This window comes from Lactuca virosa, chromosome 1, assembly GCF_052849685.1.
Source record: "Lactuca virosa cultivar CGN04683 chromosome 1, Lactuca_virosa_CGN04683_v6, whole genome shotgun sequence".
In the NCBI taxonomy this organism is placed as follows: Eukaryota; Viridiplantae; Streptophyta; class Magnoliopsida; order Asterales; family Asteraceae; genus Lactuca; species Lactuca virosa.
In genome coordinates this window covers 214,123,666-214,267,844 of record NC_136426.1, presented here as the reverse complement: position 1 = coordinate 214,267,844, position 144,179 = coordinate 214,123,666, and the positions used below count along the sequence as shown (strand labels likewise).

Sequence of the window (144,179 nt, the reverse complement as noted above, 5' to 3'; positions counted from 1 at the left end):
TCTTATCATCCTTTACACGCCAACAACTTGAACTACTTGGCTACAATACCGAGCATACCCTTAGCCATTCCAAGGCAACCGCAACCAACCCTCGCAGGGTTCTAAAACCTGGAATTAAACGAATTCCTTACACTTAACTCCCAATTGGCTACTCAACTGCTAAGAACCTGGGATTCCCACCCGATAACAGAATCACAAATCCCACACTGCTACCTATAATTCTCTTCTTTACAAGAGATTAGGTACTCCTTCAAGAGAATTTCGTTCTGATAACCAATTCCTAGCGATATAATGAACAACGAGATGCAACTGGGTGATGAACCCTCTTGGGTCAACATAACAATGTTTCATGTGGTTCCTAGATCACATACACCTAATGACCTCCTCATAAGCTCAAACACTCAAACCTGGCCCAATCAGCCTCGGGCTGGAATACCAGGCATGTCCACGACGGGTCCAGTCATCCTCAGAATGGAATACCCTCGTATCATGCACATGTTTGGCCCAATCAACCTTCGGGTTGGCATACCAAACACATCAGGTCCAATCAATCATAGGGTCCGGTCATCCTCGGGATGGAATATCCTAGATCAGAATACCACTATATACAAACTTAGGTCTAAACTCACAACTTGAGGTTCAGGGACCTACCCTTGTATTTCACACTAAATCTTCTGATTCCTCGCAGCCGATTACGGCTCGCCCGAACCTTAACAATGTGTCCATTCTGAAAGCGCTCCAACAGAAGAATGAACTACTAGGATCACTAGGCACGCAGCCTATGACTGGAATACCCCTACAAGGCCCTCAGCATAGGTCTGGATTGCCTCTGAACCCACAACATGAGTCTGGTATGCCCCACCTGGCCCTCAGCTCACGACTGGAATGCTCCTGATAAACTATCAACCTTGTCCAAAAGAAAAAAATACCTAACCAACGTCCTTCACACACCAACCAATGGCACGATGCTGAAATCCCACCATGCATGATTCACTTATATAATAAGTTTCTATCCAAGCAAACTCCTACAACTCACGATCGGACATGACCCTAGAATAGCATGATAGCCGAACTCTGAATCTAATTGCAAACTACATCCCAACCTGATCAAGCACGTAGGCCGAACCAACCCTATTGCCACCTTGTATACCCACCGTTACACATGAAGAATCACTACCATGTACATAATTGGGAATCCCTAACTCCACATTCACTCGCCACAAAGCCCATATTGGATCGAGACTGATCCGATTCTACTAATACCAAAGCTAGTCCAAGAAAACTTCCACAATTATTCCCAAGGTTACCGAAAATCCGAGTCCGATAAGAATCAAAAGTCTATTCCACTACTGAGGGGAAACATACCCCGAAGACTTAGGAAATGTAAGCACACTACACAAGTAAATTGTTGACGCGTTCCTAGCTCCTCAACTGTCGCCTCCTGAATTTCCTTCGGAGAATTTCCCGCTTTCTGGGAGGTTCACCGATTAATGCATGTCCAACCCTTCTTGAAACCGCAATCTGAACAGCAACAGACAAACGTTCAATGGCTAACGCTCAACCTGAATATTCCCAATTCTGCTATCAAGCACCGTGATTACACGATTCACACGTTGGGGAGTTTTACCGAACTCCCAACTCATACAAACCTCAAACCAATCATCCACTTGGGTTGTCTTCCTTTCTGACAACGATGCAAACTTGTCCCACCTTTAAAGCCGCTCCTGCTTCTAAATCTCATGATAATTCTCCCACACTTAGAACACTAACCAAACCCAATGGTGTGGAACCCATCATAACTTAGCCGGTAGCCCCCGATGCTTGAATGATCCCACACCCAAATTTTGAAGTCCAAAGATAGATGCTCTTCAAATATTTTAGCAACGAGCTATTTCCCTTGGCGCTCTCATACACCAATCGATAACGATTACTAACAACCACTGAATATTGACAATGTCGAATAACTATCCTATGGGACTCTGTCTGCAACCTCCCACATAATACCCTTCTTCCCAAGTGCTCCCAACAAATCTCTCGCTCTCGAGCTCTAGTAATCATTGTTGGATATAGTGTCTAAGTCCATAACTATATTTGGTATGTACTTGAACCGACCCGGCATGGTCCATTTGGGTTGCACTTCTCCCGAACAATTTATGGATAATCGTTTGAGAATAGTATAAGTTATGATTTATTAATATATTATAAGTCCTAATATATTAATATAAAATCATATTATTTAATTAGTATTGATCTATAATTAATTTAGAATTAATTTAGAGATCAAAAGTATGACTAATTAAATATGGGATCTTGTATTTATATAGTGTGGGCTAATGCTTATTTGGAATGGGCTAGGCTTGCATGAAAGTCCATGGATACTCCATGGAGCTTTAGCCCATGGATCTCATGGAAATGAAAAGACATGGGTATTAGGGTTTAGATGGATGTAACCCTAATCCACCACACTATATAAAGGAGGCTTTGGTTCTTGAAATTGCACTAGTTGATGTGTGTAAACTAAGAGGGCCGATTTCAAAAAGTTTGTGACTATTCTCTCAAGTTTCCAAGTTTGTGGTGATTTGTGAGTTCCATTTGAGGCATCCACATTATTGGTGCTAGGCTCTCAAACTCCAAGCAATGAACTACTACTACAAGGTAAGTAATTCTACTAGTTTTATTTGATTCAAGTACCCCATGCCATTCTAGTTAGGATAAGAACCTTGGAAAAATAATTATTTGCATGTATCTTAGTCAAACATAGATCCAAGGTTTCTAGGGTTGCATGTACACCATAGGATTGTTAGAATGGTGAAAACCCATCAGTGGTATCAGAGACTGGTTTGTTTATTTGATACTTGATGCAAAAAAAAATCGAAGTTTTGTTCAAAAGCTCGTATCAAAATTTCAAGTTTTGTATATGTACTTACGATTCTTGAAATTTTTGATATGAACATTCATAAACATATGAGTTTAGAAGATCAAAGAAATTATGTGCTAATAATTGATTAGATTAATTCTTTATCTTTATTTGTTTTAATGGAGTCCATAACTAGTTCTTAAGTTATGGATAACCAAAAGTCACATTTATAAATAACCATTAAAAGAACACATAGGTTACAAAAAATGAAGAGTCTTCATTTTTAATAACCATTAACTCATAAGTTATGAGAAATGAAAAGTTTTGAAAGTTTACAAAACTTGCCATCAAGTTTTGGAACATGTAAAGTCATTAAAAACTTTAGTTCCAACCCCTAGAATTTTAAAAGTTAAAATTCAACCCTTATACTTTATAATATTATAAGTTTAATAATATTTATATATGTATAAGATCAAGTCGTCTTACCGCTAGTACGCCTCATTCACGAAGCCGGTCTATAAGGGGGGTATAAGGTTGTTGCCTATAAAATGGCAACTTAATGGGTGTCCACTCTCACCCACCGCTTCCTTGATCGGTGGAGGGTCGTTAGCCGAACGGGTAGGACAAGGACATATAAATTCTCATTAAAAGTATAATGATAATACTAAAGTAACTAAAATTTATTGAATTCCCAATCTTAGTTATTTTAGGAAAATATGAATAAGGTGCTAATCCATGAAATTACACTTTACACTTTGTTTAAGTCGTTAGTGGAGCGTGTGTGGTTAACCGGCACACTAACTTGAACTTAACAAGGTAGGTAAAGGGTGACTTAATGTTTATCATAGTATCTATGGAGCGTGTGTGGTTAACCGACACATCGATTGAGGGGTAATACATTAAGGGTACCAAGTAATTTGCATGGTTACTTCACACCTTGTTTTGTGATCCTCGGCATCCTAGTCACAAAACTTGAAGGGCACACTCGAGATTGAAACATGCTATTGAAGAAAGTTCAATGAATCTCAAAGAATCTAGGAGTTTCTAAAGCAATTAAAACCTAATTAAATATTTCATTTTTCATGGTGGAAATTGGTGAATCGTCATTCACCTACCTTCAAATATCTTATAGCTTAGATTACGGCATCCCTCTTCTAAGTTATAAAATATTGTGTTGGGTCCTAGCCTTAATATTACATTTGGGTGTTTTGTTAAGGACTATCTCTATATCTAATCTAATCTATTCCCTCTTCTTTTCAGATGTCTTCCAATAACAATGCTTCTGGCTCAAACCCTACTAGCTCCTTCTCTCTCATGAATCTTTGTGGGAGAGTCATCTTTGATGGGTCCAACTTTATAGATTGGATCAGAAACATCAGGATGGTCACTCGGTATGAGAACAAAGAATATGTTCTCGACAAGGAGCTGAAGGTACCCGAGCCAACTGCTACTCCTAAAGAGCTTGCTGAATATGAGGTACATGAAAGAGATGCTACAAAAGTGGCATGCATCATGATGGTCACCATGACAGCGGAGCTCCAAAAGTCCTATGAGGACTATTATCCTTTTGAGATGCACCAGGACTTGATGGACCGCTACCATCAAAGTGCTCGTCAAGAGTGATATGAAATAATCTCCTCCATGATAACAACCCGAATGAAGGATGGTGAACCCATCACGGGCCACATGCAGAAAATGCAAAGGTATGTGGACCGTTTACTGAAGCTGAATGTGAACTTCCCTGAGGAGTTAGCAATAGACATCATTTTGCACTCCTTGCCATCGTGTTATGATCAATTCTGCATGACATATCACATGAACAAGGAAGAAGTCACCCTCATCAAACTTCAAGGACTCTCGAAGACCGCCAAAAGTGGTCTAAAGGGTAAGTCGGTTGTTACTACTCCTAATCCTACTCCAACTGCGGCCAATGTCTTGGCAATCGGGCATGGCAAAGGGAAGAAGAGAAAGAACCCTTCTAAGGGTACCAAGGGTAAGACCCTTGAAGGCTCCTCTTCAAGCAAAACCAAGAAAGGTTTTATCACTCCTTCTGCTAACCCTAATGAGGTTGAATGCTTCTATTGCCATGAAAAGTCGCACTGGAAGCGAAACTGCCCAAAGTACCAGCAAGACTTGAAGGATGGGAAAGTAAAACCCAACCATGCAGGTATATACACTATATTGTCTAATAACTCACCTCATTCTCAGTCTTGGGTCCTTGATACATGTTGTGGTATTCACATATGTTGTGATTTGCAGGGACTAAAAAGAAGTGAGAATGTGGAGCAGGGAAAGATAAACTTGATCATGGGAAACAGGAAAGCTTCACCTGTCACCAAGATAGGAGTTTATTCCTTAGTGCTAAATAGTGGGTTTAGATTAGATTTGAATAAATGTTATTATTTGCCAGAAATGGCAAGAAATGTTATTTCCTTTCATGCATTGTATAAACAAGGTTTTACCTTTTATTTTGATAATAATAATGGTAGTATTGATGCTTTCTTTAATAATGTTCTTTATTTTAAAGCATTACCTTGTGATGGCGTGTATGAAACTGTATCAGTTGTAGATAATCTAGGAAATAATGTATTGTGTATTAACTCTTCCACTAGCTTAGATAAAGCATCCTTATGGCATTGTCGTCTTGGACATGTAAGCAAGAAACGCATAGGCCAACTCCAAAAGCATGGAGTCTTGGAGTCATTTGACCTAAAGTCAGATGATAGTTGTGAATCTTGTTTGCTTGGTAAAATGACAAAGTCACCTTTTACTGGCACTTGTGCTAGGGGTGAAGGTTTGTTGGACCTCATACACATGGATGTGTGTGGACCCTTCAGAACTGCCACAAGAGATGCTAATCGGTTCTATGTGACTTTTACTGATGGTTTTAGTAGATATGGATATGTCTACCTAATCAAGCATAAGTCAGAAACCTTTGAGAAATTCAAAGAGTTTAAGCAAGAAGTGGAGAATCAGTTGGGCAGGAACATTAAGATGCTTCAATCCGATCGTGGTGGTGAGTATCTTAGTACTGAGTTCCTTGACTATCTTAAGGAATGTGGGATTGTCTCACAATTGACACCTCCTAGGACACCACAGTTGAATGGTGTAGCTGAGAGGCACAATCGGACCTTGTTGGACATGGTTCGTTCCATGATGAGTCGAGCTTCACTACCAATCTCATTTTAGGGGTATGCCTTAGAGACTGCCGCCCATATCCTTAATCTAGTCCCTACAAAGAAGGTTGCCAAAAACACCTCACGAGGTGTGGACTGGAAAAGTTCCCAATCTAGACCACATCAAGATTTGGGGTTGCGAGGCTTTTGTGAGACGCGAGACTCACGATAAGCTCGAACCCCGAAGCGAAAGGTGTATTTTCATCGGCTACCCACAGAAATCCTTTGGTTACATCTTCTACAGACCCAGTGATAATGTGGTCTTTGTAGCAAGAAGATGATTCTTTCGAGAGAGAGAATTCATGAGCCAAGGAGACTGTGGGAGGCAAATTGACCTTGAGGAAATTCAAGAGTCAAGTGGTGAAGGAACCTCAAACCCTAGCCCTCAACCTGAGGAGGAAACTCCTGTTGAGCCGACTGAAGAATCTATACCTCTGACGCATTCCACCAGAGTTAGGAATGCACCTGAGCATTATTATGGTTTTCATATTACTGCATAAGGTGAGACACTTATCAGTGATAACACACTGGTAAATCTGGATGAGCCTAACAGCTACACGGAAGCCATGGCAGGCCCTGAGGCTGCTAAATGGAAAGAGGCTATGGATAGCGAGATACAGTCCATGTATGACAATCAAGTTTGGAACTTGGTTGACAATGTACCTGATCGTAAGATAGTTGGGTGCAAATGGATCTTCAAGAAGAAGACCGACATGGATGGTAATGTACACACTTATAAGGCACGACTGGTTGCAAAGGGTTATTCTCAAACTCCGGGAGTTGATTATGATGAGACCTTTTCACCAGTGGCCAAGATTAAGTCTATTAGGGTTCTGTTAGCCATTGCTGCATTTCATGATTATGAAATATGGCAAATGGATGTCAAAACCACTTTCCTTAATGGAAAGTTGGCTGAAGATGTTTACATGGTTCAGCCAGAGGGTTTTGTCAGTACAAAGTACCCCAGTAGAGTGTGTAAGCTCGAGAAATCCATTTATGGATTAAAACAGACACCTCGCATATGGAATCTTTGCTTTGATGAGAAAGTCAAAGAATTTGGCTTTTCAAGGAGTGAAGATGAATCTTGTGTCTATATCAAGGCTAGTGGGAGTATAGTCAGCTTTTTGGTACTGTATGTGGATGACATACTACTCATAGGAAATGACATCCCAACCCTGCAGGAAGTAAAGTCCTGGCTTGGGAAGTGTTTCGCTATGAAGGACCTTGGAGAAGCTGCCTATATCCTAGGGATAAGGATTTTGAGAAATAGGAGTAAAAGACTAATTGGACTTAGTCAAAGCACCTATGTGGACAAAGTGTTGAAAAGGTTCAACATGCATAACTCCAAGAAAGGAGAGTTACCCATCCAGAGTAACGCCAGATTGAGTAAGACACAAAGCCCTAGTACTGAGGCTGAGATAGAAGAAATGAGTCGAATACCTTATGCTTCAGCTGTAGGATCGATCATGTATGCTATGACGTGTACTCGACCTGATGTAGCCTTTGCTTTGAGCATGGTTAGCAGGTATCAGGGGAACCCTGGCAAGGCACACTGGACTGCGGTAAATAATATCCTCAAGTACCTACGGAGGACTAAGGACTGGATCCTTACCCTCGATGGCAGTGAGGACTTGAGAGTTGTAGGGTACAGTGATGCTAGCTTTCAGACTGACAGGGATAATTTCCGCTCTCAGTCGGGCTCGGTCTTTACTCTAAACGGAGGGGCAATTACTTGGAAAAGTTCAAAGCAGGAGACAGTGGCTGATTCCACTTGTGAATCAGAGTATATAGCAGCAAGCGAGGCAACAAAGGAGGCTATATGGCTAAAGAACTTCATCGGAGACCTTGGAGTTGTACAAGCTATAAAGGAGCCAATGGAGATTTTCTGTGACAGCAATAGTGTGGTTGCCTTAGCCAAGGAACCAAGAGATCATGGGAGATCCAGACACATTGACAGAAAATATCACTTCATCAGACATCGAATAGAAGAAGGAATCATCGTGGCAAAGAGGGTATCATCGGATGAGAACCCAACAGATCCCCTCACGAAGGGACTGACTCGGGCTAAGCATCTCCAGCATGCTCGGAGCATAGGGCTGAAGGATGATATTAGTTTTAGTAGTTAGATAATCTTGAAATTTGTAAAATGTAATTGACATTTGATGATAAATATAAGCTGTTATTTATGAGTAAAGTGTTGCTATCTCTTGTCAATCGTTTACTATTATTTCTTTTTGCATGTTTTGACTTCTAGAATAATTATGTTATGGTTTATATCATATTATTCAAACTCTCCACAGTCGGTCATATGTTGGAAGTAGATATGAATCAAGACTGTCATGGGTTGGCTTGTAGAGGTCTAAGATGTTAGACAAAGCGGGGCTACAGCACTCATGAGTGCTCATAAGTTCTGAGTATTGGATTCAACCCACGCTCACTTATATCACTTCATGGAATTTATCTCGAGTGATCGTGAGACGGTAATATCATATAAGTCTTTAAACCTAGAGATATGATTTGTTGCCTATGAGTTGGTTATGCATTGATTGCACGAAAACGCATTGGTAACTCGATGTTATAAACCGTGCTTTTGTGTGTAATTCAACAAGTAGTAGAGCAAACATATGAGTCGAATTTTATCTGTTCCTTCTAGGATTAGAAGCGATATCTGGGCCCCTCGATGATTTTGTTTTGACCTATGTACCGGGCCCGGTCAGAACTAAATTGATGTGTTTAGTTAAGTTCTATGTCAAACAAATCGGAAATCGGGAAACAAATGCTGGACAATAAGCAAGACCATGTTCCATGTATTTGTCCGGCTGATATCTAGAACAGAGGATTATATGATCACTTATCTAAAATGGCGCTTCATAGTTCAACAGAGTTTAAAGAGCTACGATTGCTGATCGGTTCCTGAAGTCATACTTGCAACTATAGTTATTAGACTTATCCAAGTGGGAGACTGTTGGATATAGTGTCTAAGTCCATAACTATATTTGGTATGTACTTGACCCGACCCGGCATGGTCCATTTAGGTTGCACTTCACCCGAACAATTTATGGATAATCGTTTGAGAATAGTATAAGTTATGATTTATTAATATATTATAAGTCCTAATATATTAATATAAAATCATATTATTTAATTAGTATTGATTTATAATTAATTTAGAATTAATTTAGAGATCAAAAGTATGACTAATTAAATATGGGCTCTTGTATTTATATAGTGTGGGCTAATGCTTATTTGGAATGGGCTAGGCTTGCATGAAAGTCCATGGATACTCCATGGAGCTTTAACCCATGGATCTCATGGAAATGAAAAGACATGGGTATTAGGGTTTACATGGATGTAACCCTAATCCACCACACTATATAAAGGAGGCTTTGGTTCTTGAAATTGCACTAGTTGATGTGTGTAAACTAAGAGGGCCGATTTCAAGAAGTTTGTGACTATTCTCTCAAGTTTCCAAGTTTGTGGTGATTTGTGACTTCCATTTGAGGCATCCACATTAATGGTGCTAGGCTCTCAAACTCCAAGCAATGAACTACTACTACAAGGTAAGTAATTCTACTAGTTTTATTTGATTCAAGTACCCCATGCCATGCTAGTTAGGATAAGAACCTTGGAAAAATAATTATTTGCATGTATCTTAGTCAAACATAGATCCAAGGTTTCTAGGGTTGCATGTACACCATAGGAGTGTTAGAATGCTAAAAACCCATCAATCATATCATCCAGGGTCTCGCACCCTGACTCACTTACCAACTCAATCGTCCATAGCTGAACTGATGTATCTGAAGCAACCTCTGCCCTAACCGGGCTACAAACTACTCCCAAAATTTAGTCTCTAATCCTGTGAGTTCAATATTTCGCACAATCAATCCTTACCGCCCGATACAATAGATCCAAGGCAAATCCGATCCCAGCCCCTACGGGTCGGAACAATAATCGCGTACGCCTTATGAGATACTCATGCCACATCGACCCACCTGCGCTTACCAGTGCTAAAATACTGTCGCCAACCCCTACGACTAACTGACCCGAACTGGAATACAACCTGATCCTAGGTCACAAGCCTACTCAATCCTTCGAGCTCGTAAACTGAAAGGGCACAATCCTTGCCCTGGAAGACAACATTCCAATCCTATCAATTAACCATTCTAATTCCAGCTGCATAACTCTAGCTGAACATAATCATTACTCCTTTCCGGAGTCCCCGCGACTCACATTCCGGCCTCGAGCAAACCACCCCCCCCTCGAAGCCTCAAATCTAGAAACTAATGTGCTAGACTCTCCCGCTTAACCTGCGGAATGTAACAAGTACAGAACATCTCCCTGATCCCAAGTAACTATAGCCCTCTGCTCATCAGAATATGTCCCAGTAACAAGTCCCGGTACTGGAAAGCTCGACCAATTCCTACCCCCGCCGTCGTTACAGCTGTTAAAGCTGTTGCGGTAGCCGTCTCAGCAATGGTTGTATAGCGCTCGTCGAAATATGTAACATCGTGATTTTTCACCCAAATTTTTTTTATTTTTAAAACATTTATTTTACAGAATACGTTGCGGAAGACTTATTATGTTTATTTCAAAAGCATGACCAATGTTACTTTCATGACAAAACAGATTCCTCAAAAGTTAAAGTTCACAAAACAGAATGATGAAAACCCAACATGTCCAAATGGTATCCTACCTAAAGATACTAAAAAAACTACCCAATGGTTCCCATCCTCACCAAGGCATCATGTCAAGCTACTTGTTCCAATGCACAAAGAAAACCAACAAACCAAGAACAAGTGTTAGCATAAGCTAAGTGAGTCAATATAGTACAATGTTAAGAGAACACTCATATCATAGATGGATTCACACAAAACATCCACACACAGTCAATGACTCACTAGCAAGACATACAACATCACACCACATAACAAACACATGTTTAGCTCAATTTATTTTAGTTCTTCAGTTAGAGCTTGTTTTATTAGTTACTCTCCTCAACGCCATTGTAACTAATTTAATCTCACCGCTTAAATATTAATATATAATATTTTGTTTCTCCGCTTTACATTAATAATCACTCACCGCTCATCGTTGTAATTATTAAAGTATTACCTCCTAGTTAGGGTCTATTTATTCACCGCAAAAACTTCCCCAAAGCTAGACCCCGTTCGCTACTAACGTGACCGGCACGACCCAATGCACTAAGTGAGGTGCGACTCTCACCCGTAATCATTGCCCCTGGCACGCTGCGTTCGCTACTCCGACTGTGCACATACATATACATGCATTGTCGTTCAGGATTGGTACGAACGGTGCCAATTCCAACAGATACACCTCCCAAATCCCACGTGATGTTTGTGCTGGTCCCACCGCTTGACCAACATCACTCCAGTCCCGGTATACCAAGGTGTACCAAGACCATGTCCCGAGTGGTTGTCTAGAAAACCCAGTCGGCGTCAAAGTTGGCTTAAGCTCTTTTTCCTATAGGTATCTTTCAACCCACTAGGCCATCATAATATCCAGATTGGGTATATACCTATGTCTAGGTTTCTACCCTTCGCCTCGCTACTGTGTTCCCCTTTTTAATTTAACAATGATTAATTAAATAAGGAGTTACACTTTTACCCTTTCAAGTAATCATGAAATTATTATGAATATTCTTTTATTAACATATTACCTCCTTAAGGGTTATTTTCATGCAAACATGTAATTTCATGAAGTTATCACATTTTACATCACACACTACTTTCATACACAACTCATCTATAAAGTTGATACAATACTAGCATGCTTGTCCTAAAACATTTTAAACAAATATTTTCAAACAAGAATTAACATGCTCACATAATGTTCATACACTTCACTCAATCTAGCATGACCTTAGATCACATCTCACACCAAACAAAGAAGAGTCTAGCATGCAACACCCTAGATATCATTACACATAAAACATTTCAACAAGAATGGCATTACAATCAATCATCAAAAGGGCACATGCATCCTAGATAACTAGGTTCATCCCAATCTATCTAAGATATGAGATACTCCTAACAATGTACTTTTAAAACCACAAGTTGACTCACCTTTGCCAAAAATATGACTAACTCACACTTCAAATATTGTATTGGTTGCAGTATCACCCTTGCCCCTATTACATTACAAATAACAAGGTTATTCGAGTTCTACAATGCCAAAGATGACAGGTTTATAAGCCAAACACATAAATCAACTAGCAAGTAAAATTCCCAGTTTTGAACCCAAAACAGCCACCTGTTTAGAGCTAGTTTAGCAACCTTATAACCTGTATAACTTTCGTTTTTATTTCATATTACAGAATTCAAGACTTTTAGCTTTTCAGAATGTACTTTTGAAGGTCCAAACTATGTTTCTACAATTTTATATGATTTTTACAAATCTGCCTATCAATGCAGCTAAATTCTAGCCAGCTGGTGAAAAAGGCGATTTTCACCTAAGTTAGAAGCAACAACAGGTTCTGGAAAAATTCATGGATAAACGAGACTCAAAATGGAAACTTTGAGAATTTACAGATCATTAATTCGATTCCTGGTTATTTTCCTATAATTTTTCCAACACAGGGACAGATTGGTAATTTTTGCTGAATTTTCCATCTTGGGGTTTTAAAGACTTTTTGACCACTTAACCCATTAAGCCATCACCCAAATCGACCAAATAGCTTAAAAACAAATCCAAAACAGTAGCAATGTGTCATGGATGTAAAAAGATAGTTTCACCCTCCAACCTTGGTCTAAAATACATTGTCTTTAAAGGAAAGGCAACATATGATGTTAAAAAGAGAAAACCAACTTGGGTTTGAACTTCTCCCACTAAATGACATATTTAAATATACTTGAAAGCTATTTTCATGATCTTATGAAGAGTCCAAAACATAAACATTCACCAAAAATTCCTTCATGAATAGGAGATAACAAAAACCTGAATTTTGACAATCAACAAAAGAGTAATTCAAGGACATATCCAAATCATTCTTGAGTGTGTTCATAACATGATTTGGGCATCAACGAATCATCAAAACACACTCAATGAGAATGGAATTAGCCAACAGAACATTGAAGAATTTCAAGGAAGAAGAAAGAATGAACAATAACATCAAAGAGAGAAAAATTGACAATGCAATTCACCAACTATCATCAATTGGTTAATGAATTTCACAAGAAGGGAATTAGAGGCTTACCAAGGATGATTCCTAGACCCAAAATTGATCCAAAATCGCAGCTCTCTACCCCCTCTCTTGTAGGTTCGTCGCTGCCTCCTCCTCCCAATACACACGATCGTTTTTTTCTTCCTTGTTGCTTGCGTCACACACTCACCCTATCAAGAGAGGGTTCGATTTCTTTTTTTTTTGTTCTTGGATTGAGATCGATCGAAGTACACCATGAAGTAGTAGCTGCCGATCATTTTTTCTTTTTTTTAATACCCATAAAGACTCGTAAAGAAACGGACGAAGGAAACAAACGACATGGGGTTACGAGGCTTTAATTGATTCCATCGTTTGTATTTGGCTTTTAAAGAACAAGTTACAACTTTAGCCCTCTATGTATGCTCCTTTGTTCATAATCAACCTTCTATTTTTGTTTGAATTATTTCTAACCCTTACTTATAAATAGAATTATATAGTTTGCCACATTATCAACTTAAACCCTCCAACTATGATTAATTTAATTATATTATATACCTCTTAATAATTGCTTGATTCTTTTAAATATTAACTAATTCTCTTAGATCTTAATTAACATCATTTTTACTCAGTTTATTTTAACTTATTATCATAAAAACTAAAAATCATTTACAATAATCATTATTCGAGTAACGGAAGCTAACGTCGTTTACGGTAGGATTTTCGGGTCGTTACAAAATACTCAACCATGACGGTCTTAATAGACCCTAACATCTCTGGTAACTGTCCCCAAACAAACTCGATCACCTCCTCCCGGATGATCTCAGTGACACGGTCCTTTGACAATGCTGGCCTATCCTGGCTGCCAGCTCCCGATCCTAACCTGGATCCGGTCTCAAGCCGTCTCGTAACCACCATTCTAGTAAGACACCAGAAAGATCTCTGATAATCCATATAATGACAGGGGACCAACTCCCAACCCAACCCTAAGGATTGTGACTTACCTGAAACGGGTTTGGGTCCTGTGCTTTCAGTAGTATGGGCCCCTACTACCTTCCACACCTACCCATATTTGTCTCAAGTATCACCACAACGCCCTAACTGAATACACAACATGGCGAGCGCTCAATCCTTACTCCAAGAGGAATGCTAAATATCTCATAACTGGCCTCCCGGCCTCACACAACCAACCCATCCATGAAACTTCCACCAACCCTGCAGCACTAGTGTACAATAGCCATACATAACGTTGGACCCTATAGACTTTCGAATATCCAATCCTACCCTAAGCTCCCAATCAAACAAGAACAGAACATAAGGCCAAATCAAACATTCTTAGGCTATAAGATCTTAGTTATGTATAACCGTGATGCATACACTAAAAAAACAACAATAATGATGTAAATCTCATATAAAGGAAACCCTAGGCTAGCAGGCATCATGTAATCAGGCAATTCTATCATCCAATTCCTCAAGATCCCTAGTCTAGTACTAACATGCTGTTCAAACATATCTCATAATCAAATAACTTGTATGGTATTTTGGGGTCTACTTACTGGCTTCGGCTGATTGTACACCCTGCATCCTCCTTTACTTATTTTCAAAACCTTTTTGAAAAAAATCATTTTGAAAATCCTTTCCTTGATTTGATACTGAAGTTACACGCGTGTCCGTCCAATTCACTCAAACCAAGGCTCTGATACCAACTTGTAACACCCAAAAATTCAAGCCAATTTAAAACTATTTAAACACACCAAAAACCATTAGTTATTACAAACTTGTTTTTCAAAATGTATAATATCAGAGTATCCCAAACACATAGTCATAAAAAGTGAGGAGCTGTACGATCACGCCTTTGCCTTGCCACAACCCCCTGATGTACCTGAAACAATAAACTGAAACTGTAAGCCCGAAAGATTAGTGAGTTACCCCCAGAATACCGATACACATACAGTCCACAAAATCATATCATAACAAACTGAACAGAACAGCACATAACGGGTCCACAGCCCTACAGACTGTAATACCCTCGAGCCTACAGTACGAGTCTCCCTTAGCCCGTAACTGGAATGCTCCCGAGCCCACAGTACGAGTCTCCCTTAGCCCGTAACTGGAATGCTCCTAGGGTTTGTTGGCTACCGCACGAAGCAGTACAACCTCAACCCATCCCATATAACAAACACATAACATAACCACTGAGCATGCAATAATCATATAACATCACAGGTAGTCCTACAGGTCTACCTAACTGGCATAACCACTATCATGCAACACTAACTCATACTCAACATCTAACACTGCTAGGATAACATATACAATGGGCCGGCCTTGGTGCCTTAGACCCCTTAGTATTGTGAGGATAACTCACCTGGCACTGCTGAAGTCCCGCAGGTAAAGCTCCTGCTGCTGGTTGACAGATTCCCGAACTGTCAACATCAAACAATACCCAATTAATAATTGGGTTCCAAGCCGAAGGTCCAACTCGCACTACAAATGCCCAAAAGTCAAATCATGGGCCAAAGCCTAACATATGGCCCAATTTTCCAAATTGGGCCCAGACCTCTACATGGTCTTTCCTTAAGGCCCATCCAATTATTCCAATCCAATTTCCATGGCCCATTATCACATAATCATAAAGACCCAATTATGGCCCATCTATAGCCCGATTTTCCAAATTGGGCCCAAGTCCTCACATGGGCCTTATCCTAAAGCCCATCTAATAACTTTGGTCCACTAAATTGTTCTTGGATGGCCCATCAATAGTCCAATCGCCAAAGTCCAATAGGAAGGCCCAATTCAAGGCCCGAGTGAAATTCGGGTTTCACATAAAATCACAATTAGGGTTAAGTGTTTCTCACTTAACCCATTAAGGACTTAATCCATTAAGTCCCTCACTTTACTAAATAAGTCATATGGTGTGATTGGGCCTAATACACAATTCCATTCCAATGGCCCAAATGTGGGTCCCGATAAGTCCAAGCCCAAAATCCAAAAATTAGGGTTTTCACATGAACGACGATTAGGGTTAAGTGTTCCTACTTAACCCATTAAGGACTTAATCCACTAAGGACTTGATCTATTAAGTCCAATATTGCTTTAGGTTAATTTGCCAATGATTATTAATTATTATTTTAAGTTTAACAATTAATTCTCGTGCGCGTCCCAAACAATTCCCACAATTATGGTTTTATGCTCTTAGGGTTTTCCAACCCAATACTAGCCCATTAGTCAATTGGTTGAGCATCTAGGTCACTTTGGGCCTTATTGAGCCTATTAGGGTTTTATTAGGTCCATTGGGATCTCTTTGGGCCCACTAGGGTTTCTTTTGGCCCATTAGGGTTTAGTAGCCCCTTGTCCAAACATCAAAACGAGGTCCAAACGCAATCAGAGCACACCGCCACCCGACACGGCGGCCGGTGGCGGCAACCTACACTCTATGGTGGTGGTTTGGGTTCTTCTTTTCATTATTCACTTTTGTTACAAATTACATTATTATCCACTTAACACACGCATACACTAATAACACATACTAATTACACACACACACAGCCGCACCGTGGCGGCCGATGGTTGTAGAGGGTGGCAGTCACCACATCACGGTGGTGGTGGTGGCCCCTTTTTGATTTCCCAGCCAATAACTACAAACCCTATAGCAGAACCAAACACCCACCCCCTTTCTTTCTAGCAAACGGATCCAACCACCCCCCGACGGCGGTTGACGACGACAGCAACAACCTAGCGGCAGCAGCGGCGTAAAACCCATCTCCGGTCTTCGACTGTTTCTTCCCTCGGCTGCCCGCGACGTCACAGGCAGCGGCTGTGGCGTTTGGGTGGCGAAGTAGCATCAGAAACGTAACAGAAGAAAAGAAGCGGCGAAAGCGTAGTTGCGGAACAAGGGTGGTGTCGGCGTTTCCGACTGAAACAATGTCATGGACTGGTCCCCGGCCTCGGCCACAGCAGGAATGGCGACAACTTATCCCCGGTGGTCTTTCTTGCTCGACATCGATGGCGGCAGTGGCTGGAGAGTCACAAACGACGGCCATCACAACGCCACTCCTCTGATCTCCACTGGCACAGCTTCGTTCCCCTCCCAGTCGGTCTTCAGCATCGCTCGATAGCTGCTAGGTGGTCGGAGAGCGTCTGGGTGGCTGGTGGCGGCGGCCGGTGACTAAAAGGGACAAGGTGGCGACTGTTGGGAGAGATGATGGCCGATGAATATGTTTAGGGTTACGGTTTAAACTAAGGGGAGGATATATACCTGGATTTGAATAATTTTCCCATATTTACATCATCAGCCCCTCCCACTTAATTCCTTACAAATGAAACCCATAACTTACCATTTAAACCCTCCCTCCTAAAACCCTTTACAATTTAAGTCCGGAGTTTACACTTTAGCCCCTGACTCCATAAAATCTTTTCATTATAGGCTCGCACTTACACTTTAACCCTCGGAAATCAAAAGTACCTCATTTGGCACCCCGAAACCAACACCCCACTAATTATTATTTGATTTTGGACTATAATAATATACAATAATAATAAAGATTACTTCTTGGGTTTTGGTTTTATTATTTAATTACTCTATTTAAAACGGGATGTTACACACTAGGTCAAGTGCATGATTTGTGTATATGATTCATGAAAAGGTGTTCGAGTCAAATAGCGACCCGAATATGGATATTCGCTACAGTTAAGTAGTTGTAAAATTCACATATCAATGTGAAATCTTAGTATACTATCCATTGATTCTAATTGTTTCCAAGTTTCTAGTAGGTTATAACTTAGTTTCTAGTTACTAAGTCTAGTATGTGTCGTGCCTAGACGTACAACTAAGTTTATCAAATCTATAACTGACTCGAATTTGACGGTTGTCACACCTTTGATGACAATTTCATTCGGAATTCTGGTCCACTCATGTTACTACTCACATTATGGAGTCTGGTGCCCCTCCTCCGGAATGTCCGAACATTTAAGTAATTCATGAAGTTGAATTTGAAACCCATTTTGGACCCTCAGAAACAACACTTGATTCAGAATCTCGATCAAGTCAACCTTCTCCATCCCCTTTTATTTCTCAAACTGTTTCCGGTCCCTCACTCACCTTTCCTCCATTTGATTCCGAACATTTTAAACCTTCTCAAGTTGAAGGGAGAATGGTCAACCTTCCCTTGAATCAAATGTAGATGGATTCCATGATGCAAATGCTAAATTTGACTCCAATCCGATCAACAACGACTCCAATCTAATCAATAATGATGATGATGTAATTTGTTTGACTTCCCACCTGATGACGATGTCAACCTATCTGGTTCATAAGTTTAGGGGGAGCCTCATCCACAAGTTCAAACCATTCAGGGGGAGCAACACAACCCCAATTGTTGATATCAGATCTTCTGCTGCTCAAGAACTACCGAGACTTCACATCTGGACTCAAGATCGTCCTCCAAATCATGTTATTGGAAACCTTAATGTTGGTGTTCAAACTCGCTCTGCCACAAGTGTTCAAAATGAATGTCATTTTTCGGCATTTATCTCCAGGGTTGAACCCAAATCCATCAAGGGAGTATTAGAACATGCCAATTGGATTACAACCATGCAGGAAGAATTGGCAGAATTTGATAGAAATGAAGTATGGACTCTCGTCCCTCCTCCTCCGGATCACCCAATTATTGGTACAAGATGGGTATTCCGAAACAAACTAGACGACGCTGTAGTTATCATTCGGAACAAAGCAAGATTGGTTGCTAAAGGATTCACACAGATCGAAGGCCTTGATTACAACGAGACCTTTGCCCCTGTTGCACGTCTTGAAGCTATCAGAATCTTTCTTGCTTATGCAGCTCATAAAGGCTTCAAGGTTTACCAAATGGATGATAAGAGTGCTTTTCTAAATGGTGAACTTGATACTGAAGTATACCTTCAACAACCTCCTGGTTTTGTTAATCTCTCATTTGCAAATCATTTCTATAAGCTCCGGAAAGCTGTTTACGGCCTCAAGCAAGCTTCTCGCGCCTAGTACGAGACGCTCACTGGTTTTCTTAAGAGTTCCGGTTTTCAAAGAGGTATTCTTTGTGACAACTCGGAACTTTTATCTCGCACACTTAGTCAATTCAATCAAAGTTAAACATGTTTTGTTGACTTCTGGCACTGTTTGAGGGTACGTTTAAGTGATTATAAGCTTGAGTGTGACCAAGGTTGAGTCTAGGAATGAGTCAGCAAGTCGTATACTGTCAAAACGAGGCCATACACACCTTTAGAGGGAGTGTACGGCTATACACATGGGTGTGCGGCCGCACACACACCTCCTGGCAGCACACTCCCTTCTTGACAGCACACCCACCCTATATAAAGGATAGACCCCTTTCCTTTCATTCCTTTAACACCTTGGCAGCACACAACACCTTTTCTCTCAAGACTCTTCAACCGCAAACCCTCCCAAGGCTTCAAAAACATGAGTAATCCATCCCTTAGCTTGTTGTACTTGAAGAACCACTTCATCTAAGCCTTGATTCATCAAGTTTCATCATGTTCTTCATCCCTTGAAGGAGTGCGGCCGCACACGTTCATAAGGTTGGCCGCACACTCCTAAAACAACCTCCAAGTGAGAGTTTGACTTCCATATTCGAGATAGACATGCCCATAGCCTTGCTACACCTTGGAAATGGCATTTTTGGACATTTTGGTGTGGGGTTTATGACCGCACACACCTGTGTACGGCCGCACACACATCTGTCCGGGAGCACACTCCAAGTGTGCGGGATAACCCTCTAGGCAGTCTCTACTTAATCAGATTTCGTAAATGAACATATATAAACTATGGCAGATGTAGTTTATGTTATTTATTTTCTCGAGAGTATAAAGTACTATTATTCAAGGATAGTTATTGCTTTATACTGTTTCTCGCTAGTAAACTAGATTATACAGAATTGTGAGGCTCTACTTCAATACTGTGCACTTAGGTGTATAGTGATAAATCCTTTTAGTATAACCAGAGTCTCCTGGAGGGAGAGCGTGAGATTTGTGAATAGATCTATTTGGGAATGACAATCCCACACATGAACTGCTAGCTACAGTTAGGCGGGCACGCCTGGGGTGAACAAATGTCATTTAGCTTAACGCCTGAAGAACGTTATAAAGGTCTCTCGGTCATATCAAGTATGGTTATACGACTCGCAAATAAGTATAAACTAACTTTGTTTACGGACTCTACCCTTCATTAGTTTTATTTTGAGTAATAAAACTACTTTTATATATATACTGATAGTATTCAGGGATTTCTAAACTGGCATCTCTACCTCTAGGACAGATAACATGTTTTCTAAAACTTATGGTTTATCATCTACTAATAGATACTCTTTCTAAACTACCTTTCATAAGAAAATATAGGATTTTCTTGAGGAACACTCTTCAAAGGAATTAAAGAACAATTTTTCTCTAAAACTAAAATGCTTATGAACTCACCAGCTTTATGCTGATATTTTTCAAACTGCTTGTATTCTCAGGGCAACGATAGACAGGTACCTTCGCTCACTTTTGGAAAAGCCGGAGCAATAAGAGCCATGTTTTCTATATTATATACACTTTTGATGTATTTAAAACAAGTTTCAAACTGATGTAAACACTTTTCATATTTGTATTCAATGTTTGGTTGTGTTTGCTATGCTTGCTATACAAATGTTGTGATACTACGCATGACGTCCTCCACCCCGGAACAATTTCACCATTACGGTTTCAGGGTGTGACATTCTTGATCCTACCCTATTCCGAAGATCAAATGCAAAACATCTCATGCTTGTCCAGATATATGTTGATGATATCATTATTTGGTTTACGGATTCATATATGGTAAACAACTTTGCTAAATTAATGATCAATCGATTCCAAATGAGCATGAATCGTGAATTAACCGTCTTCCTTGGTCTCCAAGTCAAACAGACCAATCGAGGAATATTTATTCATCAAGAAAAATACATTTCGAAACTTCTCAAAAAGTACTCAATGGACACATGTGCCTCAGCCAAGGTACCCATGGGCTTCGGACACAAAATCTTCTCGGGCCCATCTGGTGTTGCAGTTGATGAAAAGAAGTACAGAGGAATGATTGGATCCTTACTCTATCTTACAGCAAGTCATCTGGACATTATGTTAGCAACCTGTCTTTGTGCCAGACCTCAAAGGTACAAAGAGTCTTTGAATTTGGTACCCAACAAACGAGAGTTTTCTTTTTCAAGCTTACTCAGATTCAAACTATGGTGGTCTTCAATTGGATCGAAAAAGCACATCTAGTGGCTGTCAATTATTAGGAGAACAATTGTTAGTTGTTTCCGAAGCAAAATCGTTTTACATTTCAGAACTATTGCCTCTCGGAATAAACAATATCATTTTATGTGTCTTTTTATCTAACCATCAGTTTCAGTGTTAAGTTGTATAGCTCCTAAATCGTTTAAAGTTCAAAGACCAATATAGTCACATTGGTCACAATCTTGTCTCGGAACTTACTTCATAAGATCATCCCGGAATTCAAATCCGGAACGGTAGGAAATTCTTTCTATCCTTCATTCCAGAAATTTCAAAATTTTTACTCCAGAATATTTCTCAAATTTGCTCTGGAATTCTTTTCCAAACTTTCATTCCGGACATCCTTTTAAAATTTTACTCCGGAAACTCTTAAAACTTTCTCTTCGGAATTTGTTCTTGATTTGGCTCCGGAATTTTCTTAAACTTTTACCTCCGGAATTTTCAAAATTTAGCTCCAGACCATTTTAAGCGCACATGCTTCATTCCGGAACGAATCACAAACTTTCATCCCAGACTTCTCTTTTTACACGATCCTTATCGTGTCTTCCTTGAAATCTGCGCCTCAATTGCACATTCCCATAAAGCAAACATCCCATCGTCGTTTATGGTTTCCATTTTATGCTATCACCCATCCCACCCTTTCATTATCTCAGGTCAATTCACTCCCTAAAACGGATAAACATTAAATGCAACCCATTTCCATTTCGGACCCTCGTCATTACCGTTTCTGACCCGACTCGTTTCCATCACCTATATAAACCTCTTTAAACCCCCATTTATCCCTTTATGCGCACAAACTCTCCAAACTCTCACATCCTATTATGTGTTCTTGTGTTCTTCAAGCTCTCATCTCCCACTCAACAATGGTGTCTTCATCTCCCACCAAAACTGCTCCCAAAGTCACCAAATCCATCGACAAGAAGAAATCATCCAAGGAACCATCATCTTCAATGTCACCAGGACCCTTTCTCAGGGATACCACTCAGATTTTCTCCCTTAACACCATGGATTTCGACGAGCCAATTCGTGTGATGATTGAGTTCATCGCTCATCATCCTATTTCAGTTCCCCTCACTAAAATCCTAGAACCACCACTTCCATTATCCCTTCTTTACACTGCATTTGAGAGGGTCTAAATCAACGATGACGTTTTAGAAACCAAAATCACAGGTGATTGAATCGTGCCCATCCACAAGTCGACGTTTCTCAGGGCAATTGGAGTCAAGGAAAACCCCAAGGGTTTTGAGGTTCACAAACCAACCAATGAAGAATTTCAACAATTTTTGAATCACATCGGATACGATAAAAAATACAAGGCAAAAGAGTTCAAGAAATCTGTTGTTTCCGGTCTCTAGACCGTGTTGATGAACTTTATCATCCGAGGGCTATCCGAAAAGCTCAGTGGTACGGACACCTTGAGCAAGGATTAGTTGTATGTGGTGTACAACATCTTTTCAGGAAGAGACAACGTAGTGGACCTTTCTGAAGTATTATGTCAAGACTTCTGAAAATTCGCCATCAAAGAGAAGGACAAAGAGATTTCAAGCCCTAGGTTTTGGGCCTTGACAATCCAAGAGCTCTACAAAGAGAGGTACAAACCAATTCCAGGTGCAACAATTCCGAAAGAGGTATACGTTTCCTTTAAAACTGTTAAGCATTATCACATTCCAGACCACTCTTCTTTTGGACCTGTTCGACGCTTGCCGGAACATATGTTGGCCTTCATTCCTTCCGGATCCATTCATCTAAAGAACCACTTAGAGACTTCAATTGTGTACAACCCAACACAATCTACCCAAGTCCCCATTGAGCCCACTCCGGAAGTGGCCAAACCGACTCCGTCCGGTGGAAAGAACACTAAGAAATCCGCCAAGAGGAAATCATCCCCCATTGAGCCAAAAGCCAAACAGAGAACCAAAGTCAGCTCTTCCTCTCAACAGGAAGGAGCTCATGACATTCCGGATGACTCTGTCCATCCGAACACCCCACCTACCCACTCTTCCGAAGTACCCTTCGGAGTTTCAATATCACATACACACTCATGGGGAGTCTGCACATAATCCACCCTCACCTTCCTAAAAAGGTGATGCTGGTGTTGAACAAAGTCCCTTGCCCCCTGGAACAAGCCCACGTGTCACATTTGATATCCCTCCTTCTTCTACACAAGCATGGTCCGAAACCCCTGTTCCGGACCCCAAGAATTCCGAGGCTGGAGTAGTCCCTCCAACCTCAAGTGCCTCATCTGGTCTGATAGCCGATAAGGGTACAGGACGACCAGGTGCTAATAACCTCTTTGGGAAGATTTTGTTGACATGTCTCATTCTCGGCATCTAGAGCTCACTCGATCTCAAGTTGAATCTACTCTGATCGCAATCAAGAAGAGAGCCATTCAGAGCAATCAACCATTTGTTGCCCCAACTGATGATGAAGCCGATCTGGAGTTTTCTTCTGGAGAAACTCCAAGAACCCCTCACAATAATTTCATACAGATAAATCCGGATGAAGAGCTTTCGGAGGATGTAATCTTCAATGAAGATGGAGCAACTGTTGCTGATACTCCTATCCTGCCTTCCTTTCGATTTCAATCCAAGGCCTCCTCATCCAAATCAGCTTTTGATTTTGGATCATCCTCCTCCACACCTGAAACCGAAACAACACCTAAACTTCAAGATGATTTTTCTACTACAAAACCTGGTCTTTCTGAACCTCCAGTCCATCCGGGCTCCAACAAAAACAAATCCCACAATTCCACATCGGACATCGGATCCTCTGCTGGTAAACACATTGATCCATTTGCCCTTCTTGAAATCCATACCAATGTCTTTGAGACAATGAAGAAATCTGACACACTTGAAGGATCTATTGCCGGACTCAACAGCAAAATCGATGAAAAAGTTTCCGGACTAGATTCCAAACTCGATGCAATCCTCAAATCCTTATCCGAAAACAACAATTCCGGACCCACAGATGCTAAACTTGAAGCACAATTAGACCAGCTCATATCTCTTCGCCTCAAACACACAATCGAAGAAGTTGAACAAAAATATGATGCTTCTGTCGATCATTATCTTAACACCATCACCCAAATGCTCAAAGTTCACGACCACTTTGTTGCAGCCACCAATGAGCTAATAAAGCATACTCATGTTCGTCATGAGAAACAAATTCAGAGGCTAGAGAAGGTGATCGGGAAGAAGGATGAGATGAACTTAATCATGCAGCAGGTCCTCCTCAAACTTCGCAGAGCTTGTTGGAACATTGTTGATGTTCTGAATCATAAATTCGATGAAATGCTTTCCGTTCTTTGAAGGTTGTTTGATCATCTCAAGGCTCAAGCTCCCACTGCTGAAGCGTATGACACTCTTACACTCCAACTCAACATCGGCTTCCAAAAGGTGTTTGAGAAATTTTCAGATATGAAATAATCTCTTTTACTTGCACCGGTTCCCAGGACCACCGATGCAAGAGGGGGAGAAGGCCCAAGTAGAATTTGGAAACCTGTCTCGGAATTTACACTCCGAGATGAAAATGAAAGCTCAGATGACTTGCAGGTTCTTTCCAGTTCTCCCTAGAAAGATGATGAAAGTGATGAAGAAGCGGAGTTTGTCACCAATGTTGTAGTAGGACTTCAGGCTTCAAAGAAGCTCCCTACTAAAGTGACGACTGAGGAAGAACTAAGAATCTGGTCTACAGTCTCATGGCCATCCACACTGCCCGAGGTTCTTCAAAGGAGTATCAAAATAGCTAAGGCTAAAACCCAATTAATGGTTGACACCTTACGGGCCACTTCATCCATGCTTCCACCGATTCCTGCTCCAAGAATTGCTCCTATTGATCAAGTTTCTCCCCTCTAGATTCCAGAATACATTCCGGAAGAACCTCTTCAAACATCTCCTCCGAAATTCATCATCGATGAAAACATGCAACAAATTCTTTCCACTCTTAATAAAGACAAGGGTAAGAAGCCCATCATGGAAAGCTATCAGGCTCACTATTCCGGACCTCCACCACAGCCAAAATCTGGATGGTCCCAGGAAGAAATAAATCAAGCTTTAGAGGAAAGCATCCAGATTCAGACGCTCAATGATAATCCCAATCCGATGCTTGGACTTTCTCCTTTATGCCGTGAAGGAATAATTCAGGATTTGGACATGGTGCCCTTCATGTACTATGACATTCCTACCAATGATTCGGAAAAACTCGATTTGCCTCTCTCTCTCTCTCCTTACAGCAAATTCTACATCAAATGGACTCCTCTCCACCCTAAAGATGATCCGGAATTGATTGTCCGGATCGAACGTGAAAGGCTGAAAACTTTCTATTCCAAGAATGCTCTTCCTCAAAAAGAAGTATGGCCAAGGAAGAGAATGACAAAGATCTCAGGGCTTAGAAGGAAGATTTTGACCAAGTTTGAACTCAACTGCATTCTGTTCCGGTTCTACATCATCCGGAACAAACCAACTCAATACACCATTACTGATGTTGATTTCCCTACAATTAACCCCAATGATATTCTGACCATTGCGACACACCTCCGTAGTCATTAAGATGACAATCTTAGCATGGGAGCTTATCATGCTGCCTTAAGATTTCTTAAGGACTATGTTGCCGAATTCTGTCGATGTGACTACGAGCTAGCACATTTATTTAGAACTCAAAATTATCTTGCCAAGATTGATTATGTTCTACCGGAAGCTGAGTTGCTTGCAGAAGGACCCATCGATGAGCCGGTATTGGGTTTTGTCTACAAGCCAATAAAGACAAACAAGAAGGACTTCTTCCGAGTCCTTGACAAACACCCGGTCCCTACCAAAGCTCTTCGGAAGTTCATCGATCGGGCATCTAAATCTGACGCTCCTGAACACGTTAAAGCAAAGTTTGTGAGTCAATTGCAGTGGTATATCGTAGTTAGAGAATGGTTGTTCAGGGAATACACGTTCATCAAGGAAGAAGCGAACTGAGCTGACCTGATCGGTAATTTCACTTAGGGGAAGATTGTTGGAACCTGAAAGTGAACATCTAGCAATCATCCAACATGTTCCAAAGTCAGCTTGAGTTCCGAAGATGAAGTCGTTTTGGGATCAGTTTGTGGTTCGAAGTAAAGATTAGGTCCGGATGAGAAGATCTTGAGTTGGTGTTCCAAACGAAATGAAGGCATTCCGGAATGGATGTTATGTCTGGAATGTTAATATGTCTGAATCAGTGTTTTATCCATTTGTATTAATTGTTTTTTTCACTTAGCTTGATGTTACATATCATAGGACTAAATATCTTTTGTCAAACTTAGATAATCAGAGTGTCAGAAGTAACTATATTATCCGGTCGTATCACCTATGTATGTATTTGGTTTATACGATGCAATTTGTTCTCCTATTTATAGGAGCATTCAATGCTAAATCAAGTGACGGATTATTCAAACACAAATAGCACTATTTCAACTTTCTTCACCTTCTATTCTCTTCAAGTCATTTACTCAAACATTCTCTTTGTTCTTAATTTATTGTCTTTACACTCATCATTATCCTCATTCTTCATTTATGTCTTGAATATTTTGTTGAATGCATTAACTCATACTTGAATGGTCTATCCAGACTTGACTGGAACATTCCTTAGCAAGCAGACATTGATCTTAAGCATTAACTCAAGGTTTGAGTTTTCAAACCTTGTCCCTGTGCATAAGATCTTTACAACTCACAAATGTAAATATATATGTTATGTTTTTAGTAAATATAAGATATATACAATGGGAAAAAGGACACATTTGCAAAAGGAAGTTTTGATCCCCGTGTTGTTGGGTATAGATCTTCTTTAAAAAAAAATTCATTTTAAAATTTCTGAAATTAGAGTACTTATCAATTAGCATCATCATTCGGTGAACTTGAACTTCCCTTGTAGTTAATTTTGTTATTTGCATCCGTTTTGGATTATCCCTTACACCACCATTTTTCTTTTTTCTTTTTTATATTTTGACAATAAACCCCTTAGCTATTCGTTTTTTATTTAGATATAACACAAAAAAAAAATATGAGGATTGACAAAATTAATGGGGAAGTAATCAAGTAAAGATTTGTTGTAATCTTCAAATTTTACTCATTATGAAGATAAAAGACAACCGGTAAGCTTTTTTCATCATGTCCATCTTTAGACTTATTACCTATACGTGTTTTAGGTTAGTTCCAAATTGAATGGTGCTCACTGTTTTTATGTCGTACTTACTAAGATGAAACTTATATTCTTGTAAATAGAATAGTAAAAAGTATCATAAGTTTTCATTCGTATGTTATATGGATATTTGTTCTTCCACTGCTTATTTTTATATATCTATAAAACTTTATGGTAAATTGACAAATATGCTCCTTAGTTAAGTAGATAGTGTATTAAGTTTTGCTTATTCACTTTAGACATTATTTTGTTTCAAAAACACGAACGAATTGTTTCGAAAAAAAGAACAATAAGTTAATTTTTAAAATGAAGGATTTATTATCAACAAATGAAAAAATAAAAATGACAGGGTACGATGAACCTGATTCCTGATTTTGCCAATTAAGCAATTGCCTCGTGGCTTGGTTATTGTGCCTCGTTTACATTTTTCTTTCTGCAAATCTATAATCTCTTAGTAAATTCTAAAATTCTAATTCTGATTTTTTCCTTTCCAATTTAGAACTTTTAGGACTTCCATTTTTAATTACATTTGATTTTAAGTTATAATTTTGTCAGAATCCATTACAAATGTACAATTGTATTTAGCTAATTTCATAAATGGCATATTGGGATTAACATTTCATCTAGAATCATCTTTTGTTTAGCAAGTTTGATTATAAAATGAATGAACATAAGTTTTTTATCAGCACTAAGTTTATATGTAGCTTGATCGTTTCTAAACTATCTATTTTTATCCAAACCAAGTTGGATGTGAGAATCTAGTGAGTTGATGTATTTTCAAATTTAAATCTAGATTCAATTGATTGTTTCTAATGTACAGGCACTAAACTTAAACTTCTAAGTGTTTTGATTTAGCAATTTATATCACATGTGTTTAATTTAAGCTTTCTATTTATTGGGTCTCTCATAGAAATATATGTATTTTAAATGTAATGCAAGTGTTTAACTTTAGTAATTTATATCATTATATTGTATATAATATATGTATTCCTCTTAGTCAAACACGGACATCTTTAAGTCTTACAAATTATGAATCGTAAGTCATAGATGATATATTCTAATTTGGTTTTCTTGTAGGGTCTATTTCACAAAAGTCAAATTCGGATCTCCTCCAAAGGACTATTATGTACAAATTGACTCCAGAAGTGACGTGTTATGGGTCGCTTGGAGACCTTGTGGGCTCTTTTAATTCCTTTTTTATAAGGGTTTACTTTTGTGAATAAACTAGTGGTTGTACTATCTATAAGATTTTTTCATTCTTTGAGCATATTTCTCTTATGCTCTATGACCCTTCAAGCTCATCAACATCATCTCTTATCTCATGTTCAGACTAAATATGTTATCAAGCGGGTGAAACTCCTAATTCCAGCTCATGTTCACGTAATCAATGCACATACACAATTCACTATGGAGATGGTAGTACAACATCAGGTGATTATATATATACTAGTAGAGTACCCGCGCAATGCGGCGGGGTAGATAGTTCCTTTCTGAAAATAGTTTCCGTGCGGCGATTAGTTACATTTTCGTGTCAATTTCAGCTTTTACCTTATATATATATATATATATATATATATATATATATATATATATATATATATATATATATATATATATATATATATATATATATATATATATATATATATATATATATATATATATATATATATATATAATCCATTTTCTCTATAATTCTTTGAGTAAATAACTGAAATCGTCCTTATGGTTTGCTTAAAATTGCTCGTTTGGTCCCTAAGTTTTTTTTTTGCACTCGGATCGTCCCTGTGGTTTGATTTTGTTGCGTTTTTCGTCCCTTACATACATAAATTTGGAGACCAAACGTGCAATTTTGACCAAATTTATGTATGTAAGGGACGAAAAACGCAACAAAGTCAAACCACAGGGACGGTCCGAGTGCAAAAAAAAAAGTTAGGGACCAAACGTACAATTTGAGCAAACCATAGGGACGATTTCAGTAATTTACTCTAATTCTTTTTATATAAATGAAATTAATTTATTATGTTCTTGGTAAGTAGCTTCTCATGTCTTAATAACTTCTCTTTTATTTTAAGTGAATTAAAAAAATTATTTATAAGTTTATAACCATTGTATTATAGGTTGATGAAAACCCGATTTAATCATCACAATTGATTTTTTTTTAAAATAATATATGCTTGCAAAATGTGTTAAATTTTGGTGGCTTTAGTGATTGTCACCTTATTATGCTAGTAGTATTTTTTTTCTTTTGCAAACATAAGCATTACTATTATAAAAAAAATACAATGTTTATTATGGATTTTGGTCAAACTATAGTGCGTTTTATGGTTTTACTCTAAATTAAACTCATATTTAAGGGGCTTTTTTTGTTTACGCTCCTCGCCCGAAGTATATTTGGACTGACCCTATCGATAATGAAATTGAAGAATGGTTTAACATGGGCCGAATTGGTTTCCAGTTTGTTTATTGAATATAGAGAGAATCAAATGCATACTTAAGAAGTATGATTAATTTAAAATAAGGGATTAACACTAATAAAGGATAAAGCAACTAGTTTAAAATAAGGAATCAATTAAGTAGTTTAAAACAAGGGATAAACATTAATAAAAAAAATTCATAATCTATTAGTAATCTAAACTTTTCGGTTTTGATATACACGAATTAACGAAGTTGGCCCGGCTACCAGTAATATAATAAACTATCAGGATGTTCTTAAAAAAAGGACACATTGGCAAGTTTTGGAGCAATATGTCATAACTAAGTAACTAGCATTCATTATCTTGCTTGGTCACTAAGTTTTCTTAGTTCTTAAGTATTTCTTTAATATAAATATGGGTGTTACGTTTTTACTAAATGTAAATATTTAATACAAATGTATATGTTATGTTTTTAGTAAATATAAGAGATATACATGGAAAAAAAGTAAAGTAAATGATATAAAAGATAAAGCAATAGCTTTAGCTTAAAATAGTTGAGTTGTTCTTATTATTATGTGAGTAACTTTAGTCTACCTCTTTATTTCTTTATGACCACCAACAAAATTGTCATGTTGTGCTAAACTTTTAAGTTACACCACTAATGAGGGATCACTTCTGTAAGTTATTTTAAACATTACATGGAATATTTCAATGAGAAGAAGTTTTTATAGACAGGTTGATTAAGTTGATTATTTATCCGAGGAAAGAATAGAAAGACAAGAGATACGAAATGTCGATGGTTTATACTATTGTTACAAATGCAATTACTTCAACATTACTCGCCGCCGTTGTGTTGCTGCAGACGGTTTTTGGGTTTCCGGCAATTCTCACTCTATAGAGAGCTTTCCCAGTAAACCATAGAATTGAGTTTAGTGAACTTAGAGACAGATAGTTTCAGACATGGTAGGTTGTTACATATGGATACCTCTCCAAGTGGTATTATTGGATTCTTTGCTAAAGGAAGTTATGATCTTCATGTTGTTGGGTACACAACTTCTTTAAACTTTTGTTTTTCTATTTAAAATATTTGAAATTAGAGTACTTATCAATTAGCATCATCATTCGGTGAACTTGAACTTCCCTTCTAGTTAATTTCGTTATTTGCATCAGTTTCAGTTTCTGATTATCCCTTACACCACCATTTTTATTTTTCTTTTTTTATATTTTCACAATAAATCCCTTAGCTATTCGTTTTTTCGTGTCAATTTATGATTTTGGCTTTTATATATATATATATATATATATATATATATATATATATATATATATATATATATATATATATATATATATATATATATATATACTAGAAAATTTTGAGGCCCGTGCTAAGCACGACCCATGGAGGGTAATTTGGGTATTTCTTTTACCGTTTCTAAAGTATGTTGTGCTAATAACCAAAAATGTGAAAGTAGAATGCTATAAATGGGTGGATTTTCAATGTACGATGCATTAATAAGAAAAACAAAATGATAGAATATTGTTATAATCAACATATAAATGAAAATTCATTGTGATATCCTGATATCCTTTTTTCAACTTATAGAAAACCTATCAATATCATTTGTTCTGCACTTTACGGATATTGGGATTAATCATGAAATACCATCTTTGATTCTGCTTCAAGGCTTTATCCACTTGTTCCTTGGTTGCTCGTTGATCTTGATTTCTATATCCACTGCTTCGTTCAACGTGACCTAAAGAAGTAAGTATAAATCAGACGGATTTGGTATTGTAAAAGCTTTTTTTAGATCTTGCAACCATCATAACATAGATGTTGCAATCAAATAGGTAATTGAACAAACTCGATTCAATTGTATTTTGAAAAATCTTCCCAATGATAGCAAGGTCATCCAAATTGAAAGTAATTGTCAATTTTATATTGCATAGAACTGTGTAAGTATAATGTCTTAACAAGACAAAAATTGAAAGATAATGCTATAACTGAAACTGCATTGCCATTTCGTGCATCAAACTCTATAATATATAATATCTTCATTCAGTTTCCAATAGGTGGACCAAACCTGAATAATCATGATATTAGTAAGGTGTATTTGCTAGGGTCTTTTCCTTTACGCAGCATCCCTTGCCTTTGTATCGTGCAATATGAGCAATTAGAAAGTCAACCGAATATTAGATCAATGATATAAAGTTTAAATGATACATGCTATTGATGGATACTGAACCCAAATGTTTTGTGATAGTGAATGTGATCAAAATAAAAAGGGAACAAATAAAATAATATCTCATCCACCCTCCCCCGGGATTGACAAATTTTATAAAAACATGGAATTTGAAGGATTCCGACAGAAATGAGTTTCATCCACTTAACAAGCAAACAATCCCGGTATGATGACTTGTAAAGCATGTTTGGGTGATGTATGTAGAATTCATGACTAACAAAAGAAACAAACCTTTCCTCATGAACTGCATCAGCCCATTCCACAAATTCAAATTCAACTTCCTCACTAAAACATGATTTCGACAAATAATGGATAAGATGTACACCTAATGACTCACAACAACTTAAGTAGATCTTTCATTTTAGAATCATAAACAACATGAGGCAAATAAATTTTTTATCATCTCTTATATCTCTAAAAGCACTCAAAAAAATCATAAGGGCATTTATGCCTGCCAATCTCAGAAGCATCTAATGTTTCATGATGATCTATTAGAGCTTGATAAATTACAACTAACTGATTCATGTTAAACAACAAACTAACTGATTCACGTTGATCAGCAAACCTGATAGATAAGCAATATAAGAATAAATGAATATGTGCATACATATAGAAACTGGTAGCTAAGTACTGCTCACAAACTCATGATTCAAGTGGTTAACCAGTTTAATCATCAATCCTTCAACCTATAGAATAAGTTTCTTAGCATCCTTCCTCCTTTCCATCGCAAGCCACCTACATATATACTTTAAATTAAAGTCAAGTGTCACTGTCCAAACAAATTAATAATCGGTGGTTTCCACAAAGAAAAATTCTTTGACAAATTGTGGAACAGGTTATAGGCATCCAACAAGAGCTCCTATTTATATAAAATAAAATAAAAAAAGTGACTAACTTCTACCGTTGCAATCTTTAACTTTCTTTTTTTTCATGGAATTGAAACAATTTTTCATCAAACCTTGATTAAATAAGATGCATATTTATTGTTTCATTACTTAACAACTTGTTTGTCAGGTAAGTTATCATTATAATGAATAAAATGATAACTGTATATTTAGCAACACACATCAATCAACAAAAATAACAAATTGCTTTATCTTCACTCGAGAAAAAATTTTGTTAAGAATAATTTGAACACATTTCATTGTACAAAATTCCAAATATATTATTAGTTTATACCTGTTTGATACCAAACCAACCAAATAATATGGATATTTATTAACAGGCTTGAAAATCACATAAAAAGACACTTTGATATGAAAATTCAAAGAACTCATTCTTTGTTTCATTGATTTTCATTGCATCATCGAAAGGATCCATCTGTGCAATATATATATATATATATATATATATATATATATATATATATATATTGATTAAAAGTATTGCTATTGAAATTAAGAAGCACCAACTTTATAAAAGAAATAAAGGATGATGATGCAAGTTCGAGTAAAATCCCTAGAAGATTATCAACAATCAAAAGCAAGAACTAAAAAGCATCCTCGTCTAATTTAAGATCTGAAGAAGACAGACCATATTCTATCACAATACTTGAAATTTGAATGAGTTTCAAACAAATCAAAAACCCAGCAAAGTTGGGTTTCAAAAAAACCGAAAAATGAAATGTTAATATTACGAAGGCCTCCGTTGTCCAACCCACTCTCCGTAAAACCGTAATACTAAAAATTTCCAACAAGAAAACCCATGTGTAAAACGATGAAAATAGACAAAATATATTTGTCCTAATTCCAACCGGAAAACCTATGTTCATTTTTACTTAATGCAGAAAGAATGATTTAACAGAGAAAGTTAGAAAACCAATTTAAGAGCATAACGCACATTGTTTGATGTTTAACAGATCGATCACTTCCATTTTTTTACATCCTTATCTGTGTCATGTTTTTCTCAGATAATGTTTTTGGACATCTTTTATACACAAAACTTAATCAGCAAAAGAAAAGATAAATGGCCTATGTTAGGATACACAATCACGAACACAACAATAGTTGGTAGAGATACAAAACTTATGATGGGAAAAAAATTAACTTATGATCATATAATTTTAAAATCTTTATTACCTACTAAAATTGAAAGTGGAGTTAATGTATATCAAAATTGTTACCTGGGTATTTGTGGAAGAGATAGATACCTCATATTCCTTCCTTTTGTTGGCCTTGACTGCTGCAAAAATAATGTTCTCAGTTAACTTTTGGCTTTGCTACCAAAGCCGTCACTTGTGTTCCATCATTTGAAAAATCCTTAGTGCTACCCAAATCATCATAAGGACCTGCCATAATATAGAAGTAACACTAACCATAGATATGAAATAGAGAAAATAACTAACTCACATGATACTAACAATATGATTGTTGATTGTGCTCGAAAAAACTTCATAATGTTAGTATCTTCTTTTAATAAAAGAGTTCTCTAATTTAATTGTCCATTGAATCACCATTGGAAATCCATTGGGAAATACACAAGTCAATGGCTTTTTTTTCACTACATACTTGATTAAAAGACCATAAATTTGGGAAAATTTTCACCAAAACTCTAGCCTTTTAAATTTTTCCTTGAAAGCTTGTCTTGTTATTCAAGATGTGGTTATGTAATTGGGAGCACGCAAAAATATTATGTTAAGATTTATGGAGTCTTAAACAAATTGACAAGTTCCTAAGAGTTCAAGGGCCATAAATGTAACATTAATTAACAATTGAATTATTCAATTGTTTAATAGTGAATGTCGGCAAAACATAATTTAATATTTATGGACGGTGGCCGCACAAAATGCATTGTCAAAGTTTTGGACGACAAAAAAAAAGTAATATTTCAAACTTTGCGGCACACTTTTTTTGTGTGAAATGAAGGAAAGGATTACGACAATTCTTACTATAAATATTCATCTTCTTCTTTCAATTGAAAGTGCAGAGCGCAACACAACTCAAGTTCATATATATACACAGAAAGAAATTAGTGAGGTATTATTTTTGTGCAGAGCCTTAATTTTTGGCAGCCAAAAAATTACGAGTGATATCTTACAGTGAGTGATCAGATTACAAGGGCAGATTTTAGCCTTGTATGATTGTAATTTTCTTTAGTGTTAATAAAATCCCCTCTCTCTTGTTCGCCCGTGGATGTAGGTCAGATTAGACCGAACCACGTTAAATATCGTGTTCAATTTCGTTTGCAATTTTTTCAGTAGTTTTATTCCGTGAGTTTTGCCGAAATCGTTATATCAATTTTTTCGGAAGTGCTTAACTTGTTTTGTTGCATTCCCAACAAACTGGTATCAGAGCTATGGCTGAAGATGGGAAAGTTAAGATCGAAAAATTTGATGGTCAAGATTTCGGTTTCTGGAAAATGCAAATTGAAGATTATCTCTACCAGAAGAAATTACACCAACCTTTGTCCAAAGACAAACCCGAAGCGATGACGCAGGAGGAATGGGACTTATTAGATCGGCAGGCACTCGGAGTGATAAGGTTATCATTGGCAAAGAATGTAGCTTACAATATTGTCAATGTGAAGACAACCTACAGTCTGATAAATGCGCTGTCTAATATGTACGAAAAACCTTCAGCGGCAAATAAGGTTTTCTTGATCCGGCAACTTGAAAATCTGAAGATGAAGGAGGGTAGCTCGGTGACAGACCACGTGAACGAATTCAACTCAATAATATCAAGATTGATATCTGTTGATATTGGATTTGAAGATGAGGTCATGGCGTTGCTACTATTATCATCGTTACCCGATAGTTGGTCCGGCACAGTAACGGCCGTTAGCAGTTCAGCCGGAGGTGCCAAGCTATCATTCGAAGGTATTCGCGATTTAATCCTTGGTGAGGATGTGCGCAGAAGAAGTGCCGGAGAAGCTTCCAGTAGTCTTCTAAGTACTGAAGACAGAGGAAGAAAGACCAACAGAGGAGGTGGTGGTAGAGGAAGATCGAAGTCAAGAAAGAGAGGTAAGTCGAAGAACAGGAAAGATATTACCTGTTGGAACTGTAATGAGAAAGGTCATTTCAGAAATCAGTGCCCAAAGCCTTCGGCAGACAAAGGCAAGAAGTAAGTAAATATGGCAGCAGATTCTGAAGATGATGCACTCATTTGTTGTGTTGAAAACTCAACTGAATCCTGGATCATGGATTCTGGTGCGTCGTTTCATGCTAGTCATTCCAGAGAAGTAATGCATAATTTCAAGCAGTACAAAGGAAAAGTCAGATTAGCAGATAACAAGAGCCTGGATATTACTGGAGTTGGGGATGTGGTCCTCAAGACAACTTTGGGTACGAAGTGGACTTTGAAGAATGTCAAGTTCATTCCAGACTTGAAAAGGATGTTAATATCTGTGGGGCAGCTTGATGATGAAGGTCACCATGTTACATTTGGTGATCATCAGTGGAAAGTGACAAAGGGAAACTTAGTTGTTGCTAGAGGTCAGAAACGGGGTACACTTTATATGGTGGAAGTTTATGATGCTGAAGCACATGCTGTTGAAGAAGTTGGGGCATCTACTCTATGGCACCAAAGACTTGGCCATATGAGTGAGAAAGGAATGAAGATGCTAGCCTCCAAAGGAAGAATACCAGATCTAAAGACTGTAACAGTTGATTTCTGTGAGCCATGTGTTCTTGGTAAATAGAAGAAAGTTACTTTCGTGAAGACTGGTCGTCCACCCAAGTCCGGAAAGTTGGAGCTAGTACATTCAGATGTTTATGGTCCCACTACAGTTTCTTCAGTGGGAGGATCCCGATATTATGTTACTTTCATTGACGACTGCACAAGGAAAGTTTGGGTTTATTTCTTGAAGCATAAGTCTGAAGTTTTCAGCACATTCAAGAAATGGAAAGCTATTGTAGAAAATGAAACAAACTTGAAAATCAAGTGTTTCAGATCAGACAATGGGGGCGAATACAGTAGCAAAGAATTTGTTGATTATTGTGCTGACCAAGGAATCAGAATGCAGAAGACGGTTCCGGAGACACCTCAGCAAAATGGAGTAGCTGAGAGGATGAACAGAACATTGAATGAGAGGGCTAAAAGCATGAGACTGCATGCAGGTTTACCCAAGATGTTCTGGGCAGATTCGGTCAACACAGCTGCATATTTAATCAACAGAGGACCCTCAGTTCCCATAGGGTTCAAGATTCCAGAAGAGGAATGGCAAGGTCAGGAGATTTCGCTCAAACACTTGAAGGTATTTGGTTGTGTCTCGTATGTCAAAATCAAAGACTCGGAGAGAGACAAGCTAGAGGCAAAGGCAAGGAAGTGCACCTTTATAGGTTACGGGTTGGATGACATGGGGTACCGCTTCTGGGATAATGAGAATAAGAAAGTTATCAGAAGTCGGGATGTGGTGTTCAACGAGAATGCTCTATACAAGGATGAACTTGCAAAAAGATCCAATGGTGACAAGCAACCAGAAAAGAAGGATCAAGTTGAGTTAGAAGAAATCTCAGACAATGACATTGTAAAACCTATTAGTACTCCAAAGATAGGTGAAAGTTCAGGAAGCAGTGGGAGCTCCGATGTATCTGGAGATAGTGGGAGCAGAGTGGATAGTAGTTCAGAAGATGAGGTTGCAGATGATGCAGAAACCGAAACTCCTATTATTCGTAGATCCACTAGAGCACAAAGACCTCCAGTAAGGTATTCTCCTTCAGCTAATTACTTGCTGTTGACTGAGAATGGTGAACCTGAATCTTATCCAGAGGCCTTAAGGATGAAAGATTCCATACAGTGGAAGACGGCTATGGAAGACGAGTTGAGCTCACTTGATAAGAACCATACTTGGTCCTTGGTCAAGCTCCCGGCAGGGAAGAAAGCACTGCAGAACAAATGGGTGTTTCGGGTCAAAGATGAGATTGATGGCAATAAAAGATACAAGGCCAGATTGGTAGTAAAGGGTTTCCAACAAAAGAGGGGTGTTGACTACAACGAGATATTCTCCCCAGTTGTGAAGATGACTACAATCAGAATGGTCTTGGGAATTGTAGCCTCTGAAGATCTCCATCTAGAGCAGCTAGATGTGAAGACAGCTTTTCTCCATGGTGACCTGGAAGAAGACATCTACATGGCACAACCAGAGGGTTTCCCAACAGTTGGCAAGGAAAACCTGGTGTGCAAATTAAAGAAAAGTCTGTATGGATTGAAGCAAGCTCCAAGACAGTGGTACTTGAAGTTTGATAGCTTCATGCAGAGGAGTGGGTATCACAGATGTGAGATGGATCACTGTTGTTACTTGAAGAAATTCAACTCCTCATACATCATCCTTTTATTGTATGTTGATGACATGTTGATAGCTGGGTCCGACATGCAGGAAATCAACAAGCTTAAGAAGCAGTTGTCCAGAGAGTTCGAGATGAAGGACCTAGGGGCTGCTAAGCAGATATTGGGCATGAGCATAGCCAGGAACAGAGTTACCGGTACATTAAAACTTTCACAAGCTAAGTACATCAAGAAAGTTTTAGAAAAGTTCAGCATGGCAGATGCTAAAGCCAGAAGTACACCTTTGGGAAGTCAGTTGAGACTCTCAAAGAAGCAATCCCCAAAGACGGAAGAAGACAAGAACCAGATGACTAAAGTTCCCTATGCATCTGCAGTTGGTAGCTTGATGTATGTTATGGTATGCACCAGACCAGACATTGCTCATGTAGTGGGAGTTGTGAGCAGGTTCATGTCAAATCCAGGAAAAGAGCATTGGGAGGGAGTAAAGTGGTTGTTACGCTACTTGAAAGGAACATCTAAGGTTGCCCTATGTTTCAGAAGAAAGGGTGTGATCTTGGAAGGGTTCGTCGATGCTGATTTGGGTGGATGTGTGGATTCAGGAAAGAGCACAATAGGTTATGTGTTCACAATTGGAGGTACATCAATCAGTTGGATGTCCAGGTTACAAAAGAGTGTTGCTCTCTCAACCACAGAAGCAGAGTATATGGCTATTGCAGAAGCAGTCAAAGAGCTTATATGGTTGAAGAACTTTCTATCAGAACTTGGAATGCATCAGGAGGATTGTGTATTGCATTGTGACAACCAGAGTGCAGTTTACTTGGCAAAGAATCCAGTGTTTCATAGTAGAACGAAACACATTCAGATGAGGTACCATTTCATTCGAGAATTAATTAATGATGGAACTCTAAATCTGAAGAAAATCCTTGGAACGAAGAATCCAGCAGATATGCTCACCAAGGTGGTTACCACTGAAAAGTTGAAGCTTTGTATGGCTTCAACTGGCCTTTCAGAAGTTTGAGAAAAGGCATGGCAGAGAACGAGAGAGAGAGAGAGAGAGAGAGAGAGAGAGAGAGTGTGACTAAGGAATGTCGCAAAGTTTTGGATGGCAGAGAAAAGCTAAGATGTTCAAGCCTCCAAGTGGGAGATTGTTAAGATTTATGGAGTCTTGAACAAATTGACAAGTTCCTAAGAGTTCAAGGGCCATAAATGTAACATTAATTAACAATTGAATTATTCAATTGTTTAATAGTGAATGTCGGCAAAACATAATTTAATATTTATGGACGGTGGCCGCACAAAATGCATTGTCAAAGTTTTGGACGACAAAAAAAAAAGTAATATTTCAAACTTTGCGGCACACTTTTTTTGTGTGAAATGAAGGAAATGATTACGGCAATTCTTACTATAAATATTCATCTTCTTCTTTCAATTGAAAGTGCAGAGCGCAACACAACTCAAGTTCATATATATACACAGAAAGAAATTAGTGAGGTATTATTTTTGTGCAGAGCCTTAATTTTTGGCAGCCAAAAAATTACGAGTGATATCTTACAGTGAGTGATCAGATTACAAGGGCAGATTTTAGCCTTGTATGATTGTAATTTTCTTTAGTGTTAATAAAATCCCCTCTCTCTTGTTCGCCCGTGGATGTAGGTCAGATTAGACCGAACCACGTTAAATATCGTGTTCAATTTCGTTTGCAATTTTTTCAGTAGTTTTATTCCGTGAGTTTTGCCGAAATCGTTATATCAATTTTTTCGGAAGTGCTTAACTTGTTTTGTTGCATTCCCAACATATTATGCATGAAATATAGATTTGGAAGACGCATTAATAAAAAGAAAGCAAAAACCTCAATGTAACCAAAAGAATTGTGGTTAGTGGGAATGGAAATGGAAGGCAACCGAGATAGAGGAAAGACTATGTCCACCACCACAAACCAGTAGAAAGGAAGCCACGAAGACAGACTTTTACCGAGAAACTATTAAAAATCGTTAAACTTTAGGAAAAAAAAAAGAAATCAGAACTTGTTTAAAATCGCAAAACTTACAATAAAAAATCCAACCGAAAATCGCAATATTTGTAAGAAAACCTAAGAGAAAAATTTTCAATCGGGTTTCAAATATCATGTTTAGGATTCGGAAGTCGGTAAAAATCCCAAATAACTGGGCACCATAGTCAACCAGTCCAATCCCAGTATAAATCCCGAATTAATCTCCACATGTTTGCCTCTAATCGCCCTTTGTGCCTTCTTCTATGATAGGATTCAAAAAGAATAAAGAAAAAGATCGTCAACAACAAGGAACAAGAAAACCGACAGAGGATGAGATAGGGAGGCATTTTTTTGCAATAACAGAAGTCAGTAGGAAAAACGCTAGCCCATATATCCTGACAATCGGGAGACATTGGAAGTAAGGAATTATCCAGACGGCGGATACAGGAGAGTCCAACATGAAGACAAAGTGGATCCACTTTGAAGCAACATGGTTTCTCGGAAGAATTTTTTACAATTTACAATATTTAAACCCTAGCGATGGCGAGATGGCTCCAACACCATAATATAAAGAAGAAGAAGAATAAGACTAAGAGAAAAAGATAGGTGCATGTATCGCAGAGATATCAGAGCCTTGTCGTAGGAAAGAAGAAGATTATTCACCAGCAAGAGTTGGGGAGAAAGGTCTTTCAAGCGGTGTGGCGTCTTCACCAAAGCGACGGTTGATCGGAGTCATAACCAACCTGGCCAAATGAGAGATGTTGAAAGAGAGGTAAAGTACGTGTCTATTGTGGTAGATTGCGTCGTTTGGATCGTTTGGAAGATAGGTTACGTGGCATGAGACGAAAGCCATAAGTTTGATTTAATAGGAAGGAGAAAAATAGGGTATATATATATATATATATATATATATATATATATATATATATATATATATATATATATATATAATCCAGTTTCTCTATAATTCTTTTTATATAAATGTAATTAATTTATTATGTTATTGGTAAGTAGCTTCTCATGTCTTAAAACTTTTCTTTTATTTTAAGTTAAATAAAAAAATATTATTTATAATTTTATAACCATTATATTATAGGTTGATGAAAACCTGATTCAATCATCACAATTTATTTTCTACTAAAAAATATTATATGCCTGCAAAATGTGTTAACTTTTGGTGGGTTAAGTGATTGTCACCTTATTTTTGTAGAAGTTTTTTTTTTTCTTTTGCAAACTTAAGCATTATTTTTATAAAAAAAAAATACAGTGTTTCAAACGGATTTTGGCCAAACTATAGTGCGCTTTTTGGTTTTACTCTAAATTAAACTCAAATTTTAAGGGCCTTTTTATTTTACGCTCCATGCCCCAAGTATATTTGGACCGGCCCTATCGAAAATGAAACTGAAGAATAGTTTAACATTGGCCGAATTGGGTAACATGGGCTAAATTGGGTCTTTGGTTTGTTGATTGAATATAGAGAGCAGCAAAGGCATATTTATGAAGAATGATTAGTTTAAAATAAGAGATTACACTAATAAAGGATAAAGTAACTAGTTTAAAATAAGGAATCAAGCAAGTCGTTTAAAACAAGGGATAAACATTAATAAAAACAATCGTAATCTCTTACTGACTCCTTAAAAAAATTGCCATGCAAGCGAGTAATCTAAACTTTTCGGTTATGACATACTCGAATTAACGGAGTTGGCCCGGCTACCGCTAATATAATAAACTATCATGATGTTCTTAAAAAAAGGACACTTTGGCAAGTTTAGGAGCAATATGTCACAACTTGTGACAACCCGGAACTTCTATCTCGTACACTTAGTCAATTCAATCAAAGTTAAACTTGTTTTGTTGACTTCTTGCACTGTTTGAGGGTTCATTTAAGCGTTCTAGGCTTGAGTACAGCCAAGGATGAAGTTAGGAATGAGTCAGAAAGCCGTAGGCTGACAAAAACTGGGCCATACACGTCCTTTGGAGGAGTGTACGTCCGTACACATGGGTGTGCGGCCGCACACTCATCCCTTGGCCACACACTCACCTCTAGGCAGAACACCCACCCTTATATAAAGGGTAGACCCCTTTCCTTTTATTCCTTTAACACCTTGGCAGCACACAACACCATTTCTCTCAAGCTTCTTCAACCACAAACCCTCCCAAAGCTTCAAAAACGTGAGTAATCCATCCCTTAACTTGTTGTGCTTGAAAGACCACTCTATCTAAGCCCTAAGTGAGCAATAATCGACATGTTCTTCGTGTTTGGAAGTGAGTGCGGCCGCACACCCCCTTAAGGTGGCCGCACACTCTTAAAATACCCTCCAAAGTGAGAGTTTGACTTCCATATTCGAGATAGACATGACCCTAGCCTTGTTGCACCTTGGAATTGGCATTTTGGACATCATCTTGTGGGGTGTACGACCGCACACACCTGTGTACGGCCGCACACACCCTTGTGCGACCACACACGCTAGTGTGCGACCACACACCCTAGTGTGCGACTACACACTCCTGTGTGCGACCACACACACACATCCTAGGACTACAAACCCATTTCTAAGACCCTAAACTTGTACTACAACTAAGTATGGACCTAGAACACTTGATGGATGCAAGAATGGACCTTGAAACACCTCAAAGACCCTTTCCAACATGAGTGTACAGCCACACACCCCTTGGGTCGCACACCCATGGCCGCACACACCTTTAAGGTGGCCATACACTCCCCTCATGCAATCCTTTAAGGTCCTAACACTTAGTCCAAGTAGTTCCAACTCCCTAGAGTGGTTCTCCATCACATCTAGTGGTGAAATACCTTCATTTGACTTCCTTATGTGTCATTACATGTTAATTAGGATCAAATCGTGTTCAAGGCTTCACTTGAACATCCAGCATTGCGTATCGATCCTTCTTTCAGACCACTTACCCGAGGTGAGTTCATACCCCTACATTTTCAGTGTTTTTAAAATTTTCATGGAGGAATACAAGCAAAAGCATAAGGAAACTTGTGCTAAAATATATTATTTTGTTTAAGATAATTATATTTTCAGTATGCTTTTAACATGGAGAACAGTTTTTACCAAACGATTAAGAAATCAACTCGTAGAAACAGCTTTCAAAACTAGGGTAACGAACTTATGAATCATATAGTAAAATGTAATATTTTATAAAGGATTCATTTTTATCATAAAAATTATTTTTTTATTATTATTACTTGTAAATTTGTTAGTCTAAGTTTGAGACACGTCCTTGGTAACACTCCCACAGAATCAGAGTGTAGGACTAGTACTCGTGACCAGAATCTCTTGTAGGGAGAGCGTGTGTAACGCCCCGTTCCTGGTACGTTTTTAATTTGATTAAATGGTTCTTTTTGTAAGAGCTACTCGGCGAGTTGTAGCTCTAACTCGCCGAGTAGATGTCGAATTGGACGCATGCTTTAAGTGATCTACTCGGCGAGTCCACGCCTGGACTCGGCGAGTAGGCCAGTCAGGAGGAAACCCTAATCCTTAGGGTTTGCACCCTATTTAAACGTCCTTATAGCCCCATCTCAACATCCATCACCCTCAGAGCATTCCTTATCGAAACCCTAGTCTCCATTGGAGAGTTTGAGTGATTGTTGCCTTGTGAAGGGACTTTTGGTGCACATTGGAGCAAGTGGAAGAAGGAAGGGGTTGAAGAGCTCAAGGAAGGGGACTTAGATCCAGAACACATTCATTTGTGGTCACCCATTCTGGTAATAAAGTTTCCATCTTGATTATTGATCTATTAGATCTTGTTTGTCCCTAAATTGTTGCTTTTAAGCCCTAAAACCCCAAATCCTTGGTAGAGAAACCTTATGGTTGGGCTATACTTCAGATCTGGACCCTCATTACCTTCTAGAGTTGTAAAGTCTCAGTTATGTTCGTGATTGAGGTCCCTCTTGAGCTTAGAACCCCATTAAGAGCTTAGTTTTGACATTTGGAGCCCTTAAAGCTATGCATGCATGTAAAGTTTGCAACTTTACGTGACAAGCATGCCATAGAAGCCTAGATCTGTGGTTTGGAGCCGCTGCATGGCTTAAACCAGGTCTGTATGGAAAAAGGACTGAATGAACTCGGCGAGTAGAACGCTGGACTCGGCGAGTCCTATGAACATAGCCGTGAACTCAGCGAGTTGGTTGAGCAACTCGGCGAGTTCGTTGAAGATTGCCTTGAACTCGGCGAGTTGTTAGAAGACTCAGCGAGTTGACTAGGGTTTCTTCCAAATCTTGGCCACATATGAACTCGACGAGTTAAAAAGGGAACTCGCGAGCCAATCAAGGATTTCACGACTTCTCGAGTTCAGGAAGGACTCGACGAGTCGGTGATCTGCACTCGACGAGTCGAGTCAACATAGGCTGTTGACTTTGACTGTGGACTTTGACTTGGACCAAGGGTTGACCAGTTGACTTCTGATGATTTCTGGTAATTGGGAGATTTATGAAAAAGGTTTGTATGGTACCTATAGGTGGTGGAGTTCGTGTTGGACCCAGGAGTTGAGCCTTCTTATTTCCGACGACAGTTGCGAGGTGAGTTATCCTCACTATACTAAGGGGTCTAAGGCACCAAGGCCGGCCCATTGGATATGATATCCTAGTAGTTGTATTATGTTGAGTATGAGTTAGTTATGCATGCTAGTTTGATACGCTAGAGGGTAGGTCTGTAGGACTACCTGTGATACTGATTGATTGTCTGCATGTGTATTATCTGTTACATGTTGATATGTTATGTGGGATGAGTTGAAGTTGTACTGCTTCGTGCGGTTGCCAACAAACCCTAGAGTATTCCAGATGTGAGCTGAGGGCCCGATAGGCATTCCAGACTCATACTGAGGACTTGGGAGCATTCCAAATACGAGCTGAGGGCCCGGTAGGCATTCCAGACTCGTACTGAGGGCTCGGTGGCATTTCAGATACGAGCTGAGGGCCCGGTAGGCATTCCAGACTCGTACTGAGGGCTAGGTGGCAATCCAGATGTAAGCTGAGGGCCCGGTAGGCATTCCAGACTCACATTGTGGCCCAGGGGCATTCCAGTCTGTAAAGCTGTGGACCCGTTATGTGTTGTTTTGCTCAGTTTGTTATGATATGTCATGGTGTGACATGGTTATGTGGACTGTATGTGTATCGGTATTTTGGGGGTAACTCACTAAGCTTTCGGGCTTACAGTTTCAGTTTATTGTTTCAGGTACATCAGGGGATCGCGGCAAGGCGAAGGCATGATCGTACAGCTCCTCCTATTATGTTATGTTTCTGGGAAAACTCTGATATAAATGTATTTTGAAAACAAAGTTGTAATGTTTTGATAATTTCGACATGTTTTGAAAGTTTAAATTTGGCTTGAATTTTTGGGTGTTACAGCGTGACTGTTGTGTCTAGATCTATACGGGACTGACTATTCCGCACCTCACTGGTAGCAACAGTGGGACCGGCAGGTCTACGGGTGACAAAGTCATAAAGAATATTGGCCCCAGTACATGCCATATCAAGTTAATGTATGGTCATGACCCTCACAACCTAGATAGTAGAGATTTACTTTTGTAATAATGAATCAAGTGAACTAACCTCAAAGTAATAACCGATAGATTACTGGAAGGTGTTAATAATACCTTCAGGATTTAGTTCATCACGTTTTCTTTTATTTAGTTTTGTTTATGTAATAAGGCTAATATATCCCACCGGGGGTAACGAGGGTTTTTAAAAGGAAACTGCTTTTATCGATATAAGTATGGTAGATACTTGTACACCTCAGTTTAGAACGGATAATCAATCATCAACCTTTAAGGAAAATATAGGATTTTCCCAGGATAACCCTACTATTTAAAAACGGATTGTTTAACATGTAACCAACGGATATTCATATTCATTCCACGACACCTTGGATTGTATATATCTTGTATGAATCTGGTAGTCATGGAATGAATGGGTTTTCAAACACGCTTTTCATAAGAAAATATAGGATTTTCTTGAGGAACACTTTTCAAAAGAATCAAAGAACATGTCTCCACCAAAACTAAATGCTTATGAACTCACCAGCTTTATGCTGATATTCTTTCAAAACTGCTTGTATTCTCAGGGAATTAGTAGACAGGTACTTTCACGAGTTTGGAGAAGTCGAAGCGTTAGAGTCACGTCTTTTCTATTTTACTTTTGATATGAACAAAACTCTGTATTAAACAATGTAAACCTTTTCCATATATGTATTCAATGTCTGGTTGTGTTTACTATGCTTGCTATGATACAATTGTTATGATACTACGCATGATGTCAACCACCCCCGAACATTTCTGTCGTTCCGGTTTGGGGGTGTGACAACTAAATAACTAGCATTCGTTATCATGCTTGGTCACTAAGTTTTCTTAGTTCTAAAGTATTTCTTTAATATAAATATGGGTGTTACATTTTTAGTAAATGTAAATACTTAATATAAATATATATGTTATGTTTTTAGTAAATATAAGAGAGATACATGAGAAAAAGTAAATTAAATAATATAAAAGATAGAGCAATAGCTTTAGCTTAAAATAATTGAGTTATTCTTATTATTATGTGAGTAACTTTAGTCTACCTCTTTATTTCTTTATGAACACCAACAAAATTGTCATGTTGTGCTAAACTTGTAAGTTACACCACTAATGAAGGATCACTTCTGTAACTTATTTTAAAAATCACAAGGAATATATTTCTACAAGAAAGAAGTATTTATAGACAGGTTGATTAAGCTAATTATTTGTCCGAGGGAAGAATTGAAATAGAAGAATTATCAGAAATGCAATTACTTCAACATTACTCACCGTTGTTCTGTTGCTGCAGACGGTTTCTGGGTTTTCGGCAATTCTCACTCTGGAGAGAGCTTTCCTTGTGAACCATAGAATTGAGTTGAGTGAACTTAGAGACAAATAGTTTCAGACATGGTAGGTTGTTACAGAAGGATACCTCTCCAAGTGGTGTTATTGGATTCTCTGGTAAAGCAAGTTATGATCCTCATGTTGTTGGGTACAAAACTTCTTTAAACTTTTGTTTTTCATTTTAAAATATCTGAAATTAGAGTACTTTTCAATTAGCATCATCATTCGGTGAACTTGAACTTCCCTTGTAGTTAATTTCGTTATTTGCATCAGTTTCTGATTATCCCTAACACCACCATTTTTCTTTTTTCTTTTTTATATTTTGACAATAAATCCCTTAGCTATTCGTTTTTTATTTAGATATAACACAAACAAAAATATGAGGATTGACAAAATCAAAGGGGAAGATTTTAAATAAAGATGTGTTGTAATCTTCAAATTAAGAGCTTAGTTTTGACATTTAGACTTATTACCTATACGTCTTTTAGGTTAGTTCCAAATTGAAGGGTGTTGGGGTAAACCTAAAACCATATGCAATTCTAGTTGTATCAAATCATGTTTATGTCGTACTTACTAAGATGAAACTTATAATTCTTGTAAATAGAATAGTAAAAAGTAATATAAGTTTTCATTCGTATGTTGTATAAATATTTTGTTCTTCCACTGCTTATTTACATTTATCTATAAAACTTTTTGGTTAATTGACAAATATGCTCCTTATTTAAGTAGATAGTGTATTTAGTTTTGCTTATTCACTTTAGACAATATTTTGTTTCAAAAACACGAACTACTTCTTTACAAAAAAAAGAAAAAAAGTTAATTATTAGAATGAAGGATTTATTATCAAAAAATGAAAAAATAAAAATGGCAGTGTACAATGAACCTGATTCCTGATTTTGCCAACTAGCAATTGCGTCGTGGCTTGGTGTTTGTGCCTCGTTTACATTTTTCATTCTGCAAATCTACAATCTCTTAGTAAATTCTAAACTTCTAATTGTGTTTTTTCATCCTTTCCAATTTAGGACTTTTGGGACTTCCAATTTTAATTATATTTGATTTTAAGTTTTAATTTTGTCAAAAGTCATTACAAATGTACAATTGTATTTATCTAATTTCATAAATGGCATATTGGAATTACCATTTTGTCTAGAATCGTCTTTTGTTTAGTAAAATTAATTATAAAATGAATGAACATAAGCTTTTTATAAGCATTAAGTTTATATGTAGCTTGATCGTTTCTAAACTATCTATTTTTATCCAAACCACGTTGGATGTCAGAATTTAGTGAGTCGAGGTATTTTCAAATTTATTTACAGATTCAATTCATTGTTAGTAATGTACATGCACTAAATTGAAGCTTCTAAGTGTTTCGCTTTAGCAATTTATATCACATGTGTTTAATTTAAGCTTTCTATTTATAGGGTTTCTCATAGAAATATATGAATTTTAAAAAGAATACTAAGTGCTTAGTTGTAGTAATTTATATCATTATATTGTATAGTATATATGTATTCCTTGTAGTAAAACATGGGCATCTTTAAGTCTTAGAGATTATGAATCGTGTGTCATAGATGATATATTCTAATTTGGTTTTCTTGTAGGGTCTATTTAACAAAAGTCAAATTGGGATCTCCTCCAAATGAATATTATGTACAAATTTACACCGGAAGTGACGTGTTAAGGGTCACTTGTAGACCTTGCAATGATTGCCCTACATAAAGCGGGTTGAATGTAAGTTTATCATTTCTTAATATTCCTTTTTTATAAGGCGTAGCTTTTGTGAATTAACTAGTATTTGAACTATGTATAAGATTTTTTCTTTCTTTGAACTGATTTCTCTTACGCTCTATGACCCTTCAAGCTCATCAACATCATCTCTCCTATCTCATGTTCAGACTAAATATATTATCAAGCGAGTGAAACTTATAATTCCAGCACATGCTCACGTAATCAATGCACTTACATAATTCACTACGGAGATGGTAGTACAACATCTGGTATATATATATATATATATATATATAGATATATATATATATATATATATATATATATATATATATCTATATATATATATATATATATATATATATATATATATATATTCTAGTAGAGTACCCGCACTATGCGGCGGGGCATAGTTCATTTCTGAAAATAGCTTCCGTGCGGCGATTAGATTCATTTTCGTCTCAATATTTGCTTTAGGCTTATTTATATATATATATATATATATATATATATATATATATATATATATATATATATATATATATATATATATATATATATATATATATATATATATAATCCATTTTCTCTATAATTCTTTTTATATAAATGTTATTAATTTATTATGTTGTTGGTAAGTAGCTTCTCATGTCTTAATAACTTTTCTTTTATTTTAAGTTAAATAAAAAAATATTATTTATAAGTTTATAACAATTATATTATAAGTTGACGAAAACCCAATTCAATCATCGTAATTTATTTTCTACGAAAAAATAATATATGCTTGCAAAATGTTTTAAATTTTGGTGGCTTTAGTGATTGTCACCTTATTTTGGTAGTATTATTTTTTTTCTTTTGCAAACATAAGGATTATTTTTATAAAAAAAATACACCGTTTAAAACGAATTTTGGCCAAACTATAGTGCGCTTTTTTGTTTTACTCTAATTTAAACTCAAAATATTAGGACCTTTTTTTGTTTACGCTCTGTGCCCCAAGTATATTTCGACCGGCCCTATCGATAATGAAACTGAAGAATGGTTTAACATGGGCCGAATTGGGTAACATGGGCCGAATTGGGTGTTCAGTTTGTTGATTGAATATATAGAGAGCAACAAAGGCATATTTATGAAGAATGATTAGTTTAAAATAAGGGATTACACTAATAAAGGATAAAGTAACTAGTTTAAAATAAGGATTCAAGTAATTAGTTTAAAACAATGGATAAACATTAATGAAAATAATCGTAATCTCTTACCGACTCCATAAAAAAGATTGCCATGCAAGCGAGTAATCCAAACTTTTCGGTTAGGAAATATGCGAATTAACGGAGTTGGCCCGACTACCACTAATATAAAAAACTATCAGGATGTCCTTAAAAAAGGACACATGGGCAGGTTTAGGAACAATATGTCATAAATATATAACTACCATTCGATATCATGCTTGGACACTAAGTTTTCTTAGTTCTTAAGTATTTCTTTAATATAAATAAGGGTATTACATTTTTAGTAAATATAAATACTTAATATAAATATATATGTTATGTTTTTAGTAAATATATGAGAGATACATGGGAAAAAGTAAAGTAAAAGATATAAAAGATAGAGCAATAGCATTAGCTTAAAATAATTGAGTTATTCTTATTATTATGTGAGTAACTTTAGTCTAGCTCTTTATTTCTTTATGACCACCAATGAAATTGTCATGTTGTGCTAAACCTCTAAGTTACACCACTGATGAAGGATCACTTCTGTAACTTATTTTAAAAATTACAGGGAATATTTCTACGAGAAAGGAGAGTATTTATAGACATGTTGATTTAGCTGATTATTTTTCCGAAGGAGGAATTGAAAGAGAAGAGATACGGAATGTCGATGGTTTATATTATTTTCAGAAATGCAATTACTTCAACATTACTCGCCACTGTTTTGTTTATCCAGACGGTTTCTGGGTTTCAGGCAATTCTCATTCTGGAGAGAGCTTTCCCGGTGAACCATAGAATTGAGTTGAGTGAACTTAGAGACAAATAATTTCAAGCATGGTAGGTTGTTACAGAAGGATACCTCTCGAAGTGGAGTTATTGGATTCTTTGCTAAAGGAAGTTATGATCCTCGTGTTGCTGGGTACACAACTTCTTTAAACTTTTGTTTTTCCTTTTAAAATATCTGAAATTAGAGTACTTATCAATTAGCATCATCATTCGGTGAACTTGAACTTCCCTTGTAGTTAATTTCGTTAGTTGCATCAGTTTCTTGTTTCTTTCTCTGATTATCCCTTACACCACCATTTTTCTTTTCTTTTTTTATATTTTGATAATCAATCCCTTAGCTATTTTTTTTATTTAGATATAACAAAAACAAAAATATGAGGATTGACAAAATCGATGGGGAAGTAATTATGTAAAGATGTGTTGTAATCTTTAAATTTTACTCATTATGAAGATAAAAGACAACCGGTAAGCTTATTTCATCTTGTCCATATTTTGACTTATTACCTATATGTCTTTTTGGTTAGTTCCAAATTGAACAGTGTTGGTGTAAACCTAAAACCATATGCAATTCACGTTGTGTCAAATCATGTTTATGTTGTACTTACTATGATGAAACTTATAATTCTTGTAAATAGAATAGTAAAAAGTGTTATAAGTTTTCATTCGCATGTTATATTTATATTTGTTCTTCCGTTGCTTATTTTTATCTATCTTTAAAACTTTATGTTTAATTGACAAATATGCTCATTATTTAAGTGGATAGTGTATTTAGTTTTGCTTATTCACTTTAGACATTATTTTGTTTAAAAAACACGAACGACTTGTTTACAAAAAAAGAATGAAAATTAATTATTAAAATGAAGGATTTATTATCAAAAAATGAAAAAATAAAAATGGCAGTATATACGAAGAACTTGATTCTTGATTTTGACAATTACCAATTGCCTCGTAGCTTGGTGTTTTTGTCATTGTTTACATTTTTCGTTCTGTAAATCTACAATCTCTTAGTAAATTCTAAAATTGTAATTGTATTTTTTTTCCTTTCCAATTTTCAGCTTTTGGGACTACAAATTTTAATTATATTTGATTTTAAGTTAAAATTTTGTCAAAAGCCATTACAAATGGACAATTATATTTATCTAATTTTATAAATGACATACTGGAATTACCATTTTATCTAGAGTTGTCTTTTGTTTAGTAAGTTTAATAATAAAATGAATGAACATAAGCTTTTTATCAGTACTATGTTTATATGTAGCTTGATCGTTTCTAAACTATCTATTTTTATCCAAACCATGTTGGATGTAAGAATCTAGCGAGTTGCGGTATATTCAAATTTATTTACAGATTCAATTCATTGTTACTAATGTACATGCACTAAATTGAAGCTTCTAAGTGTTTCGATTTAGCAATTTATATCACATGTGTTTAATTTATGCTTTCTATTTATTGGATTTCTCATAGAAATATATGAATTTTAAAAAGAATTCTACGTGCTTAGCTGTAGTAATTTATATCATTATATTGTATAGTATATATGTATTCCTTGTAGTCAAATATGGGCATCTTTAAGTCTTAGAGATTATGAATCGTAAGTCATAGATGATATATTCTAATTTGGTTTTCTTGTAGGCTCTATTTAACAAAAGTGAAATTGGATCTCCTCCAAAGGTCTATTATGTAGAAATTGACAATGGAAGTGACATATTATGGGTCGCTTGGAGACCTTGCAATGATTGCCCTAAATTAAGCGGGTAGAATGTAAGTTTATTATTATTTTTAATTCCTTTTTTATAAGGTGTGACTTTTATGAATTAACTAGTATTTGAACTATGCATAATATTTTTTCTTTCTTTGAACTAATTTCTCTTATGCTCTATGACCCTTCAAGCTCATTAACATCATCTCTCCTATCTCATGTTCAGACCAAATATATTATCAAGCGAGTGCAACTTATAATTCCATCTCATGTTCACGTAATCAATGCACTTACAAAATTCACTACGGAGATCGTAGTACAACATCAGGTCATTATATATATACTTGTAGAGTACCCGCACTGTGCGGCGGGGCGGATATTTCATTTCTTGTAGAGTACCCGTACTGTGCGGCGGAGTGGATATACTTGTAGAGTACCAGCACTGTGCGGCGGGGCGGATATTTCATTTCTGAAAATAGTTTCCGTGCAGCGATTAGTTTCATTTTCGTGTCAATTTATGCTTTTGGCTTATATATATATATATATATATATATATATATATATATATATATATATATATATATATATATATATATATATATATATATATATATATATATGCCTAGGTTATTCTATTCAAAGTAATTATTGTGTTATTGTATGCATAATTGTGGGCCAATCATTTTACTTAATTTTGGAAAGTGAATAATACATATTATTAAATTAAATATAATTAAAAAATACCAACTAATTTCATTCTAAGGGTATTTTAGTCAATTAACAATAAATTTAAAAAAGGAAAATTACATATTTTAAGGAAAATAGATTCTATTAATTTTAAAAATCTGATTGTATGGATGATAATTCTCCTAATTCAAAAATTCTGACGGAATATGTTTATCAATATATTGAAAAATAACAAATATGATTGAACCATACAAGAATTACACATTCTGACATAATATATATTTTGATTTAATGAACTTCTTGAAGAATAGTAACAAAATTTTGGATACAAGTTCAAAAAAATTTCATTACATTCTTAGAAAAAAAAATTATATATTATTCTATGCGAATGTTACACTTATTAATAACACAAAAAACACAATATATGAATCATTCTACTAGAATATACTATTACATATATTTTTTTTTCATTATATTGTTTATTATTCTGGTAGAATATTCCATTCTTTTTGGAAGATTGGTGGTCATTGTTCATCTTCATCCCATACAATGTTCATCTTCAAGATTCTGTTCTCACAGAATCAGAATTCAAGATTCCATTCCAGTAGAATGTTGTAAGTTTCATATGTACCATGTTTTGCTTTGATATCTCTCGTTTCGTACCTACAAAAAATAATGGTTTTCAACACTTGATCATTATTAACCAACAATATAATATAAAATTCAAGCAAACCAAAATAAAGTCACGCAAAAACCATTAAAGAGAAATGGATTCGTGATTCCATTCCAACAGAATTAGAATTCATGATTCCATTCCAACAGAATTGGATTCGTGATTTCATACAATTCGTGAACAAATGCCAACAGAATTAGAGGAACTGTTTGTCTTTCTGTTTGGATGGAAATAGAGGAACTGTTTCATTCAAGCATTTCAGCGAACAGTTGGTGGGAAAAATGTAAATATACATAAGCATGTATCTCAAATAATAGGTACACGTACACAGAGTTAAAACAAATTACAGCAAGCAAGCATATTCAACTTCAAGATTATATTTGGGTGTACATACCTGCAAATGTTTGTAGGGCTTGTAACACTCACTTTGCTTTTAACAATTAATTATGTATTCCATCTTTTTTATGACCATACCTTTATAAATAATATTATCACAAAATTATAACAAAATAAATAATATTATTACAAAATTATAACAAAATCAATTTTGTGGTGTGAAAAAATGACTTAGATACTTAAACTTTGAACACAAATATATATTGTTTCATGTTTAAAGGACAAATTCAATTAAAAAAAGCAACATCAAATACTAAATCTTACAAGTCGCATCTTCGTGTGATCACAAAAAATTAAAGAAATCAATTAAGATGAGCACCCGTGATTCCTTCATTTGTGTCTTCAGGAACTTTGCAGCCTGTCCATGGTGAGTTCTCAAGGAAAGACTTGCACTCAGTTACCTCCCAAAGATCATTTTTTAGAAGCTCTGACGATGATATTTTGGCCAAGAAGTAACCCTTCACATCTGCCGGACAACTCGAGAATGAAAACGGTGTATATTCATATCCGTTCTTGTGCACGGCCAAACAAGTAACTCTCACCGTCGCTCCTGTTGCTCAATTTAGGGTTTTCAGAAATCGCTTTTTATATAAAGAGGGGAACGAGATTTAATAAAAGTGAATACCATGATTATAGGGACTATTTTTGGAAGTTATTAAACAAATTACTAAATTACCCTTATTTATTTATTTAATTATTTAATTTTTTATTTAATTTTGATTGGCCCACAATTATGCATACAATAACACAATAATTAGTTTAAACAAATGAACCTAGCTCTCTCTCTCTATATATATATATATATATATATATATATATATATATATATATATATATATATATATATATATATATATATATAATCTATTTTCTCTATAATTCTTTTTATATCAATGTTATTAATTTATTATGCTCTTGGTAAGTAGCTTCTCATGTCTTAATAACTTTTCTTTTATTTTCAGTTAAATAAAAAAAATATTATTTACAAGTTTATAACAATTATATTATAGGTTGACGAAAACCCAATTCAATCATCATAATTTATTTTATACTAAAAAATTATATATATTTTCTACTAAAAAATGATATATGCTTGCAGAATGTTTTATATTTTGGCGGCTTTAGTGATTGTCACATTATTTTGGTAGTAGTATTTTTTTTCTTTGGCAAACATAAGGATTATTTTTATAAAAAAAATACAGTGTTTAAAACGAATTTTGGCCAAACTATACTGCGCTTTTTGGTTTTACTCTAATTTAAACTCAAAATTTTAGGACCTTTTTTTGTTTACGCTCCGTGCCCCAAGTATATTTCGACTGGCCCTATCGATAATGAAACTGAAGAATGGTTTAACATGGGCCGAATTGGGTAACATGGGCTGAATTGGGTGTTCAGTTTGTTGATTGAATATATAGAGGGCAACGAAGGCATATTTATGAAGAATGCTAAGTTTAAAATAAGGGATTAAACTAATAAAGGATATAGTAACTAGTTTAAAATAAGGAATCAAGTAATTAGTTTAAAACAAGGGATAAACATTAATGAAAACAATCGTAATCTCTTACCGACTCCATAAAAAAAATTGCCATGCAAGCGAGTAATCCAAACTTTTCGGTTAGGACATACGCGAATTAACGGAGTTGGCCCAGCTACCACTAATATAAAAAACTATCAGGATGTCCCTAAAAAAAGGACACATGGGCAGGTATAGGAGCAATATCTCATAAATAAATAACTACCATTCAATATCATGCTTGGTCAATAAGTTTTCTTAGTTCTTAAGTATTTCTTTAATATAAATAAGGGTGTTACATTTTTAGTAAATGTAAATACTTAATATAAATATATATGTTATGTTTTTAGTAAATATATGAGAGATACATGGGAAAAAGTAAAGTAAAAGATATAAAAGATAGAGCAATAGCTTTAGCTTAAAATAATTGAGTTATTCTTATTATTATGTGAGTAACTTTAGTCTAGCTCTTTATTTCTTTATGACCACCAACGAAATTGTCATGTTGTGCTAAACCTCTAAGTTACACCACTGATGATGGATCACTTATGTAACTTATTTTAAAAATTACAGGGAATATTTCTACGAGAAAGGAGAGTATTTATAGACAGGTTGATTAAGCTGATTATTTTTCCGAAGGAATAATTGAAAGAGAAGAGATACGGAATGTCGATCGTTTATATTATTGTCAGAAATGCAATTACTTCAACATTACTCATTGATGTTGTGTTGCTCCAGACGGTTTATGGGTTTCAGGCAATTCTCATTCTGGAGAGAGCTTTCCAGGTGAACCATAAAATTGAGTTGAGTGAACTTAGAGACAGATAGTTTCAGGCATGGTAGGTTGTTACAGAAGGATACCTCTCGAAGTGGAGTTATTGGATTCTTTGCTAAAGGAAGTTATGATCCTCGTGTTGCTGGGTACACAACTTCTTTAAACTTTTGTTTTTCCGCTGGTACGACGGAGGCTTTTGCGGCAAAGATAAATGAGTGGCCGAGAATGATCCCCCCATTTCTCAAGCTTTTTTATTTTCTCAATTGAACTTACCTCTCTCTCTCTCACTCTCTCTCTCTCTCTCTATCTATATATATATATATATATATATATATATATATATATATATATATATATATATATATATATATATATATATATATATATATATATAGGCTTAGGTTATTTTGTTTAAAGTAATTATTGTGTTATTGTATTCATAAATGTAGGCCAATCAAATTTACTTATTTTAAGAAAGTGATTAATATATATTATTGAATTAAATATAATTGAAAAAATCATCTTAATTAATTACAAGGGTAATTTAGTCAATTAATATAGATTTAATAAAGGAAAATTGCATTTTTTAAGGGATCATAGATTCTATTAATTTTAAAAATCCGATTTTACGAATTATAATTCTTTTAATTCAGACATTCTGACAGAATATGTTTATGAGTATATTCAAAAATAAAAAAAATTCTTGAACCATAAATAATAAAAATATTCTTGAACCTATTTCTTTATCATGAATTTAAAAACTTCTAGTAGAATAACAAATTCTTGAACAATCAATTGAAGAATAAAAACAACAAATACATTATTTCTTACAGAATACGGATAACAATTGTTAATAATTACATCAAAATCTAACAACGACTAATACATTCTAAAAGAATAATGTGCTCCATTTCAATTTTGTGGTCCGTTCTTCAAGCATCAACTTCTATGATTCCAACAGAATTGGAATTCGTCATTCCATTCCAACAGAATTGGAATTCTTGATTTCGTTTCAGTTTTGTGGTCCGTTCTTCAAGCATCAACTTCTATGATTTCAACAGAATTGAAATTCGTCATTCCATTCCATATACACAAGAACTTAGATTATAACAATATCAAGAAAACAATCATAAAGACTTGAAGAGGGCTTACTTCTGCTGTAACTGATAAACGATCTGACTCTCTATGGCTTTTATGTTCTTCTATTACTTTCAACTGAACAAATTAAATTCACAAAGACAACTTCTTAATTTCTTCTAATTGTAAACAGTGAATGTGCACATAACAATATCATCATAATTCATACCAATCTTTCCATTCCTCTTTTCAACTTTAAATCCCATATGTGTTACTGTGTTCTCAATTCTCTCTAGCAATTCCTTTGGTAAAAGCGTGGATGTAAATCTAACCTTCCTCTCTGATACATCCTGTAACAAACCAAACAGTGTTTGTAACTTTGTATCAAGTATAATATTTTTTTCAAAACTTAAAAAAAAATCCAATCAAAATCTTCGACAGTTGCAGAGCTTTTGATCTTCATCAGAGAGAATGAGAATGAGAATGAGAGAGTTATTTTCCACAAAAAAAAAGTAGCATTATGTTGTGTAAAGTTCAAACCCACAATCAACAAGGATAGATTAATTGATTGAAACCCATATAAAGACCATTCCAGTAGAACCGAATTAAAGAGAGTGAAAACCTTGATAAATTCGGCGGTGTTTGTGAATGTCAAAAATTGGAAGGGAAAGAAGATGACCTGATCGCATATTTTGAGGTTTATTATGCGGGTTTTATCAATGATATTGATAACAAAAGAGTTTTGGGTTTGAATGTCTTTAGCATATTCAACCTTACCGAAATTCCCTTCACCAAGAGTTGCTCCAATCTCGTATTTCCCCAATCTCAATTGCATTCCATCTTCTTCTTCTCCAGTATTCTTCTTCTTCTACTTCTGATTCACAGCAAATACCATTCTTCATGATGGGATCGGTCGGAGGTGAAGGAACGAGATTTAAAATGCTACAACAACCCTAATTAGAATCAGATAAGCAGAAATCAGGGATATGCTAACTAAATTCACCTTGTGTAAGCTCTCAGGCCATTGAATCGGGACATGATGACCTTGAGGCGCAGGGATCAAGCACAACGACGTCTAATCCGGCGACCGACAATGCCTTTCCCGGTAGAAATTCATCTCCCTTCTAAGCTGACTGTTCCTAGTCGGATCTTCACAGGGCATATAATCGACAATGTCGGTGGGGTGGCTTGGGATCAGCGGTGTTGGAACGGATCAAAGCTTGGTTACCAGACGCTGCAAGGGATTCTCCGAGAGGGGTGAATATGAGGAGAAAGGAGAGGATTAAAACGGCGAAGAAGACCATGGATGCCTTCCTCGTCCATCTCCAGACTGGTTTTCTTGAGGGCTACGAGTTTTCTGCCAGATTTGGTTTTTAGATAAAGAGGGGAACGAGATTTAAACGGTAGAGATTAGGTTAAAAGTCAATACCACGATTATAGGGATTATTTTTGAAAGTTACTAAGCAAATTACTAAATTACCCTTATTTGTTTATTTAATTATTTAATTTTTTTATTTAATTTTAAATGGCCCACATTTATGCATACAATAACACAATACTTACTTTAAACACCTGAACGTATATATATATATATATATATATATATATATATATATATATATATATATATATATATATGTATATATATACACACACATACACACACAAACACACATAGAAAAACACACATTAAGTTTTTAGCAAACTGGTCGGGAACAATTTATTTTGTTTAAAATATATAGTCATTAATTATTTGATCATTTTTGTGGATTTATTCGCAAAATGTTATTTTTCTGTTTTTAATTTGTTTGTTGAAACTCCAATATTCACGAAATGACCTATAAAAGCTTGCAACACGTTTACTGGAAGTTCAAGATTTATTTTATTCTTCGTTTTGTTTATTTTTTATGCTTTTTTTAGATAGCATATGACCTGGGTGGATACTTCAAAATTACTCCTTCCCTTTTGAAGAACCCGAACAAAAGTTTGACAAAAGTGCAAAAAGAACAACCATGATACCCGATCAGAGGAGGATCAAAGTGAAATCGAATACATCATGACGGACCGCCAATATGACGCTAGAAGAATACACAAACCGTACAAAGGAAGGAACTCGACTAGGTCTTGTACGCCCGAAAATTCCGGATACAAAAATTTTTGAGGTTAAAGGAAAATTCTTGCAATTACTAACGGGGTTGACATTTTTAGGAAAAGACAAAGAAGATGTGCACAAGCGCGTTGATGCGGTAGTTGATACTGTGAATTACGTCGACATATCTGGAACTCGAGTCACTATATAATATTCTGCGAAAAGATGGATCAAATCTCAACCACCATCTTCTATCACTACATGGGACCAACTTAAAGAAAGTTCACAAAGTAGTTCATTCCACTAGCAAAGACTGCTAAAAATAAGAAAGAAATTCTGAACTTCCAACAATTAGAAGATGAGTCACTTTATGATGCGTGAGACAGGTACAATGAAATGCTTCAAAACTGTCATCAACATGACTTGAATCCTCATCAAGTTATACAAAATATTTTACGATGGCATAAATGTTTGTACAAAGAAAATGGTCGTCTCACAAGGACCAATAACGAAGAAGAACCCTGCGAATGGCCCCACTGACACACTTTACATTATCCATCGTTCAGGAAGAAATCATTCGGTGAAAACTACAATGGTCTTGTGGCTCTTAGTGTTAAACTTGACAACTTGGGGCGACATGTTAAAAAGATGAACCAAGCAATCCATGCGATGCAAGTAGGGATCAATAATTATAGTGACCTACATGTAACAAAAGATTATGACTTAGACAAAAGTGGGAAAAGAAGTCCCAAGTTTGCTACTCGTCCGGTGACAAATATCATATGGATTAGAGACAACAAAAAGGTAATGAAAACCATACTAAGAATACAAGAAAGAAAAGGAAGAAAAGTTCAAGAAAAAAAAGGCAATGGATTTACCAAAGGGAACCATAAGATTTGAAAAACATAAAACTAGTTTATATCCACTAAAGGATTATCATTGATGAACATGAATATATTAACATAACCATAGGAAGAAGTGTAACAACATTTGAAGCTTTTGTTTCCTCAATGGAAGGCTAGATTGTTGATGAAGAATGAAAGAGCACAAAGGAGAGCTATTCTAAAGATTGACACCAACAATTACCAACTTAACTTGCAACAATTACCAAATACACGTTTGTCTTTAAAAAAGATGATGCAAGTATCACTTCTACTTTAGTTTAATAATTTTAAAAAGAAAAAAGAAGAGTGCATGAAAGTTACGGTTGCAAGAAGTGAGGAAAGAAGAGACATACAAGGCTTTTAAGCTAGAGTTTTTACCTATTAGATCTTAACTCTTTAAGACCTCCATACATCTAACACCCATGCTTATTCATATTGTCAAGACATGCCTCTAAATTACGCCCTTTGAATATAATAAGCAAAACCCCATACCTTGTTCCCTACTCTCTAACCACGATTATGAGCTAAAAGACAAAATTGTATAAAAATAATAATTAAAGTCTTTTATACGATATAGAACTTAATCCTTTTAACTAAATGATAAAATTCTTTCTAGTCGAAAAATATGTACATGAGTTTATATATTATATATAGTATATTATGATACTTAATATTGAAAATTTATATTTTCATAAAATAATTAATTTCAATTAATTATAAGAGTTATGTACATGTATTAAGAATGATATTTTTTTATAAATAATCTATGTCGATCAACTTATTATTGTTATGACCAACCATATATTATTAATAATATCATTCTAAAATAAATTTTGTGGATAAAGATCTTTCAATAATCTTGATAAAAAACCATTTGTTAAAAGAAATACAACAAAATCTTGTATACTATCTAGAGACATGTCCAAAATGTAGGAGTGAGCAAAAACGGCACCGCAACTATAATTAACCGCAAAAACGGCAAAAACCACAACCGATAAACCGCAACTGCAATAAAAACCGATGGTGGGGTTTTATGTTTTTCAAAAACCGCAAATTTGTGGTGCGGTGCGGTTATTAGTTTTTAAAACCCGCAAAAACGCACCGCATCGCATATATTATATACAATTTTTTTTATTAATTATTAATTTATTAAGTATTAAAAATAAGACAAATTTTATGGATGAAAGCAGGATAAAATTCTAGAAGATAAAATTGTTGGTTTTTTGTTATGTTTAACATTGAAAAATTATGAAATTTCACAATTTGAAGATATTTATTGTTAATTACTAGTGATTTCACGTTTTTAAGATATTAGTTGTTTGTGATTTAAGTTAATTGTCATATATTTTATTCTTTTTTTAATATTACAAGTAATATCTTTGAACTCTTAAAACCGTTTGTGTTCTAAATAGCAGTTAAAAATCACACAAAATAACCGCACCAAATCCACGCGGTTAATAATCGAAAAAAAAACAAAACCGCACCGCAAAAATAACCGCCTAACCGCACCGTAAAAATAACCGCACCAAGCGGTTTCGAAAATGAATTAACCGCATTTGCGGTTAGTGATGAGGTTTTGGCCAATAACCGTTCCGAACCGCACCGTGCACCTCTACCAAAATGTTTACTCGAGGCAATGGTTGAATTATGGTAGTAAGTTTTTTTTTAGCAATCTATCTAGTTACAATCAAACACGGTTAAGAAATCAAATTCAAAATAAAATTATTATCCAATATTTATAATTTAAATACAAAATCTAATTAGCATAAACAAAAATAAATTCTAATGACAAATTCAATAATATAATACAAATAAATTAACCCAATAAGTATATTAATCACAACGATAAAATTTAGATAATAAACAAACCTATGCACTATAACATACACGTTTTGAAATCGTGTTATGTAATTTGAAAAGTTAATAATATTATGAAATATTATGTGAAATTGAGTGTTGAGTTCTAACAGATGGTTTTTACTAGAAATAAAGTAAAATTATGTTTAGAATCACTCATAAAATATTGGAAGTTTTATGAGATTCCAATTAAAAACCAAATAGTGAAATTTAGCGAAAATATAAAACTTGAAATAAGTAAAATTTTATTATTTAAAGTTGTAAAGAATCTCGTTAGGAACATTTAGGCGAAAACCTAATCGAAATCCGAGTTATAACGAAGAAGTTATGACCAGTCGAAGATCCACGACAAACCGGCACGGTGCCGAATGACGTAAAAAGTGAGTTTTTGAGAAACTACTTTTTAGCCTTAGTGATCTAAATGAAAGTAGTAGTATTCGTTAAACCGAGAATTTTGATAAAAAGAACGCCAAAATCTGAGTTCGTATGAGGAAGTTATGATTTTTCTAAGTTTCAGCTTAGTAGTAGACAACTAAAAACTCGAATTTTAGATCGAGTGATTTTTACCCGACACAACCTAAAAGAGAATCGAAGGTCTCGTCAATAGTAGTACAACGGTAAAAAGTCTGACGAAAACGGACGTCCGATGAAGAAGTTATGAATTTTTAACGGATTTTCCTGTCCCGGTCTGTTAAAAATAATAATATTAAAAATAAACTCAAAATTAGCCGACAAAGTTTAAACAAAAGTCGTAGAGCATAATTTTCCCTATGCGTGCATATAAAGAACGTCAAAAACGGAGCCCGTATGAGAAAGTTATGGATTTTACAAGATTGGACACATTTTTCGATAATTTTCGCATGAATAGTGTTCGATCCACGTGTCACCTCCTGATAGGACTGAGGTTCGCTGTGTCGCCTTCTGATTGGACCAAATCCGCGGTCCACAAAGCCTCAGACACCTTCGCATGAGACACACCGCACACACTCCTCGGATGACCCTCGGACCTTTGTGGAGCCTGCCCATTGGACCGAAGTTGGGTCCAATCTGAAGCTGCCTTCTGCGAGCCAGCTGTCCGTCCGAAGCCTCGCCTTCTGCTGCATGTACCGAGTCTCGCATACATGTCTCTCTCCCTCGCTTCCACCTGCCTTCGCACGTGCTGACTCTCCTAGCCTCGGATCCGAACCTTCGGATCTCACCCTATAAATAAGAGGGCTGCGAACCCTCCCGAGAGAAATGGGAAATTTGCCACTTTCACCCCCTTTTTCAATATTTTTACTATCTCGACCTCCCCCGAAGCCCCGTTATCAACTATAGCACCCGAAACACGTCCCGAAGTGCCCGAGAAATTATCTGTTGTGTTTGGAAGCTCTACCTTCGCAAGGCCCGGTTTTTCAATAGATCTCCCGGTTTTCGACGAATAAAGTCATATTTAGAGCCGAAATGCTGCACAAATTATTATTTTTACCCCCGGTTATTTCAAGGTGAGTTTAATATATAGGAACAATTGTATGTTATGTGTTATATGTGCTATGTGCTTTTCCATGTGATCATCTCGAGTTATTATTTCTGCTATTTTTATAGCAAGGTTGTACCTCTTACCACGAATTGTATGACATAGGCATCACTTGGGTATTGGTATGAACCGTTGACCATGAAGTGTATGACATAGGCATCACTTTGGCTTCGATAGTATGCTAAGATAAGGCTGAACGCCTGAATAATCTAGCAAAATGATATTCCTGAGTATTTTCCGTGTTATTTTTTATTCGTTATTTTTAATAGCAAAAGAAATACCTTTGACCATGTGATTAGTGAAAGGACTTATATTCATATTGGTACTGGTATGTAGCCTCTGGCCATGTAGAACATGTCTCCGTAAGAGAATGATTTCTATTCTATGGTATTGGCAAAAGGTTAGACAGGGCTATAAGCCTGAAATCTACCAAAAGGTTAATCCGAAGTTGTATGTCTTCTATGCCATTTGGGCCAAAGCTTTATTGATTGTATATCAAGTATGGAAATTGTTACGTCTCATTGATTGATATGGAAAGCTTTTCGCATTATGCCTTTTTTGTTCCTTGTTCCTCCTTGCTTCTGCCATATTGAAGTATATATATGGCATAACGTTATATTGTATGTATTATTGAACTCACTAAGCGTCACCGCTTACCCTCTCCATGTTTAACAAATTTGCAGGGAATAAGTAACCAGTATAGTCATATATTGTTGGAAGGTTTAGAATAGTTGTAATATTACTTTTGTATTTCGATTTATGTTTGTATAAATTTACAATATCCTGGGTAGTTATGTAAAATATTAAAACATAGTCGGTTTGTATCTAATCATTTGTAATCACTTTATCAATGTAAGATAATGTTTTATAAATATGCATGTAGCATGTTTTGGAGTAACTATATTTTCAAGTATGAAAGTTTGGGTCTTTCAGAAATATGAAAGTTTAGAAAGTGGTTCTTTCATGCACCGTCGTAAATCAATAAATTACAACTTCTATAAATTAAGTCTAATACAAACCCTAACCCTATACAAACTCTAATTAAGTAAAACACTAAAATATATCCCTACAATTTAAAAAAAACAACCATTAGTTTAGAACATATGATTATTTATTTATTTTTTTCAGTTCCATGTCTCTATTTCCCCACGGTGTGGTGGCCGGTGACTCCCCTCACGACTGTCGACACCTTTTTCCTTCTATCTTTTTTTATTCTTCTCTTTTTCCCATCATGGCCACACCCTCAAGGTGTGAAGACGGTGGCTGAGGTGGTGGAAGGGTGGCGTGATGACCACAACCACCAACATAACCATAGAATACTCCATGCGACACACAACAGAGTTCATTGACAGCCACAATGAAAAGAGACAATACTGGCACCAAGAAAGCAATAACATATACAGTCTTAAGTTTGCCACCATCTCCTGTCACCACCAACGTATCAAAGACGTTAATTTAGAAGTTCTTTCTTGTTTATTTTATTGATTTGTGTTACTCTAATTGTAACTAAATCAAAAGTTACAAAATCTTTAATATATTTAGAAAACTAGGTATGAATTTACCAGTAAACGGAGTTCCTATGCCATCAAATCTCTAGCTCAGGTAATATTAGATATAGAAATGTATATATCTGAGGGTTAATTCTGTAATTTACCCTTCAATTAGTTATAGTAGTTAGATGCATGTATATAGATGGTAGAGCTGTATTTCATTTCATTCTAATGAGAAGATTCCATCTCTTTCCCTCGTAATATGGTATCAGAGCTTCCGATTACAATTTCATATTCAGATTGAATCTTTGTTCAATTCTTGTTTTCAATCAGATTTTCTACCTGTTCTTCGTTGATTGTGCTATTTCATCATGTCAACCAATTATGGTTCTAGTTCTGGATCTGGATCTATTCTATCTCCCATGGATGATAGAACACATCTGTATTATCTTCATCATTCCGATAGTTCTGGATTCGTTCTTGTTTCACAATTACTTACCGGAGAGAATTACAATTCATGGAGCCAAGCAATGCAGATCGCATTATTTGTGAAGAACAAGACCGGTTTTATTGATGGAATTCTTCCAAAGCCAAGCTCGTCTGAAGTTTCTAACTTCAATGCATGGATGCGTAACAACAAATTGGTAATATCTTAGATTTTAAACTCAGTTTCCAAAGAAATTTCAGCTAGTATCATGTTTACTGAAAGTGCGTTTGACATCTAGAACGATTTGAAAGATCGTTTCCAAGCAGAGTAATGGACCAAGAATTTTTCAAATCCGAAGAGAATTATCAAATCTCAGTCAGAATCAAGATTCGATTGCTACTTACTTCACTAAACTCAAAACAATTACTGATGAACTGGTCAATTTAAGACCTAATTGTACCTGTAACAAATGTGATTGTGGTGGTGTTGAGAAAATCAAGCAGTATTTTCACAATGAGCACATAATGAATTTCTTAATGGGATTGAATGATTCATTCTCCCAAACCAGAGGTCAGATATTGCTTATGGATCCTTTGCCTTCCATTAATGGCACTTTTTCTCTAATTGTTCAAGAAGAGAAACAGAAATCCATTCACAATGATGTACAACATTCAATGGCTTTTATTGCTAAAGCTTCAACTCAAAATCGTGGCAAACCTCAAAACAACTTCAAGAATAACAATCGTGACAGACCTTTTTGTACTCATTGCAAATTGCAAGGTCACACGATTGATAAATGTTACAAGCTCCATGGATATCCTCCTGGTTATAAATCCAAAAACAGGGTTGCTGCAGTTGCTTCTCATGATGATCCAAATGTTCAAATGTCATCTATCAACAATGATTTGTCTAACATGTTCAAAGGGTTTTCTCAAGAACAATGCCAACAAATCATGTCAGATCTCTCCAATCATATGATATCTGTTAATCCAAATGAAGAAACAACTACTGGTAAATGTTATTCCATTTCTATTAATTCAGGGCAAAAATCACAGAAATGGATAATTGATTCAGGTGCAACTCAACATGTTTTTTTATGAATTTTCCATGTTTTCCAACAAAAGAAGAGTTTCTCATTACACTGTTACTTTGCCTAACAAGCTTACTCTCCCTGTTAATCTCATTGGTGACATAATACTTGATCATCTTTTTGTTTTAAAAGATGTTCTATATGTTCCATCTTTTGACCAGAATTTGATTTCTGTGAGTTCTCTTACTAAGAATCAAAGATTGATGATACAATTTACTTGTCATCATGCTTTGATCCAGAATATGAAGGAAATGAAGATGATTGGCAAAGCTGATTTGTGTCAAGAACTTTATGTGTTGGATGAGAAAACCCACAAGAAAGACATCAAGATTTGTTCTGTTTCTTTAGATGTTTGGCACACTAGATTAGGGCATCCATCTAATAAGTGTATATCACCAATAAAAGAGTTTTTAGATTCCATCTCTTTCTCTCGTAATAGGTAACAATCCTTAAAATAAAAGATACCGAAGGTGGACTTTTTACAAACGCTTGTAGCAAGGTCAAACGTACTCTTTAGACATTGTACACAGTTGCCAGTTCTCACATCACCTTGGCATTGCCCGGCTATGGTGATTCCTTCAGAACTTCTGAGGTAATATCCGTCTTTGTATAAACCATTTGGTAACCGAGAATAAGCTGCTTCAAGTCCTTTGTCGAAGAAAGGCTCGCTGACGAAAGTTTTACTGCAGTTTATATCCTTATTGGCATACACTGGAGGCTGTTCGCAGCCTACAACTTCGTACTTGATGAGGCATCCATGGAGCTGGATGCGGGAAAAAATGGTGTTTTTTTTGCAGAGGGTTTGGGTGGTGGCCATGAGTGTTTTTAAACAGAAATGGCACTCTTTGTTGGACAGTAAATCAGTGCACTGGTAGAGACCGATGATTTTGCGATTCTTCTCGCTATCGATGCGTATTTCAAGAAATTTGTGTGTTGATGATTGCTCGATGAGGGTGTTTAGAAGATCGTATAAATTGTTAGCGGTGACAGGGTCGTGGAACTGTGGGTAATCACAATCATGGGATTCTAAATTTGTGAAAAAATCAGAATCTGGGAAGGGAAAGCAAGGAATGAAGAATAGGAGGAGGTGTAAGAGAAGGAGGTGACTCTTAACCGAAGTCATGAGCAAGTCTTGAAAACTTTTGCGAAGTTTGAGATCGAGAGTGAATTAGTGAAAGTTGGTTGGAAAATGGAAATGGAAGAGGATATTGAGAAAGAAAGGTGATACTCTAGCGACGTAGGGAAGCACCTCCGTTGGTAGTAAAGCTTTCAATCGAACCTGAAAGGTACGACGCATTGGTTAAGCATTTCATTCCACAAAAGTCATAAAAGAAAAAATTACTATAAAAGTTAGAACCCACAAAAAAGTTTTTATCAATGATTAATGATATAACTGGTAACATATTAAATAATTGGCATTAATCGAACAAGTTATCTGTCAGCAATTCACTTAAGCACAGGCAGTGGTCCCAGGTATTTGACTTACTATACGTTGATATACATGTATATACATCTAATTAACATAAAATAATTCAAAAAACTAATCTTACAAATTCCAGAAAAATCAGAGAACCAAAATAAATTAGGAAACTTGGTAAATATTAATTTACAAAAATGCCAGAAAATCAGTGAAATTTCCAAAAACAGTCCAAAAAATTAGGATACTAATTAATGAGTTTAAAAAGTTAACAAAAACCAAATAACTAATCAAATATATAACTTTTTAACTCATTCTTTGACACAACCCTAACACATATTTCCACCACAAGAAAAAATATGCATGCGCTCACCCAAAAATATCCCCACCGAAGTGCTCACCTCTAACGTTTGTTTTGCCGAACAGAAACGCTTTCTTAATGTTGGGTGATTTTGTTGATCAAATGGGTTATGAGTATGAGTTTTTTGGTTGATTTATTTATTGTTTGAATAAAGGATATTTGACTAAGTCTAGAGTAGCACAAAGTTGGTATACTTATTCATTTAATTATTTAAATGTGTCCTGATCTCCCTAGGAGTAGTGGATAGGTTCTAGGTTGTTTTTTATTATTTTGGTTGGGTATTGAGGCTATTTATAGTCTTTTGTTTTCTGAAAATCAGTGCAGCTCTTTGGAGTAACAAAATACTTTCTTCTTCTATCTTTCTTCCATCATAATCACACAACAAAAGTGTTGTTTTACATTGTTGTTTGTTGCTGCAGTGAAGTGTGTATAGATGGTTGAATCCCAAAATGACCGGGGAAATCACCTCGCTCAGATGACCACCCACCCTACTGATGTCGAACCCAAAATAGAAGATATCACAAGCCCTAACGAAGAATAAACCTCAACTTTTCCTTAAGCCAACAAGTATCGAACCGATATATCTGAAATTGAAAACCCTGAACAATGTCGGACTCCAAGACAGACAGAACCAATCAAAATTGCTCCCACACAAACTCAACTTCGCAACCCGAACCGAACAGCCTATCCGGCCGGAACAAATCTACAAATACCCGTAAACATATACCTCCGACCACTTACCGGATCCTGGATAAAAGTCGACCCTGCCATATGATGGCCTTCCATTAACCGAACCCATTCAAAACATGACCCTTCTGTAACGCCCGTGTTTCTAGGCTAGACATTAATATTGACATAATAGTCTAGGTTAACCTTTGTAACTCATTTTGAAGAAATGAAAAGGAATTATGTGAATATTATGTGAATTATGTGTTTTATGCTTAATTATTAGGATTTAATTAATTAAGAATAAAAATGAGCGTCGAAAATAAATATTAGATAATGCCGATATCTATTAATAAAGTTGTAGTGGTCGTGACAAGGATTACAGATATATAAAGAATGCCGCAATTCGAGTTATAACGAAGAAGTTATGACCTGTCGAAGTTTTCGCGACAAAACCGACACAGTGCCGAATGACGTAAAAAGTGAGTTTTTGATAAACTACTTTTTAGCCTTGGCGATCTAAACGAAAGTCGTAGTGTTTGTTAAACCAAGAGTATGTATAAAAAGAACGCCCAAATCTGACTTCATATGAGAAAGTTATGATTTTTCTAACATTTAGCTTAGCAGTAGACAACTAAAAACTCAAATTTTAGATCGAGTGATTTTTAACCGACACGACCTAAACGAGAATCGAAGGTCTCGTCAATAGTAGCACAACGGTGAAAAGACAGACGAAAACGGACGTCGAATGAAGAAGTTATGAATTTTTAACGGATTTCCTGTCTCGGTCTGTTAAAAATAATAATATAAAAATTAAATTCAAAATTAGCCGACGAAGTCTAAATAAAAGTTGTAGAGCGTAACTTTACCTACGCGAGCATATAAAGAACGCCAAAAACGCAGCTCGTATGCGAAAGTTATGAATTTTAGAAGGTTTTGGCACAAAATTCGAGAAATTTCGCATGGATAAGCTTCACCCGGAAAAGCCACGTCACCTCGCATGAACAGTAGCCACGTGTCGCTTTCGTATTCGACCGAAGTCTCAGCCCTCGCACATCCGACGCATGTGCACCCTCGTGTCCGAAGCAGCTTAGTCACCCGGTGACGAGGCTCGTCCGAAGCCTGACGCGTGGCCTCGCATGCGAGACGTGTCCGATCTTCAATGCTGCCACCTGTCCGAGCCACGTGCCTTTGCCTCCTGCTGCCTCGTGCCCTCGCTGCTGACTCACTCCTCTCGGCCGACCTTCGAATCTCCCCTATAAATAGAAGGCTGCGAGCCTTCTTGGGTAATTTTGAGAAATTACCATTTTACACCCCTTTTTCAATATTTTCACTATTTCCACTTCCCCCAAAGCTCCAGGATTAATTCCAACACCCGGAACACGCCCCGAACTACCCGAAGACCCGGAAAATTTTATCTTTTCGGTTTTGAAGCCCCACCCTCGCAGAGCCCGATTTCTGAATAAAACTCCCGGTTTTATTAGAAACGATCGTTTTAGGAAACAAAGTATGCCTGATTATCATTAAATCAAGTGAGTGTGTAGTTACTTTCACCGTACACATAGATATGAAGTATTTTAAACTGTATACGTATTTTTATCTACAAAAAAATGTTGGGTAAAACATGGGTAGATGAAATAGTGGGTGTGTGATGAAAGATGAGTTGGATAAATGAGATGATCAGTGATGTAGATCATGAGTTGAGGGTGAGTGGTGAATTATGAGAGAATCACTTACCGAAACGTTGGCCCCCATCATTCAGCATAGTATGGATGACAACCACGGACTATTGTAGATGATCTGTGGAATACTAGCAGACTCGCAACCTATAAGTGTGTGAACTATATGTTCATCAGTTGTACTCTAAAAACCCATTGACATGTATTGCAGGGGGGGATTCCTGTGAATAATACTGTCGATAAATAAGAGCTATGGACTTAGCACATGTTGTATAAACTCTGGCAGCTATGGACTTAGTCCCTGTTGTATAAACCCTGGCGACGATGTGACTTCGTGTCTATTCCTTAGGATGAATCCTTAGGAATGAGTGATAGTTGATTCTTAGGGTAAATCCTTAAGAAATAAATAAGATAATGGGGTTGGGGTAATTTGGTGGATTGTTTGATGTTTAAGCATAATAAATTTATTTATTGTGGGTTGAAAACCCTATATGCTCACCAGGCTCCCAAGCCTGACCCACTCAGCTTTTTATTATTACAGGTAGTGGACCTCGAACATAGTCGGATGATGATGAGAGATTTTTGGATTATAGGACAGTAGTTGTAAATAATTGTTGTAAGGCTTATAATGTCTTGTTTATGCTTTTGATCTGTATCGGAACATGACATCCCGAGGTTTTGATATAAAAAGGAAATTATATATTTCTTAAAGAAAGGTTTTAATAAACTTTTATCATGTTTTATTTTGGGGACCAATTCCGCAACATCTTTTAAAAGGATTTCTCTGATTTTATTTTAAAAGCATAAATTAAATCGGTCTTTTCTGGCCGAGAAATTAGGGGATGTCACAATTGGTATCAGAGCATTAGTTTAAGCGAATTAGGAATTTGTAGGATTTCTAGACTTAAACTTAGAATGCTAAGTGATGATTTTGAGATGAGTGTCTACCATATATTAGATGCGAACACTAGTTTATTTTAGGAAAGATGCCTAAAATGCTTTTATGTGCTAAATGCTATATGTTTGACATATATGCCATTATTTGTTCGGATATATGGTCTGTTGCCGACCGGATCTGGAAACCTTATGTGTGTAGGATTCTAAACGTATGACTACGATATTAGAACTAACATATAAACGTTTCGGAGTAATAACGAAGATTTAACGTCTATCATAAAGATCTAAATTCACCTACGATTGGTGTATAGATCGAAATGGCGAGTACTCAAAGTGGATTCGGAAACGATAATCCGCAGCCTAAGCCAATCACGATGGCTGGGGTGCAGGCAATGGTGTGTACGATGTTAGATCAATAGATGGAAGAAACAAAACGTTTACTTCAACAAAGTAAGGATGAACTTACTTTGCCAGTACGTCAGGCATCTGTTCTTGACGCAACTATCTGGGTTGCTAAGACTATTGAAGAAATGATCAATCACAGGACCGCCAACAAGGTTGAAGTTGGCAAGAAGAGGAAGTTTGAGGGGTCTTCAAGGCCCAACAAGAGCAACATATTCTCAAAGTCTGGCAAAAGAGGAGGTAAAGGAAAATGGTGCGGGAAGTGCAAAAATAAACAGTCTGGGAATTGTGGCAGGAAGGTGAATTGCTTTAGGTGTGGAGAAATTGGGCATTACGCCAATGAGTGTACGATTCCCAAGGAGGTGTGTGACGGATGTACGGAAGAAGGCCATATTTCTACGGACTTTCCAAAGAAAAATGAAGTAACAAGGCCAAGCGCACCACCAACGCCAAGGGAATTTCAGAATATCCTTGACGAAGCAAATAACAACGCTAGGAAGTAGAAGTAAAGACTTGATACCCGAAGATCAAGTTATGAAGTAGTAATGTGAACAGTAACAAGTGGTTTAGCCTATTAGAGGCATAGTATAGGGTAAACTTGAACCTCTGTGTAATCGTTTCAAGGAAATAATATAAACCCTGGTTTTGTCATCTGATGAATTGAATGACTATGTGAAATTCTTGTATGGTGATTTGGAGAACTGCGAGACAATACTTGGGACGAGTATGAGTAGGTGTGAATGGTAGTAGAGGGCTATACTACCGGAAGCACAGGACTCGTACTTGGATCAAGGAAAGTCACAAGGTTACCAAGGAGCTAATAATTGATTTCGTCTTGTTTTAGTCTGTCGTTACCATCGTTTCGGTAATGACTAAGAAGTAGATTGTTATTCCGACCTTAGAGCTCATATCGAATCGAGTCCGACTAAGATGAGTATGTCACGTGGTTCAGAGAACCAAATTCGATGTAGCATTTGACTTAAGCCAGAAGATTGAAGTGAAAGATGATCAAAGCGATCAATAGAAGTATCACACTCATTGTTAAAGAAGTTGGTAATTAGAAATGATACATGTTGAACTGTGATTGTATCACATTAGAACATGAAGGAAGGTATAGTTTGTTCCGAAATTTGTCCCTAGGAGATCTGAGTCTAAGTAGTGCATTATACGATGAGAGATCATTAGAACATGACCCATCGGTCTGTTACAATAAATGAAGGAAAGTACTTATTCTAAGAAGAAGAAAGAGTCCTCAATAAGGATTTATTTTGTAACTGGAAGGTTAGAATTGAAAGTCATACGGAGATCTGAAGCTTTTTAGGATTAGCTAGATATTACCGAAGGTTTATCCAAGGCTTTTCTTCGATCGCTACTCCATTAACAGCTTTGACCCACAAATGAGCTACTTATACTTGGAATGAAAAGCATAAGGAAGCCTTTGAGAAGTTAAAGAAGAGATTATGTGAAGCACCGATTCTTTCGTTACCTGAAGGAGTTGATGACTTCACAGTTTATAGTGATGCCTCTGGAGTTGGGTTAGGTTGTGTTCTGACCCAAAGGGATAAAGTGATAGCGTATGCATCGAGGCAATTGAAAGAGCATGAAAAGAACTACCCCACTCATGATTTGGAGTTGGCAGCGGTAGTATTCACCTTAAATATATGGAGGCACTATCTTTATGGTACTAAATGCAAATTTTTTACTGATCATAAGAGTCTTCAATATCTCTTTAATAAGAAGGAATTGAATATGAGGTAACAGCGCTGGCTAGAACTACTCAAGGACTACGACTGTGAGATACTTTACCACCCTGGTAAAGCAAATGTTGTTGCTGATACTCTCAGTCGGAAGGTAAATCTTGAAAAGAAAAGGCCAAGAGCGTTGAGAATTGAAGTTGTTTCGACAATTGTGGAAAGTATAAAGAAAGCTCAAGAGGAAGCTTTAGAGAAAATGACAGAAAAGAAGAACGTTTGGGCAAAACGTTACTGTTTGATACAAACGGTCAAGGACTAAAGGTATTCAAAGATAAGATTTGGGTACCTAAGACGGGAGGAGTAAGAGGTCTTCTGATGGAAGAAGCTCACAAGACCATGTACTCAATTCATCCCGACAGTACAAAAATGTATAGGGATCTAAAACCCTATTACTGGTGGTCGACGATGAAGCTCGATGTTGCTAAGTATGTGGCCGAGTATGTAACTTGTGCTAGGGTTAAGGCACAACATCAGAAACCGTATGGGAGTTTAGAACCTTTACCTGTACCCATGGGTAAATGGGAAGACATCACCATGGATTTTATGACTAAACTGCCCAGAACAAGGAACGGTCACGACATGATTTGGGTGGTCGTTGATCGCTTCACTAAGAGTGCGCATTTCATAGCAGCCAACGAGAAATGGTCTGTGGATAAACTTGCGAATTCTTACATGAAGGAAATTGTGAGGCTTCACGGTGTTCCGTTAACGATTGTATCAGATCGTGACAGTCATTTTACCTCAAGGTTTTGAAAGAGTCTAGAATAGGAATTGGGTACCAAGTTGTGTTTGAGTAGAGCTTACCATCCGCAAACCGATGGTCAAAGCGAATGAACAATTCAAACATTGGAGGATATGCTGAGAGCATGTACCCTGGAATTCCAAGGTAATTGGGGCGAACACTTACCTCTAGTAGAATTTTCCTATAATAATAGTTTCCACTCGAGTATCAAGATGGCACCTTATCACGCTTTGTATGGAGAAAAGTGTCGAACGCCGTCATGTTGGCTGGAAGCTGGGGAAAAGCAGTTTATGGGACCTGAAATAGTCCAACAGATTGCTGAAAAGTTAAAAGTGATTAGGGAAAGGATGTTAGCAGCTCAAGATCGAAAAAAGAGTTATGATGACAAGAAAAGACAACCGATATCATTCGAAGTTGGAAATTCGATTTTACTTAAAGTCTCGCCGTGGAAGGGACTTATAAGATTTGGTAAAAGGGGAAAGTTGAGTCCAAGGTTTATTGGGCCGTTTAAAGTTCTTCAGAGAATTGGGAATCAAGATTACAAGCTAGAATTACCAGAAAAACTAGAGGGTATTCAGAATACCTTTCATGCGTGTTATTTGAGGAAGTTCACAGGAGATGTGCCCGACATAATTCCAATTTCTGAATTAAGGTTGGATGAAAACAAGAGGTTAATTGAAGAACCTGAGGCAATCGTTGACCGTAAGACTAAAAAGTTGTGACGCAAGATGGTCGATTTAGTGCTTGTGCGTTGGAAACATACGAATGGGACAAATCTCACCTGGGAAACAGAGAGTGACATGATGAGTCGCTACCCATATTGGTTTGCTGATGTGTGATTCCGGGGACGGAATCATCCTAAGGGGGAGAGAATTGTAACGCCCGTGTTTCTAGGCTAGGCATTAATATTGACATAATAGTCTAGGTTAACCTTTGTAACACATTTTGAAGAAATGAAAAGGAATTATGTGAATATTATGTGAATTATGTGTTTTATGCTTAATTATTAGGATTTAATTAATTAAGTATAAAAATGAGCGTCGAAAATAATTTTAAATAAAGTCGATATCTATTAAGAAAGTTGTAGTGGTCGTGACAAGGATTACAGATATATAAAGAATGCCAAAATCCGAGTTATAACGAAGAAGTTATGACCTGTCGAAGTTTCGCGACAAAACCGGCCGGTGCCGAATGACGTAAAAAGTGAGTTTTTGATAAACTACTTTTTAGCCTTGGCGATCTAAACGAAAGTCGTAGTGTTCGTTAAACCAAGAGTATGTATAAAAAGAACGCCTAAATCTGACTTCGTATGAGGAAGTTATGATTTTTCTAAGTTTTAGCTTAACCATAGACAGCTAAGAACTCGAATTTTAGACCGAGTGATTTTTAACCGACACGACCTAAACGAGAATCGAAGGTCTCGTCAATAGTAGCACAACGGTAAAAAGACAGACGAAAACGGACGTCGGATGAAGAAGTTATGAATTTTTAACGGATTTCCTGTCTCGGTCTGTTAAAAATAATAATATAAAAATTAAAGTCAAAATTAGCCGACGAAGTCTAAACGAAAGTTGTAGAGCGTAATTTTACCTACGCGAGCATATAAAGAACGTAAAAAACGGAGCTCGTATACGAAAGTTATGAATTTTAGAAGGTTTTGGCACAAAATTCGAGAAATTTCGCATGGATAAGCTTCACCCGGAAAAGCCACGTCACCTCGCATGAACAGTAGCCGCGTGTCGCTTTCGTATTCGACCGAAGTCTCAGCCCTCGCACATCCGACGCATGTGCACCCCCGTGTCCGAAGCAGCTTAGTCACCCGGTGACAAGGCTCGTCCGAAGCCTGACGCGTGGCCTCGCATACGAGACATGTCCGATCTTCGCTGCTGCCACCTGTCCGAGCCACGTGCCTTCGCCTCCTGCTGCCTCGTGCCCTCGCTGCTGACTCACTCCTCTCGGCCGACCTTCGAATCTTCCCTATAAATAGAAGGCTGCGAGCCTTCTCGGGTAATTTTGAGAAATTGCCATTTTACACCCCTTTTTCAATATTTTCACTATTTCCACTTCCCCCAAAGCCCCGAGATTAATTCCAACACCCGGAACACGCCCCGAAGTACCCGAAGACCCGGAAAATTTTATCTTTTCGGTTTTGAAGCCCGACCCTCGCAGAGCCTGGTTTCTCAGTAAAACTCCCGGTTTTATTAGAAACGATCGTTTTAGGAAACGAAGTGCTGCCCGATTATCATTAAATCAAGTGAGTGTGTAGTTACTTTCAACTTACACATAGATATGAAGTATTTTATATAAAATACGTGCTGTGTGAATATATATTGTTTGTTTATTTGAGATGGATGTTGAAGGAATGATTTATACAGGTTTTTAAATAATTTATACTGTATATGTATTTTTATCTGCAAAAAATGTTGGGTAAAACATGGGTAGATGAAATAGTGGGTGTGTGATGAAAGATGAGTTGGATAAATGAGATGATCAGTGATATAGATCATGAGTTGAGGGTGAGTGGTGAATTATGAGAGAATCACTTACCCAAACGTTGGCCCCTTTCATTCAGCAGAGCATGGATGACAACCACGGACTATTCTAGATGATCTGTGGAGCACTAGCAGGCTCGCAAACTGTAAGTGTGTGAACTATATGTTCATCAGTTGTACTCTAAAAACCCATTGACATGTATTGCAGGGGGTGGGGGGGATTCCCGTTAATAATAATGTCGATAAATAAGATCTATGGACTTAACACATGTTGTATAAACCCTGGCAGCTATGGACTTAGTGCCTGTTGTATTAACCCTGGCGACGATGTGACTTCGTGTCTATTCCTTAAGATGAATCCTTAGGAATGAGTGATAGTTGATTCTTAGGGTAAATCCTTAAGAAATAAATAAGATAATGGGGTTGGGGTAATTTGGTTGATTGTTTGATGTTTAAGCATAATAAATTTATTTATTGTGGGTTGAAAATCCTATATGCTCACCAGGCTCCGAAGCCTGACCCACTCAGCTTTTTATTATTACAGGTAGTGGACCCCGAGCATAGTCGGATGATGATGAGAGATTTTTGGATTATAGGCCAGTAGTTGTAAATAACTGTTGTAGGGCTTATAATGTCTTGTTTATGCTTTTGATCTGTATCGGAACATGACATCCCGAGGTTTTGATATAAAAAGGAAATTATATATTTCTTAAAGAAAGGTTTTAATAAACTTTTATCATGTTTTGTTTTGGGGACCAATTCTGCAACATCTTTTAAAAGGATTTCTCTGATTTTATTTTAAAAGCATAAATTAAATCGGTCTTTTCTGGCTGAGAAATTAGGGGATGTCACACCTTCTACTGACAACGGATGAATCCTTCATCCTACCGACGCTAACTGATATAGGACAACCATCACTTCTCAACTCAAAACCAGGAATCCAATACCTTATCTGAAAAGAACCCAAACATATCCATTGCAAATTTCCTATTAGACCCAAATCCATAAGATGCACGAAAAGCCTTTAATTAACCCCTAACCACCTGACATGTCATTCCAACCACTGATCCTTTGAGCAAAGATGAGAATTCCAGAAATTCCTCATTTACCCCCAATCCTTAACAATTTAGGTGTACCCCCATCTAGCAAAACACCCGATACATGAACAAAAGAATTTTTGATTTGAGACTCCATAAGCGGTTCCCAACCTTTATAATCGACCCCTCATAACAGCTTGCGGGCAAACATAATCATAATGCAAACATTTCGAGAGACTTTCTGATTTACGACCGATACCCCAACAACCTTTAACTGTTCCCTTTATCCAAACCAGCTGATTGTGTGCCTCCCGACATTACTCGATGTACCGATACCAAAATACCATAATTAGAAGAAATCAACAATCATGAACACTGGGCCCGCAACCTATGTCTGGAATACCCTTACAAGGTCCTCAAAACACAGGTCTGGATTGCCACCGAGCCCACAACATGCGTCTGGAATGCCTTAACCGACCCTTAGCCCATGACTGGAATGCTCCCGCTATTACACCGATCTTGTCGAAATTACATATTTCACCTGGCACTCGCGACCCACAATACGAGCCCAAAGACTCTCAGTCTCTTCCCACTGCCTGGCAGGGACCTAAACAACGTACCTCCCAACACTAACTACACAACAAGGCCAAAATCTTACCACACACAAATCCTTTCACAGAACATCCTGCTACCAATGTAAAACCATAGGAAAACATGGTCACATACGACCCGAGAATTGAATAAGCGGTTGTACTCTTGATCCAATTCAAAGGCTATCACCCAAAAGGACCATGCAAATAGTTCGATGTAAGGCCCACTACTATCCTGTCCAGCCCACATACACACAATGAATTACCAGAATGCACATCCTTAGGGAACCCATAACCTCACCCAAAAGGGGCATAAATATCAAAGTTCAATCAAACGATGAACCTCAATCATTAACAGAAGATATCCTCATTGTCGATCTAAACAAGATTCTATACTTGATTGAGTCTGAACAGGTTCCACCAATACACCACCAACTTAAGAAAACATCTGAAGTGAACCTGAATGCCACCCAACCTAGATCTGCTATGAACCAAAATTCTACAACGCCATTCAAGGTAAAGATACCTAGAGACCAAAGGAGCATAAAACATACTAATCTTGGTGATAGGTGGATACATCCATAGAACTTCAACTACCACAACCCAAATCCTTCAGAGAACCTTTGCTGAAAGACAAACGATGCAACCAATAATCGTGAACATACCAATTTCCAAAACTGATTCCTTAATCAATCTCTGCCCAAGCAAGATTATAATTAGAAATCCATACCACCATATGAAAATTTCTTCTGTCACCGATTTTCATCCTGAGTAATCACAACGACTCCTTATCTACTCATTAGCACACCCAAAAGGGACCAATAGTTGCAACGAGCTCCTAGATTACCCATCTCCATATACATGTCCCTTGGCCAAACTCTGAATCGAGATCCCACACACTCGCATCACAGAACCCAAAAAGACATTCTTCTATACCATGAATCTGATCAGATCGATGATCCACCAAGCAGAATGCCCAGTTCTCCCCCACTTAGGGTTCGGACTACCACCCATGGGTTTTGAAACCAAACCACAACTCAACCCGGCTCAACCAGGTACAACCATCCTTGACCCCGGGAATGAATAATACACAAAATATAATCTTCCAGATAAGAATCAAACAAATCCCAAGAGAATGTTGAATTAGCTGAAGATCTCTGAAATTTCCCAATCATGACCACTTAACATTAAGGATCACTTGCAAAAGTATAACCCAATACCGACTTATAATTCAAAACATACACTCCTTACCTACAATTCTAACCGTCAAAACGGTACCTGACCTTCCTCTCAACCAAGAACACGGAACCTTGATTACATCACCAACATCCATATCACATCAAATTACATGCGCACTACCGCACTGACAATCTGTCTCCAAACACCGCGACCAACAGTACCCATACTGGGTTACATCCTAACACTGAAATTCTCAAGCCTGGTTACTCCTCCTCCGAACCCGGAAGACTGAAAGGGCAAAATTTCTACTATTTATGGCGACATACCAAACCATCAATCAACCATTATACTTCCAACTGCAATCCCTAAACCGATAATAACGGTCGATCCATCCTTGAGTCCCACGACTCGAATGCACGACCTTGAGCAAAACCCTCGAAACCTCAAAACCAACAAGCTCATCCATGACTGAGAAACCATAACCAAAGATCAACCGATATTGAGCTACTTCCGCAAACAATGGTATCAAACCATGCTAATCTCTCCCGACCAGTCGTTAGAACTCCTAAAGCTTTCCTTGTTTCGAGTATTGATCCCATGCTTCCAGTAGTATGGGCCCAATACTGCCATCCACACCTATCCATACTTTCCTCAAGAATCATCTCGGGTCCTCTAAGACCTACCCATAATAATAAATCTGATATCTTCTCAACAAAGAATCGCGCTAAAATACTTCCTAGGCTCTCCTAGGACCCCCACCTCCCTTTCCATCAGCTACTGGGGGGCTCCGATTAATGCCAACCAACCACTTCATGAATTCAATTACATGCAACAAAACTTAAATAACCTTTTGACTAAAGGACCCAACCTTACAACGGTTAGACTCAAACGAGAGTTGCACAGTAGGGCCAAATCGTTCACTCTAGAATTATTTAACCTCCATAGCATATAACCTAGTATATTCATTTGAATGTTAGCTCCCATCAATGTGAGTCCCACAAAGCACAAAGCAAGCAACATTCAAGAAGTGGAGTCGGTTGGCACTAAAACACAATAAAATCAAACATATCCTCATACGAAATCCTCGATCTCTATTTGTAATGCCCGCAGATCCGGGCTAGTCAATTTAGAGACGATGAGCATCAAAAATGAGTTTTTGATGGAAGATTATTTAGAAGGAGTAATCTTAACCAAGTTGTAGTGTATGTTACAAGGGTTCCGTACATATAAAGAACGCCAAAATCTGAGTTATGACGAAGAAGTTATGGCCCGTCGAAGTTTTACGGCAAAACCGGCACGACACCGGGAGACGTAAATAGTGAATTTACGATAAAATACTTTTTAGCCTTAGTGATCTAAACAAAATTTGTAGTATAAATTAAACCGAGAACATACACAAAAAATAACACCCAAATCTGACTTTGTATGAGGAAGTTATGAATTTTCTAAGATTTGGCATAGTAGTGCACGACCCCAAACTCGAATTTTAGTTCGAGCGGTTTTTGGCCTACGCGACCTAAATGAGAGTTGAAGATCTCATTAATAGGAACTCAACGGTAAAAAGACAGACGAAAGTGGAGTCCGTATGTAGAAGTTATGAATTTTACGCGGACATTTAACAGTATAATCTCCTCCTACTGTTAAATTTAAGATCGGTCGAGAATTAGCCGACAGAGTCTAAATGAAAGTTTTAGATCTGGTTTTTACCTACGCATGGATATAAAGAATGTCGAGAGTAGAGCTCGTATGTTAAAGATATAGACGAAACTTGGTCCCTACTCTTCGAGCGCGATAAATTCGATATAGTTTTGTAAATCTGAGATATAATGAGAATTAGCTGACGGCGTCTAAATGAAAGTTGTAGTACTCGTAAATACCAATGCGTGGATATAAAGAACATCAAAAATGGAGTTCGTATGAACAGGTTACAAATTATAATAGCATATTTACGTATTAAAATAAAGTATAAATCATATATACGTACACATATATATACCAATGTATATATCATTAGAAAGGTATCGATGATGCAGTTATTATACGACTAGTGTTGAGTACTTTCGACATTAGTTTAGTACAAATATCGTTAAATCTATTTAAAATAGTATTATGAAGGGGTGTTTAGTCGTTTATATAACTATAAGGTCATTAAGTAATTATGGAGGGTAGTTTTTGTAAATTCAATTACTATAAATAAGAGGCTTGGGCTCTCATATTTCTTGCACCATTCTCTTGATTCAAGAGTCTTTCTGTTCTTATCCCCCGAGCATTTCGGTCCCTCGTGATTCGACTTCTCTTTCTGTAGTTTTAGTATAGTAAGGTGAGTGCTGAAGCGCTGCACGAATCTTTCTTAGAAAGATTCAGCGACAAAGTTCTGCCCCTGTAGAGCCCGACTCCTAGCTAAAACCCCCTTGTAAGTAAGTTATGCTTACCTATTTTAATATAGCTTATATTTAAAATTAGTATTGTTATTATGAACTTATAATAAATATTTGAGCTATTATTATGACTTATATAAGTGTCGTTATAATATCTTTTTAACTACTCGTGGTACGGGGAATCTGGTTTAAAGGGCCGCATAGAGTTGTTGGATTTCAGAAGTGCTATATGCCAAAATGGTCCTGCCATCCGGTGTTTTATGTCTGGCCCATGTCTGTACATAGTGGTTGGAAAGTATTGTTTAAACGCTTATATAATAATAATAATAAGACTAATAATCAGTCACGGTAAATATTAGACTAAAATCTAGTGCTAATAATACTAGGTTTCGTCGAAGGAAATTATTTTAAAGTAAACGAAGCGATGTCCGAGTACCGAGTCACCACCTTATCAAGTGAGTGCATAGTTACTTTAATCTTACACATAAATATGAAGTATTTTATATAAATTATGTGATATGTGTGCATATTATTTGAATACTTGCTTTCTATGCTGGATGAACGATTTTATACATGTTTTAAATGATTTAAACTGTATATGTATTTTATATCTACAAAATATGTTGGGTAAAACATGGGTAGATGAATGATGAGGGTTTAAAGCTAATATAGAGGAACATTGGCAGTATGGACATAGTGCCCTATAGGTGAACATTGGCATCAATGGACCTAGTACCCTATAGATGAGCATTGGCAGCTGCGCCACAATCTGTAGATGTTTTTGATCTACTCTAAACATCCTAGCAGTTGCGCTCTAAGGATAGTATCGGCAGCTGCGCCTAAAGGACAATATCGGCAGTTGCGCCTAATAGAGAATGTCATAATTCTGGCAGCTGCGCCTAAACGATATATTGGCAGCTGTGCTTAATAGATAATATTGACAGCTGTGTCATTGGCAACGATGGACTTCGTGCCTATTACTTAGGATAATCCTTAGGAATGAATGAACGAGGAATAGCTGATTCTTAGGGTAAATCCTTAAGAGTAAAGAAGATAATGGGGATGGGTAATTGGGTTAATTGTTTGATGATTAAACATAATAATTATATTATTGTGGGTTGAAAACCATATGTACTCACCATGTTTCCCAACCTGACCCACAAAGTTTATTTGTATCACATGTGTCGATATGAGGTTACATTACACTGAGCGATTAAGGAGATATAAATCACTAGTGATAACGAATGTCTGTTTTGTTTATGCTTATGTTTATGTATTGATGATGACATCCCAATATTTTAAAATGAATAAAAATATATTTCTCGGAAATGTTTTGATAACGTATTTATCATGTTTTTCTGGGAACAAATTCCACAACATTTTTATTAAAATAGGTACTCTGATTTTTATAAAGCATAAACAAAATCGGTCTTTTCTGGCCGTGAAAATGGGGATGTGACACTATCTCTATGACAACCCGAAATTTCTATCTTGTAAAGCCATTCAATTCAATCAGAAGTCAGACTTGTTTCTGCTATCTTTTAGCATTGTTAAGGGTCTGTTTGAGTGTTCTAAGCCTAGTACATTCAAAGATTGGGTATTAGGAAGTATCTACCAGAGTTTATTGTGCAACATTCATGCCGGAAAACTCCAACACATGAAGTTTACGGCCATAAACTAAAGCTTACGGACGTAAGCTCTTGTTTAGCTGTGAACTAGCCTCTTAAGTATGATATTCCTTCATTTATCTTCACTTCTCACACTTCCAAGTCAAGAACACTCATTTCTCTCTCAAGTATCATCAAGAACACTTCCATTTCCCATCAAATTTGTAAGTGATTCTTTCTATATTAGTTGATATCCTTCTTGATATAGTAAAACCTGATGATTTCATCAGTGAATTCATCTCTTTTTGGGTTAGATCTTCAAGAACACCAAGAACACCAAGAACACACACTAGTTCTTTGGGCCGTGAACACCCCTTCAAGCTTCCAAATCGTAAGTATCCTTTCCATATACTAGTTATCCATTAGAAGCTCTTGAATTACATCAAAGAATCAACCATTTTAGCATGAACATCAAGAGTTTACGGCCGTAAACTCTCCCTTGGCCGTAAACCCTTCTCATGATCATCATTGGCCGTAAACATCTTAGGTCGTAAACATCTTGGCCGTAAACATCCTTGGCCGTGAACACATCTAGGCCGTAAACACACCCTTGTGTGGCCGTAAACACCTTTAGTGCAATCATGTGTGATTGTAACACTTCATTCCAAGTGTTTCCTAGTCCCTAAGGTTGTTCCCTAACATGATTAGTTGTGTTATACACTAATTATATACATATATGTGTCATTATATGCTTAATAGGATGCGTTTGTGCTTGAGGCTTCACTTGGCATACTTAGCATCCTATATCGATCTTTCATTCGAACCACTCACTACTGGTGAGTTCATACCCCTAAAGTTATCTTTTAAATGGATTTAAATGCTTTTATGGGGGGGATACAAGTAGAAAACATTATAGTTATTGTATCAATCACATGTGATTAATAACTGTGAAACAAGTGGATTTCTTATACTTCAAAACTGTGTTATCAAACAAACTATTTCAAAACATTTTATAAACTGACATCAAGTCAGCTATAACCATTCAAATGGTTAAAACTCTTTTATATGCTAAACTCTTTGTCAAACTCTTTTAAACTTATATAAATTGTCAAAATCATGTCTATGTAGATATAGTTATATAAATAAGGTTGAAAGGGCTTAGGACTGATAACTCGCTTTATTTCCTGTTCCTTGTTTGGTTGTGGACTTAGGGTATCGGTTGTTTGTCCAAGTGTCGTTTAAATCTTATTTATATATTATGTATATGTGTATAGATATACAAGTCTTTCCGTGAGTTCAATACCTTTGGGTAGCAAAGGTGTACAAACATGATCAGTCATTCAAACAACAGTACTAGTAAACTGTAATAGGTATAGTTTACAGGATTACTACTTACTATTTCTAGAACAGTGAAACTTACAAGAGTCAGCTCATACATGAGTCAGTTCAAACATACTATAACGAGAAACAGAAAGAACATACTATACACTAGAACAGAAAGAACATACTATACACTAGAACAAAGAGAACATACTATACACTAGAAAGAGAGAACATACTATACAAATACAAGAATGCTATAACATTAATGTGAGCCACTACTTCATGGCACGGTAATGTACTGCTGTGTCACGTTTTGTAACTAGAGTCTCCTGGAGGGAGAGCGTCAATTTGTGTATAGATCTATATGGGATTGACCATCCTACACCTTGCTTCTAGCTACAGTGGGACCTACAGGTCTACGGGTGACGAATGTCATACCATTTCGACGTCTTCGAACGTCGTGTTTTATTAGTCAATCAAGTATGATTATAATCTCATCACATTTTACCTTAATTAAACAATTAGTTTAAGGTAGTTAGTACATCTGTATTTACTATATACAATACTACTGTACATCGTCGTTTTCCCATTACATTCATATTGTGATCTTCTCACATAAACGGTAATGTAAACTATATTCTTGTAATGATAGTCATACTTGGGAAAAACACTCACTTTTACAAAAGAACAAACATACAGAACAGTCGGGTCTTGGTAGAAGACTACTTTAGTAGAAAATATAGGATTTTATAGGAAGTATACAAACATTCACATCAAACACTTACAAACTTTACATCAACTTTTACATACACTTTCATCAAACTTATACAAACAATTGACACTAAAATACTTATGAACTCACCAGCTTAAATGCTGATCTACGCTATCAAAATAACTTGTATTCTCAGGTCACCAGTAGACAGGTACCGATGGCCAGGTTTTGAGAAGACGGAGCATATTCAAGACTTGTCTTTTATTTTGATATATATATTTTTGGTTTCTTACAAATACATTAAGAACACACTGGTATTAAATTATATTATTAATGCAATGGATGATGTTGTTGCTTGTTTTACTATTGTGCATTGTTATGATACTATACATGACGTCCTTCGCCCCCGAACGTTTCCGCCGTTCTGGTTTGGGGATGTGACAAATTGGTATCAGAGCTTTGTTTATAGTGAATTGAGTATATCAACCCATACAAGATATACAACTATAAACACATCGGGATTAAAATACTCTGAACAAGAGTTAATACTTTTAAAATAATAAAATATTTTAGTAAAGTATTTATACATGCATTCATACTAGGATCAGTTTCATACTAGAACATAACAAAAGTATTGCGGTTATTGGACAGCACAAGTAGGCTTGGGGATATATAATCAGATCTGGGAGTGATATAGCCTGATCAACTATATTTTTCTGAGAAGTGATTAGCATGTGTCTAGGAATGGTTGTGGTGTTGCAGCAAGTCTAAAAACTTACCAACAGTACTACAATGAAAACGTTAGAACAGAACATCAACTTAAAATACTATAGGAGTATTTTTTGTTACTATAACTACTTATTTGAGAACTAAAAGGTCTTTATTAGTAGGTCAATAGTTGCTGAGTGGCTACGCTAAGGTTATATGTAACTAGGGTGTCATAGCCTTAGAATCTGTGATCTTTGCTTTACTTCTTGTTCCTTGTTTGGTTGTGGACTTAGAGTTAGGGTCACTTATTCGAAGGTCTATTCTGTTTTGGTTACATATGACTGGTATGCACTACGCAAGTATTGCAGTAACTAGTAAGGATCACCCTATAATTATCTTAAGTAGTACGTCTATTAACTATTTCTTTTACCCCTATTCTCGCATAGATATCATGGCGGGATTTCATCCTCATGGCTACCCGTACTTTCCCAACCAAGGAAATGGTGGATGGCTCGATGCAGAGCCAGAAGAGAATCATGCAATTCCTTTAGATGATGACTTCGTAGAAAACTTCCCTGAGGATTCTGACTCCTATCCAGAAGTCAATGATCTACCCCTAGTGGCTCCAATCCCAAACCCTAACCCTCGTCCGACTTTTCATGTCCCGGCGCCTTTGTGGCCTGAGAACTTGGGTAGATGGATTCAAGAACAGGGTCAACCCTTACCATACAACGGAGACTGAAGCTTCTACAATCTGAGCGAGGGGGGATCTGCAGACCGAGTTCTTCCCATCATGGTTCGCCGAGTGGTTCGCAATGTTGAACTGGGAATGACAACCATTCAACAAAATATGGAGCTCGATGCGGACACAAACGCCAATACGGACCGTATTCGTAATTTTGAAGTTTCTCATGGGAGAGCTATGAGAGACAATGAGGCTCTACAACAAGAACTAGCTATAACCTGAGCTGAAGTCATAGAGCTCCGAGCACTCCAGACAGTGTACGAACGACACCTTCTTGCTTTAAGGGTTCATCTGAGGGGTTCCCGTTGCCAGTAGGAGATGCTCTACTCATCCTTTCTTTTGGTTTAAGGAATAGCCTTCTTATCTATGATCTAAATAGCACTTTTCCCTGTAAATTCCTGTTTAACTTAAGACCTTGAACTTTCAGTCTGTTAGGTCTTAGTACTGTCAAAATTTTCTTATTCTGGTTTGATGTAAGACCTACTCCTAGGTCATTTTCCTGAACTCGTTACATCTTTAATGCCAATATTATTGACAGACACTTAATGTTTTGGGGAAATCCTTACCCAAATGCTTTCATCCTTTTATTGTTAGATCTCTTTACAATCATACTCTCATTTGTTTTGTTGGGCTATGGTGAGTTATCCCATGGATCACTCTCATTCTTCTCTCTATTAAATGCTTACCAATATCTTCATCTTTGTAAAATTTTAGTTGAAAGATGCCTCCACGTCGATCAGCAAGACGCACTACTCCGATAACTCAAAATCAAACTCCACTACCTCCTCCACAATACAATCCAGCAGCTATTCAAGCTGTAGTGAATGCGGCTGTTACGACAGCCCTAGCTCAAGTCAACTCCACCGGTACTAGCGGGAGTGGAACAACTGTTTATTCCACTCAAGTTGATGCTCCAGTGTGCTCTAGAGAGTGCTCGTATAAGGACTTCACCAACTGCAAGCCCAAGACCTTTAACGGGACTGGTGGAATCATTGCCCTCTCACAATGGTTTGATAAGACAGAGTCGATCTTCGAGATCTGCTCCTGTCCGGAAGGGAGCAAAGTTAAATTTTCTGCCTGCACCTTCGCGGACAGAGCCCTGACGTGGTGGAATAGCCATGTCAAGTTATGTCACACCCCAAAACCGGAACGGCGGACACGTTCGGGGGTGGAGGACGTCATGTTTAGTATCACAAGATATGCATTATAGTAAGCAAGTAATGAACAACCATTTCATTAGAAAGAAAGTGTTTACAATGTGTGTGTTCACAAAACATAGAATTCATAAGCAAATAACAAAACAAGACTTGAAGCTATAATGCTCCATATTCTGAATTCCCAGCGCGAGTACCTGTCTACTAGGCTCCTGAGAATACAAGTTATTTGAAAGAGTTGATCAGCAATTAAGCTGGTGAGTTCATAAGATTTTAGTGATGTAAGTAAGTTGTAGAAAGTTGTTGTAAAATGTAGTTGTAAAATGTAGTTGTACGTTCCGTTTAGAAAAGTTCGCCTGTTCCTCTAGAAAATCCTATATTTCCTACTTTAATGAAAGATAAGTAAAAATGACTCTACAATCCCTTCTATGAGTATTAAATGGATACAAGTTATATAAAACTCAGAGTAAACAAACAATCGACTGTGCGCATCTGCCCTAAGCCCACAACCAAACAAGGAACATAAATTAAGGCGGATAGCACACATCCCATTGGTTGTCAGATCATTGTTGTATATAACCCTGGTGTATTCACTTGTTACTCATGGAGTTAATTGTAATGGTTCCTTTATATTTTATGAAAAGATTTTTTAAGAAAACCCTTATTTCTTATAATAAAATGATGACCACAATGACTACTTTTATAAAAACTTAGTTTATACTGGATATATATGATCTAATATCGGATAGAAAGTTAACTGGGTGAATCTGCCCTAAGCCCACAACCAAACAAGGAACAGGAAGTAAGGCGGAAAGCACACATCCAACTACCTATTGGGTATTAATTATATATAACCATGATGTATAAACTAAGCTATTATAGAGTTAATCACCTAAGGTCCTTTAAGTTTATACTGGTTTAATAAAATGGATTAAACCCTTTACTGGGAAGTTTCTAGTTTTGTATACCAAAAGTTCTGATTTGGAAAGTATGTTTTGTACTAGAAAACTATGCATTGAATCTGTGTCTTATGACTTGACCCATACCTGGTACCCTTATGATGTCTTAATGTATACTAAGCATATATATATATATATATATATATATATATATATATATATATATATATATATATATATATATATATATATATAATCGAAGAGAAAATAGATTGGGTGGATTCGTTCCAAGCCCACAACCAAACAAGGAACAGGAAATGAAGCGGATTTCACACATCCTATTACCTGTCGGATCCTATTGGTATATATATATCCTTTGATGTATACATTAAGGAATCATAAGGTTAGCATTATGGTCCTTTCAATTAAACGTAGCCTTCTACCAAGGCATCTACTGTTATGTGCTAGACTCGACTGTTCTGTATGTCGTTTGTAAAATTGTAAGTTTTCCCTAGTTTATAACTATCTTAACTCGAAAATAGTTTGTATTTGTCTTTCAAGTGGTACTATCACTTTATGAAAGTAATGGGAAATGTAAGTACACAGTTGTCGTTTAAAATGACATGCAGATGTACTAATGACTTAAAACATGTTTGTTTTATTATGGTCATAATGTGAAGGCTAGTACCCCTACTAAACGTTCTCCCTGTCTAGAGATTAAGTGAACCAAACGCGACCTCTGCAACTTCTTGCAAGCCGTGTAATTCACATTTTATATGATCATGTATACCCAATATAACTATCATCTTTTGTTTAAAACAATGAGTTAGTGATTCATTGGTATAATTAGATCCTATAGTAGTTCCATGCTATAGCAACCTAGTTTGTTTGTTCTGTATTATTGTTTGTTTCTCATCATAGTATTCTCTCTGTACTAGCTGTATTGTATGTTCTCTCTGTCTAGTATGTATGTATGTTCTGTTTGTTTCTCATCATAGTATGCTCTGACTCATGTATGAACTGACTCTTTGTATGCTTCATTGTACTAGAAGTAATGAATAGTATCTTCCTAAACTATACCTATTATAGTTTACTAATGTTTTACTTGAACTGTTTGAAAAGACTCATTTATCTACTAAGTTATGCTTGTACTTTAAAAACGGAGTTTGATTAACTATAATGTAACATAACTTTAAAAGAGTTTTTGAAATGTTTTGATCACTTATTAAAGACACAAGCAACATTTTGAAAGATGTTTATAACAAACAATTACACAATTAACATTGTGTTCAACTTGTATTCCCCCCCTTAAAAGCATTTAAAATAGTTAAAAGATTCATTACGGGGTATGAACTCACCTGATGTGGGTGATTCAAACGGGTATGCATGTAAGGATGAGAAGTTCCACAAATGAAGTCCCGAGACACAATAAGTCCTAAATGGCATATATTGGCATGAATATAGTGTTTATAAGCAACTATATGAAAGGAAACACCTTCCGGGACTAGGAAACACTTTGACAAAGTGTTGGAATCACATGTGATTCATCAAAGGGAAGTGGAATGGCACTAACTCGAGTTTACTACCATGGGTTTACGGCCAAAGGAAGTTTACGGCCATAAACTCATGGTCAAACATGCCTAAATGTTGGTTTGAAGGCTAGGGAAGCTTGAGGGACTTTTGCTCTACACAAGTATGAGAAAGACCACCTCTATTGAGGCTTTTGATAAGTTTACGGCCCAAAGGAGTTTACAACCGTAAACTCATGATCATTTATGTATTTGATAGAAGTTTAAGGTCCTATTCTCATAAATGAAGGGTTCTAGGTCAGAAGCATTGCATCTAGGAGGGTTTATGGCCAAAATGGCACCCCCTTAAAGGGGTTTACGGCCATGGGAGATGGCTTGGCCGTAAACTCCTTTTATCCTTGTGTTCTTGATGTTTTCAAGTCTCTAAGCATGAGTCCTAACTAGATATGAAGTATAGGGAAAAGTACCTCCGATCTAGAAGCTTGAAATGGTCGGTTTTGGCCAAGAACACTAGTGTGTGTTCTTGGTGAAACTTGAAGATCTAAGAAAAGAATGATTTCCATGGATGAAATCATGAAAGGATCCTAGATTAAGAGATGTATCAACAAATCAAGGAAGAATACTTACATCTTTTGAAGATCTAGGATGAAGATCTTGATGATAGTTGAGAGAGAACTCGAGTTCTTGGGGTTGGAATGCAAGAAATGGCTAGAAATGACCAAGGGCCATATATATACACTTGAGTTTACGGCCACCTGAGGTTACGACCGTAAACTCATTGGAATTGTTGCCATGAACTCTCTTTGATGTGGTTAAGGTTTGATTTCTTGGGCAATGTCTCTAGCAGGTACATTCTAACACTCATTTCTTAAGTGTACTAGGCTTAAAACTCCTTAGAATGACCTTTAACGGGCTAGAACTCATTACCAATGAGTCTGACACTCAGTTGAGTTGATTGACTGGGCTTTAAAAGTAAAATTTTTTTGGGTTGTCACATCATCCCCCCGTTAGATGGAATTTCGTCCCGAAATTAGCTTTCTTAGCCGTACTACTGGGGTTGCGCTCCTCTGATTGGCAGAATACCTACTCGTGGACCTGACAACTTTGCCCTGGTGTTCATGATAGGATTCGTTCTTGGTCCATCTATCATCACCTCGTGTATACAAGTCGTATATGATTAGGATTAGTAAGACGGTCGGATGTGCGACTCTGCCCCCGGTCCACAACCAAACAAGGAACAAGAGATAGGACGGAAACATACATACTAAATCTGCATAATCATAATCATATACCACCCTCGCGTATACACTGAATAGTGATAGTGGGCTGTATTCGTCCTTAGCCTCTATGCTCCAACTTGGTCTGCTGGACGAGTGGTATTTCGTGACGGTCTGCAGACATCTGACGATAAGGCTTCGGAGGACAAAGTACTCTTCGCACAAGTACTTCGGGGTTTTAGAATACGAAAGATAAAACTGGGGTTTAGGTCCGACTATCGATACGAATGACGAAGGTTTCGAGAACGTGTCGATCGAGGCGATAGAAACATATGAACTCAGTATGGTGAGGACCACGCCAACTCGTGACGAATGATAGTAACAGACTCTTTACTGAACAAAGTTTTGGCCAATTGAAAGAAACATCTGTTATACGATGATGAACCCCTAGTGTGTTCGATAATGTACTCCTAATGTGTTCGATAATGTACTCCTAGTGTGCTCGACAATGTACTCTTTGTAAATGTTCCAGTGTTTCCTGTTTTCTATTTGATGTTAACACTCCTACGTATCGTACCGCTATGTGCGCATACATACAAATGAAAGTACTTTGATAACTGGTGATGATACTTTATATCATGATACTCCTTGGTACCACTACGATCGCCTGTCATGTACAAGTTATGAATATTTAAGGTGAATGAGACAGTCGACTGAGTAACTCTGCCTCAAATCCTCAACCAACTAAGGAACATGGATTTAAGTGGAATCACTCACTCTAAGTCTACAACATCTTACTTATGCACAACCGTGATGTATATGCTAAGCCATCATAGCTTCTCTAAACGGATCTTTTAGTTCTCTTGAATACTGTGACCTATTTCAATATGTGAGTTATTATAATTACTTTTTAAGTGTTTTCCCCACGTTTTAATCTTATAAATATTAATTAATTTTCAAAGTGATTACTATTTCGAAAACGTACCGCTGCTTGTCGATGACTCCGGGGTTGATTCTCCTGCGGTGATTATCAGAATGCGTCCATCCACTCTTGAGTTGTTTATTATCGGGCAGTCCCTATGATAGTGTCCAGTCTCACCACAGCCATAACAGGCTTGGTTTTCTTCTGCTCCGGGGACTTGGGAGATCGGTTGAGCCGGTGCCCTGCAGAAACGGACAGTGTGTCCCTTTTTGTGGCAGTTCAGACACTGCATTTCCCGGCATACTGCGATGTGGTGATAGTTGCACTTTCCATAATTCGGGAGGGTTCCAGCATATCGACTGACAGGTGCTGGAGCAGTAGGCGTTCTAGCGGTGTATATAGTACTGGTTGGTTGCTCTTGTTGGGTGTCCTCTGTTGTTCGCTTCTTCTTCCTCTTGTTCCCCGACTTCTGATTATAGTCCTCTTCCCTCGATGGCTCGAGAATGGGGACTTTTACACCATGGAGGACTCCGTGATCGATGAGTCGCTGAGCCAGGCGGTTAGCACTATCGAATGTGGTAGGGTTAGAAGACAACACATTTCCTTGGGTCGGAGCAGTCAGACCCCTAATGTATCTTTCTATCTTCTTGCTCTCCAGGGTAACCATCCCGGGGCATAGAGCTGCTAGCTCGCTAAACCGGTCAGTGTAGGTCACTATGTCTGAGCCGACCATAGTGAGTTCCCATAGTTCTTGTTCCAGCTTTTGTACTTCGCCCCTCGGGTAGTATTCTTCCAGCATTAACTCTTTTAGGTTCTCCCAACCTATTAAGTTAGCCAATGATAGGGTCAGTGCCTTAACATTGTTGTTTCACCATGTTAGGGATTTCTCAGAGAAAGTGCAGGCAGCAAACTTCACTTTGCTTCCTTCTGGGCACGAACAGATTTCGAAGATCGACTCTGTTTTCTCGAACCATTGCGAGAGGCCAATGACTCCGCTAGTTCCTTTGAAGGACAATGGCTGGCATTTGATGAAGTCCTTGTAGGAGAACTCTCTCGAGCGCACGGGGACCTCACCTTGAGTAGAATAAGTAGGTGTTCCACCACCGCTGATACTGATGGTGTGATATTGAGCTGTGGCTGTTGCCACAGCCGCAGCCACTGTAGCGTTTATAGCTGCCATATCGATTTGTGAAGGAGGTGGTATTGGAGTTATTGGAGTAGTGCGTCTGTTTGATCTACGAGGAGGCATCTTTGCTAAAAGAATACAAAGACGAGATGGAATAAGTCTAAAGCAATGGACACAAGCCGAAAGCTGAAAAGACAAGGTTATCCTATTTCTGAGTGTATCGGGTCCTGACTTCCACAGGTTTCTGGAAACAATTCATAAAAAGTCTATACCTAATAAACTTTATGAATTTGGAATAGTTATCCTCGAATTAATATCTGTTGCCTGAATAAATGTTACCAGCTGGATGTAAGAAAATAATCTTAACATATAATGTGAGCAGTGTTTCCACTCGCTCATTAAGTTAACAAGATTATTATTTATTAGTGTGACGTGTAAGATGTTTTGGTTACTTCCGTGGATCCTTCTTTGAAATCTTCTCATGAACTTGCCATCGTTTCGTCCTGACTCTTCTGTTGTCTACTATGAGGAAGTGGTTACATCTATCCGGGCTTGTCGTGCGAGAATGGAAGTGACTAAAGAATATATGAGGTTTAAGGTAACTTTATGGGGTGATCCTTACAGAGTCCTCCTATAATTGTGCAATGTATACAAGTTGTATATAACTTAAGACTAAATAGGCATTCGAATAAGTGATCCTACTTCAAAACCACAACCAAACAAGGAATATGTAGTGAAGCGTAGATCACAAATTCTAAGTCTATAAATTCTCAATTATATATAAGCTTGGGAGTATATATTGCAAGATTATAGACCTATCCGTAAGGGTCTTTTAATTTTTCACATAGGTTATTTGTATGGTGCCTAAAATACTCCTATAGTATTTTAATGTAATGTACTTGGTATGTTTTAAACTTGTTATCGCGTTATAGTATCATAGAATACTCCTATAGTATTCTAATTCTAATGTACTTGATCTAGTATTCTCTTGACTGGTGTTTAGGTAAGTTTTAAGACTGTTGCAACATCACATCATTCCCAAACACATGTCGGTCACATCTCGAATGAATATAGTTGATCAGGCTATATTGATCCTAGCTATGATTACATAAATGTTCAGGTTGACCACAATGTTAAACCTTTAAATACTTTAGTTTTGTTCTTCTTGTGATTACTGGGTCTTGTATGTACATGTATAAGCAAGTAGGTATATTTTTATAACTTATCGTTATACTCTTAAACCATACCATTATCCAGAGCACTTAAGCCCCATTGTATTTATAGTTGTATATCTTTTATCGGTTGATATACTTAGTTCACTATAAACAATGCTCTGATACCAATCTGTCACCCCAAAACCGGAACGGCGGAAACGTTCGGGGGTGGAGGACGTCATGTTTAGTATCACAAGATATGTATTATAGTAAGCAAGTAATGAACAACCATTTCATTAGAAAGAAAGTGTTTACAATGTGTGTGTTCACAAAACATAGAATTCATAAGCAAATAACAAAACAAGACTTGAAGCTATAATGCTCCATATTCTGAATTCCCAGCGCGAGTACCTGTCTACTAGGCTCCTGAGAATACAAGTTATTTGAAAGAGTTGATCATCAATTAAGCTGGTGAGTTCATAAGATTTTAGTGATGTAAGTAAGTTGTAGAAAGTTGTTATAAAATGTAGTTGTACGTTCCGTTTAGAAAAGTTCGCCTGTTCCTCTAGAAAATCCTATATTTCCTACTTTAATGAAAGATAAGTAAAAATGACTCTACAATCCCTTCTATGAGTACTAATTGGATACAAGTTATATAAAACTTAGAGTAAACAAACAATCGACTGTGCGCATCTGCCCTAAGCCCACAACCAAACAAGGAACATAAATTAAGGCGGATAGCACACATCCCATTGGTTGTCAGATCATTGTTGTATATAACCCTGGTGTATTCACTTGTTACTCATGGAGTTAATTGTAATGGTTCCTTTATATTTTATGAAAAGATTTTTTAAGAAAACCCTTATTTCTTATAATAAAATGATGACCACAATGACTACTTTTATAAAAACTTAGTTTATACTGGATATATATGATCTAATATCGGTAGAAAGTTAACTGGGTGAATTTGCCCTAAGCCCTCAACCAAACAAGGAACAGGAAGTAAGGCGGAAAGCACACATCCAACTACCTATTGGGTATTAATTATATATAACCATGATATATAAACTAAGGTATTATAGAGTTAATCACCTAAGGTCCTTTAAGTTTATACTGGTTTAATAAAATGGATTAAACCCTTTACTGGGAAGTTTCTAGTTTTGTATACCAAAAGTTCTGATTTGGAAAGTATGTTTTGTACTAGAAAACTATGCATTGAATCTGTGTCTTATGACTTGACCCATACCTGGTACCCTTATGATGTCTTAATGTATACTAAGCATATATATATATATATACATATATATATATATATATATATATATATATATATATATATATATATATATATATATATCTAGAATCGAATAGAAAATACATTGGGTGGATTCGTTCCAAGCCCTCAACCAAACAAGGAACAGGAAATGAAGCGGATTTCGCACATCCTATTACCTGTCGGATCCTATTGGTATATATATATATCCTTTGATGTATACATTAAGGAATCATAAGGTTAGCATTGTGGTCCTTTCAATTAAACGTAGCCTTCTACCAAGGCATCTACTGTTATGTGCTAGACTCGACTGTTCTGTTTGTCGTTTGTAAAAATGTAAGTTTTCCCTAGTTTATAACTATCTTAACTCGAAAATAGTTTGTATTTGTCTTTCAAGTGGTACTGTCACTTTATGAAAGTAATGGGAAATGTAAGTATACAGTTGTCGTTTAAAATGACATGTAGATGTACTAATGACCTAAAACATGTTTGTTTTATTATGGTCATAATGTGAAGGCTAGTACCCCTACTAAACGCTCTCCCTGTCTAGAGATTAAGGGAACCAAATGCGACCTCTGCAAATTCTTGCAAGCCGTGTAATTCACATTTTATATGATCATGTATGCCCAATATAACTATCACCTTTTGTTTAAAACAATGAGTTAGTGATTCATTGGTATAATTAGATCATGTAGTAGTTCCATGCTATAGCAACCTAGTTTGTTTGTTCTGTATGGTATTGTTTGTTTCTCATCATAGTATTCTCTCTGTACTAGCTGTATTGTGTGTTCTCTCTGTCTAGTATGTATGTATGTTATGTTTGTTTCTCATCATAGTATGCTCTGACTCATGTATGAACTGAATCTTTGTATGCTTCATTATACTAGAAGTAATGAATAGTATCTTCCTAAACTATACCTATTATAGTTTACTAATGTTTTACTTGAACGGTTTGAAAAGACTCATTTATCTACTAAGTTATGCTTGTACTTTAAAAACGGAGTTTGATTAACTATAATGTAACATAACTTTAAAAGAGTTTTTGAAATGTTTTGATCACTTATTAAACACATAAGCAACATTTTGAAAGATGTTTATAACAAACAATTACACAATTAACATTGTGTTCAACTTGTATTCCCCCCTTAAAAGCATTTAAAACAGTTAAAAGATTCATTACGGGGTATGAACTCACCTGATGTGGGTCATTCAAACGGGTATGCGTGTAAGGATGAGAAGTTCCATGAATGAAGTCCCGAGACACAATAAGTCCTAAATGGCATATATTGGCATGAATATAGTGTTTATAAGCAACTACATGAAAGGAAACACCTTCCGGGACTAGGAAACACTTTGACAAAGTGTTGGAATCACATGTGATTCATCAAAGGGAAGTGGAATGGCACTAACTCGAGTTTACTACAATGGGTTTACGGCCAAAGGAAGTTTACGACCGTAAACTCATGGTCAAACATGCCTAAATGTTGGTTTGAAGGCTAGGGAAGCTTGAGGGACTTTTGCTCTACACAAGTATGAGAAAGACCACCTCTATTGAGGCTTTTGATGAGTTTACGGCCCAAAGGAGTTTACAACCGTAAACTCATGATCATTTATGTATTTGATAGAAGTTTAAGGTCCTATTCTCATCAATGAAGGGTTCTAGGTCACAAGCATTGCATCTAGGAGGGTTTATGGCCAAAATGGCACCCTTAAAGGGGTTTACGGCCATGGGAGATGGCTTGGCTGTAAACTCCTTTTGTCGTTGTGTTGTTGATGTTTTCAAGTCTCCATTTCAGGGGAATGTCTTAGCCACCACTACCTTCGACAGTTCCAAGCGATTGGCACAGCGGCTCATTGATCATGGAGTCTGCACCCCGACAACAACAATAACCCTGGCCATCTCAGAACCGTCCAAAGCCGCTGACAACAAGCCGACGTTTTGGGGATAACAAGAAGAACAAAGCGGCGTAGAACTCTGCCAAAAAGCAGTAGGTCGTGGTCGTCCATGCTGCGATAACACCTACCAATACTGCACTAATGAAGCAGTATGCTGGAAGCTTGCCCAAGTGCAACAAGTGCAACTTCCACCATAATGGACCCTGCCGGGAAATGCACTGCGCTAACTGCAATAGGAAAGGGCACACTGCCCGTTTCTGTAAGTCTCCGACAAGGCCAATCACCCAAGTCCCCGGCGTTGGTGTGGGCTAGGCTTGCTACGGTTGTGGCGAGGTGGGTCACTACAAAAGAAACTGCATGAAGGAAGGAAATGCTGGCGGAGTGGGAAGAGTTTTGCCTATAGGAAACGAGGAAGCAGTAGCCGACCCTACAGTGGTCACCGGTACGTTTCTCCTCGATAACTCTTATGCATGCATACTATTTGATAGTGGAGCGGAGAGGAGTTTCGCGAACCAGAAATTTGCTCACTTACTTAAACAAAAATCATGTGCACTGAAAGAACGGTTCACTGTAGAAATGGCTAACGGAAAAACAGAGAGCACTAGAAGTATATACATAGGATGTACTCGAACTCTAGATAGCCATTCATTTCCAATCGACCTCATGCCGGCATCATTTAAAAGTTTCGACGTCATAATCGGCATGGATTAGTTAATTCTTCATCGTGCTGACATCATGTGTTACGAGAAGGCCGTTCGTCTTAATCTATCGTCTAACAAAACCTTAGTTATCTACGGCGACAAACCAGGCACGAACCTTCATATCATCTCGAGCATACAAGCCCAGAAGTACTTACGAAAGGAATGTCATGCATTCCTTGCTCATGTACTCCTTATGAGCCAAGAGACGAAAGACATAAAGAACATCCCAGAAATACGCGACTTTCCCGACATCTTTCTAGAAGAACTACCAGGATTACCTCTACAACGTCAGGACGAGTTCAGAATCGACTTAGTTCCAGGGGCTACCCCAGTAGCCAAATCTCCCTATCATCTAGCACCAGCCGAGATGCAGGAACTATTTGGTCAACCGAACGAATTGCTCAGCAAGGGCTTTATTAGACCAAGCTTCTCACCCTGGGGAGCACCGGTCTTGTTCGTGAAGAAGAAAGACGGATCGTTTCGTATGTGCATCGACTATAGAGAACTAAACAAGCTTACTGTCAAGAATCGTTACCCTCTGCCTCACATAGACGGCTTGTTCGACCAACTACAATGGGCGAATTACTTTTCAAAGATTGATCTGAGATCCAGGTATCACCAATTACGAGCGTTAGAGGAAGATGTTTCCAAGACAGCCTTCCGAACTTGTTATGGATACTACGAGTTTGTAGTGATGCCATTCGGATTGACCAATGCGCCCGCGGTATTCATGGACTTAATGAATAGGGTGTGCCGTCCTTACTTGGATCAGTTCGTCATTGTATTCATCGATGACATACTTATCTACTCTCGGAGTAAGGAGGAGCATAGTCAACATCTACGTCAAGTCTTAGAAACATTACGATTAGAGAATCTATATGCGAAGTTCTCTAAATGCGAATTTTGGATTTGAAGAGTCGAATTCTTGGGTGACGTGGTTAGCGAAGAGGGAATTCACGTGGACCCTTCCAAAATAAAGGCCATTGAGAACTGGTCAGCACCGAAGACGCCTACATAAATTCGTCAATTTCTAGGCCTCGCTGGCTACTATCGCAGGTTCATTCAGAACTTCTCTAGGATGGCGAAACCGCTTACTACATTGACCCAGAAAGGCGTGGCCTTTGACTGGAGAGAGAAACAAGAACGACGTTCCAAACGCTGAAGCGAGCCTTATGCATCACACCGATACTATCCCTCCCAGAAGGGATAGAAGACTTTGTGGTTTATTGCGATGCATCCAACCAAGGGCTTGGCTATGTTCTTATACAACGAGGCAAGGTCATCGCCTATGGCTCAAGACAGCTAAAGAAACACGAAGTCAACTACACCACACATGATATTAAGTTAGGAACAGTGGTATTTGCTCTGAAGATCTGGAGACACTACCTGTATGGTACAAAAAGCACTATCTTTACAGACCACAAAAGCCTTCAACATATATTCGACCAGAAGGAGCTCAATATGAGACAACGACGGTGGGTCGAGCTACTCAATGACTACGAATGTGAAATTCAATATGAGACAACAACACTCAATATTCCGTACACCCAGGTTCAGATAAGATGTATCTGGATCTCAAGAAGTTATACTGGTGGCCTAACATGAAATCATAGATTGCTACCTTCGTGAGTAAGTGTCTTACTTGCGCAAAGGTTAAGGTCGAATACCATAAACCATCAGGTTTACTACAAGAATCGGAGATACCTGAGTGGAAGTGGGAGCGGATCACAATGGACTTCATAACAAAGTTGCCCAAGACAACGGGTGGTCTCGATACCATTTAGGTGATCGTAGAAAGGTTAACCAAGTCCGCACAATTCCTGCCTATCAAAGAAACCGACTTGATGGAGAAACTGACCAGAACATACTTAAGAGAAGTAGTGCAACTGCATGGTGTACCTATATCTATTATCTCTGATAGAGACAGTAGATTCACCTCGAGGTTCTGGCAGTCAATACAGAAGGCACTAGGAACTAGGCTGGACATGAGTACAGCCTACCATCCACAAACCGATGTACACAGTCAGAGGACTATTCAAACCTTGTAAGATATGTCGTGATCCTGTGTGATTGACTTTAGGAAGGCATGGGATACTCATTTAACCCTTGTCGAGTTCTCCTACAATAACAGTTACCACACAAGCATAAAGGCAGCTCCATTTGAAGCCCTATATGGCCGGAAGTGCAGATCCCCTCTGTGCTAGGCTGAGGTGTGTGACTCACAGTTAGCTAAAGGACGAGTTCCTAACAGCACTCTCATAGGTCCAGAGATCACTCGGGAAACGACAGAGAAGATCGTTCAGATTCGTGAACGATTGAGAGCCTCTAGAGACTACCAGAAAAGTTACGCAGACAAGAGAATGAAACCTTTGGAATTCCAGGTTAGTGACCGTGTTCTATTAAAGGTCTCACCCTGGAAGGGCTTGATACGATTCGGAAATCGTGGAAAGCTAAATCCAAGATACGTAGGGCCTTTCGAGATTCTTTCTACAATCGGCCCTGTAGCTTACAAACTAAAACTACCTCGAGAACTTAGTAATGTACACCCTACTTTCCACGTTTCGAACTTGAAAAAGTGTCTGTCCGACGAGACTCTTGTAATCCCACTCGATGAGATTGAGATCAACTAGAGCCTCAACTTCGTGGAAGAACCAGTAGAGATCATGTACCGAGAGGTCAAGCAAACGAAGCAAAGTCGTATCCCTATAGTGAAGGTTCACTAGAATACCAAGCAGGGACCTGAATTCATTTAGGAGCGCGAGGATCAAATGAAACTGAAATATCCTCATCTTTTTACTTAGTTATTTGTAATTTCTTAAACTCTAATTTCGGGACGAAATTCTCTCTAACGGGAGGATGATGTGACAACCCGAAATTTCTATCTTGTAAAGCCATTCAATTCAATCAGAAGTCAGACTTGTTTCTGCTATATTTTAGCATTGTTAAGGGTCTGTTTGAGTGTTCTAAGCCTAGTACACTCAATGATTGGGTATTAGGAAGTATCTACCAGAGTTTATTGTGCAACATTGAAGCCGAAAAACTCCAGCACATGGAGTTTACGACCGTAAACTAGAGCTTACAGTCGTAAGCTCTTGTTTAGCCGTGAACTAGCCTCTTAAGTATGATATTCCTTCATTTTTCTTCACTTCTCACACTTCCAAGTCAAGAACACTCATTTCGCTCTCAAGTATCATCAATAACACTTCCATTTCTCGTCAAATTTGTAAGGGATTCTTTCTATATTAGTTGACATCCTTCTTGATCTAGTAAAACTCCATGATTTCATCCGTGAGTTCATCTCTTTTTGGGTTAGATCTTCAAGAAAACCACGAACACACACTAGTTCTTTGGGCCGTGAACACCCCTTCAAGCTTCCAAATCGTAAGTATCTGTTCTATATACTAGTTATCCATTAGAAGCTCTTGAATTACATCCAAAAATCAACCATTTTAGCATGAACATCAAGAGTTTACGACCGTAAACTCTCCCTTGGCCGTAAACCCTTCTCATGATCATCATTGGCCGTAAACATCTTAGGCCGTAAACATCTTTGGCCGTAAACATCCTTGGCCGTGAACACATCTAGGCCGTAAACACACCCTTGTGTGACCGTAGACACGTTTAGTGCAATCGTGTGTGATTGTAAAACTTCATTCCAAGTGTTTCCTAGTCCCTAAGGTTGTTCCCTAACATGATTAGTTGTGTTATACACTAATTATATACATATATGTGTCATTATATGCTTAATAGGATCCGTTTGTGCACGAGGTTTCACTTGGCATACTTAGCATCCTATATCGATCTTTCATTCGAACCACTCACTACAGGTGAGTTCATACCCCTAAACTTATCTTTTAAATGATTTTAAATGCTTTTTGGGGGGGGGGGAATACAAGTAGAAAACATTATAGTTATTATATCAATCACATGTGATTAATAACTATCAAACAAGTGGATTTTTTATACTTCAAAACTTTTTTATCAAACAAACTATTTCAAAACATTTTATAAACTGACATCAAGTCATCTATAACCATTCAAATGGTTAAAACTCTTTGTCAAACTCTTTTAAACTTATATAAATTGTCAAAATCATGTCTATATAGGTATAGTTATATAAATAAGGTTGAAAGGGCTTTGGACTGATAACTCGCTTTATTTCCTGTTCCTTGTATGGTTGTGGACTTAGGGTATCGGTCGTTTGTCCGAGTGTCATTTAAATCTTATTTATATATTATGTATATGTGTATAGATATAAAAGTCTTTCCGTCAGTTCAATACCTTTGGGTAGCAAAGGTGTATAAACATCATCAGTCATTCAAACAACAATACTAGTAAACTATAATAGGTATAGTTTAGAGGATTACTACTTACTATTTCTACAACAGTGAAACTTACAAGAGTCAGTTCATACATGAGTCAGTTCAAACATACTATAACGAGAAACAGAAACAACATACTATACACTAGAACAGAAAGACCATACTATACACTAGAACAGAGAGAACATAATGTACACTAGAGCATAGAGAACATACTATACAAATACAAGAATACTATAACATTAATGTGAGCCACTACTTCATGGCACGTCAATGTACTGATGTGTCACGTTTTGTAACCAGAGTCTCCTGGAGGGAGAGTGTGAATTTGTGTATAGATCTATACAAGATTGACCATCCTACACCTTGCTGCTAGCTACAGTGGGACCTGCAGGTCTACGGTTGACGAATGTCATACCATTTCGACGTCTTCGAACGTCGTGTTTTACTAGTCAATCAAGTATGGTTATAATCTCATCACATTTTACCTTAATTAAAAAATTGGTTTAAGGTAGTTAGTACATCTGTAGTTACTATATACAATACTACTGTACATCGTCATTTTCCCATTACATACATATTGCGATCTTCTCACATAAACGGTAATGTAAACTATATTCTGGTAATGATAGTCATACTTGGGAAAAACACTTACTTTAACAAAAGAACAAACATACAGAAAAGTCGGGTCTTGGTAGAAGACTACTTTAGTAGAAAATATAGGATTTTCTTGGAAGTATACAAACATTTACATCAAACACTTAAAAACTTTACATCAAATTTTACATACACTTTCATCAAACTTATACAAACAATTGACACTAAAATACTTATGAACTCACCAGCTTAAATGCTGATCTACGCTATCAAAATAACTTGTATTCTCAGGTCACCATTAGACAGGTACCGATGACCTGGTTTTAAGAAGACGGAGCATATTCAAGACTTGTCTTTTATTTTGATATATATATTTTTGGTGTCTTACAAATACATTCAGAACACACTTGTATTAAATTATATTATTAATGCAATGGATGATATTGTTGCTTGTTTTACTATTATGCATTGTTATGATACTGTACATGACATCCTCCGCCCCTGAACGTTTTCGTTGTTCTGGTTTGGGGGTGTGACAATCTCCTAGCATCTCGGATACACCTTTATCCTGCCCTCACTCTCTCAAGAGTGGCCAACCATCACACGTGCTATCCGGCCACAAACTACACTCACTTATGAAACTTTCACCAACCCTGCAACACTCATGTATGCTAATCACACATAACACTGGATCCTATAGACAACATAATACTCATTTCTACCTTAAGAACTTCATCAAACAAGAACAATAAATAAGGCTAAACCAAACATTCTCGGACTATAGAGTCTCAGTTATGTACAACTATGATGCTTACAGTAAGCAACTACATTAATGATGTCAATTTCATATCAGGAAGACCCTAAGATATCAAGCATCAAATAATCAGCCAATTCTATCATGCAATTTCTGAACATCCCTAGCCTATCACTAGCATCTTGTTCTAACATAGCATAATATCAAATAGTTGTGTAATAATTTGGGGTCTACTTACTGGCTCCGACTGATCGTACACATCACATCATCCTTGATCATTTTGAAAACCATTTGAAAACCACTTTGAAATCATTTTCCTTAGTTTGAGACTGGATTAACACGAGTGTTCCTCGAATTCACTCAAACCAAGGCTCTGATTACAACTTGTAACATCCCAAAATTTTCAACAAATTATAACTTTTTAAAACAACACATTTACTAAAGAGGGAATTACAAAAACCATTGTTCCCAAAACATTATTTAAAAATTGGAATCATTTACAACATAGTATTTAAAACATTTTCATTATTAGAGTTTCTCAGAAATTATAAGTTCCAAAAACACGAGGATGTGTACGGTCACGCCTTCACATTGCCACGATCCACAGAAGTACCTAAAACCATAAGTCAAAACTGTAAGCACGAAGCTTAGTGAGTTCCCCCAAAGTGCCCACACAAACAATTAACACATATACAATAACAACATGCAATGGGTCCACAACTAAAAGACTAGATTACCACGGAGCCGACCGTATGAGTCTGGCTTGCCTATCGGGCCCATAACTTATATCTGGATTACTCCAGAGCCCAAAACATACGTCATGGTTGCCCTTGGGGGCCACATCTTATGTTTGGCTTGCTCCCTAGCCCAATCAGTCATTAGACTGCCACACAAATGTTCAACCCTCAGTATGAGTTTGGCATACCAACCGGGCCTCAACTTGTATGTGGAATGCTACTAAGCCATCATTATGACTCTAGCATGCCCTAGCCGGACCTCAGCTCATATCTGGAATACTAATGAGCCCTCAGTATGAGTTTGGCATGCCCTCCTCGGTCCTTAGCTCATATTTGAATTTCTCTAGGGTTTGTTGGTGTGACATCCCCATTTTCACGGACAAAAAAGACCGATTTGTTTATGTTTTATTTTGAAAATCAGAGTATCTTTTAAAGAAATATGTTGCAGAATTTGTTCCCAGAAAAACATGATAAACATATTATCAAAGTATTTCCGAAGAAATGTATTTTGGTCCTTTTTAAAACATTGGGATATCATCGTCAATACAAAAACATAAGCATAAACAGACCTTACATTCATTTTCACTAGTGATCTACACCTCCTTAGTCTCTCAGTGTAATGTAGCTTCGTATAGACACTTGTGATACAAATAAACTGAGTGGGTCAAGTTGGGAAACCTGGTGGGTACATAGGGTTTTCGACCAACAATAATATAGTTATTATGTTTAAATATCAAACGATCAACCCAATTACCCATCCCCATTATCTCTTTTACTCTTAGGGATCTATCCTAAGAATCAGCTATTCTTCGTTCATTCATTCCTAAGGATTATCCTAAGGAATAGGTACGAAGTTCATCGTCGCCATGGTTTATACAACAGGCACTAAGTCTATAGTCGCCAAGGTTTATACAACAGACACTAAGTTCATAGTCGCCATGGTTTATACAACAGAAACTAAGTCCATAGTTGCCAGGGTTTATACAACAGGCACTAAGTTCATAGTCGACATGGTTTTTCTCGTTTATTGACAGTATTATTTCAGGGAGTCCACCCGCAATACATGTCAATGAGTTTTTAGAGTACACCGGGTGAACACATCGTTCACAAACACCTACAGGTTGCGAGCCTGCTAGTGTTCCACCAGACTGTCTAGAATAGTCCGTGGTTGTCATCCATACTCTGCTAGATGACGGGGAAAACGCTTGGGTAATGGCTTCTCTCATTTTCACCTCTCACCCTTATCTCATGATCTATATCACCTTTCATCTCATCATCTAACTCATCTTTCATCTACCCAACTTTACCATTGTAATTTATAGGTATTAAATACGTATACAGTTTAAATCATTTAAAACATGTATAATAGTGTTCATCCAGCATAGATAACAAGTATAAAGATAATATGCACACATAGCACGTAATTCATATAAAATACTTCATACCTATGTATAAGATGAAAGTAACTACGCACTCATCTGTTAAGGTGGTGATTCTGAACTCAGACAACGCTTCGCTTCTTAAAAATAATTTCCTTTGATAAAACCTAGTATCATTACCATAGGAGTTTAGTCTAATATTCACCGAGATTAATTATTAGTCTTGTTATTATTATAATTAAATAAGCATTAAACAATACTTCTCAACTACTATCTACAGACAGGGGCCAGACATGAAACACCGGAGGGTAGGACCATTTTAGCATTTAAGCCATTCTGAAATCCAACAACCCAAGCGGTCCTTCAAACCGGATTCCCGGTACCGCAAGTAGTTAAAAAGGCATTATAACAACACTTATATAACTCATAATAATAGCCCCAACATTTATTATAAGGTCCTAATAACATTACTATATTTAAATAAAAGCTATATTTAAAATAGGGTAGGCATATCTTACCTATGAGGGGGTTTCCCTAGGACTCGGGCTCTGCAGGGCAGTACTTCCGAGCCGAAAGCTCTTCTTCTCGGAGCCTTCTGGCGCTCTGGGACTCGCCTCTAGCACTTGGAAGTTGCTAGGGATTGGGAAGGAGAGAGGTTTTGAATATTGAGAGAGAAAGTAGGGTGAAGGTGTGGGTTTTGGGAGTGATCTACGCCTCTATTTATAGGCTGTCTGCGGGAGCTCCACGTCGTGAACTCAAAATTCACGTCGTGGCCTTGCGTAGGCTCCAAGGCATCGCCTGGAGCTGACACGTGGCGTCAGATGCAACTAAAACAACAAATCTTTACAAATTCATAACTTTCACATACGAACTCCGTTTTTGACGTTCTTAATTTCCGCGCGTAGGTAATGACAAGATCTACAACTTTTCTTTTGACTCCATCGGCTATTTCTCGACCGATTTTAAATTTAACAGTACGAGAAGATTACACTGTCAAATGACTGCATAAAATTCATAACTTCTACATACGGACTCTATTTTCGTCTGTCTTTTTATCGTTGAGCTCCTATTGATGAGATCTTCAATTCTCATTTAGGTTGCGTTGGCCAAAAATCGATCAATCAAAAATTTGAATTCCGGTCTGTGCACTGTTATGCCAAATCTTAGAAAAATCATAACTTCCTCATACGAAGTCAGATTTGGGCGATCTTTTAGTCACGCTCTTGGTTTAACGTAAACTACAACTTTAATTTAGATCTATAAGGCTAAAAATTATATTATCAAAAATTCACTTTTTACGTTACGCGGTGCTGTGCCGGTTTTGCCGTAGAACTTCGACGGGCCATAACTTCTTCGTTATAATTCGGATTTCGGCGTTCTTTATATGTACAGAACCCTTGTGACATATATTATAACTTGGTTAAGATTATTCATTCTAAAAAATCATCAAAAAGTCATTTTTGATGCCTATTGTCTCTAAATTGACTAGCCCGAATCTGCGGGCGTTACAATTATCTCCCGCTTAGGATGATTACGTCCCAGAATCATCAACAAAACAAGGCTTGTATAATGACGCCATACGTTATCTCTTCATCCTAGGTAATAATCGTAACTTCTATGTTCCTTCAAATGAATATCTATCTCTTGGACTTCTTACTTCATACGGTGCTCGATCTTGCACTCGCTCTTCATACTATGTTGTAACCTTCGAGTTACAAACTCAATACTTATTAGAGACTCCTGCTCCTTTTTAAACAAACATTACTTAAGCGAAGTTCTTTATTTTGATTATCATGACATACCGATGGGTCATGTTCTAATGACCTCTCATCGTATGATGCAACACTTAGACTCATGTATCTTATAGTCAAATTTTAGAATGGAATATACCTTCCTTCATGTTCTGATGTGATATAATCACCTTTTGGCATGTAGCATTTCTAGCTACAAGTTTCTTACTTTAACAACGATCACAATCGCTTTGATTATCTTTCACTTCAATCTTCTGGCTTAAGTCGGATGCTACATCAAAGTTGGTTCTCTGAACCACGTAACATACTCATCTTAGTCGGACTCGATATGATATGATCATTAGGGTCAGAATAACAACAATCTTCTTAGTCATTACCGAAACGATGATAACGACAAACATGAACAAAATAGAATCAATTTCTAGCTTCTTGGCAACTTTGTGACTTTCCTTGATCCAAGTGTGAGTCCTGTGCTTCCGGTAGTATACGCCTCTACTACCATTCACACCTACTCATACTCGTCCCAAGTATCGTCTCGTAGTTCTCCAAGTTATTATCACAAAAACAATTTTAACACATACAAATGTGTCCAAACAATCACAAAATTTTCCCTAGACTCTACTCAGACTTCTTCCATCCGTATCTTCAATCATCAATTATGCTTCAAAACGGTTGGTGGTGGAAACGTCATACGATGGGAAACCTTCGGGAATTAAACCAATCGTTCCATCATCCCGCCAATCGAAGGTGTACTTCGGACGTACTACTCCTCTAAACGTACTGTTATTTTACCTGACGTATTGTAAAGGCAAGATAACACTCTTACGGTATCTTCCAATAGTTTTTATTCACTATCATAAGCCCTTTCATTTCCTTCATTTACTCAATTCTCTACATGTCTTTACCATGGTGTTATGTTCACGGAAACATGCGTTCTCTACAAGTCTTTCCTAATATTCCTAGTTCGCTTAAACTAATGCTCTCATACCAACTGTTACATCCCCATTTTCACGGCCAGAAAAGACCGATTTGTTTATGCTTTATTTTGAAAATCTGAGTATCTTTTAAAGAAATATGTCGCGGAATTTGTTCCCAGAAAAACATGATAAATATATTATCAAAGCATTTCTGAAGAAATGTATTTTATTCCTTTTTAAAACATTGGGATGTCATCGTCAATATAGAAATATAAGCATAAACAGACATTACATTCATATACACTAGTGATCTACATCTCCTTAGTCTCTCAGTGTAATGTAGCTTCCTATCAACACCTGTGATACAAATAAACTGAGTGGGTCAGGGTGGGAAACTTGGTGAGTACATAGAGTTTTCAACCCACAATAATATAGTTATTATGTTTAAACATCAAACAATCAACCCAATTGCCCATCCCCATTATCTCTTTTACTCTTAAGGATCTATCCTAAGAATCAACTATTCTTCGTTAATTCATTCCTAACGATTATCCTAAGGAATAGGTACGAAGTCCATCGTCGCCATGGTTTATAAAACAGACACTAAGTGCATAGTCGCAAGGGTTTATATAGTAGGCACTAAGTCCATAGTCGCAAGGGTTTATACAACAGGCACTAAGTCCATAGTCGCCAGGGTTTATCTCGTTTATTGACAGTATTATTTCAGGGAGTCCATGCGCAATACATGTTAATGGGTTTTTAGAGTACACCGGGCAAACACATCAATCACAAACACTTACAGCTTGCGAGCCTTCTAGTGTTCCACCAGACCGTCTAGAATAGTCCGTGGTTGTCATCCATACCCTGCTAGATGACGGGGCCAATGCTTGGGTAAAGGCTTCTCTCATTTTCACCTCTCACCCTTATCTCATGATTTATATCACCTTTCATCTCATCATCCAACTCATCTTTCATCCACCCATCTTTACCAATTGTAATTTATAGGTATTAAATACGTATACAGTTTAAATCATTTAAAACATGTATAATGGTGTTCATCCGGAATAGATAACAAGTATACAGATAATATGCACACATAGCACGTAATTTATATAAAAGACTTCATATCTTTGTGTAAGATGAAAGTAACTACGCACTCACCTGTTAAGGTGGTGATTCCAAACTCAAACAGCGCTTCGCTTCTTAAAAATAATTTCCTTTGATAAAACCTAGTATCATTACCACTAGAGTTTGTCTAATATTCACCGAGACTAATTATTATTCTTGTTATTATTATTATAGTTATTATAGAAGAGTTAAACAATACTTCTCAACTACTATGTACAGACAAGAGTCAGACATGAAACACCGGAGGGTAGGACCATTTTAGCATTTAAGCCGTTCTGAAATCTAACAACCCAAGCGGCCATTCAAACCGGATTCCCCGTACCGCGAGTAGTTAAAAAGGCATTATAACAACACTTATTTAACTCATAATAATTGCCCAAACATTTATTATAAGGTCCTAATAACATTACTATATTTAATTAAAAGCTATATTTAAAATAGGGTAGGCGTATCTTACCTACGAGGGGGTTTCGCTAGGAGTCGGGCTCTGCAGGGTAGTACTTCCGAGCCGAAAGCTCTTCTTCTCGGAGCCTTCTGGCGCTCCGGGACTCGCCTCTAGCACTTGGAAATTGCTAGTATTGGGAAGGAGAGGTTTGGAGTATTGAGAGAGAAATATGGGTAAAGGTGTGAGTTTTTGGAGTGATCTACGCCTCTATTTATAGCTGTCTGGGGGAGCTCCATGCCGCGAACTTAAAATTCACGTCGTGGCCTTGCGTAGGCTCCAAGGCTTCGCCTGGTTCTTACACCTGGCGCCAGACGCAGGTAAAACAACCAATCGTTAAAAATTCGAAATTATCACATACGAACTCCGTTTTTGACGTTCTTTATATCCACGCGGAGGCAATGACAAGATCTGCAACTTTCTTTTTGACCGCATCGGCTATTTCTCGACCGATTTTAAATTTAACAGTACCAGAAGATTACATTGTCAAATGACCGCGTAAAGTTCATAACTTCTTCATAAGGACCCTGTGTTCGTCTGTCTTTTTATTGTTGAGCTCCTATTAATGAGATCTTCAATTCTCATTTAGGTTGCGTTGGCCAAAAATTGATCGATCTAAAATTCAAATTTCGGGCTGTACTGTGACAACCTGAAATTCCTATCTTGTAAGTCAAAAGCTCAGCTTTGTTTCTACTATCTTCTAGCTGTGTTAAGGGTCATACATAGGATTTTAAGCCTTATACCTTAAGGATTGAGGGTTAAGAAGTATTAGCTCGAGATCAGAAGGTTGCACCCGAACCAGAAAACCCAACATATGAGGTTCACGGCCGTAAACCCTGTTCACGGCCGTGAACTCTCTTCTGGCAGTGATCTCTCCCATATATATATATATATATATATATATATATATATATATATATATATATATATATATATATATATATATATATATATATATATATATATATATATATATGTATACATATATATATATATATATATATATATATATATATATATATATATATATATATATATATATATCATCAAGAACACTCTCTTTTCTCTTTAAAATCGTAAGTGATTCTTCCATATTTACTTGATGTCCTTATTCACATAAAGCTCTTTGATTTCATCCATGAATTCCACACTTTTGGTTTAGATCTTCAAATCATCAGCTTTTCACCAAGAACACCAAGAACACACACTTGTTCTTGGGTCGTAAACCCCCCTAAAGGCTTCCAAAACATAAGTATCTATTCTATCATCTAGTTACCCACTAGATATACTTGATTCCAACCGTGAAACAACCACTTATTCGCATGATCTTCAAGAGTTCACGGCCGTGAACCCTTCATAGATTTAAGGTTGGGCCGTGAACCCTTCACCTAAACTCTTCTTATATGCAAGATAGGACCATAAACCCCTCATAGGATCAAGCCTTGGGCCGTAAACACTTCATGTGTGGCCATAAACTCTTCTATGGTCGTAAACACTTAGAGTGTGGCCGTGAACACCCTTCCATCAATCATATGTGATTGTAACACTTCATTGCAACTTTTGCCTAGTTCCTAAGGTTGTTTACCTTAGAATATTAGTTGTTATATACACTAATTATATACATATATGTGTCATTATATGCTTAATAGGATCCGTTTGTGCTCGAGACTTCACTTGGCATACTTAGCATCCTATATCGATCTTACATTCAAATCACTTACTACAGGTGAGTTCATACCCATAAATTTACATTTTAAATGCTTTTATGGGGGGAGGGGGGAATACAAGTAGAAAACAATATAGTTGTATAAGCGATCACATGTGATTTATAACTATCAAACCAAGAGATTCCTTATACTTCAAAATTGTATTACCAAACAAACTGTTTCAAATCCTTTTATAAACTGACATCAAGTCATCAATAATCATTCAAATGGATAAAACTCTTTTTATATGATAAACTCTTTAAATGTTTTACAAAACTCTTTTAAGCTTATATATTGTCAACATCATGTCTATATAGATATAGTTATATAAATATAGTTTCAAGGGCTTAGGACTGATAATTCTCCTTATTTCCTTTTCCTTGTTTGGATGTGGACTTAGGGTATCGGTTGTTTGTCTGAATGTCGTTTAAATCTTAGTTATATATTATGTATATGTATGTAGATATACAAGTACTTCCAATCAGTTCAATACCTTTGGGTAGCAAAGGTGTATAAACATGATCACGCATTCAATTATAGAGCTTACTAGTAAACTATAATAGGTATAGTTTAGAAGATTACTACTTACTATTTATAGAACAATGAAAATTACATGAATCAGTACTTATATAGGTTAGTTCATACATGAGTCAGTTCAAACATACTATAACTAGAACAGAAAGGAACATACAATAACAAGAACAGAAAGGAACATACAATAAAAAGAACATAAAGGAACATACAATAACAAGAACAGAAAGGAACATAAAATAACAAGAACACACATCCTTTACAAGAACAAGATAACATTGATGTGAAACCATTGCTTCACGGCATAGCAATATACTTGTTATGCCGCGTTTTGTAACCAGAGTCTCCTAGAGGCAGAGCGGGCATTATATGTATAGATCTATACGGGACTGGCAATCCCACATCCCAACTGTTAGCTACAGTCCGACAGGCAAGCCAAGGGGTGACAAATGCCACATCAGTTTCGACCCTAGGAGGTCGTCGTGTTAAACACTCGTCAATCAGTATGGTTATAACCACAACACATTTTAACCTTAATTAAACAAATTTGTTTTAAGGTATTTAGTGCTTTAGTAGTTACTTATTACAAGCATTAGTGTACACTGTCATCTTTCCATTACATTCATATAGTGATCTTTTCACATAAAAGGTAATGTAAACTATTTTCTGGTAATGATAGTCATATACTTGGGAAAACACTCATTTTTACAGAAGAACAAACATACAAAACAGTCGGGTCTTGGTAGAAGACTACTTTCCATTTAGTAGAAAATATAGGATTTTCTAGGAAGTATACAAACATTTACATCAAAACACTTACAAACATTTTCATCAAACTTATGCAAACATTTGACACTAAAATACTTATGAACTCACCAGCTTAAATGCTGATCTACTCTTTCAAAATAACTTGTATTCTCAGGTCACGAGTAGATAGTGTTGGATAAGGTGTCTAAGTCCATAACTATTTCTGGTATGTACTTGACCCGACCCGGCATGGTCCATTTGGGTTGCATGGCACCATGCAATTGGATAAACTAAAATGAGAGAAATAACACTTATGGTTTATTAATATATTATAAGTTCTAATATATTAATAATATTATTTAATTAGTTTGATCAAGAATTAATTTAGAATTAATTAAGTGATCAAAAAATAACTAATTAAATATATGGGTAGATTATGTAAATCTTCCATATCTTATATAGTGGGCTAAGAGGCTCCATGGATTATCAAGTTGGGTTCCACCCATAGGATGCTCCATGGATGCTCCATGGGAGTTACAAACCCATGGGTCATGGAAATGAAGAGTCATGACACATTAGGGTTTACATGGTGTAACCCTAGATGTGTCAACACTATATAAGAAACCCATTTTCCACCAAAATCGGCTACACATAAGAAACAAGAGGGCTAGGTTGATTTTAGAAGTGTGTATTCTCTCTAAAGTCATTCCAAAAGCATTTGATGTTGTGTGAAGCATTTGAGGCATCACACTTGGGGTGCTAGGCTCACAAGGTTTCAAGGATCATAAGCAACAACAAGGTAAGTTATTCTATCTTTCATGCAAGTTAAAATTTGTTCCCCATGTATGCTACATAGGAATATAACCTTGGAATTCAACTTTGCATGATAATTAGACAAACATAGATCCAAGGTTATTAGGGTTGCATGTACACTTAGGAAGTGTTAGAATGCTCAAAACCCATCAGTGGTATCAGAGCCTAGGTTTGTTTGTTGTTGTTTTTTTTTTGTGAAAACTGCTTGAAAAAAATCATTTTTCTGTTTTCTGCTCGTATGAAAGTTTGCACATTTGTTGCTGGAAATGGACTAGAAACATTACCCTAAACTGTTTTGATGTTTTAAAACTTGTTTTAGATGGTGTAATGTTTATGCTAATCCATTTACAATGGCAATTATCAAAATTACAAGTTTTTTTAAGTGTAATTTTTGATTCTTGAAAGTGTTCATATTCATGTTCTTGAACTTATGAAGATTAGATGATCATAGGAATTGTTTGTAACCTTCATGGTAGTTTAATTCATGATCATAATGTGTTTTAATGGAGTCCATAACTTGTTCTCAAGTTATGAAAAACCAAAAGTCTCACTTTTATTAAAGCCATTAAAAGAACACAAGAGTTATAAAAATGAAGAGTCTTCATTTTTATTACTCAATTAATTCATAAGTTATAAGAAATGAAACGTTTTTGAAGTTTACAAAACTTGCCCTCAAGTTTTGGAACAAGTAAAGTCTTGATTAAAACTTTAGGTCCAAACCTTAGAATTTTAAAAGTTAAAATTCAACCCTTATACTTTATAATATTATAAGTTACTAATATATATATATATATATATATATATATATATATATATATATATATATATATATATATATATATATATATATATATATGTATGTATAAGATCAAGTCGTCTTACCGCTAGTACGCCTCATTCACGAAGCCGGTCTATAAGGGGGTATAAGGTTGTTGCCTATAAAATGGCAACTTAATGGGTGTCCACTCTCACCCACCGCTTCCTTGATCGGTGGAGGGTCGTTAGCCGAACGGGTAGGACAAGGACTTATAAATTCTCATTAAAAGTATGATGAATATTATAAAGTAACTAAATGCTTTTATTAAATTCCCAATTTTAGTTACTTTAGGAAAAATGTGAATAAGGTGCTAATCCATGAAATTACACTTTACACTTTGTTTAAGTCGTTGGTGGAGCGTGTGTGGTTAACCGGCACACTGACTTGGACTTAACAAGGTAGGTAAAGGGTGACTTAAGATTTATCATAGTATCGGTGGAGCGTGTGTGGTTTACCGGCACATCGATTGAGTGATAAACTTTAAGGGTACCAAGTGATTTGCATGGTTACTTCACACCTCGTTTTGTGATCCTCGGTATCCCCATCACAAAACATGGAGGGCACACTCGAGATTGAAACATGACTTTGAAAAAAAAAATCATTGAATCTCAAAAGAATCTAGGAATTTCTAAGAACCAATTAAAAACCTAATATCTATATTTCGTTTTTCATGGTGGAAATTGGTGAATCGTCATTCACCTACCTTTCAAATATGTTATAGCTTGGATTACGGCATACCTCTTCTAAGTTATAATATATTGTGATTGGATCCTAGCCTTAATATTACATTTGGGTGTTTTATTAAGGACTATCTTAATATCTAAACTCATCTTGTTCTCTTCTTTCAGATGTCTTCAAACAATGCTGCTTCTGGCTTTAATCCTAATGGCTCCTTTACCCTTATGAACTTGTGTGGGAAAGTCATTTTTGATGGATCCAACTTCAATGAATGGATCAGAAACATTAGGATGATTACCCGCTACGAGGACAAAGAATATGTCATTGACAAGGAGCTTAAGGAGATTGATGAGACCACTGCAACTCCCCAGGAGATCGCTGACTTCCGGGCACATGAAAGGGATGCTACAAAAGTGGCATGCATCATGTTAGCCACCATGACAGTGGAAATCCAAAAGTCCTATGAGGACTTCTACCCTTTTGAAATGCACCAAGATCTGATGGAAAGATACCATCAAAGTGCACGACAAGAGAGGTATGAAATCATATGCTCTATCATAACAACCATGATGAAGGACGAGGAATCCGTCACGAGCCACATGTAGAAAATGCAAAGGTATGTGGATCGGTTGCTGAAGCTTAATGTGAACTTCCCTGAGGAGCTTGCAATAGATATCATTTTGCACTCCTTACCATCGTGCTATGATCAATTCCGCATGACATATCACATGAATAAGGAAGAGGTCACACTCAACAAACTTCAGGGACTCCTCAAGACTGCAGAAACAGGTCTTAAGGGTAAGTCGGTTGTTAACACTCCTACTCCAAACTCCGCCCCGGTTTTGGCAATCGGGAAAGGTCGAGGGAAGAAGAGGAAGAGCTCTTCGAAGGGTACCAAGGCTAGGACCCTTGATGGCTCTTCTTCAAGTGGAACCAAGAAAGGTTTCGTCACTCCTTCTTCTGACCCTAAAGAGGCTGAATGCTTCTATTTCCATGAAAAGTCACATTGGAAGCGGAACTGCCCAAAGTACCAGCAAGATGTGAAGGATGGGAAAGTTAAAGCCAACCATGCAGGTATTTACACTATCTTATCTAATAACTCACCCCATTCTAACTCTTGGGTCCTTGATACCGGTTGTGGTATTCATATCTATTCTGATTTGTGGTATTCATAATGAAGTTGGTTCGATTAATGCTTTCTTTAATAATGTTCTTTATTTTAAAGGACTACCTTGTGATGGCGTGTATGAAACTGTATCTGTGGTTGATAACTTAGGAAATAATGTATTGTGTATTGATTCTGTTAATAATAATAACTTGGATAAAGCATCATTATGGCATTGTCGTCTTGGACATATAAGCAAGAAACGCATAGGCCAACTCCAAAAGGATGGAGTCTTGGAGTCATTTGACCTAAAGTCAGATGATAGTTGCGAATCATGCTTACTTGGAAAAATGACAAAGTCACCCTTCACAGGTTCTTGTGAGAGGGGTGAAGGTTTGTTGGATCTTATACACACGGATGTGTGTGGACCCTTCAAACATGACACAAGGGATGGTAATCGTTATTATTTGACTTTTACTAATGATTACAGTAGATATGGATATGTCTACTTAATCAAGCATAAGTCATAGACTTTTGAAAGGTTTAAATAATTTAAACAGGAAGTCGAGAATCAATTGGGCAGGAACATTAAGATGCTTCGATCCGATCGAGGTGGTGAGTATCTTAGTTCAGAGTTCCTTGACTATCTTAGGGAATGTGGGATTGTCTCACAATTGACACCTCCCAGGACACCGCAGTTGAACGGTGTAGCTGAGAGGCATAATCGAACCTTTTTGGATATGGTTCGTTCCATGATGAGTCGAGCTTCTCTACCAATCTCATTTTGGGGGTATGCCTTAGAGACTGCCGCCCATATCCTTAATCTAGTCCCTACAAAGAAAGTTGCCAAAACTCCTCATGAGATGTGGACTGGTAAAGTACCAAAACTAGACCACATCAAGATTTGGGGTTGCGAGGCTTTCGTGAGACGCGAGACTCATGATAAGATCGAACCTTGAAGCGATAGGTGTATTTTCATCGGCTACCCACAACAATCCTTTGGTTACCTCTTCTACAGACCTAGTGAAAATGTGGTATTTGTAGCTAGGAGGGCTGTCTTTCGAGAGAGAGAGTTCATAAGCCAAGGAGACAGTGGGAGGCAAGTTGACCTTGAAGAAATTCAAGAGTCAAGTGGTGAAGGAACTTCAAACCCTAACACTCAACTTGAGGAGGAAACTCCTGTTGAGCCAATTGACACGTCTGTACCTCTAAGGCGTTACACAAGTGTTAGGAATGCACCTGAGCATTACTATGGATTCCATATTACTACGGAAGGTGATACACTTATCAGTGATGAGACACTGATAAGTCTGGATGAACCTAACAGTTACGCGGAAGCCATGGCAGGCCCTGAGTCATCCAAGTGGAAAGAGGCAATGGACAGCGAGATACAGTCCATGTATGAGAATCAAGTTTGGAACTTGGTTGAGAATGTACCAGGTCGTAAGACTGTAGGGTGCAAATGGATATTCAAGAAGAAGACCGACATGGATGGTAATGTACACACTTATAAGGCACGACTGGTTGCAAAGGGTTTCTCACAAACTCCGGGAGTTGATAATGTACACACTTATAAGGCACGACATGGATGGTAATGTACACACTTATAAGGCACGACTGGTTGCAAAGGGTTTCTCCAGTGGCCAAGATTAAGTCTATTAGGGTTCTGTTAGCCATAGCCGCATTTCATGACTATGAAATATGGCAAATGGATGTCAAAACCGCTTTCCTTAATGGAAAGTTGGCTGAGGATGTTTACATGAGTAAGCCAGAGGTTTTTGTCAATACAGAGTACCCTAATAGAGTGTGTAAGCTTGAGAAATCCATTTATGGGTTAAATTAAGCACCTCGCAGATGGAATCTTTGCTTTGATGAGAAAGTCAAAGAATTTGGCTTTTCTAGGAGTGAAGATGAATCTTGTGTATATGTCAAGGCTAGTGGGAGTATAGTTAGTTTTTTGGTATTGTATGTGGATGACATACTACCCATAGGAAATGACATCCCAACTCTGCAGGAAGTTAAGTCCTGGCTTGGGAAGTGTTTCTCTATGAAGGAACTAGGAGAAGCTACCTATATTCTAGGGATAAGGATCTTGAGAGACCGGAGTAAAAGACTAATTGGACTTAGTCAGAGTACCTACTTGGATAAGGTGTTGAAGAGATTCGGCATGCAGGACTCCAAGAAAGGAGAGTTACCCATCCAGAGTAACGCCAGATTGAGTAAGACACAAAGCCCTAGTACTGAGGCTGAGATAGCAGAAATGAGTCGAATACCTTATGCTTCGGCTGTAGGATCGATCATGTATGCTATGACGTGTACTCGACCTGATGTAGCCTTTGCTTTGAGCATGGTTAGCAGGTATCAGGGGAACCCTAGCAAGGCACACTGGACTGCGGTAAAGAATATCCTCAAGTACCTACAGAGGACTAAGGACTGGGTCCTTACCCTCGGTGGGAGTGAAGACTTGAGAGTTGTAGGGTATAGTGATGCTAGCTTTCAGACTGATAGGGATAATTTCCGCTCTCAGTCAGGCTGGGTCTTTACCTTAAACGGAGGAGCAGTTTCTTGGAAGAGTTCCAAGCAAGAGACAGTGGCTGATTCAACTTGCGAATCAGAGTATATAGCAGCTAGCGAGGCAGCAAATGAGGCGATATGGCTGAAGAACTTCATTGGAGACCTTGGAGTTGTACCAGCTATTAAAGAGCTAATGGAAATTTTCTGTGATAGTGAAAGTGCAGTTGCCTTAGCCAAGGAACCAAGGGATCACGGGAGATCCAGACACATCGACAGAAAATACCATTTCATCAGACATCGAATAGAAGAAGGACTCCTCGTGGCAAAGAGGGTATCATCGGATGAGAATACAGCAGATCCCCTCACGAAGGGACTGACTCGGGTTAAGCATCTCCAGCATGCTCGGAGCATAGGGCTGAAGGATGATATTAGATTTAGTAGTTAGATAACCTTGAAATTTGTAAAGTGTAATTGACGTTAGATGATGAATAAAAGGTGTTTTATTTATGAGTAAAGTGTTGCTATCTCTTGTCGATCGTTTACTATATTTCTTTTGCATGTTTTGACTTCCAGAATAATTATGTTTGGTATATCATATTATTCGAACCTCCACAGTCGGTCATATGTCGGAAGTAGGTATGAATCAAGACTGTCATGATTGGTTGCAAAGGTCTAAGTTGTTGGACATGGCTACAACACTCATGAGTGCTCATAAGTTCTGAGCATTGGACTAACCCACGCTCACTGGAATCACTTCATGGAATTTATCTCGAGTGATCGTGAGACGGTAATATCATATAAGTCTTCAAACCTAGAGATATGATTTGTTACTTATGAGTTGGTTATGCATTGATTGTACGTTAACACATTGGTAACTCGATGTTATAAAACGTGCTTTTGTGTATAATTCAATGAGTGGTAGAACAAACATATTAGTCGAAGTTTATCTGTTCCTTCTTGGATTAGAAGCTGATATCTGGGCCCCACCATGATTTTGTTTTGACCTATGTACCGGGCCCGGTCAGAACTAAGTTGATGTGTTCAATTAAGTTCTTTGTCAAACAAATCGGAAATCGGTAAACAAACTACTGGACAATAAGTAAGACATTGTTCCATGTATTGGTCCGGTTGATATCTAGAACAGAGGATTATATGATCACTTATCTTAAATGGCGTATCATCATCTTCTCAGTTCCGAGAGACCTTGAAAGTGCTACGATTGCTGATCGGTTCCTGAAGTATTGCAGTTATAGTTATTAGACTTATCCAAGTGGGAGACTGTTGGATAAGGTGTCTAAGTCCATAACTATTTCTGGTATGTACTTGACCCGACCCGGCATGGTCCATTTGGGTTGCATGGAACCATGCAATTGGATAAACTAAAATGAGAGAAATAACACTTATGGTTTATTAATATATTATAAGTTCTAATATATTAATAATATTATCTAATTAGTTTGATCAAGAATTAATTTAGAATTAATTAAGTGATCAAAAGATAACTAATTAAATATATGGGTAGATTATGTAAATCTTCCATATCTTATATAGTGGGCTAAGAGGCTCCATGGATTATCAAGTTGGGTTCCACCCATAGGATGCTCCATGGATGCTCCATGGGAGTTACAAACCCATGGGTCATGGAAATGAAGAGTCATGACACATTAGGGTTTACATGGTGTAACCCTAGATGTGTCAACACTATATAAGAAACCCATTCTCCACCAAAATCGGCTACACATAAGAAACAAGAGGGCTAGGCCGATTTTAGAAGTGTGTATTCTCTTTAAAGTCATTCCAAAAGCATTTGGTGTTGTGTGAAGTATTTGAGGCATCACACTTGGGGTGCTAGGCTCACAAGGTTTCAAGGATCATAAGCAACAACAAGGTAAGTTATTCTATCTTTCATGCAAGTTAAAATTTGTTCCCCATGTATACTAGATATGAATATAACCTTGGAATTCAACTTTGCATGATAATTAGACAAACATAGATCCAAGGTTATTAGGGTTGCATGTACACTTAGGAAGTGTTAGAATGCTCAAAACCCATCAGATAGGTACACTGGACCAGGTTTTGAGAAGACGGAGCATGTTCAAGACTCGTATTTTATTTTTATATATATATTTTTGGTGTCTTACTAATATATTCAGGAACACACTTGTATTAACTATATTATTAATGAAATGGATGATGTTGTTGCTTGTTTTACTATTGTGCATTGTTATGATACTGAACACGACGTCCTCCGCCCCCGAACGTTTCCGCCATTCTGGTGTGGGGATGTGACAGATTGGTATCAGAGCTTTGTTTACTGTAAATTGAGTATATCAACCCATAAAAGATATACAACTATAAACACATCGGGATTAAATCACTCTGAACAAGAGTTAATACTTTTAAAATAATAAAATATTTTAGTAAAGTATTCATACATACATTCATACTAGGATCTGTATCATGCTAGAATAGAATAAAAGTAATTGGATGTTGGACACTACGGTTAAACCTGGACAGTTATGTAATCATATCTGGGTTCAATATAGCCTGATCAACTATATTTATTTGAGATATGACCAACATGTGTTTGGGAGTGATTATGGTGTTTCAACAAGTCTAAAACTTACCTAAGTACCAGAAGAATTCTAGAATCAAACATAAAGTTTAAAATACAATACGAGTATTTTAGAATACTATAACAACAAAACTGAAAACTTATCAACTTCATATATTTAGAAGTTCAAGAATCAAACATATAATTAAAATACTATAAAAGTATTTTAGGTGCCATGAATAACTTAATGTGATTGTTAAAAAGACATTTTGTGGTAGGTCTATAATTACTAAGTGTGTGCTTTAAGGTTATATATAGTTGAGATTTTATAGACTTAGAATAGGTGATTTTCACTTTACCTCCTGTTCCTTGTTTGGTTGTGGTTTTAGAGTAGAATCACTTATTCGAAGGTCTATTTGGTCTGGATTATATATAATCTGTACTCACTTCGTGATTATAGAAAGAACACATAGGATTGTCCTAGTAAAGAATTAAGCTTTATTAATCCCATAGATTCTTTAGGACATTTCCATTCTCGTATAAACCACTTAGATAGTTGTAGCCACTCCAACAATCAATAGAAGGGTCAACGAGAATCCAGTGGAGTTTCATTAGAAGAATTCCAAGAAAGAAAAACAAATGAGGAGTAAAGAAACTATAGAAACTGCAAAATACCTTTACCTTAATAGGGGCACCGAAGAGAAGTTCGCATGAACTTCTGGGATTCGAACTCTCCATTATGAAGTAATGGGGATCAGTGTTAGAATCGGAAGTAAGACGGCACAAGAATTCAATATACCTACAGAGGAAAAGGACACCATGTACATACCAGGAGGCAACAAACCGTTACCGCCCAGATTAGAACAGAGAACAGAGGAAAACCACGCGTGTTTCATACGAAGCGGTTGAGTGCCTTTTTCGTCATAGTAATAACTAATAACTAATGCAACCTAGTGAGTTAGTGAATACATTACTCGCATTAGGTTTTAAGCTTATCATCTTTTTCTGTCATGGCTAATAAAAATAAATCGGATAACGAAATCTCAATTGAGAGTGATTATTTCACAAATTCATGAGTCTATTTTATGTAGACTCTATTATGAACTACTTTCAAATCTTTTCGAAAGTTGGAACATGATATCTACCAACCAAAGATAACTTAGTTTGGATGACACCCGCCTTGTGACCATTCTAGAAACTTACCTCTACTCCTTACCAGGACTGCATCATAGGGATGTAGGTCGAATCATCGAGAACAGTATAACAAAACGAAAAAGTTACATTCACATAAATGATTAGAATACATCAAGAGCCAACCATAAATGCTCACGGACTCATCTTCTTATCATGTAACAGAATCATGCCTCCGAAGAAATGTAACCAACCCGCTGGCAAAACACCAATCCTTCATATGGATACGACTACTTTTCAAGCTACGGTCACAACTGTCGTAACAGCTGTCATGACTCACCTTAACGCTAACAACGCAAATGGTAGTGGAATTGTTATCGGCAATCCCAATCAAGGTGATAACCAAGTACAACAACGAGTGCCTACTTGCGAAGACACTCCGAACCTCAAATCTAAGAACAAGAAACGGATATTCTGGGATAGAAAGAAGGGCAATTCACCTCAAAAGTTAGCTAAGAGACAACTACCAGTGGCAGCCTCTGCATCCATTGCTCCTACTGCCATTTCTACTAGTATCCCAGTTACCCCTATCCCAGCAAGGTAGTATGCGGGAAATCTACCCGTTTCTGCAGAATTTCGATCCGGCACATTACTTCGACGAACAATGTTGGAACCAGTCCAATATGCCACCTTTGTGGTGAAATAGGACATTTCAAAAGGGACTGACCAACAGAGAAGAATAGCGGGGGAGTAGGAGGAGTTTGACTCCAAAATATGGGGAAGCATCAAAGAACCCTGCTATAATTTTGGTACGATTCCCAAACCCCATTAATTAATTATAATTATAATTACTCTCTCGTTCGAACTAAATCACAGCACTCGTATAAAACTCGGAACCCTAACATGTAAAGCTATGATGGCTTAGTGTATGCATTAGGGTCAGTTATAATTAAGATTTGTAGACTTTGAGTGAGTGATTTCACCTCATTTCATGTTCCTTGTTTGGTTGTGGATTTAGGGCAGGGTCACTCAGTCGACTGTCCTTCCAATCTTAATTATACATGACTGGTGTACACCAAACGGTTATAGAGAGACCTAGTAGGGGTCATTTTATGAAATTTCATTGTTTCAAATTATCAGAACCCTCGTTTAGTTGTAGTTGTTAATTTCGGTAAAATCGGGTTCGTAGTAATCATACCAAGGTTAGTTCATCGTCTTAGTAAGCAATTCTTCTTCCAATCAACATAATATTTAATTCATAAAGAAGTCCAACATCATCATCCGACACGGCTTGGCTTGGTCCTTACCATGCAAAATTTCCACGCTGTGTAAAAGAACCTTTCCCTTAACTAACCGTCAGATGAAATTCTCCCAATCCGTAACGCAAAACCCTTATATCATCTCCCACTTCAGAACTTCAGGAGTACCCATGCGAGGGGTACCACGCCCTTCTAGCCTAACCAGTAGTTAATAGCCTTGAAGCGAAAAACACCAAAGAAGTCTCAGAAGTCAGTAACCACCCGAAGTATACCCATTAGGTCTCAGAGAAAGACCACTCGTACCGTATGCCAAGTTCAAGAATAGAGACTAAGAACTCATTAGGTTAATCAATCGCTGCTAAGTGTATACGCAAGAGTGGTATATAATTTAGACTTAACAAGACCTAGGATGTGTGATTCCGCTCTATCTCATGTTCCTTGTCTGGTTGTGGACTTGGGGCAGAGCCACCCATCCGAACATTTTGTCAATCTAAATTATATACGACTTGTATACACGAGGTGATGGTGGATGACCTAAGTATGAATCTTATCATGAACTTCAGAGCAACATCACACATGCTTACTACAAACAACCGGAGACACCTGAGTGGAAGTGGCAGCGGATTGCAAGGAACTTCATAATCAAGTTAACCAAGGCAACAAGTGGAATTGATTGCTATTTTGGGTGATCGTCTTCAGATTAGCCAAATCCGCACCCTTCCTACAATGTTAAGGAATCAGGCAAAATAAAGAAGTTAACTAGGCCATGTGTCCAAGAAATTAGTTAGACTATACGGTGTTCCAATATATGTTGTCTCCGTTTGAGATAATAGAATCATCTCCCAGTATAGCACTCACTTCATAAATTTTTGGGAACTAGGTCAGTCATGATGCATAGCCTACCATCCTTAAACCAAGAGACAGAATGAGGAAACGATTCGATCATTAGAAGTTGTGCGAAGAGCATATGTGATAGACTTTGGTAGAACAAGAATACCCACCTACCAATTAGTGGAGTCCTTGACCATGCTAGCATTAAAAGTTGCTCCATTCGAAACCCCCCTTTGGTCGCAAGTATAGATCCTCTCTGCACTGGATTAAAGTAGTCGACGCGCAACTAGCTAGAGGTCCAATTTCCAGACAACACCTTTGCTGGTCCAGAATACGTCCGAGAAACTACCGAGAAGAGAGTAGAAATCCATGAGCGACATAAAGCTCCCAGGGTCAGGAAGAAAAGCTAACGCCTTCAATAAGAGAAACCCCTTGGAAATTCCAGGTTGGTGACCTCTTCAGGATAAGGACTCACCCGGAAGGGCAGATTACGCGTCGAAAAGCGTGGAATACTAAATCCAAGGTACGTAAGATCATTTGATATTCTTGCTAGAGTTGATCCAGTAGCTTATAGACCCCGACTACCTCGGGAATACAATAACATACACCCTACTTTCCGCGTCTCTAACTTGAAAATTGGTCGTCTAACGAGACTTTTGTTATCCCATTTGCTTTGATCGAGGTAAGCGAGAACCTCAAACTTTGTGGAAGAATCCGTAGAAATCCTAGACAGTGAAGTCGTTAGGACTAATCAGATCCCTATCCCGATAGTGAAAGTCTGCTAAAATGCATAGCGAGGACCTGATTCACTTAAGAATGGGAGGATCAAACAGAACAAGAGTATCCGTGCCTTTCACCTTCATCCATGTATATTCCTTAGACTTAATTTCGGGATGAAATTCCGTTCAACGCAGGGATGATGTGACAACCTGAAATTCCTATCTTGTAAATCAACCAAATCCATCAAAAGTTCAGCTTTATTTCTGCTATCTTCTAGCCGTGTTAAGGGTCATACACAGGCTTTTAAGCCTTGTACACTTAAGGATTGAGGGTTATAAATTATTAGCTCAAGATTAGAAGGCTGCATCCGAACCAGAAAACCCAACATATGAGGTTCATGGCCGCAAACCCTGTTCACGGCCGTGAACACTCTTCTGGCCAAGATCTCTCCCATATATATATATATATATATATATATATATATATATATATATATATATATATATATATATATATATATATATATATATATATATATAAGATTGCTTCATTATTTCTTCATTTCTCTCATCTTCAAGTCTAGAACTCTCAAAACTCTCTCAAGTATCATCAAGACCACTCTCCTTTCTCTTCAAAATTGTAAGTGATTCTTCCATATTTACTTGATGTCCTTGTTATTCACGTGAAGCTCTTTGATTTCATCCATGAATTCCACACTTTTGGTTTAGATCTTCAAATCATCAACTTTTCACCAAGAACACACACTTGTTCTTAGACCGTTAACCCTTCATAGGATCAAGCCTTGGGCTGTAAACACTTCATGTGTGTCCGTAAACTCCTCTATAGCTGTAAATACTTATAGTGTGGTCGTGAACACCCTTCCATGAATCATATGTGATTGTAACCCTTCATTGAAAGTGATTCCTAGTTCCTAAGGTTGTTTACCTTAGCATATTAGTTGTTATATACAGTAATTATATACATATATGTGTAATTATATGCTTAATAGGATCCGTTTGTGCTCGAGACTTCTCTTGGCATACTTAGCATCCTATATCGATCTTACATTCAAATCACTCACTACAGGTGAGTTCATACCCCTAAATTTACATTTTAAATGCTTTTATGGAGAGGGGGGATACAAGTAGAAAACAATATAGTTGTATAATCAATCACATGTGGTTTATAACTATCAAACCAAGATATTCCTTATACTTCAAAACCGTATTACCAAACAAACTGTTTCAAATCCTTTTATAAACTGACATCAAGTCATCAAAAATATTCAAATGGTTAAAACTCTTTTTATGTGATAAACTCTTTCAATGGTTTACAAAACTCTTTTAAGCTTATATATTGTCAAAATCATGTTTATATAGATATAGTTATATAAATAAGGTTTGAAGGGCTTAGGACTGATAATTCGCCTTATTTCCTTTTCCTTGTTTGGATGTGCACTTAGGGTATCGGTTGTTTGTCTGAATGTCGTTTAAATCTTAGTTATATATTCTGTATATGTATGTAGATATAAAAGTACTTCCAATCAGTTCAATACCTTTGGGTACAAATGGTGTACAAACATGATCAGTCATTCAATTACAGAGCTTACTAGTAAACTATAATAGGTATAGTTTAGAAGATTACTACTTACTATTTATAGAACAATGAAACTTACATGAATCAGTACTTACATAGGTCAGTTCATACATGAGTCAGTTCAAACATACTATAACTATAACGGAAAGGAACATACAATAACAACAACATAAAGGAACATACGATAACAAGAACAGAAAGGAACATACAATAACAAGAACAGAAAGGAACATACAATAACAAGAACACACATCCTTTTACTAGAACAATATAACATTAATGTGAAACCACAACTTCACGGCATAGCAATGTACTTGTTATGCCGCGTTTTGTAACCAAAGTCTCCTGGAGGAAGAGCGGGCATTGTGTGTATAGATCTATACGGGATTGACAATCCCATATGCCAACTGTTAGCTACAGTCCGGCAGGCAAGCCAAGGGGTGACAAATGTCACATCAGTTTCGACGCCAGGAGGTCGTCGTGTTAAACACTTGTCAATCAGTATGGTTATAACCACATCACATTTTAACCTTAATTAAACAAACTTGTTTTAAGGTATTTAGTGCTTCAGTAGTTACTTATTACAAACATTATTGTGCACTGTCATCTTCCCATTACATTCATATAGTGATCTTCTCACATAAAAGGTAATGTAAACTATTTTCTGGTAATGATTGTCATATACTTGGGAAAACACTCATTTTTACAGAAGAACAAACTTACAAAACAGTCGGGTCTTGGTAGAAGACTACTTTCCATTTAGTAGAAAATATAGGACTCTCTAGGAAGTATACAAACATTTACATCAAAACACTTACAAACATTTTCATCAAACTTATGCAAACATTTGATAGTAAAATACTTATGAACTCAACAACTTAAATGTTGATCTACTCTTTTAAAATAACTTGTATTCTCAGGTCACCAGTAGACAGGTACACTGGACCAGGTTTTGAGAAGACGTAGCATGTTCAAGACTCGTCTTTTATTTTGATATATATATTTTTGGTGTCTTACTAATACATTCAGAACACATTTGTATTAACTATATTATTAGTGAAATGGATGATGTTGTTGCTTGTTTTACTATTATGCATTGTTATGATACTGAACATGACGTCCTCCGCCCCGAACATTTCCGTCGTTCTGGTTTGGGGGTGTGACATGTGCACTGCTATGCCAAATCTTAGAAACATCATAACTTCCTCATACGAAGTCAGATTTGGGCGATCTTTTTATGCACACTCTTATTTTAACGTATAATACAACTTTAATTTAGATCTCTAAGGCTAAAAAGTAGTTTATCAAAAATTCACGTTTTACGTTATGCGGTGTTGTGCCGGTTTTGCTGTAAACCTTCGACGGACCATAACTTATTCGTTATAATTCGGATTTCGGCGTTCTTTATATGTACGTAACCCTTGTGAAATATACTATAACTTGGTTAAGATTATTATTTCTAAATAATTTTCCATCAAAAAGTCATTTTTGATGCTTATTGTCTCTAAATTGACTAACTCGAATCTGCGGGCGTTATAATTTCTCCCGCTTAGGATGATTACGTACCTGAATCATTAACAAAACAGGGCTTGTATAATGACTCCATACGTTATCTCTTCATCGTAGGTAATAATCGTAACTTCTATCTTCCTTCGAATGAATATCTATCTCTTGGACTTCTTACTACATACGGTGCTCGATCTTGCACCTGCTCTTCATACTATGTTGTAACCTTCGAGTTACAAAATCAATAATTATTCGACACTCCTGCTCCTTCTTAAATAGACTTTAGTTAAGAAAAGTTATTTATTATGATTATCATTACAGACCGATGGGTCAGATTCTAATGACCTCTCATCGTATGATGCAACACTTAGACTCAGGTCTCTTAGAGTCAAATTCCAGAATGGAATATACCTTCCTTCATGTTCTAATGTGATATAATCACCTTTTAGCATGTAGCATTTCTAGCTACAAGTTTCTTACTTTAACAACGATCACAATCGCTTTGATTATCTTTCACTTCAATCTTCTGGCTTAAGTCGGATGCTACATCAAACTTGGTTCTCTGAACCACGTAACATACTCATCTTAGTCGGACTCGATATGATATGACCACTAGGGTCGGAATAACAACAATCTTCTTAGTCATTACCGAAACGATGGTAACAACAGACATGAACAAAACAGAATCAATTACTAGCTTCTTGGTAACCTCGTGACTTTCCTTGATCCAAGTGCGAGTCCTATGCTTCCGGTAGTATAGGCCTCTACTACCATTCACACCTACTCATACTCGTCCCAAGTACTGCCTCGATGTTCTCCAAGTTATTATCACAAAAACAATTTTAACACATACAAATGTGTCTAAACAATCACAAAATTTTCCATAGACTCTACTAGGAACAGCTCGGTTGGTGGTGGAAATGTCATATGATGGAACAGCTTCAAGAATTACACCAACCATTCCATCATCCCGCCAATTGAAGGTTTACTTCGGACGTACTACTCCTCTAAACGTACTGTTATTTTACATGACATATTCTAAAGGCAAGATACCAATCTTACAGTATCTACCAATAGTTTTTATTTACTATCATTAGCCTTTTCATTTCCTCCATTTACTCAATTCTCTACAAGTATTTACCATGGTGTTATGTTCACGGAAACATGCGCTCAGTTCATCGAGATGAGAATATAAATAGAGAAGATTTACACGTGTAGTCCTCCTTATTACTCCGAAAAGTTACATGCCGGTTCTAATACCGTAATTAAACGTTTAGAAATCTGAACACATAAAATTTCTAGATCCGCTCGGCAACAGAACATAGATCCGATCAAACGATAGCATAAGGATCACAAATCATTTATCACATAAGATTAATTTAGGCATCATTCCTAAAATAAGCTAGCGCTTGTGTCTAAAATATAACACACACCCATCTCACAATCATCGCTTAGCATTCTAAGTTTAAGTCTAGAAATTTCCTAAAATTCCTAGTTCGCTTAAACTAATGCTCTCATACCAACTGTGACATCCTCATTTTCATGGCCATAAAAGACCGATTTGTTTATGCTTTATTTTGAAAATCAGAGTATCTTTTAAATAAAGATGTTGCAGAATTTGTTCCCAAAAAAACATGATAAATATATTATCAAATCATTTCCGAAGAAATGTATTTTATTCCATTTTAAAACATTGGGATGTCATCGTCAATACATAAACATAAGCATAAAAGACCTTACATTCATTTACACTAGTGATATACATCTCCTTAGTCTCTCAGTGTAATGTAGCTTCGTACTGACACCTGTGATACAAATAAACTGAGTGGGTCAGGTTGGGAAACCTGGCGAGTATATAGTGTTTTCAACCTACAATAATATAGTTATTATGTTTTAATATCAAACAATCAACCCAATTACCCATCCCCATTATCTCTTTTACTCTTAAGGATCTATCCTAAGAATCGGCTATTCTTCATTCATTCATTCCTAATGATTATCCTAAGGAATAGGTACGAACTCCATGGTCACCATGGTTTATACAACAGGCACTAAGTCCATAGCCGCCAGGGGTTATACAGCAGGCACTAAGTCCATAGTCGCCAGGGTTTATACAGCAGACACTAAGTCCATAGTCGCCAGGGTTTATACAATAGGCACTAAGTCCATAATCGACAGGGTTTATACAACATGCACTAAGTCCATAGTTGTCAGGGTTTATCTCGTTTATTGACAGTATTATTTCAGGGAGTCCACCCGCAATACATGTCAATGAGTTTTTAGAGTACACCGGGTGAACACATCGTTCACAAACACCCACAGGTTGCGAGCCTGCTAGTGTTCCACTGGACCGTCTAGAATAGTCTATGGTTGTCATCCATACTCTACTAGATGACGGGGCCAACGCTTGGGTAAAGGCTTCTCTCATTTTTCACCTCTCACCCTTATCTCATGATCTATATCACCTTTCATCTCATCATCCAATTCATCTTTCATCTACCCGTCTATACCCATTGTAATTTGTAGGTATTAAATATATATACACTTTAAATCATTTAAAACATGTATAATAGTGTTCATCCAGCATAGATAACAAGTATACATATTATATGCACACATAGCACATAATTTATATAAAATACTTCATATCTATGTGTAAGATGAAAGTAACTACGCAATCACCTGTTAAGGTGGTGATTCCGAACTCAGACAGCGCTGCGCTTCTTAAAAATAATTTCCTTTGATAAAACCTAGTATCATTACCACTAGAGCTTAGTATAATATTCACCGAGACTAATTATTAGTCTTGTTATTATTATTATTATTATTATTATTATTATTATTATTATTATTATTATTATTATTATTATTATTATTATTTTTATTATATAAGAGTTAAACAATACTTCTTAACTACTATGTACAAACAGGGGCCAGACATGAAACACCGGAGGGTAGGACCATTTTAGCATTTAAGCCGTTCTGAAATCCAACAACCCAAGCGGCCCTTCAAACCAGATTCCCCGTATCGCGAGTAGTTAAAAAGGTATTATAACAACACTTATATAACTCATAATAATAGCCCAAACATTTCTTATAAGGTCCTAATAACATTACTATATTTAAATAAAAGCTATATTTAAAATAGAGTAGGCGTATCTTACCTACAAGGGGGTTTGGCTAGGAGTCGGGCTCTGCAGGGGCAGAACTTTCGAGCCGAAAGCTCTTCTTCTTGGAGCCTTCTGGCGCTCCGGGACTCGCTTCTAGCACTTGGAAGTAGCTAGGGATTAAGAAGGAGAGACTTGGAGTATTGAGAGAGAAAGAAGGGTGAAGGTGTGAGTTTTGGGAGTGATCTATGCCTCTATTTATAGGCTGTGTAGGCGAGCTTCACGTCATGAACTTAAAATGCACGTCATGTCCTTGCGTAGGCTCCAAGGTTTCGCCTGGTGCTGACACGTGGCGCCAGACGTAGGTAAAACAACCAATCTTTAAAAATTCATAACTTTAACATACGAACTCCGTTTTTGACGTTCTTTATATCCACGCGTAGGTAATGAGAAGATCTACAACTTTCCTTAATTCTCGACCGATTTTAAATTTTACAGTACGAGAAGATTACACTGTCAAATCACTGCGTAAAATTCATAACTTCTACATACGGACTCCGTTTTCATCTGTATTTTTATCGTTGAGCTCCTATTAATGAGATCTTCAATTCTCATTTTGGTTGTGTTGGTCAAAATCAATTGATCTAAAATTCGAATTATGCCAAATCTTAGAAAAATCATAACTTCCTCATACGAAGTCAGATATGGGCGATCTTTTTATGCACGCTTTCAGTTTAACGTATACTACAATTTTAATTTAGATCTCTAAGGCTAAAAAGTAGTTTATCAAAAATTCACTTTTTACGTTACGCGGTGCCATGCCGGTTTTGCCGTAAAACTTCGACGAGCCATAACTTCTTCGTTATAATTCGGATTTCGGCGTTCTTTATATGTACGGAACCCTTGTGACATGAACTATAACTTGGTTCAGATTATTCACCCTAAATAATATTCCATCAAAAAGTTATTTTTGATGCTTATTGTCTCTAAATTGACTAGCCTGAATCTGCGGGCGTTACAATTGGCCACCGCACGGAACAGTACAACCTCAAACCAACCCAATACATCAATATATAAAAAATAATAACATATACTGATAATCATAATGTAACATACGGATTCCCAGATATCTTATTTTAAGTATTTATCTTGAGTTTTAGGGAGGGACTCGGCGAGTAGGCGCTCAGAATCGCCGAGTAGGATCGTGAATTCTTGTTTGGATTAATGATCGGACTCGGCGAGTCGATGCGTGGACTCGGCGAGTTCGCGCTGTAAAGTGAAACCCTAAATCTCAGGGCCTAAGCCCTACTTAAAGGCCCTTATGGCCGTCATTTGCGGCCACTACTCCCCTGTGAAAACCCTAGAGAGAAAAGAGAGCTTAGAGAGCATTTTGGAGGCTAATTCTTCATCCTTTGGTGTGATCTTGCAAGAAGGAGTGAGAAAATCCAAGCTAGATCGGTTGTCGAGCTTGGATCTTTGTTGTTCACAGCGAGATTCACGTTTTGAGGTACAAGTTCCTTCCCATTTTGTGTATTTGATAGATTCCTTGAATCTAGGGTTTCCTTTGCACAATTTTGAGTTAGATTGTGAAGCATATGAGGTCCCTTTGGGTATAGATGATAGATATGGACCTTAAGAAGTCCAAAATGTCCCAAGCCTCCAGCTTTATGAGGTTTCATGTGAGCCTTTAGAGTAAAACCCCATTTTAAAGGTTATTTCTCCATTTTTGGTCTTATAAGCATTGCATGAACGTAGAGTTTGAACCTTTACGTGACTTTCGAATGTTAGAAGGTTGGATCTACTGGTTGGTGAAGCAGATCTGACCTCAAGAGATCGTCTGAGTGTTTTCATGGGAGGAACTCGTCGAGCGTATAAGGGAATCGACGAGTCGAGTCGGGTTGCCCCGCGATTCGCGACCTGTGATAACCCGTTGAGTGTAGGGTTGACTCAGCGAGTCGAGTGAGGACCAGGGGCAAAGAGGACATGCACGTACTCACCGAGTCACACGAGTGCACTCACCGAGTCTGGTCAAAGTTTGACCGTTGACTTTTCTTGACTTTTAGGGTTTGGTCAATGTTAGGGTCTTTGAGCCATGAGAGGGCTAAAATGGTCTTTTACCCTTATGAGAGTACTAAGAGAGGGATTAGTCTAGCCTTGAGTATTGTATTGATTAGAGTGCTTATTCCATGTGATTAGGTGGGGGCAAGACCAGATTTTACCGAGCTCGAGATTTACCGAGTTACCCGAGGTGAGTCTTCTCACTATACTTTACCTAGAGTGGTAATTAGAGTTATGTGACATAGTATCTTGTATGCTATTTATGTGATTGTGATACACTCATTATTTCTATGTGATTCATGCCGTGTATGTTCGAGAGTTTATAGAGTTAAAACCGGAAGGTTCACAAAGTTAGGACCAGAGGGTCCATAGAGTTAGGACCGGAGGGTCCACAGAGTTACAGCCTCGAGTGGCTAACATATGTTATATGTGGTATTTTTGGGAACTCACTAAGCATTTATGCTTACAGTGTTGTGTTATGTGTTTCAGGTACCAATGAGGATCGCGGGAAGGCGCCGACATGATCAGTACACACATGAGGAGTTTTATACATTATGATCTTGGAGTTGTGTTTCTATGGATTGATATGTGATACAATGACATTTTTATAATATTTATGAATGAAAGTATGTTTTTGAAAATGTGAAAAGTTGTTTAAAATTTCGGTGTTACAAGTTGGTATCAGAGCCTTGGTTTGAGGGATTCGGATGCACCTTCGAGCACATTTGAACTCAAACTGAGGATTTGAGGAATTTTTCGAAATAAAACAAAAATTTTCTAAAAGAGTAAAAAGATTTTGAAAAGGGCAGAGCAGAGCAGTGTGTACGATCAGCCAGCGCCCGAATGGTGATTTCCCAAAATACCCTTATATTATGTGTTATGAGATATGAGATAATATGTTATGCATGCTACAGTAGGCTAGGAATTCTTATTAGGACTAGAGTGGCATGGTTTGTGATGCCTTAGCCTAGGGGTTTTGTTGCTACGAGATGCTTTAGAGTGAGTAGATAGCAACGAGGAGCTTATGAGAGATCTGCTAGAGAGTAGACTATGCATAGTGAGAGTAGAGTACTTGGGATTTGGGATCCTAGGAAGAGGACTTGGGGTAAATACTGATGCGGTGTGGACGATAGTATTGGGCCCGTACTACCGAAGACACCAGATCAGTGCGCAAGCCAAGTAAGAATCCTTAGGGTACCAGGCATCGAGTAGGAATGGGATATCGAGTGTGTGCACACTCGAGTGAGTCTCTGATATTTTGTGTTGTATTTCAGAGAGACATCATGGTTGGGACACGCCACACACCTGAGAGCAGTGGTGTTATGAGGAGATACGCAGGTTGATTCATGAGGAGGTGGCTGCTGCCATCCGAGCCGAGATACCAGAGATGTTTGGGTCTATCAAGACCACCCTGATCGAGACTTTTGACGAGCGTTACGCTGCTATTACTGATGCTGCTGTTGTTGCAGCCACCGCAACCGTCGCTGCTTCGAGGCCGCAAGGGGGTGACTCGTTGCTGTACCGAGAGTTCAGCAACACGAAGCCATCAGAGTTTGACGGGACGCAGGATCCGATCGCTGCGATGAGATGGATTTCTGATATTGAGGGATGCTTCTATACGTGTTCTTGCCCGGAGCATCTAAGAGTTCGGTTCGCGCTGAACCAGCTTCGCTTGGGAGCGAAGGACTGGTGGAAGTTTGTGACAGCGCACTACTCTTCTGCAGAGCTTGCCGCGGTGACCTGGGAGAGGTTCACCGTTATGTTTCGTGATGAGTACATTCCCCCGATGGAAAGGGAACGTTTGGCCCAGGAGTTCTTGACCCTCAAGCTGGGTACCGCGTCTATTACAGTGATCACCAGGATGTTCCATGAGAGTGCGATGTTCTGCCCTGAGCACGTGTCTTCCGATCAGGCACGCATGAGTCGGTATTTGAGCATTTTGAGGAGAGACATCCGCGAGTTCGTGGCGAACTCGTCGTACCGGACATTTTCCGAGCTTCAGGCAAATGCCCGGAAGAGGGAGATTGAGCTCGAGATTCAGGCCAGGGAGGAGGCGGAGTCTCAAGATAGGGATCGGCGACCGGCACAGTCCCAGCCGGCAGCCAAGCGGGCCAAGCCCGCCGATTCGAGATCAGGGAACCAGAAGAGCCGCACTTGTGGCAAGTACGGCAAGAGTCATGAGGGGGTTTGTAGAGTAGGGTATTGCTACAAGTGTGGCAAGGAGGGGCACATGGCCAAGGATTGCCCCAAGGGGTTTGCAGTCTGTTTTCACTGCAACCAGACCAGACACCGGAAGGCCGAGTGTCCGCAGTTGCGGGGGTCAGCCCAGGGAGCATCACAGGGATCTGCCCCTGCTGACGTTCGAGCTGCAGAGAGTCGGCCAATGAAAGTCGAGGCACCAAAGGCTCGCGGGAGAGCCTTCCAGTTGACAGCGGAGGAGGTCTGCGCAGCGCCAGAGGTTGTGGCTGGTATGTGTTCTTTCACCTATTTATTTTGATTTTATGGTGTTATGCTTATATGATGATATGCGTAGGTACATTTCTTGTGAGTTCTGTACCTGCTTTGGTGTTATTTGACTCGGGTGCGAGTCGGTCTTTTGTGTCGTTAGCCTTTAGTCAGCACATCAGTATCTGTCGAGAGGCGTTGAGTCGACCTTTGCGAGTTTCCATAGCTGACGAGAGAGCGGTGTATGCCACTGATGTGATTCGAGGATGTGTACTCGAGATCTTCGGCATTGAGTTTCCGATTGATTTGGTCCCGATTGCGATGGGAGATGTCTGTGTCATCGTGGGCATGGACTAGTTGAGCAGGTTTGGAGCGGTTATCGACTGCGAGTGACAGTTGGTGACCATACTAGACCCTAGTGGGGGAGTTCTTACGGTTTATGGCGAGGGTACCCGTTCGGGGTCAACATTTTGTTCGGCCGCTCGAGCGAGGCAGTGCCTACAGCAGGGCTGTAGTGGGTTTGTGGCTTATGTGGTGGATACGAGAGTAGATGCAGAGAGACCGAGTCCGGTCGATGAGGTTCCGATAACGCGTGAGTTCCCGGATGTTTTCCCCGAGGAGTTGCCGGGTGTGCCTCCCGAGAGGCAGGTAGAGTTCCGTATCGATTTGCTTCCGGGGGCAGCGCCTATCGCTAAGGCGCCCTATCGCTTTGCGCCACCAGAGATGCAGGAGTTATCCTCACAGCTGCAGGAGCTGCTGCGGAAGGGGTTTATTCGGAAGAGTAGCTCGCTGTGGGGATCGTCGATCCTTTTTGTCAAGAAAAAATATGGTTCACACCGGATGTGCATTGATTACCGGGAGTTGAACAAGCTGACGGTCAAGAACCGTTACCCCTTACCAAGGATCGACGATTTGTTCGATTAGTTGCAGGGAGCGTCTTGGTTCTCCAAGATTGATCTAAGGTCTGGATATCATCAGATGAGAGTGCGTGAGGAGGATATCCAGAAGACAGCATTCAGGACTCGTTATGGGCATTACGAGTTCGTGGTGATGCCTTTCGGACTCACCAATGCACCAGCGGCGTTCATGGATCTCATTAACAGAGTGTGCAGGCCGATGCTGGATCGTTCAGTGATCGTGTTCATCGATGACATATTAGTGTATTCGAGATCCAGAGAGCAGCATAAGGAGCATTTGAGGGAGATCCTCGGAGTTCTGAGATCAGAGAGGCTTTACGCCAAATTCTCCAAGTGCGATTTCTGTTTACGAGAGGTCCAGTTCTTAGGACACCTCGTCAACCAGAATGGGATATTGGTCGATCCGGCCAAGATTGAGGCGGTGATGAGTTGGGAGGTGCCGATATCCCCTTCAGAGATCAGGAGTTTTCTGGGGTTGGCCGGTTCTTATCGGAGATTTATCAAGGATTTCTCCGGGATTGTTGTTCCTCTCACCAGGTTGACCCGGAAGGGTGTAGCTTTCAGTTGGGGCCCGGAGCAGCAGGCCTCATTCGAGACACTTCGCCGGATATTATGCGAAGCCCCAGTATTAGCCCTTCCGGAGGGGATGGAGGATTTTATGGTATATTGTGACGCGTCGATATCGGGATTGGGTGCGGTGCTGATGCAGAGAGGGCCTGTGATAGCATACGCATCGAGACAGCTGAAGCCTCATGAGACGAGGTATCCTACTCAGGATCTGGAGTTGGGGGCTGTGGTGTTCGCCCTCAAGATCTAGCGTCACTATTTGTATGGGGTTCGGTGTACCATATACACGGATCACAAGAGCTTGAAGTATCTGATGGATCAGCCCAACCTGAATATGCGCCAGAGGAGATAGTTGGATGTCGTAAAGGATTATGAGTATGAGATCCTGTACCCCGGGGAAGGCTAATATTGTAGCCGATGCCTTGAGTCGCAGGGCGGAAAGTGCCCTGATACGAGATGTTTGTTTGAGATTGACAATGATGACTCCGGTGTTGGACACCATTCGGGAGGCCCAGGTAGAGGCCATGAGACCGGAGAACCGCAAAAGAGAACGGGTGATCGGGCAGATGTCTGAGTTCGTTACCGATAGCCGTGGGCTTATGACCTTTCAGGGTCGAATTTGGGTACCGTTTGAAGGCGGGGCACGAACCATTATGATGGAGGAGGCGCATAGATCGAGGTTCTCGATCCATCCCGGGGCCACTAAGATGTATTTGGACCTGAAGAGGGAATATTGGTGGCCCTGTATGAAGAGGGATGTCGTGTGGTTCGTAGAGAGGTGCTTGACCTGTCACAGGGTGAAGGCCGAGCACCAACGTCCGCATGGCAAGTTGCAGCCACTTGAGGTTCCCCAATGGAAGTGGGAACAAATTTCTATGGACTTCATCACCAAATTGCCGAGGACTGCGAGGGGTGTCAATGCAATTTGGGTGATCGTCGACCGGCTGACGAAGAGCGCTCACTTTCTTGCTATCAGTGAGAGCTCTTCTGCAGAGAGGTTGGCAGAGTTGTATGTGAGGGAGGTGGTATCGCGGCATGGAGTGCCGATCTCGATTGTGTCATATCGGGATGTACGTTTCACTTCCAGGTTCTGGAAGAAGTTCCACGAGGAATTGGGCACGAGGCTGCATTTCAGTACCGCTTACCACCCACAGACGGACGGACAGAGTGAGCGGACGATTCAGAAGCTCGAGGACATGCTTCGGGCATGTGTGTTGGATTTCGGAGGGAGTTGGGATACGTATTTTCCGTTGGCTGAGTTTTCCTATAACAACAGTCACCATTCGAGCATTGGTATGCCTCCCTTCGAGTTGTTGTATGGGAGGAGGTGTCGGACACCCATCTGTTGGGGAGAGGTAGGGTAGCGAGTGATGGGTAGCACTGAGATAGTGCTTCAGACGACAAAGCAGATACAGCAGGTCAGGCAGAGGTTGTTGACAGCTCAGAGTCGCCAGAAGAGTTACGCGGATAGGCGATGATCTGAGCTCGAGTTTCAGGTTCGAGACTTCGTACTCCTGAAAGTATCTCCTTGGAAAGGAGTGATTCGATTCAGGAAGAGGGGCAAGCTGGGGCCTAGGTATATTGGGCCGTTTAGGGTGGCCGTAAGGGTGGGCAGGGTAGCATATCGGTTGGAGCTACCTGCGGAGTTGAGTCAGACACATGATACCTTCCACGTGTCTCAGCTGAGGAAGTGTATAGCCGATGAGTCGGCGGTGGTACCATTGGAGGATATTCAGGTGGATGCGAGCCTGAATTATGTTGAGAGGCCAGTCGCGGTGGTGGATCGGAAGATCAAGGTTTTTGAGAAACAAGGAAGTGCCACTGCTTCTGGTTCAGTGGCGGCATCGAAAAGGGTCCGAGCTGACCTGGGAGCCGGAGCCGGAGATGCGGAAGCTTCATCCAGAGCTGTTTGTAGAATGAGAGTTCGAGGGCGAAGTATGATTCTAGTGGGGGAGAATTGTAACATCCGGATTCCCAGGTATCTTATTTTAAGTATTTATCTTGAGTTTTAGGGAGGGACTCGGCGAGTAGGCGCTCAGACTCACCGAGTAGGATCGCGAATTCTTGTCTGGATTAATGATCGGACTCGGTGAGTCGATGCGTGGACTCAGCGAGTTCGCGCTTTAAAGTGAAACCCTAAATCTCAGGGCCTGGGCCCTATTTAAAGGCCCTTATGGCCGTCATTTGCGGCCACTACTCCCCTGTGAAAACCCTAGAGAGAAAAGAGAGATTAGAGAGCATTTTGGAGGCTAATTCTTCATCCTTTGGTGTGATCTTGCAAGAAGGAGTGAGAAAATCCAAGCTAGATCGGTTGTGGAGCTTGGATCTGTGTTGTTCACACTGAGACTCACGTTTTGAGGTACAAGTTCCTTCCCATTTCGTGTATTTGATAGATTCCTTGAATCTAGGGTTTCCTTTGCACAATTTTGAGTTAGATTGTGAAGCATATGAGGTCCCTTTGGGTATAGATGATAGATCTGGACCTTGAGAGGTCCAAAAGGTCCGAAGCTTCCAGCTTTATGAGGTTTCATGTGAGCCTTGAGAGTAAAACCCCATTTTAAAGGTTATTTCTCCATTTTTGGTCTTATAAGCATTGCATGAACGTAAAGTTTGAACCTTTACGTGACTTTCGAGTGTTAGAAGGTTGGATCTACTGGTTGGTGAACCAGATCTGACCTCAAGAGATCGTTTGAGTGTTTTCATGGGAGGAACTCGCCGAGCACATAAGGGTCTCGACGAGTCGAGTCGGGTTGCCCCGCGATTCGCGACCAGTGATAACCCGTTGATTGTAGGATTGACTCAGCGAGTCGAGTGAGGACCAGGGGCGAAGAGGACATGCATGTACTCGCCGAGTCACACGAGTGCACTCGACGAGTCTGGTCAAAGTTTGACCGTTGACTTTTTGACTTTTAGGGTTTGGTCAATGTTGGGGTCTTTGAGCCATGAGAGGGGTAAAATGGTCTTTTACCCTTCTGAGAGTACTAAGAGAGGGATTAGTCTAGCCTTGAGGGTTGTATTGATTAGAGTGCTTATTCCATGTGATTAGGCGGGGGCTAGACCAGATTTTACTGAGCTCGAGATTTACCGAGTTACCCGAGGTGAGTCTTCTCACTATACTTTACCTAGAGTGGTAATTAGAGTTATGTAACAGAGTATCTTGTATGCTATTTATGTGATAGTGATACACTGCAATATTTCTATGTGATTCATGCCGTGTATGTTCCAGAGTTTACAAAGTTAGAACCGGAAGGTTCACAGAGTTAGGACCAGAGGGTCCACAGAGTTAGGACCGGAGGGTCCACAGAGTTACAGCCTCGAGTGGCTAACATGTGTTATATGTGGTATTTTGGGGAACTCACTAAGCATTTATGCTTATAGTGTTGTGTTATGTGTTTCAGGTACCAGTGAGGATCGCGGGAACTCACTAAGCATTTATACATTATGATCTTGGGGTTGTGTTTCTATGGATTGATATGTGATACAATGACATTTTTATAATACTTATGAATGAAAGTATGTTTTTGAAAATGTGAAAAATTGTTTAAAGTTTCGGTGTTACACATAAAAACACTGTCGCAGGCAGTCCTACAGATCTATCATAATAGCATATTAAACTAGCATGCATATCTATTCCATACCCAATATATCAACGCATATCAGGTTATCAAACCAATGAGCCGACCTTGGTGCCTTCGACCCGAAAGTACAGTGCGGAAAATCACCTCTGATTCTGATCCATAACTGATAGGGTCCCGAATCATAATCTCAGCTCCAACGAATACTTATCCATCCAAGTGACCAATAACCATCAAAATCCCAAAATACCAAAATAATCAAAATACCATTCGGGTCAACTTGGTCAAAGTCAAAAGTCAAAGTCAACAGTCCATGTTGACTCCAACACGTCGTATTCCTCCCGTATCCAAACAGTCGGGAAAACCCCAGCCAACACGCCCAAATTTATAGAAAATTTGGACTTTATACTTATCACAACCAACCACAATTGTTTCAAAATAATACCCTTACATAACCACAGTGTTTCAAAATATCAGAGTACCAAAAACTAGATGTAGAAATATTGGAGAATGCATGCCGTGCCATCAAGTCGGGTCCTTTCGCTTAGAACCAGAAGTAGTTGAAACATTCAACAAAATTGTATGCACACGCTTAGTGAGTTTCCCAAAACACACAAACATAAAATCACATAATACCATGCATACATACATATAAGTTTCCATGGACTCCCTCCATGGTCTTCATTTGAATGCCATGGGCTACACCCATGGTCTTATATCCTCAGGCCATAGGCTCCTCCCATGGTCTACACATATGTCCACATATAGATCAAATAGCAAACAAGTACATACTGCAATACAAATCATCTCATAACCATTAATGGGCCGGCCTTGGTGCCTTCGACCCATGAGTGTAGTGAGAAGACTCACCTTGAGTATTGAACGATAGCTGACTAGGTCCCAGCTCCGAATATCAGCTCTACTCAACCCCTAAATAGAAACAATTCCATAAATAGAACTCAAAATGCCCCCAAACCCCTTATAAGTGAAACTTGGTCAAAGACTAAAGTCAAAGGTCAAAGTCAACGGTCCGTGTTGACCCAACACACCGAGTTATCCTTCAACACGTCGTGTTTCTCCATTAAGTGCATAGATCGGGATAACTATCATCAAATCGTGGAGTTCACTAATCAACTCATCGAGTT

At 37.8% G+C, this 144,179-nt stretch overlaps 2 protein-coding genes across 2 annotated transcripts; one reads left to right on the top strand and one right to left on the bottom strand.

Moving 5' to 3' along the window:
* Window positions 1-66,124: 66,124 nt before the first annotated feature.
* LOC145127232 (uncharacterized) lies at window positions 66,125-67,280 on the top strand. Its single transcript, XM_079062459.1, has 2 exons — window positions 66,125-66,397; window positions 66,507-67,280. Exons 1-2 carry the CDS (start codon window positions 66,125-66,127, stop codon window positions 67,278-67,280), a joined length of 1,047 nt encoding a protein of 348 aa, XP_078918585.1.
* Window positions 67,281-67,559: 279 nt separating this feature from the next.
* LOC145127226 (plasmodesmata-located protein 1-like) lies at window positions 67,560-68,393 on the bottom strand. The gene has a single exon (XM_079062453.1). It carries the CDS (start codon window positions 68,391-68,393, stop codon window positions 67,560-67,562), a length of 834 nt encoding a protein of 277 aa, XP_078918579.1.
* Window positions 68,394-144,179: the final 75,786 nt, after the last annotated feature.

Excerpts from the sequence above, each read along its gene's own strand:
- LOC145127232 (XM_079062459.1), top strand. The coding sequence starts at position 66,125 with ATGTCAACCAATTATGGTTCTAGTTCTGGATCTGGATCTATTCTATCT. Across the intron at positions 66,398-66,506 it reads GGATGCGTAACAACAAATTG|AGTAATGGACCAAGAATTTT; the intron begins GTAATATCTTAG and ends GTTTCCAAGCAG.
- LOC145127226 (XM_079062453.1), bottom strand. The coding sequence starts at position 68,393 with ATGACTTCGGTTAAGAGTCACCTCCTTCTCTTACACCTCCTCCTATTC.